At 41.5% G+C, this 144,179-nt stretch overlaps 4 protein-coding genes across 14 annotated transcripts; 2 read left to right on the top strand and 2 right to left on the bottom strand.

The window, feature by feature from the left end:
• Window positions 1-37,197: 37,197 nt before the first annotated feature.
• On the bottom strand, window positions 37,198-65,879 carry GPAT3 (glycerol-3-phosphate acyltransferase 3). Of its 3 annotated transcripts, none has more exons than XM_039542284.1 (13): window positions 65,740-65,879; window positions 64,254-64,461; window positions 55,306-55,378; window positions 51,881-52,151; window positions 50,534-50,608; window positions 47,529-47,618; window positions 46,646-46,739; window positions 43,759-43,874; window positions 41,297-41,352; window positions 40,672-40,757; window positions 39,988-40,116; window positions 39,175-39,254; window positions 38,225-38,351 (listed from the first exon to the last, which is right to left on the bottom strand). In XM_039542284.1, exons 2-13 carry the CDS (start codon window positions 64,395-64,397, stop codon window positions 38,225-38,227), a joined length of 1,341 nt encoding a protein of 446 aa, XP_039398218.1. In that variant the 5' UTR covers window positions 64,398-64,461; window positions 65,740-65,879. The 3 variants fall into 3 exon arrangements, with proteins under 3 accessions (XP_039398216.1, XP_039398218.1, XP_039398217.1); XM_039542283.1 differs by lacking the exon at window positions 65,740-65,879 and adding an exon at window positions 64,703-64,831; XM_039542282.1 differs by lacking the exon at window positions 65,740-65,879 and having other exon boundaries at window positions 37,198-38,351; window positions 64,254-64,397.
• A 10,465-nt stretch (window positions 65,880-76,344) lies between these two features.
• ABRAXAS1 (abraxas 1, BRCA1 A complex subunit) lies at window positions 76,345-103,657 on the top strand. 3 transcript variants are annotated; one of them, XM_039540769.1, is made up of 9 exons: window positions 76,345-76,481; window positions 83,757-83,847; window positions 85,804-85,840; window positions 88,302-88,368; window positions 89,987-90,180; window positions 95,401-95,520; window positions 98,198-98,282; window positions 101,390-101,501; window positions 102,165-103,657. In XM_039540769.1, the coding sequence occupies exons 1-9, from the start codon at window positions 76,419-76,421 to the stop codon at window positions 102,593-102,595; spliced, it is 1,200 nt and encodes a 399-aa protein (XP_039396703.1). In that variant the 5' UTR covers window positions 76,345-76,418; the 3' UTR covers window positions 102,596-103,657. The 3 variants fall into 3 exon arrangements, with proteins under 3 accessions (XP_039396703.1, XP_039396702.1, XP_039396700.1); XM_039540768.1 differs by lacking the exon at window positions 76,345-76,481 and adding an exon at window positions 80,735-80,952 and having other exon boundaries at window positions 101,393-101,501; XM_039540766.1 differs by lacking the exon at window positions 76,345-76,481 and adding an exon at window positions 80,737-80,952.
• Window positions 103,490-109,221, bottom strand: MRPS18C (mitochondrial ribosomal protein S18C). Of its 2 annotated transcripts, none has more exons than XM_039540771.1 (6): window positions 108,990-109,221; window positions 108,246-108,304; window positions 106,099-106,182; window positions 104,115-104,172; window positions 103,690-103,749; window positions 103,490-103,610 (listed from the first exon to the last, which is right to left on the bottom strand). In XM_039540771.1, the coding sequence occupies exons 1-6, from the start codon at window positions 109,051-109,053 to the stop codon at window positions 103,534-103,536; spliced, it is 402 nt and encodes a 133-aa protein (XP_039396705.1). In that variant the 5' UTR covers window positions 109,054-109,221; the 3' UTR covers window positions 103,490-103,533. The 2 variants fall into 2 exon arrangements, with proteins under 2 accessions (XP_039396705.1, XP_039396704.1); XM_039540770.1 differs by having other exon boundaries at window positions 108,963-109,182.
• An 82-nt stretch (window positions 109,222-109,303) lies between these two features.
• On the top strand, window positions 109,304-142,347 carry HELQ (helicase, POLQ like). Of its 6 annotated transcripts, none has more exons than XM_039540758.1 (18): window positions 109,304-109,660; window positions 113,137-113,893; window positions 115,625-115,803; window positions 116,530-116,730; window positions 118,390-118,462; window positions 121,354-121,451; window positions 122,429-122,527; window positions 123,267-123,412; window positions 124,526-124,765; window positions 127,337-127,478; window positions 127,849-127,953; window positions 128,803-129,025; window positions 130,856-131,013; window positions 134,792-134,890; window positions 135,494-135,667; window positions 136,152-136,265; window positions 139,345-139,479; window positions 142,133-142,347. In XM_039540758.1, exons 1-18 carry the CDS (start codon window positions 109,496-109,498, stop codon window positions 142,232-142,234), a joined length of 3,210 nt encoding a protein of 1,069 aa, XP_039396692.1. In that variant the 5' UTR covers window positions 109,304-109,495; the 3' UTR covers window positions 142,235-142,347. The 6 variants fall into 6 exon arrangements, with proteins under 6 accessions (XP_039396692.1, XP_039396694.1, XP_039396693.1 ...); XM_039540760.1 differs by having other exon boundaries at window positions 109,305-109,660; window positions 113,137-113,530; XM_039540759.1 differs by lacking the exon at window positions 109,304-109,660 and adding an exon at window positions 110,364-110,437.
• Window positions 142,348-144,179: the final 1,832 nt, after the last annotated feature.

Raw genomic sequence — 144,179 nt, 5'->3', positions numbered from 1 at the left:
TGAATAAAAAAAGCTCTTTTGACAATTTCAAGCTGAGGACTCCATGAATTTCATAGTAAAGACAGATGCAATTTTCCCATTCAGCACAGGAGGATTATAGCAAACAGTACAGGCAGTAATGCCATTGTAAAGAGATTACAGTGCACTGCTGATTCACTCACACAAAACTTATGTTAAAATACAGTTAAGGTTGTAAATGGATATCGATTTAATTATAACTTTCAGAACATCATCTTTATTAGAAAAAATATTCAAGTAATTCATAACTAAGATCCATAAACATCCTTGATGTTGATCACTAATCTCTGCCTATCATTCAACTATCTCACAATGCAATATCTATGTTATATAAAGGTATTACAGGTATGTATATTTTAATTCATATATGCTTTGGTTTGATGATAGGGCTCTTTGACTCATATTGTAGTGATTAGTCCAAGACACGTCAGTTTCTGAGCTACATACAGAGAGGTAAAAACAAGACATTGGTACTTCTTGTTATGATTGTAGAGAATGAAGGTTTGTGTTTTAGTTGGTTGCCCTTATGTGATGAACAGGAAAGTAGCTGTAGACCCATATCTAGAATATGATAAAATCATATAACTCCAATTAGGTGGTAACCCCAATAGCTGAGATTCGTTATATTTTTCCTATATTTGAAACTTTGTGCTTCTTCTTCGATATGTGGATGAGGTCTGTGGTTTGGCAGTTTGGTGGATGAGTTTGGCAAGATCAGAGGATAGTGTTAGGTTTGGGCTTTGACACAAGGTCATAATTAAGGCTCTTTATGGGATAAACAGTGAATTTCCTGACTTTCAAATTTTGTTTCTTTTAATTTAAAGCACAAACCCAAGCTTTCAATCATTATTTTTGTAAATACAGCTTGCACAGTAATAATGTTTGTTATTTACTTGATATTTATTTACAACCTTAACAATATCTTCATAAAGTCTGTCTAGGAATTTCTTTAAGAATATAGCTAAAAAACTCATGAAAATTTGATGTAGATTTTTATATTTCTTGGGGATTGAGAGTCTATTATGCTCTAATTTCAGATGTTTATACATGTTATTCAATTTTTAAAAGGACATAATTGTATTCAAATCAAACAGCTTATGGACAAAGTTTATAATTATTTGTACCTAAGAGGTTCTGGTGATGGCACCTAAACGCTTCTTGGTGAATCAATAAAACTTAATTCATTGAACCAGAACTGTTCAACTCAGAGAATTTACAAACTGCACAGACTGTACTGATAGATTTTGTAACCTTCTTGTACTGGAATATTTCACATGGCAGAACTTAAAAACATCATGCATGCAGTCATATACTAACAAAGCTTACAAACTCCACCAGAGTTTGTTTTGATCAAGTTTATGAGCAATATGACAAACCTTTGGCCAAGTTGACAAAGTCTGCCACAACTTCAGCTAAGCGGACACAGTCCACTAAAACCTGAGAGACCATTTTAGCACTTTGAAATTACTAAAATTAACAGTTGACCTTACCAGAAATAGTCCTATTCATTTGATTGTATGCAAGATGAATTAATAAAACAAATGTGAAGAGTACACAGCACACCATTTTTGAGATATGGCTTTACAAAAATGATTAAAAGACTCGAAAAGTGAAATACTTAATTTTTCAAAATCCTATATCTCAGAACTACCTTATTGGCTTAACATTTCTCTCCTCTCCCACAGCAAACTCTCCTCAGCCTAAAGACCACTCATGAGATATTTCAAAATACATTTCTAAGGAAGCAAAGGGAGAAGAGTGGGCAAAATTAGACACAGTGGAAAGTTAGTTTAAATCTACATATGGAGCTGCTTCTTCATTGTTATAATGTCAACAAAGTCTCTAATGTTTCTAACCCACAGGGATAAGAATTACTATGATTTTATTACAGTATAACCTAGAGGCCCACACTGGAGACTGAGTCCCCATTGTACTAGGCACTGTACATTTACATAGTATTCTGCGCTGGAGAATTCATCATCCAAATAGACAAGAGAGACAATGGATGGGAGAAAATGAATATTATTATTCCCATTTTACAGATGGGGGACTTAGAGTTTAGGAGCCTGACTTTCAGAAAAGCAGATCATCTACAGCTCCAGCTAACGTTAATGGGAGCAATGAGTGCTCAGCATCTTCAGAAAAATCAAGCCCTAATTGACTCACCCAGGGTCACACAGGAAATTTGTGGCAGAACTTGAAATTGAATATAGTTCTTTAAATCCCAGCCCAGTGTCTTAACTACAAAACAATCCTTCCTCCATTTAGATACTTGGTGATAAAACAGAAATTAAGATTTGATCTTGCCTGGTAGAGAATGCTTCCCACACACTCTGTGAATGAGAACTTATATCTAACTTTGAAGACCCAGCTTTCTCCAGTTTGCCTGTAAAGTTCCCAGATAATCACTAAATTAGAGTCAACTATCTGTAAATAAATAAATCAGCATTTCCAATGCTAATCTTGTTGATAATGCTGGACAGCTCCCTGTGCCTTCTATAGCCTCGGGAACAGCAGGATAGCAAGTAGTCTTTCAGTGCTATTATGTTCAAGAATCTTTTATGATATCCCAGAGGAAACATTCTCCCAACAAATTTGAGTTATTCTGTCTCAAATAAACATGTGTTTATTTCCATGTGGATAATATACAACATACGAGGTACCTACAATGATTCAAGTAGCAGGAAACTTGTGATTCCGCGGTTTGCTGAGTGGACTATGAATGTCACAAACATGACCAGGATTCCAAGAATAAATTACTGAAACCTCTCTCTCATTTCTACATGTTTGCAGTTCTACACTGACAAGTTTTGAAGAGAACACAGCGTGTCACAATAGAGACTGAAATCAATTGAGACTTTGGATTTACAATGAGATCAGAATATGGTCAAGCAACAGCTAGTTGACACTGGAGTTTAAACCAAACCTCACAGTTCAAATCATAATCTGGAATTTGCCAAGTTTTGAAGGTGTTAGGATCTGGCATTTTGGTTCAGATTCATGTCTAGCTCAGTCTCCACGTTTGGAATAATATTAGGTTTATGTATTATTAGGAGTGTTTAATAAATTTAATATTTTAGTCATGAAAAATCATTATGATTTGTTCATTATCTTATTTCCATGTGTTGTTTGCAACCCAAACATTGCAATGTGGTACTATTCCATAAATAAGGTATGGACAGGGATTGGTCCTCTAACATGTATCTGCCCAGACCAACTTTTTTTTTGATGGCTCCACTATGACTGCAGAGCTAAAGCACTGAATAGGGAGAGGAGTGCAGAGAGGCAGATACCACTGATGTCTCGCTGGTTCATTTTTAGAAGTGAACCTTTTTGGAATGATTGAATGGACGGGTTTTGTTGTTGTCACTGCAGGGTGATTGGTTTGTTCTGTTGTTTATGCCAGGTTCTAGCAGAAGCTAGGGTTGTTGAAATACCATGAGAAAGGTTGTTCTGGCAGCACTTCTTGCCAAGACCAGAAGCTGGGCTGGAAATCTCATGAGAAAGCCTGTCTTACTAACTCCCAGTGTTTGGATTTTTCAGAAAAACATGCCAGCTTTTGTGTGTTTTCTCAAATGGAACACAATAGCCTAACCTTCTCTTCTCCCTAATATGCAGACAGCAATAGTGCAGACCTCTAGAATAATCAAATCTATAGCTGCAAGACCCATTTGTTCACTTTGTCCACCTCCCTTCCAGAAAGGCAGCTTGTCTATTATCTTTTCCAGCCTGGCTTTAAGTGTCCCAAACAATGGGTCTTCCACTCTTTTTAGATACTATTACAAAGCCAAATGACTGTGATCATCAAGAGATTTTCCTGATATTTAGCCCAAACTATCCTTGTCATTACTCCCAGTTACGCTCTATTGTTCCTCCTAAATAATTCCTCTTTACCCTTGTTGTTTATACCCTTCAAATATTGGTAGACTGTGATATTCCCTGGGAGTTCTGCTCAAAATGGATAGGGCCAACAGTAAATAATTTGTCCCCCCCCCCCCCCTCACTGTACCTTATATTGCTGCAATTCAATATGGCATTTGATTAAAAAAATAGATGGCAAAATAATCTGTCATCATCAGGTTAATTGGGAGGATAATTACTAGTGACCATACATATAAATTCTAATGGGATTAAGGTCTGACTACCATGCATTTAAAATGCAGTGCAATATTAATAAATAATAAGAAATAAGCCTTTGTCATGAAATTTTGATCCAGATTTGCATTCAGATTTTGGGAGGTTCAAATCTTGACAAATTATTTACCATCTCAGTATTCGTTTGGCTAGTCTATTTAAATTATAAGCTAAAAATCAGGACTGTCTCTTTCCCCCCCCCCCCACCCAAATAACTTATTAGTTAAAAGGATGTGAATTAACTTAGAATGAATGTTCAATTCATATAGTTGAATCATCATCATCATTATTACAGGAAGCTCTAATCATTACACAGCCACTAATATCAAACATTCTGCTAGCTCATCTTTAATGAACATGACTCACTTTCATTTCACTTTAACGATTCCCAAACCCACATCTCCTCTGTGCCTCCTGATTCTTCTCAGGGGTCGGGGGGAGGACATCTGAGATATCTACACTAGTTTGTAAAGATGAAGGTCTACATTTTAAAAAGTGGTTTTCAGTGCCTCAATTTTTGGGTGCCCAATTTGACACATGTTAAGTTCAAAAGTGCTGAGCACTCCCTTCCACTGAAAATCAGGTGCTTTTGAGGTGTCTCAAATCAGGCACTCAAAATCACTACACACTTTTAAGAATGTAGGCTCAATTCTCTCACAAGCATGCCCTTCATATTGCCAGTCACGACTTTGGTTTGCTAAATGACCTAGAAGGTGGGGAAGACTGTCCAATACATATCTGAAAGGGCATTGCACTGTCACTGACCAAGTGTTTGAAGACAAAAGAAACTGGATAACAATTCCAAAAGGCAGCACCATTGCCAGGTACTATCCAACATCAAAGTCTAGCCCTGTTTTACAAATCACACATTCAGATATCGCAGCTTATAGTGACTAAAATAATCCATGTTTCACTAATGTCGAGGAACACAAACATTTTCATTATGTGGACTACATCTTAAGAGATCTTGGGGACCTGCCCCCCATCTCACCTATACACAACTATAGGCAGCTGCATATTTGGTTCTGTATGGGTTCTTATACTGCACTCATCACTGTAGTACCTCAGCACCTTCCAGCAGTGTGTTAAGCAATGTGACAACACATCTATCATGTGTTGTTTGTTCTCTCATCCCCTCCCCAGGGAGAGAAGCTTGTGCAGTGCAGTGTCCTGTTTTGGAAGGGGGTTTCTTTCATGGCGGGGATGGAGGTTGGTTTTTGTTTAAAATAAATATGTTGCTACGTGATCGTATTAGAGAAGGCAAGGTCGGGGAAAGGTTCTTTGCTTGTGTAGTGGAAGGTGGTGAGATTTGTCACAGTCCTCAGTCCCTGGGGGAGTTCATTGCACAGTAAGACCAGCCTGTGAGAAAGTTCTGTGTACATGGAAAATTATATGAGGAAAAATCAAAGGGGAAGTACAATGAGCATATTTCAGACCACAGATTGCAGGGAAGTTCATGGAAAGAGGGACAAAGTTGATAATGTATAGAAGACGTCAGTTAAATTGTCTAAAATGTCCAATTCTTTAAAAAAAAACAAAAAAACCCCCACCTGTCATGTAAACCAAATCCAACTCACATTATAATCCTTGGGGTTCTAGAGCCAACCCAACAGTATGCATGTGGAAAGGACAAGACCTTAAACTCAAGACTTTTGGGGAGCTTAGGAATTGGTTTGATGGTGTGGAGATGATTGATGTCACTCAATCTCCCCTCCTCAATGACAAAAGTTCTTTTTTCTAGCCCTAGCAAGCCAGGATATTTTTTAAAAAAATTAAACAGTTTAACACACACACACACACACAGAAATTAGCCCTACAACAATATAATTGTATCAGATTTTAAACCCCTCACTGGTCTAAAATGGAGTATTATACAACTCCGAGCCTCTATGGGTCCATCTACACTGCAAAAAAGATTTGCAGCAGCGAGTCTCGGAGCCAAAGTCAATTGACTCTGGCTCACACTATGGGACTAAAAATAGCAGCATAGATGTTCCTGTGCAGACTGGAGCCCAGACTCTGAAACCTAGAGAGAGAGGGGTGGGTCTTAGAAGCCAAGCTCCAGCCCAAGGAAAAACATCTGCACTGCTATTTTTAGCTCAGTAGCCTGAGCCCCACAAGCCTGAGTCAGTTGACCCAGGCTCTGAGATTCGCTGCCACAGGATTTGGGAGAAGGGGTGCATTGTAGACTCGCCCTGTTGATGGAAATTACCCCTAAAACTACTCTTGCCTCATACTGCCCTCACCCTCTCCCTCTTCTGGCACCTCATTGTTTGTCTGATACATCTAATTGTGTGACTGGCTTGTGGGAAGGTCAGGGGCAGATGAATGAATACTCATTCAAACTCCTGCTCCACAGTACTACTTCTAGCCAGGGTTTAAAAGGCAGCACTGACTAGAATGCCAGCTTTAAGGGACCCAACTGCACACAACGCAGGTATGGAATGTATTACATATTAGGAGTAGCACACAGAGCACAGGGGAACCTGGCCTTGTATTGCCTAGAGCACTGTTACGCAGCTATCAAGTAATCCCTGCCTTATAAGCAGAGAAAGGCCTAGGAGGGGAGCATATAGTTAAGCTAACTTCACTTGCCTATTAAGGGTCACCGTTCTAAGCCAATGTGTCCTTAGACACACATTCTCTGTCCACAGCCTATCCCTGTTTACCCCATGCTCTTAAGGGTGCGGGATAGGGGCCTACAACAGACCTGCCACTTCCTGTGGCAGGGCTGCCTGGGTGGGGGGGGAAGTGGGGCAATTTGCCCCAGACCCCATGCCCCGCGAGCCCTGGCCCGGCGGTGGTCTGGGTCTTTGGTGGCATTTTGGCAGCAGGGGGCCCTTCAGTGCTGCCGAAGATGTGGAGCGACTGACGGGACCCCCACTGCCGAAATGCCACCGAAGACCCAGACCGCCACCAGGTGAGTACAAGTGCCGCAGCTCCCCCGCTTTGCCCCAGACCCCCTGAATCCTCTGGGTGGCCCTGTCCTGTGGTGAAAGTGCTGCTCCAAGGCACCCCCTCCTGACTAGATGTAGCATTGCATTATCCTTTGCCTCAGTTTCCCTTACCTTCTTACACCCTGCTCCAGCCATAGAAGCACCATGGCCCTCCAGCCAGACCTCTTTGAAGTCCAGCCCTTTTCTGAGGCAACAAAGATCCAAATGTGCATCCAAGCAAATATCCAAACTAGTAGCTCTTCTGTCCCTCTCAGACTACACTGAAGTTTTCTGCTTCTTGGCCCCTACTCCCAGACCCTGCACAGCTTATCCTGTACCGCTTCTTCCCAGCAGCTTTTCCCCCACTGCCTCCTCTCCTCAGGGATTCTAGAAGCTTCCCTCAAGAATCTCCCTACTCTTTGTAGGTTCCATCTCAGTGCTGTCCCCTCAGGAGCCTAACCTGTTCACCAGGCCTTTTCTCAGAGAGAGAAAACATTCCTCTCCACCCAGGCCTTTTCCCTCCAACTGCACTCACCCAGCTGGGCTTTATTTCTAATTAGTCCTGGGCCCCTCCCTCCAGGTGCACCCCAGCTGGTTAACTGGCCTCTGGGGCCTATATTAACCCTTTCACAATGTGTGTGAGGTAAACAGCCCTTCACACTTCCAGTTAGTGTGTGGAGGATTCTGCCTAGTACTTAATTTACTTGGTCCATTGTGCCTAGTCCCTGAAACTCATCCTCAAGCTGTAGCACAGCCACTTTGTACTCCCTGCTTTGAATGTTGCAAGGATTTACAGGATACTGACTGAGATAGTCCTGCAAATGTCCAACACATTGGGGCCAAACTTCACCTTGGTGTAACTCAGTTGAGTTTTATATCAGAGACAAATTTGATCTAGCATGTTCACATAGGTTTGAAATAGGAATCAGAGGACCAGTTTGGATAAAACAAGAGGTGATGTGAAATCTGTGAAGGGGTGTTTACCCCACACTTGCCCTGAAAGGGTTAATGCAGACTGAGAAGGGCGGCTAATTAACCTGACAGGCCACAGCTGAGGAGAAGCAGATGGCTGAGTAATCCTCTGACTGAGTGAGGGAGCCCAGCTGAAGAGGAATGAGGGAGGCTGGGGCAAGAAGAGAGGACCCAGAGTCAGGAGGCCGGAAGCCTGAGCAAGGCATTGTTATGTCTGTGGGCGGAGGGGACACTTTGAGAGAGTGCCCCTGTGGGGGAGATAAGAAGCTTAGCCCCAAGGGAAAGAAAGCAGAAAAGCCCCAAAGTGTCCAACCTGTGGCGAAAACAGGAAGAAGGAATACCCCGTAATAGTGAGGTGGAGAATGTGGGCAGTAACACTTGCCCCTGATACAAGTGGAGTTTGAAAGACTGTGTAGGAGACTAGCCCTGATACGAGTGAAAGTGTGAGAGACTGAAAGACTGTTTAAGACAGCTGCCCCTAATACAAAGGGAGGATGAAAGACAGAGAGACCTAGAAGGAAACAGACCTTGACTGCTGACTAGAAGGTCCCTGAGCCAGAACCCAGAGTAGGAGGCAGACCTGGGTTCCCCTGCCAGCCACTGAGGGCGTGGCACCATGGGGCAGTGAATGGGAAGACTGCCTATGATTGTTGAGGAAAGACTTTGAAGGACTATCACAGAAGGGGGAAACACAGGTAGTGTAACCTGGCCAGAGGGGCTGGCTCACAAAGAGGCAGCATTTCATGGAGTGAAAGAGGGGCTGCAGACCCAGGGAGAGAGGCGGAGAACTGGTGTGCCACTATGAGAAGGGGGCCCTGGAGCTGAAAGGAGCTAATCCCCAGAGCAGCCAGGAAGAGGCCCCCTCACGGTGAGTGAACCCTCTGACAGGGCCCAAAACTTTAACGGATCCCAAAGCAAACATTTGTGAGGTTAAGATGATTTTTTTTAAGTTATCATTTATTTTCATGCCTACCTGGACATCTTATTTCTGATCAGGCATGGAAGCAAAAGTGCCAAAGTGCCATGAGAGAGGCTATTCCTTCTCTTTCTAGCCTGACTTGAAGCAGCAAAAAACAGAAGTCTCAAAAGAAAGCCCATTATTGTGAGATTTCCATCTCCGTTTCCCAGAGTCCAGAAACCTGGATAATCATTCAGACTTAGACACTTGGCCCAACGGAATTTCTTGACAACTGGGACCAGATTCTGATACCCTTATCTCCTGCTGAGAGTAGCACTTTACTCCACAAATAGTCCCGCTGCATTTAGTGTAAGGGTGTTAGATTCAGACTTGCTGTTCTCCAAAACTATTTTTGTGTACAAAGTACATGTTTAGATTCACATCCTTTTCTTACTAAACTAAAACTTTATCATCAGATTTTTCTTCTTCCTGTACACATCTGTTATAATTAAGACTACCCTTATTTTATTTCCAGCAGTGAGTGAGAGATTTCATTTGTGATTTTAGTTGCTGGGACAGATAGATAATGAACTGTGGAGATTTCACCACACAAAATATCACATCCCTTGAATTTAGCTACCTGACAGAAGACATTAGAGTACAGAAGCTGAGACTGTGCTTAAGCCCAGACATGTATTGTTAAATGTGACATGCTCAATTTATCATTAGTTATGAAGTGAAAACGGATGAATACACATTCAATTTAGTTCAGCTGCTTTCTTCATTTATCACACTCTTTCATCATCCATCATTTCTCCTCCACCCTTTTGATTTGAACAAACAACACACTTTCATAAATTTAATCTAATTAATCATAATTGTAAGGTAATGTTCCCTTAATGAACCATACATTGGGCTTTATAAAGTTTGTTGCAATTTTAATAAAATCTGTTCCAGATAGAATCTACAAATGTTCTCCATGGAGTCAAAACCACCTTATATTTCCCTCCCACTCATTATTAAGGTTGATGATGATGTATCAGTACCAAGAGTTGCTCAAGCATATTGTTCTTCTTTTACAAAACAACTGTTTCAATAAACTGGAAAGCGTTCATCATTTTATGAGACAAGATACACAGTTAAGAAAAAGTTAATTGAAGTAGAAACAAATTAGAATATTGATCAAAATGATTTTTCACCCATTGTTATGAAATACGCAGTACTTGCTATCTACTGAGGGCATCTTGAATGCTGAAGATGGCATAAAGGAGAAGTTGTAATTTAGTGTTGAAACCAGTGAACATTGTTAATAAGTTTTGCTGTGGGCCTTAATTTCTCAAATTCCAATTAAACTAGAAGAGACTCTCATACTTTCTGGAGATATAGTCTGAGCAATGATGGTTAATATATTTCAAGCATAAGCCCGGGAGTCAAAAGATCTTGGTTTTAGCCCTGATTCTGCCAGAGATTTCCTGTGAACATAAACAAGTTATTTGACCTCACTGCCTCAGTTTCCCCAATTTGTCTAAGGAGGTCATACTACTACTTTCCGTGCCTTGTTGTGGTTTTGTGAGGCTTAATTAATGTTCATAAAGTGTTTTGGAATGCTGAAGTGGAAAATGCTACAGAAATGTACAGCATTCACTGTTATTAATTATTTAAACTTTTTATGTTATTGGTTATAAAAATACAGGAATTGCCATGTATTAACAAATCTTATTCATAACCTGTATTTATTACTTTTGAAAGACCCATTTGTGTTCGATCAGCCTCTTATTACCGGTGTAGTTATTTTGTTCAAGTTCCAAAAATGGTAACAATACATGTGTCATTTTTTCCACTGAAAGGATTTCCCATACTATATTTCTTGATGACAATGGTGCTGGAGGATCTGTCCTTTTTCCAAAATTAAGCTATCACACATCTGGCTGCTGGTAATAAGTGTGTTACCAATGGGTCCTTCCCAAGCAAGCAAACTAATTGTTTGTAGAATTACTGGCAAGTCATACTCCATCCATCCACAATCTTGTTTTCAATTATATTAAGTGCCATTTAAATAGCTTTACTTCAGTCTGTCTGAACCAGTGGAAAGTTTCAGTCGGGGGATAATCTTTACCATAGTATTTTGCTTTCCCCTTCCTCAATACAGATTAGAGACAAGATGCAGCAATATCACAACAGAATATGCCAGACCTATGCACCTGACAGAAAGTTTCCATCCCAGAGCTCTCCCTGCTGTACTTTGTTAGGTTACTGTTCCATCAGAAAGCTTTACAAAAAAGGTGGCTCTAAACTTTGCTCCTAGATTTACATTGATTTTTTTCTTCTTCTTCTTTGTAAAATTAATGCCTGATACCTTTTGACAGAGTGCTAGACAAAATGTGGTTGTCACACTATACCATTTTGCACAGGGTTATAGCTGCACAGCTACAAGTGGCTAGACTCAGCAAGAATCAAGTTGTTTTACATATCGCACTGATATTGGTAGAACCCAACAATTCACTGCTCAAAAATTTGCTAATATGAGCTAATTACATCTTTAACTTCAAATTTCTCATAGAACTGCTGCTGTTTTTGCTACCACTTATTTGTGTTTCAAAGGGTTAATTATAGCAAAGTACACAACTGAGCAGCCAGTGAGGTTGCCCAGAATGTACATGAAGTTATGTGGGCTAATGTTGTAAGCGGGAAGTAGCACAGGGATGTTAACAATCTATTGTAGTTGGGAGTCAACCCGGGATTTGATGCAATAAATGCCTTTGTAAAAAGTAACTAGCAGAGACACAGGAGGATCAGTTTATATAAAGAGCTTGGTATAGTGTTATTATGACTTACAATATTTGGCACGGTTGTGGCATATTCCCCTGGAGAGCTGGAATCAAGGCATGTCGTGGGAAGCGGGGGAAGGAGGAAGAAAGAAAAAAAGAAAATCTGCCATTTCCACAGTGCTGTGCAAGGTTGCCTTTCTTCACAAAGTAGATGCTAGACAGTAGATTCTCCGGCACATTTCAGATGTGAGTACTCTAATTCTGCCCACCACCGCCTATTTCGGTTTTGACTCGTTCCACTTTTCTGATCACTCTTGTTTTGCCAGTGACAAGCTGTTCCTCTGTAACCTTATTGGTGACAATTGCATACTTGTCCTATGTTTCTCCTTGTGTTGCCGGGTCAGAAAAGAGTACTTTCTCTAATGCCCCTAGCTGTTAGTGCAGTTAGAGTAGCCAAAGCATTGCTATCCATTAACGTAAGTATAAAATATGAGATCAATTAATCATTCATTATTTTTACAGTGCAATAGTTGAAGCTACAGGGTAGGCAGTCCAATAATCCTTACAACCCCCAAGATGCTCATCTGCTCCAAAACTGATTACTGATTTCATTCATTAGTTGGAGGATATCTGTGTGTAGAGTCCTCATTTTTAGAGGATATCAGTCTAGTGGAAATAGCCATTCTTTGTACATTGTTCCATCTTAAACCATGGCATTTGGGATTCCCAGAAAATGTATGTTTAGGAAGATTTAAGGCCAGATCCTGCTTTCAATTAATTCAAAGGCAAAACTATCACAGACTTTATAGGGATCAGAATACAGTAGACAAAATACTAAAGAAGATTTGATATTTTTTAAAGTGCCCTGCTTGGTGCATGTCCTCTAAACTAAGGCAGAAAGGAAAAAAAATTAGAATCTATTTAAATGAGACAATAGCATTTCAGACATAGGCAGGAAGTGACAGAGATTTCTAGTGCCCAACTAAAAAGCACACTTACTAAAAATCCTAACCCTTGCTTCTTTATATTGAAATGTCCAATGAATTAGTTTAAGGTGATCTTAAAGGGAGTGAAATTCACCCCTGTCCATAGAGGCTGCCAACAAGAAGGCCAATGCACCACTTGAATCTCAGGGCTGGTGCATACTACAAAGTTAGGTCAGCTTGACTACATTGCTCAGCGCTGTGAAAAAATCTCACACTCTGAGTGATGCACTTAAGCCAACCTAAGCCTCGGTGGAGACATTGCTAGTTCAATGGAAGAATTCTTCCATCAACCTAGCTACCACCTCTCAGAGAGGTGGATTTACTACAGGGATGGAAAATCCCTTCTGTGTAGCTGCACTACTAATTGTAGTGTAGATGTAGCCTCATGCTGTGGGGCTTTCAGCATTTCTCTTGGGATTCTGTCCTAAAGCTCTGCCTCTCAAAGCAGCAGGTTTCATAGTTAACCCATTGAAATGAAAAAGGCAATTCACATATCTCAGGACCATTGTTTTAGGTTCTTTACAGATTCCGTCACTGAATCATTTCCACTTGGGTCACTTCTTCAATCCTTTTTACAATCATGAGGACTGGAACCAATGTTTTAAAATGAAAGCTGAGCTTCAAATATTATCATGGGATTCCAAGAACCAGGGTCCTAGGTGCATGCTGATATGGCCCAGGCTTCAATCCTGCCCTGACTCTGGGGTAAATTCACTCTTGTGCAGGGTTCAGCGCCATGTAAGTGCTCCAAAGTAGGGCTTAAGTGAAGTCATGTCTACCCCAGAAATGCTACAATGGCCCAGTGGCAGGGCCATAGTGCAGACAATTACTTCAAAGACCTTGGGGCCAGTCCAAAGAGTTGTTATAGTAAATGCATTTTATATCCACTTGTGTATTCTTCAATGCAATCATCGAATCAAAAGGTTTCATGCAGAGAAATCACATAAAGTCCTTCTAGTAGAGGATCATTTCACTATAAAGTGTAGTTGCTTGCATGGGGGAGGCACTTGCTCAGATATTACGTTTGTTCACTTGCTCATTTCAATTTATGTATTGATCTCTGCTTTACTGGCAACAGCAGAGAGAGTGCATACAGTCAATTCATTAGTACATAATGTAATAGTTGTAATAAGATTCACCACATTACCAAAACTAACAAATGTCATTACCATATTTTGCTGCAAGCAAAAAATAAGAAGGACATTTACTGGACGCATTCACCATTACACATCTGCTGAAGCTAACTTTGCTGCATAAGGCCATGATAACCTTGCTTTCAACTCTGCTGAAACAGCTCATAAAACGTGCCTCCATCCTATGGCTTCGTCCACTACCAAGGACAGCACTAGCATTTAATTAAATGAATCGCTTCTGAGAAAGGGACAACAACTTTCAGTGACAGCAGCACCATATCACATGGGTGCACACACACACATGATCTGTTGCAGCTTTATAAAGAGTTTCTCACAGCATTTAATCAACATATTCCAGGGGTGGGCAAACTTTTTGGCCCAAGGGCCACATCTGGGTGGGGAAATTCCATGCAGGGTCATGAATGTAGGGCTGGGGCAGGAGGTTGGGGTGCAGGAGGGAATGTAGGGTGTGGGAGGGGGTGCTGTGTGCAGGAAGGGGCTCAGAGCAAGGGGTTGGGGTGCAGGAGGGTTGCAGGGTGTATGAGGGGGCTCAGGGCTCAGGTGCAGAAGGGGTGTGGGCTGCAGCAGAAGCTCAGGGCAGGGGGTTGGGGTGCAGGAGGGGTGCGGCAGGGGGCTCAAGACAGGAGGTTAGGGGTCTCAGGGCAGGGGGTTGGGGTGCAGGTTGCAGGAAGGGTTTGGGGTGCGGGCTCCGGCCCAGCACTGCTTATCTTGAGTGGCTCCAGGGTGGCACCGGGGCTAAGGCAGGCTCCCTGCCTGCCCTGGCCTCACGCCGCTCCTGGAAGCGGCCAGCAACATGTTCCTGTGGCCCCTGGGGGAGGGGGGAGCAGAGGACTCCACGCGCTGCCCTCACCTGTGGGTATTTCCCCTGAAACTCCCATTGGCCGCAGTTCCCCGTTCCCTCCCCCAGGGGCTGCAGGGACGTGGTGCTGGCCACTTCCGGGTGCTGGCCATTTCCAGGAGCGGTGCGGGGCCAGGGCAGGCAGGGAGCCTGCCTTAGCCCCACGGCACCACGGGGGTGGCAATCCTGTGGGCCAAATCCAAAGCCCTGGCAGGCCAGATCCAGCCCACGAGCCGTAGTTTGTCCACCCTTGACGTATTCCAATTTCTAAGCCAAATAAATATATCTATTCATCTGCTCTTGCCAAAAGAGAGATGGAGTGTGGAAGGGATGTGGGTTGGGCTTAATGAAAAATTAAAGAATCACAAGAATTTTGAAATTTTTAAAGCATTTTTCATTCTGTTTTTCAAAAAATGACCCATTTTGAGGTTTCCGTTTTCTCTTGGGAGTTTTTTCTTTTAACTGAATAATTTTTCAGTTTTGAAATCAATTTATTTGCAAAATTTAACTTTGAAAAAAACTTATCAGGTGACTAAACTGACCAATCAAAATTGACTGTGAAAGAAAGAAAGAGAGCCTGTGACAAAAAAATAACAAAAGGCCATTTTTTTCCTCGAAATTTCCATCAAAACTTTTCCAAAAAAATTTCTAATGCACAATTGTTTTTAACAAAACAAATACATTAGCCCCACTTTTTAAAAAAGGTTATTTTTCCAACAACAATGTTTTTCAATCAAAAAATAAACTCACCCAGTTCTGTCTGGCATTATGGTGAACTTCCTGATGACAGTGTGAGACAAGTTTGAAAATGACATGCTACACATAGCATTGATAGAAATTATGGAGTAGCCATTCCTCTCCAAATCACATTCGGCAGTGTCCTTGCATAGAACATCAGTGCTGTCAATGGGCCAATCCTGACACCTGACCTCAATTTTTATTCATTCTTTACTCAGATATTATGGTGATGAGGGCAATATAAGAACCTGAATAGAATAGGCCAAACATCCGTTGACTCCAACTGACCTCAATGGGAGTTTGTCTGAGGTAGGATTGATGAAAACCTAAGTAAAAAACTGAAAGATTTGGTCTCCCCAGGACACGTAGGAGCTGCTTGGCACACCCACTCCCATTCACCCCAGATGCTACCAGTAAATACTATAGATATATGCATAACACATTGTATATTGTACATACAGAGAGAGAGATTATGGATGATCAAGACATTAAAACAAGCAGGTTCACTAAGCTGCTGCCTCAGGGGTTAAAGTACAAGATAACAGAGAGGGAGAGAGTGCAGTCTACCATCCTTTGGCTTGGGTAAGCAGGGTTCTTCTTGGCTGGTGCAGTGAGAGCTCCCTCTTCTGTTCCAATCTGCTTTAACCACTGGGCCTGTACCCACAGCATCCCCCTTGTTCTGTCACTTTCTGTTTAAAAGAGAAACTTCACCCTCTTCCACTATTGCCAACCTTTTGCTTTCAGAAAAGCATGAGTCTGGCTCCCCGAAATCATGAAACTGTCTTAAAAATCATGAGAGTTTAAAAATTAATAAATCCTGGGTTGTTTGTTTGCCTTCTGGTTCTTGAGCCCTTCACAGCTCACATTTGCAAGTTTTTTCCTTGCAACCATAAGGCCTAGAAACACCTTATTTTTAAATGAAGACTGGGATGCTCACATAATCACATGACTCTAGGAGCTGGGGGGGGTTCAAAAAGACCCACCAAATATTGTGAGGCTCATGAGACTATTGTGAGAGTTGGCAACCTGCCTTCCCCATCCCACAAAGCCAGTACATGTGGGCATTGAACAAGGAACTGCACAGTATTTGGCGGATGCCAGCCTTCATCTGCAGTCAACAAATGGGCAGCTCCTCTTTGGTCATTAGAACAGGTGCAGCAACTTCTTTGCATCCCCCCATAAGAGAGTTTGTGGTCAGAGTTTCAGCATGATTGTTGACTCAGTGAGCAGGATCCAGCTTGCTCCCCAGCTCTGCACACTTATGATGAGTTCCGCGCCCAGTTCCACCATGCACTGGGTATATAGCATTCCCTTACGTATCCTCTCCATAGTGACCCAGAACCATGCCAAAGAACCACCATGGTTCTGCTGCAGTGGGCGGGGGGAGGGGGAAATCTTCCATAGCCCTTAATCTGATGGGCAAATTTTACCCACAAAAAGCAAGGAATAATATAGCCTCTACATGGGAAGGGTGAGAAGGACTGCAGGATATCTGATTAAGAGTAAGTGTGTGAGGGAAATGTATCTATGGAGGATATAGAAGAGAGTGGGTCCATGTATTTACTGTAAAATAATGGTGTGTATGTTGCATCCACAGCTCTAAAAAACAGAGCCTCAGTCTAAAAAGTAAAATTCAGCTGAGCACACTGGGCCAGTAAGAAACAGGCCTGGACCCTGATGATTACTAAATAAGGACATAATTAATTATTTCTTCAACTGAATAGTCCTGAATCCTACCGCAAATCAATCAGCTCTTCTAGCCTAAGAAGCTCTGACTCTATTTTAGCTCAATGAAAACAAAATCAATGAAGACCAATTATAGCCCATCTCGTTAGAGTATGCAAATCATGCACCATACAAATGAGCAGCTATTGCCTGGGGGACTGCTGCAGCCAATATCACCAGTCAGATACAAACATGAGCTGGTGCTGGCCTCTAGCTGTGTGTGCTGTATAACATCAGCTCAGTTTGGATTTATTTAAAGTGGATAAACAAGAAGCAGGTGATAGTTTATCTTTGGAATCACATCTGTTCTCAGGAGCAGTTCTTGAATTTCATCGGGGGTGATGCAGTGGCTTGGTCCCTCAAACACATTTCAGGATACAGATTTAACATAGGTATAAAAAAATGTATATGCTAATGAACACATGAGAGAAAACAGACCAAGCCTGTTGGAACAGCCAAAACATCCCTACCATTGTGCTAGAATCTGGCAAGAGGGCACTTTAAGATGCACAGAATGACATGGCAAGCAAGGGATTTCAGCCAATTAGTGCCTAACCAATAAGTCTCAAAATGTAATTGTAAATGGGGAATCATTGAGCAGCTGTGTTTCTACTGGAGCTCCACAGGAATCTGTTTTTTGTTCCCATACTATTTAATATTTTTAGTGATGACCTGAAAGAAAACATAAAATCATCACCAATAAAGTTTGCAAATGACACAAAAATTGGGGGAGTGGTAAATAATGAAGAGGACAGGTCACTAATACAGAGTGAGCTGGATCGCTTAGTAAACTGGGTGCAAGCAAACTATTCAGTTTAATACAGCTAAATGTAAATGTATACATCTAGTAACAAAGAATGTTGGCCATACTGACATGATGGGGAACTCTATTCTTGGGAAGCAGTGACTCTGAAAAAGATTTGGGGATCTTGGTAGATAATCAGCTGAACATGAGCTCCCATTACGAAGCTGTGGTCAAATGGGCTAATGCGATCCTTGGATATGTAAACAGGGGAATCTTGAATAGGAGTAGAGAGATTATTTGGCACTGGTGCTACCACTGCTGGAATGCTGTGTTCAGCTTTGGTGTCCACGATTTGGGAAGGATGCTGAAAATTGGGAGAGAGTTTAGAGAAGAGCCACAAGATTGATTAAAGCATTAGAAAACCTTCCTTACAATGGTAGACTCCAGGAGCTCAATCTATTTATTAATCTGACAACAATCTATAAATACCTACATGAGGAACAAATATTTAATCATTGGCTCTCCAGTCTAGCAGAGAAGGATATAATATGATTCAATGGCTAGAAGTTGAAGCTAGACTAATTCAGACTGGAAATAAGGAATAAATTTGCAACAGTGAGAATAATTAACAATTGGAAGGGTCATGCCGGATTCTCCATCACTGACAATTTTTAAAGCAAGATTGGATGATTTTCTAAAAAATCTGCTCTAGGAATTATCGGGGGGTGGAGGGGAGTTCTCTGGCCTGTGTTATATAGGAGGTCAGACTAGGTGATCACAATAGTCCCATCTAGCCTTGGAATCTATGACACTATATGTGCACATTTTTCAGAGAGGAAGACTGGCCTTATCATTTAGACATTAGACTGGGACTCAAGAGATCAGGATTCTTGGCTGTACCACAGTCTTCCTGTGGCACCTTGGGTATGTTACTTAACAAATCCAGAGAAGAGCAACAAAAATGATTAAAGATCTAGAAGAAAACATGACCTATAAGGGAAGATTGAAAAAACTGAGTTTGTTCAGTCTGGAGAAGAGAAGACTGAGAGGGGACATGACAACAGTTTTCAAGTACATAAAAAGTTGTTACAAGGAGAAGAGAGAAAAATTGTTCTCCTTAACCTCTGAGGATAGGACAAGAAGCAATGGGGTTAAATTGCAGCAAAGGTGGTTTAGGATGGACATTAGGAAAAACTTCCTAACTGTCAGAGTAGTTAAGCACTAGCACAAATTGCCTGGGGAGGTTATGGAATCTCCATTACTGGAGATTTTTAAGAGCAAGTTAGACAAACACCTGTCAGGGATGGTCCAGATAATACTTACCCCTGCCATGAGTGCAGGGGACTGGACTAGATGACCTCTCAAGGTCCCTTCCAGTCCTACAATTAGAATCATAGAGGATTAGGGTTAGAAGAGACTTGAGGAGGTCATCTAGTCCAACCCCCTGCTCAAAGCAGGACCAACACCAACTAAATCATCCCAGCCAGGGCTTTGTCAAGCTGGGCCTTAAAAACCTCTAAGGAAGGAGATTCCACCACCTACTTAGGTAACCCATTCTAGTGCTTCACCACCCTTCTAGTGAAATAGTGTTTCCTAATATCCAACCTAGACCTCCCCGACTGCAACTTGAGACCATTGCTCCTTGTTCTGTCATCTGCCACCACTGAGAACAGCTGAGCTCCATCCTCTTTAGAACCTCCTTTCAGGTAGTTGAAGGCTGCTATCAAATCCCCCCTCACTCTTCTCTTCTGCAGACTAAATAAGCCCAGTTCCCTCAGCCTCTCCTCATAAGTCATGTGCCCTCACCCCTTAAATCATTTTAGTTGCCCTCTGCTGAATTCTCCCCAATTTGTCCACATCCTTTCTGTAGTGGGGGGTCCCAAAACTAGATGTAATACTCCAGGTGTGGCCTCACCAGTGCTGAATAGAGGGGAAGAATCACTTCCCTCGATCTGTTGGCAATGCTCCTACTAATGCAGCCCAGTATGCCATTAGCCTTCTTGGCAACAAGCAGGGCCGGCTCCAGGTTTTTTGCTGCCCCAAGCAAGAAAACAAAAAAAGCCGCAGTGCTGCCGCTGAAGCAAAAAAAAACAACAAAAAACCAGTGCGCCCCTTGAAAAGAACCACCCACAAAAGGCTGGAATGCTACCCCTTGAGAAGTGCTGCCCCAAGCACATGCTTGGAATACTGGTGCCTAGAGCCAGCCCTGGCAACAAGGGCACACTGTTGACTCATATCCAGCTTCTCATCCACTGTAATCCCCAGGTCCTTTTCTGCAGAACTGCCGCTTAGCCAGTCGGTCCCCAGCCTGCACTTGTCCTTGTGGAACCTCATCAGATTTCTTTTGGCCCAATCCTTCAATTTGTCTAGGTCACTCTGGACCCTATCCCTACCCTCCAGCGTATCTACCTCTCCCCTCATCTTAGTGTCATCTGCGAACTTGCTGAGGGTGCAATTCATCCCATCATCCAGATCATTAATGAAGATGTTGAACAAAACCGGCCCCAGGACTGACCCCTGGGGCACTCCGCTTGATTCTGGCTGCCAACTAGACATCGAGCCGTTGATCACTACTCATTGAGCCCGACAATCTAGCCAGCTTTCTATCCACCTTATAGTCCATTCATCAAATCCATACTTTTTTTAACTTGCTGGCAAGAATACTGTGGGAGACTGTATCAAAAGCTTTGCTATGATTCTATATCAGACCCTGATATGATTCTATATAGACTCATAAACTCATAGACTTTTAGGTCAGAAGGGACCATTATGATCATCTAGTCTGACCTCCTGCACAACGCAGGCCACAAAATCTCACCTACCCACTCCTGTAACAAACCCCTAACCTATGTCTGAGTGATTGAAGTCCTCAAATCGTGATTTCTTTCTATGATTCTACATCAGGCCCTGATCCTCAAAGGTGTTTAGGCACTCTAACTCTCACTGATGATGCTGAAATACCTGTGAGGATTTGGACCTCAGTGTCTTAGATTCCCATCTGTAAAAGGGGGATAATAGTCTTCCTGTTCTCCCACCTTTTGTCTGATTTGTCTATTTAGGCTTTGATACTGCAATTTGCTGCTTGTGAGTGCACCACTCTGTGTGCACAGAGCCCAGCTGGAGTTTGCAAATTGCACAATCAGGACCTTAGACAGCAAGCAATTGTCAGCAAAGTCTGTCTGTTACTATGTGTATGTACAGCATCTAGCATAATGGGGTACCCATGTGCCAATATAATAATAACCAAAACCCTGAATCTGAACTCCAACCCCTTCCAATGCTGGAGTGCTCAAAATCTGGAGTCACTCCCAATTTAATCCTTTATTAATTTATTTTATTGTGGTTTGTTTTTAAATCTTTTTTTAATAGGAATTATGCTGTTCTATATTCAGTAATAGAGTGAGGAGGACAAACTGTTACTGCTTGAAACAGTAAGAATACCTGAAATGTGTACAGTAGAGATGGGACTAAAGCAAAACCCTGGATCCAAATGCACCTAATCCACCAGACCCCAGATCTCACTATGAATTTGTAAATGGCCTCTAGTCCATCTTCATAAAGAACTACACAAGCCAGGAAACTTACATTGATCTATTTACGTCTCTGTTGAGCACTTTTCTCCCTGACATCATTCAAAAAGCTACGCTACAATAAAGGGCCAGAATATGATACTATTCAAGGTGAATAAGCAGTGCTTAATTTGTGCCAGGGCTGATCCCCAGCACCTATAGGTGCTTTGCAGTTCATAGCCCCAGCACCTCTGGGCTTGCTGCATCAGTTATGAATGTAAAAAAATTGCTTGAGCCCTGGCACCTCTTTCATTACAAATTAAGCACTGTGATTAAAGGCTACCTTACTCATGCATAGTCCTATTGAAGTCAATGGGTCTATTTGTGGAGGAAGGTATTGCTCATTGTGGGAGAGACCTTGTCTAGAGAAGTGCACCAGTTAAACTACATTGATATGGTTAGCCTAGTTAAACCGGTACAACCCCAAAGTGGAGGCATTTAACCCTTGCTTATATCGATTTATTTAAAATTGATAATTTACAAATGCAAGATAACCAATTTAAGCATGGGATAATCTAGTGTAAGGTCCCAATTCAGCAAACTATTTATATTCACCAAAGCTCTTATGCACCTGCCTAACTTTAAGCACATGATTAAGTCTCATGCTTACGTGCTTTGCTGAACTAGGGCCTAAGTATGTCAGTATAAGGAGTTTGCCCTGGTTTAACTACATCAAATTTTAAATAGAATTAGCTAAATGGTGCCCTTTCCAGAAGAAGAAAGGCCTAAGAGTATCATAATCTATTCCGAAAATTAAAAGTCTGTATCATGATTGACAGGAACCCATTGCACCATTGCTGCAAATCAAGGCCCTATTCCTGCAATGAGTTCCCACAGGAGAACCTCTTTGCCTCTGCAGAGCTCATTGCAAGATAAGGGCTAAATATATACAGACAGCTAACTACCAGGTATATAGTATAGACAGACAGATTTAAATAAATACATTAAAAATAGTCTAATATCTAGAGCTGGGATTTTCAAAGGCCTCTAAGGGAATTTGGCACACAAATCCTATTGAAATTTAATGGGATTTGGGCACCAAACTTCTTAATACGTTTTTGAAAACCCCAGCCTGTTTTTTGGGTTTTGGGTTTTTTTTGCTGGAATCCCATTGAATCCTTCTCATTTACTATTTATTTGTATTGTGATAGCTCTTAGAAGCCCCCTTCACACACCACAACCCTATTGTGCCAGGCACTGTACAAATACAAAACTAAAAGACAGTCCTTGCCCCAAAGACCTTGCCATCTAGGTATGTTTTCAATCTATCTTTCCCTTCATGTTGATTACCAGGATATCTTTCTGTACACAAAAGCCATCTCCTTTGTCCTGAGCTTTTTCTTCTTCCCTGATTCATACAATGATGCTGCAGTCTAGCATTTGTGAGATTGCAGTTTCTTACCATGGAAATTAATCTGATTACAACATTACAAAAGATGAATAGTGGTACCCTCCATCTCTGAATGAATTGGGTCAAGAAAAATAAGACAAATTTTATTTACATACAATAACTGAACTCTGGGAAATATTTTCAGGTTTCATTGCAAAAATAGGGGAGTTTGGGTTGTTATATGCAAAAACATTCAAGTAGCTTAAATTGTGAATTGTATATAAATCTCATGTTTTACAGGTCCCACTCTCCCCCCAGCTCAATATTGGATTTTAAAAATATCTGTGGTTTATATTATTTTAAAGCCCAATAATCTGTGGTTTAACTGCTGAGCATTTTCTTGCATAGAAAGAAGAATACTATGGCTGAAGAAACTTCTGGCTTTGGTTTAAACACTTTCACAGGAGTACCAGCATTCTTATTTACCATTACATATGCTAACCATGTTATACATACAATACAGCATATACAAAACAGTGTTATCTGTGAAAGAAAAACTGGTACTCTGGTTCTGTGAGCTAGATCTCAATTTTTGCACAGTATCTACTCAGAGTTTTCTCTCCCCACCACTCAGCATGATTTTTAACATGTTTCTTTGTACTGCTTTAATTACTGCCAGAGAAACATAAAATTCCTTTTAGGTTTCCATTGTCCTTTCTAATTCCTCCAGTTTTTGTCTGTTTCTGTTTCCTGGGTCATAGTGAGCTCCTTGAAGTGGACCCATTAATGTAATGGTAATAAAATGAGAGACGTGCCTTGAAAAGATTTGAGATGTGTAGGTTGGGGGAGGGGGCCTCACCATTGTATTTAATCGAATCCTATTTCTTTGTTTTAAATACTTTGTTACCCCCTATCTCAAAGGCCTGGAAAGCTCTCACATTAAGAGAGATTGAAAAGATTGGGATTGTTCACCTTAGAAAGAAGATGAATAAGAAGGGACATGGTAAAATAATGAGTGGCCTAGAGAAGACAAATTGGGAGTGTTTGTTTCCCTGGTCCATAACAGATGAACAAGGTGACATGCAGTGAAATTAACTGGTTGGAAGTTTAAAACTGATAAAAATACATACTTTTTCAATACAATGGTAATTAAACTATGGAACTCATTGCTACAGGAAGTTGTTGAGGCCAAAAAATTAATAAGATTCAAAAAGAGATTGGTTATTTATATGGATACCAAGAATATCCATCATTATCACAATTAATGACTTTAGATTTTGTTGAAGGAATATTAAACTTCATGTATCAAGTCTTGTACCAATCTCTAACTATTAGAGATTAGGATGAGTTCTAATGTGGGGAACTGATTATCCCACATCTGCTTACTGATGGGTTTCTACACCTTCCTCTGAAGCATCTAGTAGTGTCCACTGTCAGAGACAGCATAATGGACTAGGTGGACCTTGGATCTGATCTAGTATGGCAGTTCCCCTATTCCTATTGTTCTTTCCTGCTTTAATAGGCTTTGAGATATGGTATAGGTGGCTTGAAGAATAAATGCAACAGTGCTAAAATCGCACATGGCACTGAAGGATCATTGTGTAATGAAAGTCCCAACTTCAGGACACTCTTATTATACATTTCATTTATGATCCCTGCCTTGTGCACATGTCCTCATGAGATCCTGAACATTTATCAGTGTGGGGTTTTTTGGTTGGTTGGTTGGTTGGTTCGTTGGGGATTTTTTATTAGAAATCTGAAAGACGTGTTAACCCCAGGTATTAAAGTCTGAATTGTGTTTATTACAAAACAAAACAAAAGGTTCGTAGTTAAAAATAAATTCTGCTTTCATTCCATGTAACAATCGGAAGAACGTCACAGTGAAACATTGATGCTTAAAGCTTAAGTTCTATGACCTGTGTTATACAGGAGGTCAAACCATATGATCATAATAGTTCCTTCTGGTCTTGGAATCTATGAATCTGAGTGGTAAAGGTCTTTCTTTTCTTTTTTTTAAAGAAAAGAACCAACATGCAAAGCAGGAGGAAACTTGCGATTTCTCTTCCACTGGGGCCCCATAGTGCCAGTGTCATAATGTCATCACCTTTTAGCAAAAGCCTGTGAGAAAGAGTCATCTCTTTGGGAATAAGAAAATGAAGGCAGAACAGGAGTTAAAAGTATTACTACTACTTATCAGCTAAAAATGAGGAAAATACAGCAAGTAGGTATCAGGTAAAAAAAAATGGCCACTCTAGGCCTGCAGCTGTTCCCCTTTTCCAAATTTAAAGGGCCTGTCCTAGAAAAACATATTGGGAAAAAGTTCATTTCAACAAGCAATCCTAGTCTGAGAAGCATTAGTAAGGATCAGGCAGTTACAACAGAAAATGGTTTTGGATGGCTGACTGTGCATCATAAAGCAATATTTTCAAATAAAACACAGAGCTTTGACTTACTGTAGAATAAAATTTTTCTCCACACTGTTTCCTGTTGTGCGCTGGAGTAGAAGAAGTTCATTCAAATAATCCATCAGTTTTTCAAGAGGAGCTTTAAAGGTTAAAGACACATTTGTACAATTTCAAGAGGAGGAAAAATGAACATGATTCTCCTTTACAAATGTTAGTGATGCATTATAATCACTTCAATGAGATCCTGAGAAAACTGATCTAAAGACTTCCTGGTTTCCTTGCCAGACCAAGTGGCATCACAGTAATATTAATAACCAAAGGGCTGAAAGAAGTTTAGAACAGGATGGTCTATTAAAACCAGGAAGTCTATAGCTACTACACAACCTAAATCCTCCAGATCAGAGACCTACAAGAGACCTGGCTGATCCTCTAGCCAGCTGGCTGTTGTGGTAGCAGCTGAGTAGCCTAATGGCAACCTCATACTAAGCAGCTGTGGTATATCAAAGGAAGAATTTCTTCATCCAAACTGCCCCCAAATCCTCCTTGCAAAGCCTATTGCTATAGGGCAGAGAGCAGCATTTGACTTTTTATGCTGGTGTCAGTCTCACAAGAAAGGGCAGCTCTCTCAAAATAGTAACTTTCAGAAGCAAAAGGAGTGCAGTTCTCTTTAACCAGTACCATGTAAATACTGCTTGTGAAGATTATTGACAGCCTGCCTGTACTCCATGGGGTTAGACAGCAATATCTAGACATAAAAGGTTCTAGTTTTGTCTTTATCGATATTTCCCTGTTTGGCCTCAGTTTGTTTTGAGATATGTAGTTTACTTGCAGCATTTCTCAAAGTCTTACGCTCAAAATTAACTGAAATTGGCTGGAATATGAGCAGCGTTACCTGTACTGAAAACTGTCTGCAGAACATAGTAACTCTTACTGCACAGGTTGGGGAGAGCCATCTAGTGGGGTACTACTGGGATCTGACTCTGATCTCATCTTAATTTCATTAATGATCTAGAATGGAGCGTAAACTGCACTTTAACTAGAATAGCATTTATTAAAATTCTCTCTCTGCCTTAGGTACTTATTTGGCCCCATCTACAATAGTATCTGAGTGTCTCACAATCTTACATGTATTTATCCTCACAACATACCTCTGCTGTAGGATAGTACAATTATCTCCCCACCTCTTCACTTTTTAAATAGATGGGGGAACTGAGGCACAGAGAGACTAAGTCCCCAAGGAAGGCTGTGCTGGAGCAATGAATTTAACCTGGGTCTCAGACAAGCACCTTAATCACTGGACCACACTTCCCCTTTATTATATATAGTCCTTTCTCCCAGGATTGCCTTCTGCACCAAGAGCCAGGCGAGGCAGTAGCACAGGGGTTCTGTGCCATTCAGGGAGTTTCATTACACAACAGGAATCCTCAGCTTTCCAACTGCTGTGTGCCAGAGGAGTGGAAAGCAGCCGGAGCAGATTCAAGTATTGGGCCGAATAATTTTACACCACTGTACAGGACTTTTCTGTATGTTGGCATGTTTGTTTCTCCCATGAACAAGGGAGGATTTAAAGCAGTAAAAATTCTGCCTTGTACTTCCTGGTCTGAGAATCTGCCAATTGATTTGACTTGTTAACCAGCTTTTTTTTTTTTTTTTTTTTTTTTGTTCATATGCACTCTAGGCTGCCTGGTGATGCTTTTTCACATGACATGGTTTATAACATTGCAATAATATAAAAATCAATAAATAGCATTTGCAACTTAAAAAAAAAAGGATGTAGGGAGCTCTCAACTTGCCACGGTCCAGCTGGGAGATGCAATGTCTGATAAAGACCTTAAATGAGGGATATATGAAGTTTAAAATGATGTGGAATTAATTTAACAGAAATATTTTTTATAACCTCAGATTCAGCCTCTGGCATAAATACAGTAATTTACACTAATAAAAGGGAGTAACCTCAGGCCTTAGCTCAGCTAGTTTAGCAGGTGTTAAAAACAGTGCCCCTTGCCTACACAAGACTTCTAAAAATCATGTTAGGTAGCACGTTAGCTAACACATACTAACATCACACCTTTAATCCTAGCCTAAACAAGGCTTTAGTGTCACAATATGATAACAATATAGGTTTGAGTCTGTCTAACTTGAACTCATGATCTTCAGGTTTAGTTCAACTGATGTGTATCTTTTGCCAAGCCATTTTTTCAGTCCCACTGGTATAAACCACAAAAACGCTAGTCCCTATGATGTTCATATAGCTTCAGGACCAGGAATCAATACACCCACTGAAACCATAATAATAAATCCTAGTTCTTTATATAGCACTTTTCATCTGTAGATCTCAGGGCATTTTACAAAGGGCTCATTGCTTCACAAACTCATTCTGAATTTGGTTTTATTGGAGGATGGTCTGACAGTCAGATCTTGAGTGTGAATGAAATATTTGATCCTGCTTCTGTTGAAGCTCATAGCAAATCTTGCATTGACTTCAGTGGGACTAGGATTGGGGACTGCCTGAAAGGCATCAAGAAGAAGGAGGGTGAGCACAAAGTAAGCCTCATAACAAAGCACTAGGGCAGGGGTCGGCAACCTGCGGCACACAAGCCAAAGACGGCACATCAGCCAATTTTTACTGGCACGCTGCTGCCAGCAGGGGTTCCAGCCGCCGGCCCTGCTCAGCCCGCTGCCTGCCTGGGTGAACAGAACCCTAGGCTGGCAGCAGGCTAAGCGCGGCCCGTGGCCGGGACCCCGGCTTGCAGGAGCCGGCGGACGGAACCCCAGACCTGCAGCGGGCTGAGCCACTCAGCTCGCTGCCAGTCTGGGGTTCCGTCCGCCAGCCCTGCTTAGCCAGCTGACGGTCTAGAGTTCTGGCTGCTGGCCCCTTGCCAGCTAGGGTGCCGGCCACCGGCCCCACTCAGCCCGCTGCCGGCCTGGCTGAATGGAACCCCCAGCTGGCAGCAGGCTGAGTGGGGCCGGCAGCCGGGACTGTGGCTGGCAGCAGCCAGCGGAACCCCAGACCGGCAGCGGGTGAGCCGCTGCCGGTCTGGGGTCCTGTCTGCCACCCCGCTCACCCCACTGATGGTCTGGGGTTTCAGCCGCCCGGCCCCCTGCCAGCCAGCGTCTGGGCCTCTAGCCCTGCTCAGCCTGCTGCCATCCTGGGGTACTGGCAGCCAGCCCAGGGCTCTGCAGCCACCCCGAGCTTCTAAAAAAATCTTGCATGTCTTGCACCCCCAAAAAGGGCATCTCGCACCCCCAGAGGGTGCATGCACCCCAGGTTAAGAACCACTGCACTAAACTGATAAGATCTGCATTTTAATTTAATTTTAAATTAAGCTTCTTAAACATTTTAAAAACCTTGTTTACTTTACATACAACAATAGTTTAGTTTTATAATGTAGATTTATAGAGAGAGACCTTCTAAAAACGTTAAAATGTATTACTGGCACGCAAAACCTTAAATTAGAGTGAATAAATGAAGACTCGGCACACCACTTCTGAAAGGTTGCCAACCACTGCACTAGGGTTCTTTCTGTACTGATGCAGGTGAGGGAAAGAGAAGCAAGAAGTGACATTGCTCCATGCTCTTCTAGAAGGTGCTGAGATACCACAGGGCTGCGTGCAATATAAGAAGTTGAATTGACTAGAATACTAGGAGATCTTTCAATCAGCAATAGAATTCAGCAATGAACACTCCACCCCACAGATCATTAATTATTTTCTGACACAAGTGTGTGTTTGGGGCAGTTTTACATGTTTAGTTTTATTCTGTGTTCTCAAGAACCTTTTGAGATTGAAGAATTGTTAATGTTGAAAGCAATTTGATCTCCAGCCAGTATCTTTCCAAAGATGCCTAAAGATGAGGACAGGTGCCTTGTGGGATTTTCAAAAATATCAAAGCACCTAACTCATATGAGGCACATATCTGCATCTTAGTTATGTGCCTCGGTGCTTTTGAAAAAGCCACTAGGCACCTATCTACACATTAAAGTGTCCAAATAACTTTGAAATTCTGGCCCTAACGCCAGCCTTAACTTTGACAGTAACTCAGCCCAGACAGATAGAACAGCTTGGCCTGGACCTACTGAATTTACGCTGTCTTCTTTGCATATGGCTAACTTGAGGGCTAATTAATACCTGTTGCTAAAGCCTTTTGAATGAGATTCTCTATTTCTCTGTCTCATATGACACGGTATAGTTCTTATTGTTAAGTGTGACATGGAGGAGATTTCTGTTGCCAATAGTTCATGCTTCTGAATTCTTTTCCTCTCTCTTGAGCACAAACATAGCATTAAGAGCTGTGTGTACAAGTGCAAGTTTGATCATGGCTTGATCATTTGGAGAGGATTAAACCCTGCCCAGGCCGCTGACTTTACTGGGTGCAGAAATCAAGTGTAACCGTTGCATGCAGTGGAGCAAAAGAAAACAAATTACAGTACATTTGTACAAGAGCAGTTCTGTATTAAAGCGATCCCAATATTGGTTTATATGCCATCATGTTCACTTTATGCGGCGGTGCTGTCAACCATCTAGCCTAATGCATTATCTGGGGATGAAGTGAGGATGACACAATGTTAACCTTCCTATTGTTCTGCTGCCACACAATGAAACAAACTATAGGAGACAGTGCCTGGCTGGTCTATAGGAGAAATCCAGGCAGTATTAAATAAACCACACAATAGGCATAATTATTTATCAAGAAGGGTTGGACCTTATTTTTGAAGGATGTCAGGTTGTATACATCAATGTGTTTATTGAATTGCAAAGGCAATTAGGCATTTCTGAAAACGCTACACAAATATAAAAAGCACAATGAACCCGTATTAAATGGTCTGAGGCCCTGATTCAACCTAGCAGTTGTTTAAGTCCATTCCTCTTCAGCAAAACAGTTACTCATGCAACCAAGTCCCACTGAAGTAGAATGTTTAAGAACATGCTTTAGTGTTTTGCTGAATTGGGGCTATAATCAATAGCTGACATGGGCAGTTTGATGCAAACCCAAATGCTGTAGAGCCCCTCTTATCTGAAAACCCTACTATCATAAATTGGGTTATGTCCCCTCATGTGCATAAGATATGAATTACTCCTCTTCTTCTATGAACTCCTGTTTATCTATCAAACATTCTCTGTCCCATGTTCCATTCAGATGAAGAAGGTTTTCATGTCATGAAGGTGACTATTTAAAAACAGCCAGTGCAGCATATTTCACGTTGGATGTATTTGCAAAAAAGTTACAGATAGTGTGTTTTTTCTTTTCCTTTAATGCTATAATCAACAAAAATGTGCCACTATTTGGAAGACCAGTTAGCCTATTTTTCCAATAGGTGGTCAAAAAGTATGTGGAGTGAAATCCTGCCCTCACTGATTTCAGTGGGAGTTTTCTCATAGACTTCAATGGGTCAGAGATGTCACCCAAGATTCTGTAGAATCTTTGGAAACATCAGGTGCTTAAGACTTAAATGATAGCGCTGAGAAGTCAGGCATGTAATATTTTTCTAAAGCCATTAGTTACAAAAAAGGAACAAGGCAGTAGCCTTTGGAATGGAAATATTATGGTCACAAAGAAATTCTGTCACAACTACGTCCACTATGGCCAGTTTTGTTTTTAAAGAAAACCTTCCCACACAGAACATAAACCTCTTAAACGTGTTTAAGATATAATATTGGTACATAGCTAACAATACAGACAGGTCCTCTGCATTGAAGGTTCATCCCTGGAAATTGAATGTTACAATAAATGAGTGTTACAGTGATTCTCAATCTGTAACCAGGGTATAGGCAAGACCTCCCATCCCATTTAGCTGTATGGGAAGCGACCCCTGACACCTGTTTGCAACCCAGGTTGAGAACTCCTGATCTGTTAAAAGATCTACAAAGGTTTCATTTCATTTGAATCACTGCCTATCATTGCAAGAAATGGTATAACCCTTTAAATGTAGAACATAGGAGGGAGAGGACCACAGTTAAAGTGAAAAACAAATAAAATCCCCAGCATATGCAGTCATCCCTTGGAACAGTAATATAATGTAAATTAAACCCTATCAGTGTAATTTTAGCAATGTATTGTGCACATGTTTAAAAAAATCAATTTTTCTTAAGAGCCAAAGGGTAAGCAGAGGTCGCGTGCACAATCATAGAGCCTAAAAGCCAGATATTATTTTTGAGAGACTGTAATAGCTTGGTGATCAGTTCAAGAAAATCACCGTCATTCAAGATGATGTCTAACATGTACTGGCTTCTCTGTAAAATGAATTTACCTTTTCATTATTATTTACTGAGTGAGCATGTATTTCATTTGTATGGATTTTATCCAGCAAATAGAAAAAAGAAAAACACAGAAAATCTAATAAAAATATGGAGACAGTGAACAATCATTGGAGTCTGTATCCTGCCTCTTGAGGTCACATTTCTGCCTTTTTTTATTATGTTCATTTAGGGGGAAACAAAAAAATATTCAAGATGGCATCAGATTGAATCTGATAAAGGTGCAGACACATCGATCAGAGATGGCAGCGCCAAGCAGCACAACTGTGATAAAACAAGCATAGTAGCTTGAGTGTCTGGGGACAGTTTGCCATTTGAGTCATTCATAAGCCCAGTGGTCTGGTACAACCATTTAAACTTGGGTGTAGATGCATCACAAAGGCTCTATGTAGTGTGCTGTGCCCCATATGAAAGGTTTAACCCTTCTCTGGCAGGTCACAAGCCTGGATTCCTTCTGTTCCAGAGAGCAGCAGCATGGATCTTTAGGCCATGATCCTGCAATGGAGTGATCTGTTGGCAAGTGGACCCTTAACTGGACACCCTATAGGGTCTGTGGGGGATGGAAGAATTGGGTTGAGAGGAGCGAGAGGACCTGAGGTGAAGAACTGGGAGAGGGATGGAGAAGAGTTCAAAAATTAGCACCCAGATCTTTGAATATTTAGCCTAGTGAAGGCTCTAAACCTCCTGAAAATTGTGCACACCATTTCCCACCCTTGAACTGGGAGCTTGCTGCAGTTTTAGTGGTCGTGATTGGATTTATAGATAGTCCTGTGAAGAACTAGGCAAACAAAACAAAGCCTATCACACCATCTGCCTGCAAAGGAGGTTAACACCACATATGAGATATTTAAAGGGGGATGGACTTGGTCAGAGACCTCTGTGGATCTGTTGAGTACGGAGGGCAAGTCTAACCACATAGTGACACTTAGACCCTGTCCTAGAGGCTTCTGCAGCACTACTGGATTATTCATAACAAATTTCCAAGAAGAGACTATTGTTTCAAGGATTTCCACAGTTCTCTTTATGCTGACTGAGTAAGTCAACTAGATGGCAATAGCCCAAGTTTATCTAGCAGTTGTCTGAATTTCATATACCCGGGACAAACCACATTAAGGGTCAAACTCCTTTAAATCTAGGACAAATTAATTAAAAACCCCAAAAGACCAACATTTTCAGCAATACTTACAGTGCACTAAGGAGCTGAATGAGAAGCTTTCACGTGACATGAAAATAATTACAGAACCCAATTTGACTGTCACTAAAGCAGAAGCATAAAGGCCCTTTGTCCAAAGCAAACTCAAAGCAATCCTCAGTTAGGGGAGTGTGGGGATGGCCCTATGGTAAAACTATTGGCTGGGGATTCAGAAGATCTGGGTTAATTTCCTGGTTCTGCCACAGTCTTGTGTGACCTTGTGCAAGTCATTATTTAGTCTCTGTGACTCAGCTCCCTATCTGTAAAGTGGGGATAATAAAAGGGATGTTGCAAGGATAAAGTCACTAGCATTTGAGATGTTTAGGTACAGTGGTGAGAGGGGCTATAGAAGCAGTTAGAATGGAAAAGCTGAAACTTAAAGAGAAGAAAAACCTCAAACGTATCCGCCTTTAGACATCTAGATTCCAGCTAGGCCCAAAGCCAGAAGTGTGAAATGCTGTGCCAGTAGGGAGACTGTCCGTCTCCAGAAAACAGGCAGGATGTTGCCAGGGTCTGCCCCCATATCCTGCCATCTGCACAAAAATTAATGTTTTATCCTAGTTTCTACTGCCCCTTCTACCAACCCTGCAAAAGTTCTCAAGCCAGCTCCCCAGACTGTATTAGAAAGAAGGAAGGGGGTTGAGCTAGGGAGGGGAAAAGGAGAAGTTGAGACCTTTCTCTCTGTCCTACTTCAAAAACCCTCCTGTGCAAACCTTCCCGCTGTAAGTGATGGGTCCATCACAAGAGATGTCATATTTACGCTTTGAATTAGCCATGCTACAGGACAGGCACTTCTCACAGTATTCAGCACTGACATCCCCAACTGTTCAAAATTATGAATCAGGCCCCTAAACATCATGTAATTAGCTGAAAAAATCATGTATTTTAACAAAATAAGTTTGGGGTACTTATTTGCCTTCTGGATTTTGAGCCATTTGGGTTCACATTTTGAGCTTTTCCTCCATATCCATGGGGGCTAAAAGATTGTTTTAAAATGATCGCTGATATTCACATGATCATATGAGTCCAGGAGCTGGGCCTGAGGCTGACAGGACTGTTTCAAGCCTGATCAGATGCAGAATCACCTGAGATAGACTATTAGTTTGAGGAATGATGATATTGAATGGAAAGTTTCCTCAGAAGAATGAGTAGTTTACTAATAAGGAGTTGAGGCATTTTACATTTACTGAAATAACACCCTCCAGAGAGTGCAGAGTACTTCCTACTAAAACCCCTGCTATTTATAATAAGACCATGCACATTTATCCTGTACAGACCTTTCTAGTAGGTGGTAGACCTGGCCCTGACCATTCAACAGATCTTATCCCAATGCCACTACAGTATTAGATTTTGGACCCATAACCAGAGAATAAGGGAGTCTATGCGCACACACACACACACTCGCTTCGCTTCCCTCCTCCTCCTCCCCTCCAGTAGTTCTTATAAGAGAAAAAAAAGGAGTTGATGGGTATAGTATCAAGCATTCATTGCAACTCTTACCCTGCACAGTGAAAGAAAGAAAGAAAAAAGAAATTTAGTTTTAAAAAGGGGTTCTTGTGGGTGCTTCTAGCTCTGCATTATCTGCTTCCTAGTGGTGTCCTGCAGCCTTTGGTTCCTGGGTAGCAATAAAGAGCTGATTGCCACCTGGTGGCAAATAAGATACACTTACATATTCTCAGTCTTTGGTGTGTGGGGGGGTCTAATTTATATGTTTAATAAGTGTACTACTCTTGGCAAACTGTCTCTGATCAAGTACATTCCATGGAGGAGGAGAAAGAAAATGATTCAAACAGCAACCAGTTTACCCTAGAGGCTTTTCATGTTATAAATAACATAAACAAACAAACAAACAAAAAGACTATGAAATGTATCAGGACCCCTTCTTTTATCCCACATTCCTTCTGTGCAATAATCAGTTAAATTAGACATTAATGGACAAGGTATTTTTCCTTAGGAAAAGTGTTAAGCTCCAAAAAAAAAAAAGTCCTACAAAAAATTTTTCAGGAGCTTGTTTTCAGAGGCTCATAAATGCAATTCTGTCCCATTTAATTGGCATTTTGGCCAAGATGGAAGCCATCACAAACACTTACACATAGGAGCATTGCCATTGACTTCAGCAGGACTGCTCACTTACATAAAGCTAGGTGAATTTATGAGAGCAGGAGGTGCAGAGGTGTAACTAGCCCCATAGCCACAACACAAATCACAGCCAGTTTCTCTCCAGGATTCTTAAATTTAACCCTCCTCTACCAGGACTACATTGATGCTAAATTTGAACTCTTAGCCCAGTTTAGCTTCCCTCCACTGGTGCAGCTATAGCATTTCTTTATTAAATAGAAGTTATTATCCCACCCCTCTTCCTCCACACACACACACACACACACACACACACACACACACACAAATTCTACAAATTAAGAATGATCTTCAAGTAGATACCAAACCAGGACAATTCCAGCCCATACAGTATAAATGGCAGAAAGTTAGGAGCAAGAAGACAGGGGTTTACAAGGAAAGCTACTATACAACCTTGGAGTGGTTGCTGCTTCTGCTGTCCTTGTAATAACAAAGCTTCAGGTTTACCAAACTGAGTTTTAAGATTCAAAATTGTTTAACAGCGATTACCACAAAGGTTTTCCTTTCCATCCCTCATCGCCAAGCCAGCTCTCATTTATTGCTCCCTCTTTTTTCATATGCACCTAAGCTTTCCCGAACACACTGCCTTTTGGGCTGATTTTTAATGCTTGGTTTGTGCCCAAAGGTTCTTTTTACCTCAAGAGTTTGAATCGAATTTCTTTGCTGTTTTTGAGTTGAAATACCACATTCCTCCACTCAAAAAGACAAAAGCAACTTTTCCCATTGTGTTAATAAAGTCCATCAGCCATGTTTATTCCATATCTTAGGACCCACTCAGCCAAGACTTAGGCCTAAATTTTCACAGTTGATTAAGGAGTTTGGGTGCCAATTTAGATTTTCAGCCCTGGGATATAACACTTTCTGAAAAGTCATATCCACTTAAGGTACATTACCTTTGGCCCCTAAAAGTTACTAGTCACTTTTGAAAATTGTAGGCTATAATCCAATATGCAATTAAACTTACAGAAGACCTTTACAGATTGTCAATGTGGACCCACAAAACAGCTCATGGCAGTAGCCCTGCTAGCTTCAGTGGAAGGAATTCACCTGAGAGAGGTTCTCATGTACATATAGGTTTGGGCCCATAATTTTCAATTAAAGAATAGCAGTTTTCATAGTTAGGAGCATATGGGAAATCCCCAGTTTATAGTGATCTATTCAGCATTAAATAGGTTCTCTCATGGCAGAGGGAAGAGGTTTTATTGCTCCCCCCCACCCACACTTCTTTTAAAATAGTTCATCATTTATTACAGACTCTTGCGCTGAAGCTCATTGTTATTGGTGTTTAATTGTAAGTTAATTGGTCTAGTGTCTCTGGGGTTCCCTCCTGTTCTAGTTTCAAGTGTGCAGTGTGTTGAAGCAATTTATTTTCCCTGGATACGAGGACCATGAAGTCACTTTGTTCCTTTATTTCAAAGGCAAGGAATAGGCCTATGTTAGCAGAAGTTAGATTAAAATAGTTGGAATCCAGAATTGCAGCATGCCACTACACTCATCTGAGCCAGACCCAGTGTGCATTGAAGTCAATGTTGACTTCAGTGATTTATCTCCTACTATTTTCACTTTGTTTTCTGACAGTGCATTAAGTAGGAACATAGGTACCTAAATCCTATTGTGGGTCTGGGCCTAGCTGATGCCTACGGCCTAGCAGGAGCTTCAAATCAGGTATTACCCCACTTATTGCACTGGCAGAGCCCAATCCAGGAGGCATGCTCTGAGCATACCTAACTCCACACAAAATGGCAGGAGAGAGGGGGATGAGTACCCCAAAAAGAAGAAAAAAAAAATCAGTGGTCTATGGGATATTCAGATGTAGGAGTTTCCTGCTGAAGCTCTTCCACTGTGTATAAATAAGATGTGTTAGGCCACAGAGAGCACAAGAGTAATGCTTACTTAGCACTAACTGCTAGGACACTCACCTGAGAGGTGGTAAATTCCCTATTCCTTGTCAGGCAGGGAGGAACAGGGGAGAGTTGAACCTGGGGAGTTCCCTAACGAGGGGACTAAAGGGAGGCTTCCTCTGCCATTGCCACCCTTGCAAGAAACTGCTTAGGCTCCCAACTCCCACCTGTGGATTCTGAGCGGAGATGGCTGCATAATGCCCTAAGAAGGGCAGGGCTCAGACCACACCCTCTCTTCAGCATCTGCCATTGACTAGCTTAGGTGGCTCCCCAACTAGCAGGCTGGCTTTTGTGGATCCCTTTCTTAGGAACCTGTTTCTCCCTAGGCATTGTCTAGGAATCCTGGGTGGCTAATTCAGTGTTTATGGATCCCACCGGGTGGCGAGGTGCTGCCGTGCCCATGTGGATCTGAGCCACACTGCAAGCCATTGCCCAACAGAAGGGGAAATAGAAGCCAGAACGAACAAGTTAGAGGAAAAATACCACCACCAGAGACATTAGAAATATAGAATTTATTTCCCATTTACAATAAGGCTGCAGTACACATGCATTCCCAACAGGCCATTTCTTTTACTGCAAATGACACATGAATCCTGTTTCAGTTTGTAATAGATATTGCTAGCCCAGCCAAGTATGAGCTGTGTTGTGGTTGCTGATCCCCACAGATTTTTGTTAAGCTGTTGCATTCTACAAAAAGAATTACTGCACTTATAATAAAAATGCATCCTCTGTAATACAGAGGTATCCATTTTCAGTTATGGAGCTCCCAATCATCTCTTCCTTTTACTGTTCCCAGTCTGAAGAAGCACAGTAGTTTAGGGAATAGTTCCAGTATGCAGAGATGTTTCTAGAGGAATCTCCTAAATATCTTCTCAGATATCAGTTTCCATTAGGCAATTCTAGGGTTAGAGGCCATCCAAGGTCCTAGTTGTGTTTGAAGAGGATGTTGTTCTGATTGCCCACCTCTCTCCCCACTGTTTAGGGTCTGTCATTCTAGGTTATTCACCACCTCCCTGCTTCACATACACAGAAATACAAACGAACGCATCAGGACACCACTAAAACTGCAAGATTAATTAAGAACTGTACAACAAAAAAGCCAGCCTACAAGCATGACAAGAGAGAAAGTAGCTGTTCAGGAAACAAATTTGTTTACAACGGCCAAGTGATTTTAGCAAGAAGAGTTATTTGCGCACACACGGTAATCTGACAGCATCAGGCCAGACTCACTGTACGCACTTCCCTTTCAGGAGGTTCAAGAGAATGTCATGTACAGTTTTTAAAAACTGCACTCCCCCCACCAGTTTTGTGTCAGGTTCTATTCCACGATACCGGGAGCTGCAATTCAGTGGAATATCATGCTTTCAAGAAAAATACATAACAAAATACTGCCCCGTGTGTATGTTCTGCCCCATCCACATAAAGGCGATCACACATTAGAACAGGTTTGGTTTTTCTAAATGAAAAACCCACAGTATTCCTGTAAGAGCTAGTCCTGTGAAGCTTAGTTGGAAAAGCTGGGATTCAGTCTGATTCTGCTCCCATTGATGGATTTCCTGTTGATCCATTTCCTACTATCATCTTGCTGTAGTTTTTCTGCTGCTGCTCCTTGAAAGTGTCTTTGACTCTGGCCCTTTTCAGACCTCCATCCCTGGAGCATAGAAGACAGAAAGGATGCAGTTAGATGTTAACTTCAACATTAGGGAAAAAATGAAGTCAGAGTTGAGCCACTTTGATGATCTGGGCCAAAGGCCTTAAATATATGCACCCATGTAACTTCATCTTGACTTCAGTGACAGTAGCGCTTGCGTGAATAGTATCATTTGTCCCTTAGGATACTTAAATTCCATGTCCCATCCTTGGGTCTGTAGAGCACTGAATCCACTTGTGCATTTTGACTGCTCTCATCAGGGCCTTGGTCTGGAGTTTTTTCAGCATGATCCACTTATTTTATAGCACTACATGCTCTTGGGGTACTGTAAACCCATATTGAGGCAGGGTGTTCAATGGGTAGGAACTGGGTCCTAGTCTGCAGACCTGGGTCCTAGTTTCAGCTCTGCTCCTGATCTGGTGTCTCTTCACTACAATAATGTCACCTCTACGTGCCTTAGTTTCTATTTGTCAAACAGGGAAGACTGTATTGTGCTTTGAAACTTTTAGCTGAAACCCACTGTTCAAGAGCTCTGTATTGTCATCATATAAATTATTAAGAAAACCTTCTTTCATATGGAAGTGCCTGAATAGCCAACTCCCTCATTATCTACCATATACTGGCTAAGACCATTTAAGAACACAAAGGTTGAGGCAGTCAAAGCTGTCTAGGGGATTAACACCTCTTCAATTATATAGTGAAGAAGTGTCTAAGTCCCCTAGACAGTTTAGAGAGTCTGAAGCACATTCTATAGCCATTAAGACTCAAAAGACATTTATGCAAAAAATGTCACATTAAGCCCAAGCAGAATCACATCTTGTACCAGGAAAGCTCAGTCAGTCCTCCTTGGCGAGCAATGGCTGACTTCACTCTGTTGGCAAACTGGACGGCATCTTCTCCTTCCTACAAGGGATGGAAATTAGAGTCAATTTACCTATGAATGTTTTTTTTAAATACACACAGCTGTGCTGCAAGTCCTACCAATTATTTAGTTTGTGACCAGAAAGCTTTTGCTTTCAGGGCATTAGGCTTTGTCCTGTTTTGTTTGGGGAGGGAGGGGTTGTTGGGTTTTTTTTGGGGGGCGGGGGAAAGAAGGTGTCAGAGAGGGAAGTGGAGCGGCTTTGACACATTAAGCTCATTCTCTGAATGTCTAGTTTTTAGCCATCTTTTCCTCAAAGAATGTTAGTCCACTCCTCATCAGCAACCTGATACTAAATGGAAGATCTCTCACTTCCCAGGCAAATCAGCACACATTTTAGGTCTGTTTTTGAAGTGATGGCAAGATGGAGAAAGTTTCCCTCAGACAGATTGATGACTTAATAATAAACCAATTTTCCAAATAGCGAGTGTTATTCTTAGCAGCACAGCTCACATTAGCATGAGTAATGTGTAGTCATTGTGCCATCAGCACTTAGTCCCAGAGCATCACTACATGAAAAAGGAGGCTGTCCCTGTCCAACAGCTAATATACTGCAGGTACATTCCATACTTAAATACACTGAGAAATGCAAAATTGAGAAAAGAAGTTGAACCATGCTACCAAGAGCATTGAAGGAGGCTCAATTTAAGATTGATTTTATAGGCTGTAAAATAAGTATGGTTCAGAGAATCAACCACCAACCATATGCAAAGATACCTCTTTGACCATCGGTGGCATGTACCAGACGTTGCACACAATGGCCCAACTTGTCATTATTCGCAACAGGTAGCTCACGATGTCATATTTGCTGCTGTTCCAGAACGCATCTCCAAACTGAGGGTCATACTGCAGAGGGGCAAAATAGTAAGTTTAAGTCATTACCTCCAGCATAAATGAACATGCAAATAATATAGATCCAAAGTGTAAACACATGTTAGGACGCTTAACTCACAAGGCTGTATAGGAGGACATTAGTAACCATTACATATTGGCCTATACCCCTCCAAGGTAGAATGGTGTCAGGTCTAGCCTTGATTACAAGCTTCATGTTCTTATTCCTTCAAATATTGACTTGTTAATTCATGGGCTGGCCAGACCGCTCCCTGCCTACCGCCTCTCCAGTCTTCCACATTGTAAGGCAAACGCCAACAGAACCCGCCAACAGGTTTCCACTTATTTCAAGAGAGCAACTCTAAAGAGACTGAATTACTTTCATTCGCGGGTATTCAGTTGTTCATCACTTTCTGACAGCCAAGTACACCAGAGGGCCAGTTGTAGGGCATGTGCTTCTACCAGCAACAGTACTGAGACAAACTCGTGTCCATCTCCCACCCACCAAGTGGCCAGAACTTTCTACAGGTAAACATCAGCATCTGGAGACCTATTGCTATTGTATTTTACCTTGATTGCAACTGGATAAATGGTCCCTCCTATTTCAAAGCTTCCTTTCTTAAACATCATTACTGATGTGTTGTTTATACAAGTGCCTGGACAAAAGAGAAAAGTCAGAGTGTTAACAGTCAGGAAACCTTTGTTCTATATTCTAATGGAGTCAGACAGCAGGATTATACCAGTTTGCAGAGCAAGCAACCACTGGGGAACAGTAAAAAGCACCTCCAAGAAGCATGAGTTAGTCTTTCCAATGTCTGTGCTTCATCCAGGCCTAAAGATTGGAAGCTAGAGAATGGTGGGGCAGTGCTCCCCTCCCTGCAGTGCTAGAAGAGTAGGGTTGAGGTTTGGGGAAGAGGATGGAGGGGTAGGTAGAAGCAAGGAGGCCACGCATGATACACAACTGGCTGTCTGCGTCAGAGAAGAAGGATTAAGCCATTTAAGGAAAAACCCTTTCAGCACTTCTTCCCCTTCATCCCACCATTTCTGGGAGGAGCTGGGGCATCCTGACACTAGATGTTTCCTATTACAAGTGTGGAACAAGATCTGTTTGAGCAATCGGAGTCACAGCAGGACAATGAAGAGCGACATAAGCACAGAGAAGCACTAAGTCCAGTGGAATGAGACAGTTTCTTACCTTCTGGAAAAATTAAGATTGGCAGTTTGTTCTTATCGGCTATGTGTTCTCTCAGTCTGAGAAAGCAGAAAGAAGGATGTTTAATCAATACATTTTGAAACGGGATTAAATTTTCCCCAGTCATGTATGTGCATTCAACAGAAACCAAAGGCCAATGTTTGATGCAACGTATCACTTTGTATCTGTAATTCATAACAGGAATATCATTTGAGCCTAGATTCAGCTCTCTAGATCCTTTAATATTAATTTAGTCCTACCCAATATTTCACCAATTATTCTTACTTCAAAGGGACATTCCCAGCTCCCTCTTGCACACGGATGTATTAGAGAGAGAACACACGCACATGCGTGTGAGCACAAATGCATGTTCATATTTAGCCTCTATTAACTGATGGTTTTTTAAGTTTAATAAGAGACAGCAAGGTTTCCCCTCCCCCCATGAAAAATGGCCCTTTTGTGGCAAGCTCTAGTAATAAGTAGTTAATATACTGTGGTAAGAAGAGGAAAGGATTTAACAAGGGAGTTTGTGAAGAAGCACCTCTGTTGCAAGATTCACAAGCAATAACTGAGGGGTTAAAAACCAACAACAAATATTTGAAGGGCTGATGCACTGAGAGGAAGTAGTGTTAACGGAAGAAATGAACGGCATAAAGTTCAAGTTAAGTTTTAGGCTGCCTATCCGGAAAAACTTCTTGTCTGTAAAATACTTTAGGCTGTGGCACACTCAAGTGGAAGCCCCACTGACTGCAATACTTAAACAGGCTGAGCAAAATATGCGAGTTTGATACAGGCTACATAATCTTGGTTCTAGTTATTTAATCATAGGCCTTCTCCATTTCTGAAATATCTATTATGCCCACAATTCTCACTCCTTGATCTTGGTTGAGTAGACTTTCTGGAATGCCCCTTCAATCTACCATTTAGAAGCCAGGAAGGTGAAAGACAAATTTATCCCTTATAAGACTATCCTGAAAATTCTACACAAAATTTAAGATAGGATACAAACACACGGCATTGGAATCCAACCCCAACCGACAGGTGCTCCTTTGATTGAAAGTTTTTAGTTTGGAAGGTTATGATGATCAGGACGATTGGCTAAAGATTTCATCTCCTGTCTTCTCCTTCCCCCTCCCCCCAAACAAACAAAAAAAAACCACACACCCCCTTCAGTTATCTTCTGTAAATGAAGTCGTTAGTGAAGGTATGCAAGAAGAGAAAGAGGGATGAGAGAACATGATTCTCCCCAGTTAATGAGAGCTTCCCTTCCTTGTTCCCTCCCATCATGGGAGGTCAGCTATACCAGACTCAGATCTCTAAGTAGGAACAACTCCATTCCTGAGTCAGGAGAGTGATTCCCTTTATAACAAACCTGAAGCTAGACTACAAACTTCATAGATACTTGAAATATAGCACTACTATCTCTATTATACTGCGCTAAGAGAAAGTTCTTCTTTGCAGAAATCTTGCCCTTTCCAGGAGAAGCTCAGTACTGTAGGTAATTTCATCTAAAACAGCAAGTCTGTGGTTTTTAGAAGGCTCCAATATAGAGAACATTTCAGAAAGAGCTATGGGTAATTCTATTTCATGGTAAAATTAAATTTTTTGTGAGTAATGTTAGGTTCCTACCTCCCAACAGTAAGTCCCAGTTTGGGATTTCATATAGCTTTTTCCTTGACATTCATGTGGGAAAACAATTAAGATTATAATTGTGGAAAGAAACAGAAAGACACTTGGGTACCTGCTCACCAAGTGTCCCTGGCAGCAGAGTTATCAGATTAACCCCATGTCAGAAGTTCTGGGCAGTCGCACCTGGAACACCTTCGTCACTGGAACCTTTTGTCTAAACTATTTTACTATAGGAAGAGATTCCAAGAGTGCTAAATGACTTTTCAAAATGTTGCCCCATTTCTGCAGTATCTCAGCACTCGTCTGCAAGCACACACTTGCCTATTCTCTTCCCATCTGTGGGTAACAACCAAGTTCCATTTCTGTTGAAAATTACATGCATAGTAATATTCCCAAAGAAAAAGAGCATAGGATTGCTCCCACAACTGTAATTTTTCCATTCACTGCATGCATGTTGCAAACGACTGCAGTCCACATCACTCCAGACTATGGTAATACACAATCACAGAAGGAAGTTGAGTCCTGGTATTCCCAGTGTTTCTGCAAGGTGTTTAGCATTTAGAACTAGATGGCCAGATATATTCACTGCAGATAAAGTGCTTCTACAGTCTAGTCTTTCACCCTCCAGAAGAGGTAAGACTGTTTGGCTGTCTGTCTCTTATGCAATACTTGGGTTGTAAGCCCTATGGAGCAAGGGCCATCTTTTTGTTCTGTGTTTGTACAATGCGGTTCTGGCCCATGACTAGGGCTCCAAGATGCTAGGATTGTTATGGTTAGAATAATGCTATTGTTCACAGCTACAGCGGCACTCAGCCGAGTGATTGCCCATTCCTTACCTTTTTGTCACTAGGTGGCGGTCTTTCATTTCTGAGCGTTCAAACCAGACATGGGGACAGGCTTTGACGGTGGATCTCTGAATAAGTCCCATTAGACCCCCATGAGCCTGGCCAACCTGCAAGCCCAAATGAGACAGGCTACTACACAAAACTCATGGCAAAATGAAAGTCCATCTGCTTCATGCCTATTTAAAATACAGCTATGTATCTCCCAAACTAGAGCTTTGCAATGAAAACAAAAACAACCCCCCCCCCCCCCCCAAAAAAAAAAAACAGTAAAAGCATTCATTTCCTAGACACCTAGAAAATACAGTATTGGATAGCTGGTCTTTTAGCATTATTTAAATATTACACATCACGGTTCAAATCCTCAATATACAGACAGTAGAAAGTAAACAGGCAACTATTTTATTAGCATTTACTTTTGTGCATCTTCAGGAAGTCACAAAAAGACGCTTAAGGTTGCATTTTTCTGGCGCACCAAGTTTCCACTCACACCCAGGAACACTGTCTGCACACAGCTAGAAATCCCTTTAAGCACGTTGAAACCAATATGGTAGCTACTAAAGTCACTTCTGAAGTTCTGTGTTTACAAAATAGTTTAAAGTTTGTACCATCTTGGTCTCTTCATTATTTTGCACTAGGTTCTCTCATGCACATTAGGGTGCGCATATAGCTATGAGTATTAACACACCTAAATTTTGGAAGTTTTACATGCTTTTGCATGCACTGTGCACCAACTGCATGAACAGAAAGAGGTTACTCATAATGCAATTACCATCAATACTTAAGAGAAGTCTTCCTCTTTCCTTGTCCTCTGCCTTTACTTTTATAAAGTTTTAGGCAAAATATTTTGCCATACTCTTATCTACCAGTGACTTGCACAGATTTTAGGTACTGTCAGTCACTGAAGTGTTACAATAGGAAAATTAACATTTACTAAAGATGAAAGTTAGAGTTTCATACCACCTTTGTGCTATTACCACATCACAAGGTACACTGAGATGCCCCATCTTAACCTGTTGCTTCCTTTTTTTCTGAGCATTTCACAATCCCAATAATTCAGCTACAAAGTAGATTTCTATTTTGCATCTCATCCCCAGAGCACTACCTACAGCCGTGCTTGAATTTCAGTCTTAAGCTGCATGATGGGCAGGCCACCACAAAAGATCAGCTACTGCCATTATTTGTGGGTGCCTTTTTACAGGTTGGACACACTGGGTATATTTACACTGCAACAGAACACCTGCGGCTGACTTGGGTTCGCTGGGCTCGGGTTGTGGGTTATAAAAATTGCAGTATAGACTTGTCGGGCTTGGGCTCCAGGACCCTGAGAGGGTCTTCCCTCGGAACAAGTCTGTTGCAGCAGAATGTTACTGGGCTTGTTCTTTTGGAATGACTAGCACCCAGTTTAGTTAACTTATGACCCTCACAGTGGGCAGCTATAGTAAACACACACAGAAGAGCCAACATCCCTCTCCAACAGCCTTCTTCACAGCTTCCACTACAACAGTAATAAGAAGATCTGCTAGACAGATCAGATGGCAGCAGGAGTTTTACTTAAGCCATTCCTCCAGCACTCAGAGGGGCTGAAGGAGGCCTGCTGCTAGGCCCCTTCAGGAAAGTCAGCAGTAGTATGAATTCCTGATAGGCCTGGTCTACACTAGGGGGCGGGGTCAATGTAAGATACGCAACTTCAGCTATGTGAATAGCGTAGCTGAAGTCGAAGTATCTTATTTCAACTTCCCTCCCGTCCTCACGGCGCGGGATCAATGGCCGCAGCTCCCCCTGTTGACTCCGCTACTGCCGCTCGCTCTGGTGGAGTTCCGGAGTCGACGGGAGCGCGTTCGGGAATCGATATATTGTGTCTACATGAGACGCGATATATCGATCCCTGATAAGCCGATCGCTACCCACCAATCCGGTGGGTAGTGTAGACATACCCCTAGTGATAAAATTGAGTTAGTCACTATATGCAACTAAACAAGTTAGCCTGTCTGCTCTATTGTAATGCAAAGTGTCTGCAGTCTGCATTTGAAGAGCGAGCCATTGCTGATCAGGCCCCTGTGCTGGCCGACTTATTCTGAGGTGCACTTTATGAACAGTGCATTCACAGCAATTCTACTGGCCACCAACTTCCAGCCTTGACACCCGAGACAACCTTGCTCAATGACGAAACACCCCCTTCCTCCCTTACACTGAAAAAAGGATCGAGAGCAGAGGCTCACTTCTAGAGCATTGAGCAATAACCTCGGGTATGTCTACACCACACATTTTGGTGTAGCTGTAGGATGGATAGGCTTTAATCTAGCTAGCACGAGTAACAGATGCAAAGATGCAGTGGGCATAGGCTCTAGCATAGACTAGCAACCTGAGTGTGTAGCCCATTGGGCTTATACTGGGGCTGCCAGCTTGTAGTGCCATATCTTCACTACTACTGTTACCTACATGAGCAAGATTAAAGCTAGCATAGACATGCCTACCCATGCTACAATCACACCTTCATCTGCCATGTAGACTTACCTGCTTAACAATGCAGTGTAAAGAAATGCATTTTTAAAAAGTGATCCAACAGATTCCATTTCTGTGACTTCTGCAGTAGTTCAGATTCTCATTTACATATTGGTCTGAAGGGACCAAGTTCTAATAAACAACCTGGCAGAAGCCATTGAGTTTATCTGGGATCTCAGGATGCATGTTTCGTCTGGAAAATGCTGCGAGAAGTCAGAGATCCTTCCCATAGTCAGAAGCTAGTGACACACTGGGTTAGTACATAGTGTCTATTCTAGACATCTGAAGTCAGACCCTAGTTTAGGTCACAAACTTTAGTGGCTTCCTCCTGATTGCTACTGTGTAAATCAACATCACACATTTTCACTTATCATACCATTGCATAGCATCCGTCGTTAGTCAGGATTAAAACATCTATTGGAGATGTGTGGTTGGCAACACATATACCTCCTTTCTGTGGTCTGTTTTCCCTGCAATGACAGGAAGTATCATTCACTTAACTGTACAAAACATAACTATGTTGCCTACTTAACAATATTTTCCTAGACTACTGGACAAGCCACTGTTTGGTTCAACAGGTCAAACTGCAGCCAAAGGGTTAAACATTTTGTTGATTATATTCAGTTTCTCACTAGTTCATGGGAGCCTGCACTTCAGTGGAATAACAGCAGTTTACAATAATTTTGTAGGCACCCACAAGCTACAATATGGTTGTGATTATTTTCTAACCTACAGAAAATTGTTGGTGAACACATTGTCAATTTACAAACTAGACCTACTGTTAATGAAAATAGTGTTAAATAACATTTGAACCATGCTTTGAGAATAACTTCTGGTAAGAGATTTAGTTGTCACATTATCACCTAGTAAGTAAACACTGAGCAAACATGTTCATCATTCAGCTGCTCTACCTGTGTAGCAGAGTCATGTAAATTCCATATACACTCATTAAAATTCATTAAAAGAGGTCCTCGCTTTTATAGACAGTCATACCACCACTGACTCCCCCTGAAAGATAAATCAATTACTCCCTTATCCTATTTGCCTAGAGTTATGTATCCCCTTTACCAGGGCCATCCCTATAGGGGTGTGGGGCCTGGGACGGAAGTGATGGATTTGTCTTTTCCTGGACCATCCAATCACACCAGCTCGCGGGACCCCCCCCAAAGCATTGGACCTGGAGCGGTCGCCCCAATTTGTCCTACCCAGGGGACGGCTCTGCCCTTTACAGTAGCGGAATGCAACACAGACTTACTCACTTGTTATGGTACGTGATGGTACCAGACAGAGCTCTGACAAGGATCCGGGAGCACGTCAGGTGGACCAGTTCACTTAGCCAATCTTTAGCGCTGAAAGATACATACACTTTCAAATAGGCTGACCAAATAGCAAGTGTGAAAAATCAGGAAAGGGGGTGGGGGTAATAGGAGCCTATATAAGAAAAAGCACCAAATATCGGGACTGTCGTGATTTTATAGGGACATCTGGTCACCCTACAAACAAACACACACACACAAAACAATGTCTGGGAAGGGAGCTATAATAGAAGCGACAAAGAGTCCTGTGGCACCTTATAGACTAACAGATGTATTGGAGCATGAGCTTTTGTGGGTGAATGCCCACTTCGTTAGATGCATACGACAAAGTGGGTATTCACCCACAAAAGCTTATGCTCCAATACATCTGTTAGTCTATAAGGTGCCACAGGACTCTGTCGCTTTTTACAGATCCAGACTAACACGGCTACCCCTCTGATAATAGAAGTGGTTTTCCAGTTACAAGGACTAGGCCAAGAATTTATTGCAATAGTACTACGTTTAGGGCAGTGGATTGGGATTCTAGGAACTTTGGTCTTATTCCCAGATCTACCACCAAGCTGCTGCAGCACTTTGGGCAAGTCACTTCACCTCCCACTCTCTGTCTTGTCTATTTAGATAGGCTCGCTGGAGCAGAACTACCACCTCAGTGTGTTTATTTTATGTACACACACCCCAGCACAAAGGCAGCCCAACCAAGATTGATTCCCCAGAGGTGCTTCCATACTATAAGTGGTGATGCCATTGGTAGAGACACAACCTATATAGAGACCTCCCAGGCTCCTCTGGATAACTTGGGGAGAAGCCACAGAGGCATACCAGGGGAACCAGTGAAGGAAGGAGTGTTTAGCTGCTGTTCAGAGTGGCATTGAGGTGTCATGTTGTTTTCTTCTGTTATTTCCATAATGAGCATGCTCACTTCACAGGTAAGGAGAGGAGGTTTTGTTGTTTGCCTCCCTGCAAACTCAACCTGGACCCTGACAAATCAAGCTGGACTCTGACAACCATCAGTATTCAGAGGCCCTCCAGGACAAGATAGACTCTCAGGGTATGTCTATACTACCCGCCGGATCGGCAGGTAGTGTTCGATGTATCGGGGATCGATTTATCGAGTCTCGTCTGGACACGATAAATAGATCTGCTAATTGGCGCCCATACTCCACCTCAGCAGGAGGAGTAAAGTGCAGTCAATGGGGGAGCCACAGCAGTCGACTTGCTGCCATGAGGACGGCCAGGTAAGTCGAACTAAGATTAGCGTAGCTGAAGTTGAATTATCTTAGTTCAAACCTCCCCGCTAGTGTAGCCCAGGCCTCAGTTACACAGGTGCTATCCCCTTAAAATGGTGGGTTAGCACAAGTGTCACAACTGGAACTTAGTTAACAGTTTCGCTGGTGCTGCAAAGGAGGACTAGAATCCAGCTCATGGCCCAGAGCCATGGCCCTGCATATCCAAGGGAAATAAGACCACTTTTTAAAGACAGCCTTGATCACTAACGAGAGAACTGGGAATATGCACAAGAAATATTTCCTTTCCCAGTCACTCTTTGGACTGGAATCACACTTCAGAGTTTCTCCATTGCAGCAAGTATTGTTTCCTTGTTTGTTGCCTCCTGCCTCTCCCCTGCCCCACCTGCTTTCCCCATTTTGCCTCTTATACTGGTCTTTTGCTTTCCCCTTCGTGCTCCTCTGCTCCCAGGAACTCTGCCAGTCTTGCCTTTTATCAGCTCAGTGCCACATTTTTGCCCATTTTCACCACCATATCCTTCACTTCTAACATTCTCCTCACACACCAATGCTCCATATTTATTCTCTCCTTTCCCCTTCCCCATCATGCTGCCCTTTTGGAGTCTGCTCCAATCAACCTTACTCCAATCCCTGGCACTCTTCTCCCCAACCCTGTTTCACCACCAAAAGACACAGTAGGGTTCAAACTGCTTCCCTGGTTAGTTTCCATCACCTCCCACGCAGCCGCCAGTCTCTCAGTGATTCAGTAAATCACTGCTCTTCCCCATCCAAGGTCGAGTGGAAGTAGGAGTAGACTCTTTCCCTCCGTCATTACTTCTAGCTCCATCTTCTTCCCCCTCCTATAACTTGAAAGGAGTTTACCCTCTAGGGTTCCGCTGTCCTTAGAAGAGGCCATCCTTTACTGATCTCATGTCTGGATGCCTGTTTTGAGCTTCATGTCTTCCCAAAGGTAATTCTGATGAGCCTACATATCTGATCTCCCTTCCTCTCTACACACCTCGCAGTCTTTCAGCTTACTGGTTTTAGGACTCATGCTCAGCACATCTGAGGATTGGGGAGGCAGAAAGCCACCTTTCCCAATTCCAATTCTGGCTGGGAGCCAAACAGACTTCAGTTCAAGTTAGACAGAGCAGGCCATGATTGCTGTAAATTGACTTGCTCTAATTCAACTGGAAGTTGCTGGGCTTAATTCAGGAATCGGGTGAAATTCCACTGCCTGCATTATGGAGGAACTCAGACTAAGTAATCATAATGGCCCTTGGTGTGGGGACAACTCAAGATTCCCCTCTTCCAGGGAGCTTCAAGTCACCTTTGTACTGGTTTTTCCACAGTCTCAGCTTTGCAGTCTGTTAAACTGCCCCCACAAACTTAGGTGTAGTTTCCTCAACACCTCTTTCCCCCTTAAAACACTCCACACGCATGCTTCTAGGAATCCTTTCCTTGGTATCTCCACCTTCCCCTGCATGTTTTTATATTTTGGTATTCAAGTTCTTCAGGACTCCAAACATCCCTGTAGAGCACTACATAAATTGGCGATTTTAAAAGAGGACTAGAAAAGACCCACAGTATTAACTTTGCGTTCTTTCAGCACTGATGCCAAATCATAGACATGGCAGGTTTGCCATGGGCAGAGTCAATTCCTAGTTCTCCACAAAATTCTTCCCAAACAGGTTAATTAAGGGGGGGGGGGGAACACACACTTACCTGCTGTTTGGCAACTGCCCTACAAGTGTGGTTCCCACAATCATTGAAACAATCCCAATGGCAGCCAAGGTAACACTAAAAACAAAAAGAAAGAGCCAAGACTGTTTGTCTGCAGCAAGAAGATCCCTATTGGAGGGGAATTATGGCAATTCATGTCATGAAAACAAGTACTAGAGAACATTAGAATGCTGAAGAGTATCTAATGACTATCTGAGCCCCTACAATAGTTTCAATTTTAAGATAGGGGAGGGAGTAAAAGAAGCAGTGAGACACACCGCAGTGATGGGAGCAGTGTGAGAACTTAAAAAGCCCAGCTTGTATGTTCGTCATCATTTCTTGCAGGACTCGGTTACCTCAGAAACTGCAGAGTGATCATTTCACATTAGTGCGTATGTGACAGAGGCCCATTGATGGTTTACTGCTGTGTGTCAGTAACTACTAAAACATGTTTAAACCAGGCACTTTAAGGGAAGTTGATAAACAGGGTTTTCCAGACAAAGGAAAGAGGCCAACACTTCAAGCCAGGCATGGGCAAGGACAGTGGGCTATTCATTTGTATCTGAGATTGCAGGAAAATGATTTGCATTGTAAAAGTCACCAGCAGGGAAGAAGCCAGTATGGCATCTACATGGATGTAACACCCAACAGGGTAAAGGAACTCTATCTGGGGATACCCTTCAGAAGAACACATTTCCAAGGTTTACTGGACTATAAAGAGCAGGGGAGAGAACCCAAAAGTTATGCATTATTATCCAAGATGGCTAAAAGTCTCTGAAAATTGACTATAGGTGAGAAACCTGCTTAGACAAGAATGGTTTCAGAAGGTTACAAGTTATAATTTTAGAAGCGTATTTTTACTTGTGTGTTTGTAACCATTTCTAGCTTTATTTCTTACACTTGGTATGACTTACCTCCATGCCCTTTTGTTAAGAAACTTGTCTGCCTTGTACCATAAACCAACTCAGTGCTTTGACTGAAATGGAAGGATTGTCAGCCCCAGCTAAGTTAATAAGCTGCTCTCTCTATTATTTCTTTAAAGGAGCAGCAAACTTGATGAGGTTTTGTGGATGTTACAATAAGAGGGGCTGCAGAAAGATGTTCTGGGGCAAAAATTTGGGGCTGGAAAGGTTGGTGAGTTCCCCCTACAAAAAGTAAGTGGGTGGTGGGAGCCTGGGTGAGACCTCCATGCTTGTAGGCTGACAGTTGGTGTCAGGGCTGTGAGCTACAGCAGAGCATTCTAGGTGCCCAGAGTTGCAAGTGTTGGCTGAACCCCTTACTGGCCTGGGTGAACCCCAGTGCATCACCACATACATACACATGAGAACCATTCTCCCAGTACTTGCTCACCGAAGAGGCAGAAGGAGACAGTAGCGGATGAGGACCCCAAGGACCCACACTACAGTCAGACGCAGGCTGATGTACTGGAAGTTGACATTAGTCCTTGTAAGGAGGTTCCAGGAGACTAGTTCCTCTGAAGAAAACCTTTGGGTGACTTCATCTTCCACAATAGCCTCAATCCCCTTCTTGGAGAAATAGAACACATCGGAGAGTTCAAAATCTACACGGTGCAGGCCCGCAATCTCCTTCTCCATAGTGGTTTCATCTCGCTGTATGATGCCTTAACAGAAACGTGAGGAAATTGAACAGAGAATGGATTTAAACAGTTTTGTCACAAAGGATTACTTGCTGCTCTGTATCAGAGGGGTAGCCGTGTTAGTCTGGTTCTGTAGAAGCAGCAAAGAATCCTGTGGCACCTTATAGACTAACAGACGTTTTGCAGCATGAGCTTTCGTGGGTGAATACCCACTTCTTTGGATGCAAGTGGGTATTCACTTCACTTGCATCCGAAGAAGTGGGTATTCACCCACGAAAGCTCATGCTGCAAAACGTCTGTTAGTCTATAAGGTGCCACAGGATTCTTTGCTGCTTGCTGCTCTGTGCCGCTCAGCTAGCAGCCTAACAATATCAGAGCCATGCATGTTTGACTGCCAGAGCTGTGTGTCATGGATTATTTGCAAATACTATGCAGCAGGCCAGTTCTTCATCACCCCCACCCCCAAAATGCAGACAGACACTTATGTAATCTGTGGCAAATTGGAAGTTATGCAACAAGGCAGACTCTTTCCTTCCTGTCCACTCTCTCCCTGCGGGTTTCCTAAACCATGTATAGGATGAACATTAGAAAGTAATCCATGTGTCCTCGCCACAGCTCCACAGACACCCCACAGACAAGATACAGGTGGGTGCTCTCATCCTTTCTTCAATTATTCTGGAAGATACATATGTTTTGTCCCTTAGACAATAGCAGCTTAGGACTAGACGCAAGAAGTGCTCCACTTGGAAAAGTACAGAACAGAGACACAATCTCATTTACATTAAAGTCCCTTTACACCACTCTGGCAATGCAATAGAGCCTTCCAGTGTAAATTACACTCACTCCAAGACCACTTTGCTCTGCCAGAGAAGTGCAAGTGTGACTTGGGCACAGATTCTCCTCCCCCAGTGCTGCAAACCCACATTTAGTGTGTTCATTCTCCACTCCCCAGCATCTTTCCTACCCCGGCACCTGTTTGTGTTGGACATCTTTGTTCACCACCACCCAAGACGCCAGGGCTTGGAGCACAGACTGTAGCTAAAACCTGAAGAGCTGCTGAAAATAGCTTATCTTTGGCCGGACTTGCAGCTAGCCTGCATTTGGCACCACTGGTCAGCAGTGGCTTTGTAATCAAGTGCAGACTCACCTAGCAGTGCCTCCTGCTGGTTGTCCATGGGAATTAGCTCTCCAGCCTCTGGAGCGCCCTCTGCAGGCCAGGTGTCCTACCTGGCTTTGGCCCCCCATGTGCCTCCCAGGACCCCAGTGCCCCTTTAACTGGGTGCCACCCCCTGGCAGCACCCCCCAGTCTGGGTCTCCCCCTCCCAGGAGAACCCCCACCCACTATCCTGACTTTACCTCAGTCTTGGCTACTGCCCAGTCTCCATCCGTTCACTGGGGCAGACTGCAGTGTAAGCCACTCATGACAGGCAAAGGGGTTTGGACCTGCTGCCTCTGGGTACCCGTGGGCTGCCCCTGCAACCCAGTACCTAATAGGCCTTACCAGGCCTGAGGCCTGGGGCTTTCCTAGGCTAGAGCTCCCAGGCTCCCTTGGCCTTTCCCGAGCCCTGTTCCACTCCAGATACCTGGTTAACCTCCCTGCAGCCAGGCCCTTTTCTCTCTGAACACAGAGAGAGACTGTTGAGCTCCTGGCTCCCAGCCTTTTTATACAGGCCATCTGTGGCCTGATTGGGGCATGGCCCAGCTGTCGCTGCTTCCCCAATCAGCCTAGTAGCTGCTTTTAGAGCTGCAGCCCTCTTCCAGGGCTGTTTTAAGCCCTTCAGGGCAGGAGCAGGGTAAGCAACCTGCTACAGGCTCATTAGCCACAATTGTATTTGCTTAACTGAGAAAAATCCTGCAGGAAATTGTGCCAACAGTTCCTGTAAGAAAGCAGAGCCCTACCCCCTACTATTTTATTTCACAAGATGATAAAAATTGAACTGCAACATTTGAACTTTGTCCATGCAATGCAAAGGGAGACAAGAGAAATAGAAGGATTTGCTGCATTAGAAGTGGCAATATTCATTGCCCAATGTTTTTATTATGGTATAATAATAATCAAACAGATCTGTGCCATCGCTGGGTACCTCTTGGTGATCAGGGACAAAGTGTAAGTGCTGACTAGAGCTGAAGTCCTGCTTACTTAAGATGTTTTGAGGAAATCAGTAGTAGGTCTAGCCACACACGAGCTGTCTACTGATGTGATCTAGTATTTACCTTGGAGGCAGAATGACGCTGTGGTTGGGACACTGAACTGGGATTAATATCAGAGTTCAGTTCCCAGTTTGGCCACAAACTACATGGCCTGGGACAAGTCACCTGACATCTGTCTACACTACCATTTTTGTCAGTCAGGGGTGTGAAAAAAAACCCCACCTCCCTGACCGATAGGGTGACCAGACAACAAATGTGAAAAATTGGGATGGTGGGGGGAGGAAGAATAATAGGAGCCCATACAAGAAAAACCCCAAAATCGGGACTGTCCCTATAAAATCAGGACATCTGGTCACCCTACTGACCAACATAAGCTTCACCAACAAAAGTGCTAGTGTGGACAGTGCTATATCGGCAGGAGAGAATCTCCTACCTGTATTGCTAACACCACTTGTTGGGGGTGGTTTAATTATCCTGGCAGGTTTCTGCCATCAAAGAGCAGCTACATGGGAGCCCTTACAACAGCACAGTTTTAGTGGTGCAGCTGTGCTCCTATAAAGGTCTGTAGTGTAGATATAGCCTCAGATCCCATCTGTGAAGTGCACCCTTAGCCTCCATCTATTAGCTAGGTTTTGCCACCCTTTGCACTGAGCAATACCTTACATAAGTGAGCCTACTGAAATAAATGGAGCTATTCTTGGAGTACAGTACTATTCCATGTAAGTAATGTTATATTTAGACCCAGCTCTGCAACCGAGTGCAGGGTGACTAAACCATTTAAAAGATGTCACAAGTAAGAGTGGCAGAATCGAACCCTTAGATAGCAAGATCCTTGGGGGCAGAGCTTGTATCTTACTAGGTGCCTGACAGTGCTGGCCACAGTGGGTCCCTGATCTTAGGCCTCTGGCCACTACAATAGTAATTTAAGAACAAGATTCGTAGCTCCTTATTCCCCATTTTAAAATAATCTGTTCCCCATTTTCCTCAGGTTGAATGTCTCAGTAATATTTTCACTCAGAATTCTTACCACTGGAAGCAGAGTTCTTAAGTGCCATTGCCTGCTCCTGTTTGACTCCTTTCTGGATTCGTATTGTGGCCCACTGTTCAAGAGAAAAAAGTGTGCATTTAAGAGACAATGTTTGAGGTTTAACATTTGCTCACCTTTAAAAGAGCTTCCTAGAGAGTAAGTGGTACTTCCCTTGAAAGCCATCTGCATTAAGTTCTCTTCACTAGACAAACCATCACACACACCACCTCTGATTTTGTTCCTGTTTTTAAGTATCTTGGTACAGATAAAATCCTGCCAGCAAGAGTCAGTGGAAACAACCAGTAGTTCTAGACTTACTCTGCCAACTTTAATAGAATAGAATGACAATTCATAAAGTGAAGAGTACACGTCACAGGATTTATTTATTTAAAAAAAAAAAAAAAAGATTTCATTAGCAGCCCTCAGCATCCAAGCAGAGCAGAGACCAAGCAGCTATAAGTCATGCCCCAGCTGCCAGTCATATTATTTCAGTAGAACCTCAGCTTAGAGTGGGGGAAGGGGGAGGAGGGGGTTGTGTAGAGGGAATACTCTATCCCTTATGGCTACAGAGATAAGCTCAAAAATGTGACCCGAGTGCACACTAAATGCTCAGATATCAGAGAGCAAGTAAGAGAACCCACGATTATTTTTCTCAAAAAAAAAATAAAAAAATTAAAGGACTCATGATTTTTTATGCCAGTCATGACTTTTGAGCATGGTGTCGGAGAGACTGTCTACAGCAGGGATGTGCCATAGGTTGCCTAGGTGCCGAAGGCGGCACGCAAGCTGATTTTCAGTGGCACTCACACTGCCCAGGTCCTGACCACCAGGTCCAGGGGGCTCTGCATTTTAATTTAATTTTAAATGAAGCTTCTTAAACATTTTAAAAAACCTTACTTACTTTACATACAACAATAGTTTAGTTATATATTATAGACTTCTAGAAAGAGACCTTTTAAAAAGGTTAAAATATATTACTGGCACGCGGAACCTTAAATTAGAGTGAATAAATGAAAACTCAGTACACCACTTCCGAAAGGTTGCTGACCCCTGCTGTAATGAGTGTTTTAACCATGGTTCTGGTGCCATGTTTGTGACTAGGTTGTGTTACATGGTAGCACTCCCCCCGCCCCCCATAGTAAATACTCCTCCTACCAAGGCATGAATTCAAGAAAGTGATGAAATCCCTTCCTTTTTTGTGCCTTACCAAGCACATTTCAATCTGATTTAATCCAGACTCTATTGTGGTGTAGCAGATCTTGTGTAGGAAAAGTGACTATGGAACTCTCAGATCAGGCTATTTTAGAGCAATTTTTGAGGAATGAAATGTACCCTTTGAGAAGGACAGACAAGCACATCTTAGCTGTAGATGTTACCTTGTTTACTTTACAGTACACTTCAGTTTTTATCTGCCTTGAAGATCACTGCCTCTCTTGGAAAGCATTGCTGTACATTGTGATGTTGCAACTTTGCAACCACTACAGATGCATGTCTCAATATCCTGTGTTTTCAGGATTGTTACAGATTTCTGCTGTGTTCAGACCTATTTAGCTGTGTCTAAAGTAGTGCAGCAATAACATTAAACTTATCAGGAATGATTCCAAATGAGAAGCTGTCTGCTCCTTCTAAACTCTAAATTGGTGACTTTATAGATTCCTATCTTTTCTCATGCAAAATGGGTAGGGATCAAAACTTGTCTCTGATCACTAGTCTTAGACTAGGGGTCAGCAACCTTTCAGAAGTGGTGTGCCAAGTCTTCATTTATTCATTCTAATTTAAGGTTCCGCGTGCCAGTAATACATTTCAACCTTTTTAAAAGGTCTCTTTCTATAAAAGTCTATAATATATAACTAAACTATTGTATGTAAAGTAAATAAGGTTTTTAAAAAGTTTAAGAAGCTTCATTTAAAATTAAATGATGATGCAGAGCCCCTTGGACCAGTGGCCAGGACCCGAGCAGTGTGAGTGCCACTGAAAATCAGCTCGCGTGCCGCCTTTGGCGCACGTGCCATAGGTTGCCTACCCCTGCATTACAGTCTTTCAGTGTAAACTAGACCAAGCCACTTACAGCACATGAACAACTGAGCACAAGTTCTTTACAACAACAAAAAGCTACCATGTTGTAGCTTGACCTGAGGCACAGGGGAAATATTCCACCTGGTCACTAGTTTCCAAGAAATGTTTTGTCCAATAGTATTTCTTGAAACACGAGTAATATTGCAAGATTTTGGCAAGTTTGATATGGTTTTCTGGTGTTCTCCCCTCCCCCTTTCTTGTGCTTGTTTCCTCTGAACCGGGAATGTGTAGCCTCAGGTAGCTAATATTTTGGAAGTCATCAGCTGTGAAACCTAAGGAAGGAAGTGTGACAGATATGGCAATTTCCTGCTTTATCCTGGATATACCTTACTGAATCCAGTTAAACCAATTTAGGACTTCATTGTATTAAAAATTAAAGTGTTTACATACAATCCCACAATGATACATGATGTCTCTAGGCAGGAGACCTGAAAATGTAATCCCTGGCAAGTGCTACACTTCAAAGAACTATTTGAAATAATGTGAACTTTTAAACATAAATACAGCCATATGAGGTCAGACCAATGGTCCACATAGCCCAGTATCGTGTCTTAAATAGGTGCTGAAGCTAGGGATGCTGCTGCTCAAAGAAACTCAAATACATTGTTTCCGCCTTCAGCTCCCCCACTATAAAAATTGCTCCAGCACCACTGCTGTCCTCCAACAGTGGCCAGTGCCTAATACTTCAGAGGGAGTGATCAGGGCAATTTATCAAATTATCCACCCCCTATCATCCAGTCCCAGCTTTTGGCAGTCAGAGGCTTGGGGACACCAGGGGCAGCTCCAGGCACCAGCGCAGCAAGTGCGTGCCTGGGACGGCAAGCTGCCGGGGACGGCCTGCCAGTTGCTGTGAAGGCGGCAGTCAGACAGCCTTCGGCGGCATGCCTGCGGGAGGCTCCGCTGGTCCCACGGCGGGTATGCCGAAGGCACGGGACTGACAGATCACCCACAGAAACGCCGCTGAATCCGCATGACCAGCGGACCGCCCACAGGCGTGCTGCCAAAGGCCACCTGACTGCCGTGCTTGGGGTGGCAAAAAACAGAGCCGCTCCGGGAGACACCCAGGACATGGGGTTGCATCCCTGACCATCTTGACTAATAGCCATTGGTGGAGCTATCCTCCATGAACTTCTCTATCACTGGGTTCAAAAAAGAATTACTTTTGGCCTTCATAACATCTCATGGCAATGAGGTCCACGGGTTGACTGTGCATAATGTTTGTTTTAAATCTAGCTATTAATTTCATTGGGTGACCAGGAAGGGATAAATAACTCTTCCTTATTCACTTTCTCCATACCATTCATGATTTTATAGATTGCTATCATATCCCATCCCCTTAGTCATCTCTTTTCCAAGCTAACAGTCCCAGCCTTTTTAACCTCTCCTCATATGGAACTTTTTCCATATCCCTGATCATTTATGCCCTTTTCTGTACTTTTTCCAATTCTAATATAGCTTTTTTTAGATGGGGCGACCAGAACTGCATGCAGTATTCAAGGTGTGGGTGTACCACAGATTTATAGTGGCATAATGATATTGTCGGTCTTATTATTGATCCCTTCCCTAATGGTTCCTAACATTGTTAGCTTTGATTGCTGCTGCACATTGAGAGTATGTTTTCAGGGAGCTATCGGAAGAGACATCAAGATTTCTTTCTTGGTGGTAACAGCTAATTTAGACCCAACCCATTTTGTATATATAGTTGGGATTTTCCCCCCCCAGTGTGCATTATTTGGCATTTATCAAGATTGAAATTCATATGCCATTTTGTTGCCCAGTCGTGTAGTTTTGTGAGATCCCTTTGCAACTCTCCAGTTGTCTTTGGACTTAACTATCCCGAATAATTTTGTATCAGCTGCAAACTTTGCCACCTCAATGTTGAGCAACACTGGTCCCAGTACAGATCCTTTGAGACCCTGCTATTTACCTCTCATCTGTGAGAAATTCCATCTATTCCTACCCTTCTATAGCTAGGCTGCTATATACTTTTAGAGCTGTGCCTAAAGCATTAGCCAAACCAGAGCATTCTATTTCAGAAAGGTATTCTTCCTTCAGTTCATACCCAACTATCCTTCATGCTGATGAAAGTCACATATGCACATTCCTGAGAGAATATATTGGACAGTCACAAGATAAAATAAATCTTAGTTGAGAAAGACTTGATAATGCCCTTTGTACACAAAGTTTACTTCCTGACCTTGGTTACAAATGCCTTAGATCACTGACACTTAATAATAATTTTAAAAACCCACCTCATTACTTTTTACAATTCTTAGTGTGAACCGGTCAATTTCATTTTTGCATCCTTATGGATTAGCACAACACTGTACACATGTGAGTTTCCATAATCCCTGGGAAGCACACACTAAAAACCTGACATTAGAACTCAAAGTGGAAATCACTCTTTGTCCTAGGTTTTGCAAACCCCCTATTCCCACCTCAAAAAATAAAATAAATCTAGTTTTTAAGCTCAGTTTGACTTTGGCTTTCCTTAAGCACTGAAAGATGCTACAAAGCTAGATGACAAATTATTAGAAAGAGTTTAGAGGCTTTCCACACAGTACTATTTGAAAGTCTAGTAGAGCAAGCATAGGAAAAGTGGGTCTTGTTGTTTGGTTAAAACTGAGCAAAGAGGCATCTGCAGTTAAAGGACAAGAGCAGTGATTAGAAGCAAAGACCAGTCAAGTTCTCAGAAGTACAGCATTAGAAACATCAGTCCTTGTTTCAGCTATCTGTTCCATGGTGCCATCCTAGAGGGATGCAGGCAGGTTGTATTTGGACCAGATGTTTCTATGCTACTTCTGTAAGCATGGGGTGGAGGGACGGGGGAGTTGGGGCGGGAAGGGTAGAGGAAGACCTCAAGATCAATAGATATGGAGAGTTTCCCCTGCACTGCAAACAATGCAGTGTTGTTCAATGCAACAGAATTGGAAAGTGAAGTCAATTAAGGTTTTTTGCTTTGGTCGGGGGAGGGCAGAAAACCACCATTAGCTAATGTCCCTTTAGTTATACAGTAAGAACAGGCACATTAAAAAAAAAAATTTAAAGTCCTAAAGACGGCAGCTCTATTAGAAGCCCTCGCAAGTGGGAGTTGTAGGGGAGCTTAAGGGTATTTTCTACATTTAAGAAGTTAAAGGTTTTGAAATTTCAAACAAAGAAAATCCAAATAGAAGACACTCAGAACAATTTGTTAAACAGAGTAATCCTACATAGCTCTGAATTCCTACCTCTCTCTGCTAGAGAGCCGAGCAATGATAAAAATCAAGTAGTTAAAGGCATTTGCTGCTGCTGCTGTCCAGCAGAGCTGTATGAATAACGGAGTTTTGGTTTGCTGGCAATTCTCACATACACACACTTCTGGTCAAATGATACATTTTTGTTTTGATTTTGACTGTTTAAATATTTTCAACACTAAAAATGAAATTTTAAAACAATAAGTTGTTTTAAACCGAGCATTCAAAATGCTGGGTTTTGAACATACCAAAATATTCCATTTTGTTTTCTTCTGAGGGGCAGCGATTGTTTCCACTGAAACCATTTGGCAAAACTGACAGGAGTTCACAAAACATTTTAGTGCTGAGGAAACAGCAGTTTTGTTTTGTTTTTTAAAACAGACGTTTCGGACGGACGGATGCACACACACGCACACACGATATTCACTAAAACCATGACTAGGGAAGCAAGATGTATTCATTCAGCAGTTTTGCTAGCCACATAAAGATTCATATGTTTAGACCAGTTAGTTTATACAGCCTCCACTCCCTCTTACTCCAGTACAGAACGCGTGTTTGTTGTTTGTACCTTGTTGGGTTTCTGAGAGAGGAACAGGTGCAATTCACCTAGAATTTAAGGCCAGAAGGGACCATTGTGATCTAGTCCTGCATGGCACAGGCCTTAGAATTTCATGAAGTGCTTCCTGCATCAAATCCATAGCTTCTGGTTGAGACTGGGGGAAGGGGGAGAGACTCACCTAATCTTTAAAATATTACATGACAAAAACAAAAGTGGCCACTGTGACGTTGTGCAGTCTATATGGTTTTATAAAAATTTAATAAGTGAATATAATATAACTGGAATATGCTTCATGCAAAAGGTCTCTTGTAAGGTATCATTACAAAGCTTATAATCTACTGAGTGTGGTCATCCTATTTGTATAAATGTATCATTCTTGTATCTGAAACTAGACATATGAAATATAACTCTGAGGGCCTATTGTAATTATGCAAAGTGTGGGCCATTAATGGTGGTTTGGAATCTTGATGACTCCCATTAACTAGGACCATTGTCTGCAAATGGTTGTGTTTTACCTGCAAGTCTTCCTGTATACGTGTGCTGGCAAGTGGATAATGAAGTCTTGCAGTGACATGTGATCATGTCACCTGAACTGGAATCCATCTTTAACCTGGTGTCTTTCCATTGAGAAGAGGCGGTGGGAACTCAGAGGGACAAAAGGATTCTCGCCTTATGCAAAAGATGTATAAAGGGGTGGAAGAGAACAAGGGAGAGAGGAGAGCCATCATGAAGAATCCCCTAGCTACCAGCTAAGCTGGAACAAGAGCTGTACCAGGGGGGTTTCTGTGATCCAACCCTTCACAACCACATCGCTAGGCAAGTTGTTCTAATGATTATTACACTCACTGTTAAAGGTTTAAGAGTTATTTCTAGTCGGAGTTCCTTTAACTTCAGCTTCTAGCCACTGGATAACGTCATGCCTTTGTCTGCTAAGAGCAGACTAACTGTTAGAAGCCTTCCATGATCAAGTCACCTCCAAACAATCTATTTATTTATCCATCCAAGAGCTGCTTAGTCTCTCACTCCAAGTCAGCTTTTCCAAATGTAAGATCATTTTTATAGCTCTTTTCTGAGCCTCATCTAATTTGTCAACATCCTTTTTAGGAGGACACCAGAACTGGTGTATTCCAGTAATAATTTCACTAGTGCCATATACAGCGGTAATGTCTCCCTAGTTTTATTCAATATTCCCCTGTTTATACATACAAGGACAGCCTTTGCTCATCCCTGGCACAGCATCGCCAGCCCACGTTGAGCTGGTTATCCTTCACGCCCTCCCCTTAGTACCCTTTTTTTTTTTAAGTGACTTTTTGGTCACTTATTTCCAAGCAACCATCCCTCATTCTATCAGCACAATGAACATTCTTAGCTTCTAAAAAGGCATCACCTTGCGGCTTTAAATAGATGAAATTTTTATTACTCAAGTAAGGCCAGTTTACCAAGATATCCAGATTGCCCTGTACGACTGGTGGAGCATTAAATGGCAGATCAGCCTGTGTCATCTCAACAAAAACAATGAATGGCGTTGGTCCAAGAACAGATCCCTGGGGGATCTTCCCCCCTCCCCCCCCACACTAGAAATAACTCTTTTGGATCACTCATTTATTTAAAGTTACTCTAAGATCTATCAGCCAGTTTTTAAAAAGCCATTTTACTTTCTGGCATAGCACTTTAAAAAAAAAATTCAGGATGTTGTGAGATACCAAGTCCTGCTTCCATAAGGCATCTGAATATATTATCTCAAACTTGTAACCTCATAGACCACTACCAAGTTTAACAAGATCCATTTTCTATAAAACTCATGTTGACTGGGATGAACAGAGGCAGCATGATTTACTGGTTGCTTCCCAGTATGTCATTCCACAATTTCTCCCAGGACCAGTGTCGAGCTAAACAGCTTACAGTTACCCAGGTCATCCTGGTTAATGTTTTTTTTAAAAGAGACGGGTACAACATTAGTTCCTCCTTTCCCTTTGCTCCTCTGGAACTTCACACACATTCCATCTTCAACCTACCCCTAACTAGCACTCTCCTGGAGAAGCAAATTTCCCTAGAGGAGGGAAAAGGCAGGGGAAAAGAAGGAGATCAGCTCACAAGCCTTTCCCACTGAGAAGATGATGGGATGTAGCACACACGTGCCCAACCTTCCTGCTTGGCCTGTGCTATCATTGTTTATACTCCATTGTATGTGATATTCCCACAAAATAAGTTAACTTCAATGCTATTCAACAGGAGAAGGTTATTTAGAAAATACAGACATTCAACAGGCATAAAGGTCAGCAGGACTGAGCTAGATACAAGATTCATAGCTGGTCCCCTAAACTATAGTGCATAAGCAGCTTGGCACAGATGATTATTGTCAGAGTCGTTAAAAAGGAGAGGAAGGCAGAACACTACTGCACTGCACAATGCAGGGTACACTGTGTTCTTGCCCTTCTCCATCCAGAGATTGAATTTCAGCCTAGAATGTTATCGCATCACAGGGGTACCAAGGTGTTAATACGTGGGATTTTAGAATAATCACTGCCTGTTTGGGGTTTTACATTCACAGTTTAGTATTATGCAATCACGAGTGTGGATGAGCACACAGCAGAACATTTTAGCAAGGAAACTGATTTTTGGTTCAGACTGGCATGAAATTATTCTCAATTTATGGAGTTTCATGATCATTTCTTTTAAAGCAGATGTTTATCCCTCCACTGTCTGTCTATACTTCATGTGGATGATTTCCTGTATGCACACCTTGACTATCAGGTCATTTATTGGACCAATAGAAAGGGAGACAGATTTAATGTCACCCCGGAGCAAAGTTAGTCCTGATTTAGGATCCTAAAGCATTTCCAGGAACTCAGTGTTTGACTAGCCAGCCTTTGGCAGATTGCTAGACTGCTCATCCAGAGAACACACCCTCTGGAGTTGGGAGAAACTGAATCATGCAAGGAGAGTAAGTGTTTATGCAACAGAATTACTGCTGCAGACTAGAAACTTTTACTAGAAACACCGTTACCACCACCAAAAAACAAAAGCATGTCCCCATCGCCCCCCTCCCTTGTATTAAGTTGTAAAGGCCATCAACTTACCTCCAGGGTTTTTACTAAAATTCTCATGTAGAGTTCAGAAATCCCCAGCGACGCTCCGAACACCGATGGCAACACTATCAGTGTAAACACCACAGTGAGCCAGACGGACATGACCTTGGCTGCAGCAAAGATGAGGTCCTCCATGATCGCTGGAACCCCTGCTCTAGGGGAGAGCCTCTCCCGCTGCTTCCTGGATCGCTGCTGGCGACTGAGATCCAGGCGAAAAAAACAATGGTCAGAAACCAAGGCCGGTCCTTGCCTTCCTCCGCCCTCCCCTGCTCCGCCCCGTTAACTAATTCTGCTCAAGATCCAGTCCGCAGCTGCAAACCCTCTCTGTAGGGAAAGAACAAATGCGAGGGAGAGAGGGCAGATCTGGGACCGTTTGGTGTAAGAAGGCAGAGATGAATAGCATGAAACTATAGCATGTGAGGGGCAATCCAGATGCATACCAAGATGAGAGAAGGTGGGGTCGGAGTAGGCGTTCCCCTTGAGTCCCATAAACTTGGAGGGGTTAAGATGAGTAACTGAAAAGGGAACCCAGTTTGCCTGTCACTCGCTTCCTCTCCCAGGTGTAACTGACTAGGATTATGCAGAGACAAGGTGGATGAGATAATAGCAGTTTAAATTGCGCACAATGCTTGGGGCACACGTATGCGCCTCTGGGACTGGGGACACATCAAAAAGGAAAGCCCAGAAAAGAGACACTTTCCCCGTAAGGTTTCATTTCCTTTTTCCAGGCTCAGGTATTTTGCTTTCAACAGCAGCAGTGAAAAGGGGCAGAGTAAGAGGTCACTTTAAAAATAATTAAAAAAAAAAAACCCACACACACATCTTAAAAATCTAGCCAGTTTCAAAGAAATCCCCAGCACTTTAAAAGTAGTCTCAGGTACTAGACCTACCCGTGTCTACCCGTTTTAATTATAGTCTCTTCTTTGCATGTTTTTTTCCTCCTTCCCCTCAGCCCATAAAAACCAACAAAGGAAGCCATTAAACGATATACAATTTTATCAACCGCAAGCGTTTTTTTAAAAGGGGCTTTCCCTTATCTCCTATTTTATCACTGCGGACAGCATAGGGTTACTTCTCAGTTAAAATGGTTCCTCTGGGATCCCTTCTCTCAGCAGGCAAGAAAAGTTTAAACAGCCACAACAGAGCTACAGTTTGCTAAGACCAGCAAAATAAGACCAGGTTTCTAATTTAGAACATGAGTTGTACATTCCCTGCTAGAAGTGGCTTCTCCCGCTTGAAAAATAACTGCCAACAATTCAACCTTTAGCTTGAACAGTAACTATGTTTATTTTTTGCTTTTAAGAACAAGCCTTTAGGCTACTTTGCCATTGTTAAAGATAGAAGCAAAGGTATTTCCTTAATACATTTTACTTTAGCTAGGCAATTCACCCAACTTTTAAGTAAACACAGTTTAAACCCTGCTAATAATTTTTAATTGTCATTACCCAGAGTAGTACAATAGCCACACAATTCTTACCCGATGCGGGGTTTCTTAAGCAAAGAGCACAAAGGAAAAACATGCCAGTAGAGGGCTGGCACATATATATTTCCTGCTGCAATCAAGAGGCAGGAAAAGCTACCAACGTTTGTATACCATAATTCACTTAGCAGAGAGACAGTTTTACCATAAACTTTGTATTACTCCAACCCCCACCCGGCCTGACTTTTCTTTGCAATAGCGTTCTCCCTTGAAGAAAAGAGAAATGCAGCAGGAGAGAGAACAGAGGAAAGGAATATATTAAAGATAACTGCAGCTATTGGAATAATAATAAAAATAATGATTAGCCATAATGAATGAGAGTACTTGTGGCACCTTAGAGACTAACAAATTTATTTCAGCATAAGCTTTCCTGAGCTACAGCTCACTTCTTCAATGCATAGAATGGAACACACATACAGGAGATATTTATACATACAGAGAACATGAAAAGGTGGAAGTATGCATACCAACAGGAAGAGTCTAATCAATTGAGATGAGCTATCATCAGCAAGAGAAAAAAAACTTTTGAAGTGATAATTGAGATGACCCATAGAAGATGTGAGGAGAACTTAACATAGGGAAATAGATTCAATTAGTGTAATGACCCAACCATTCCTAGTCTCTGTTTAAACCTAAGTTAATTGTATCTAATTTGCATATTAATTTGAGTTCAGCAGTCTCTCTTTGGAGTCTGTTTTTGAAGTTTTTTTGTTGCAAAATTGCCACCTTCAAGTCTGCCACTGAGTGGTTAGAGAGGTTGAAGTGTTCTCCCACTGGTTTTTGAATGTTATGATTCCTGATGTTAGATTTGTGTTGATTTATTCTTTTGCATAGAAACTGTCTGGTTTGGCCAATGTACATGGCAGAGGGGCATTGCTGGCACATGATGGCATATATCACGTTGGTAGATGTGCAGGTGAACGAGCCCCTGAGGGCTTGGCTGATGTGATTAGGTCCTATGATGGTGTCACTTGAATTAATCATAAACACCTAGTGTCTATACAGAGAGCTTTTCATTTGTACATATCAAAGCACATTATGAAGGTAAGTAAGGTAGCATTATTTCCAATTTACAGCTGAGGAAACTGAGACCCAGAGACATTATTAAGTGACATGCTCAAGGACACACAGTGAATCTATGTCTGAGCCGAAGTCTAGGGGCTGAAGTCTACTAATATCTTTGAGATAGAAGAAAAAATCTGATGATCTATAGATTTTTTTTAAAATTCAGCAGAAAACAACAATTAGTTGTGATAATGCATCAAACAGAAATAATATGTTCCTTTTCTATTGTAATGACCTGGCTAATATGTGTACCACTGCCCTTGACATGATGGAATCAGAACTGCTCAAGTGCAAGTCATAGCCCCTATACTGCCAGCAGCTAACAGAGATTCTCCTTTAGCTCAAGTGCCATACACCTTTGTTTTTTCAGAATACAAGAAGTACTGGTTCTGTCCGCACTGTCAATGTAGTCCCAGTCAATGAAACCATGATGACAGCCATGACATTTTTAGGTGGCCATAGACTTTTTTTTTTTCACCTGGACATCACATCCTCAAGCATGACCAGCCACTCTGTATACATTTAACAGGATAGGTACACTATAAGTAAGGTGGTGAAAATGCAAACACAAGCTGCTATTTTAGTACCTGGAGGTGTCTCCCTGCCCCTCACCCCCACACACTCCTTGATATTTCTTTTAAATGAGCAGATCAGCAGTATTGAAGCAGAGAGAAATCAATTCTGCTTTTGAATTTCTCTTGGAATCTTCTTTTTCTTCAGGTACAGCAGGGAAAAATATACCTAGTCATTGAAGAGTGTCCTAATAATTACAGAGCTGCTGGCAAAGCCCTACAATAAATTAGGCTAAAGTTCACTCTTAGTGAATACCTTGCATTCTGATCAAAGAATAACTGGCTGTTAACTACCAAAAAAATGCTGACTTATAAAGAAACTGCTTTCCTTGCACTATGGCCTTTGTCTTAAAAAAACCCCAGCTGTTATAAACCTGAACATGTGGTGATAAGTCATTTTCAAACTAGTCCCACCATTATGCTTTATTTGTCCCCACTGTAATCTGTGAGGGAATAAGGCACATTTATGTCACACTGTTGTGGGTTAATTGTCATTTAGGCTAAGCATAGCTCGAATCAGCAAACCTATTTTGCAAACAAGCAGGACTTTCTATTCTGAAACCTAATGGCTAGATCCTCGGCTTGAGTAAATCTACATAGCTCCATTGAAGTTAATCAGGCTATGCTAATTTTCACACGCTGAAGTTCTGGCTCCTAAATTAAACAGAGCTGGAATTCTCCATAAAACTTGTGACACTAGCAGCCCAGGTGCCACCTCATGCCAAGGACCCCATGTATCAACTGAACACTGGCAAATACATAGCTGGAATCAGTCTGGATCCCCTGTGTGTCAGTATTGTTACAATAGCTGTTAGGATTAGAAGAATATGTAATGTTAGACTTTACAGAATGCTTGTGAGTTGCTGTATGCATTAATCTGTATCCGATATTGTAAGATAATATTTGAGTGATTGTATTGTGAGCCTCTTGTGACTGTGTAAATCACCAGATAGGAGAAAGACATTAACTAGTGTGAAGTGCTGATCTCCAACAGAAGGTGTCATACCTGGCCAACAAGGAAGGCCCATCGACACCAGACAGACCATATTGTGGGACATTAAAGAGGACAAAATGTATTGATTGTTCTACCTTCCCCTTGAAGATGAGTCATGCAAGTACATTCCTCTTGTTGGCTGAATTTGCTGCTCAAAGCACAAAGGAAGAGGACAATAAAAACCCCTTAACAAGAAGGAAATGTATCTCTATGCTGCTGGGACTTGGGGAGGGCAAGATTTACCAGGCATAAGCAAGAGATCCCTAGTGCATATGTTCCCTTCCCAGCTGCCAAACTATCTCACATGCTCTGTGCCCTTGGGCAACAAGATCCCTGACACTGTCCCCTTCTGCTGCCCACAGAGCTGCTTCTGCTGTAGTTCAGTAGTTAAAGCAAAACAACTGGGGAGAGGACTCCTGCCTACTATTCCTAGCTCTGTCATTGATTTGTTGTATGATCTTGAGTAAAACCCAAGAATGTTTCTCTGCCTCAATTTCTCCACATGTGAACTGGGGATAACAACACTTACCCATCTTAGATGGATTTTGTAAGGCTTAAATTTATGAATGTATGCTGACTCAGTCACAAAAGTAGACTAGTTAGCATCTATTTTGTTTATAAATTCACAATAGAGAGTTCAAAACACGTTTAAGAGACTGTTTTGTGTGTAAAAATGCTCTTTAATTCATTATCTCAATACCAAGTAACATAAGACATGCAATGTATTGTTGTGACAGTGCTATCGGGCCAAATACTAAGATACTGAGTACGTAAAACTCCCATTGACTTCACCTCTCATATTTTGGTTTTAATAAATCTATATAAATTATTTTGGCTGTAGCTTTTTAAAGTATCAGAATAATTCTAGAGATGCTGCATGGGGGAACAGGGAGAAATTGCAATCTTTATTGCCAGAGTTAAGGAAATCTTCTTGAACTGACTCAGAAAAAAGATTTCATGCAACAGCCCCACTCTTTTATTTTATGATAAGTTTTTTATATGTTATTGGTTTCTAGTAGGTCAGATCTAATAAAAAGTAGCATTTCATTTGTCTCCAGTCAGTTGGGCCACACAGGTCCAGAATATCAAGCAGTTTAATTTCATGTCAATATCACCTTTTTATTGCAAATAAATATGGTCTGATATATTATACTTATCACAGTACTTTTTTTTTATCTGCTGCCATTCAAGAATGGCAAGTGGCCAGTAAACCACTCAGTGGAATTCTCCATTCATTCATCTTTTGATTACATGTAGGCCATACTTTTCCTCTGCTATTGCATTGACTATAATTCATTGTAAAAACTGATACGCTTTATAGAGAGAGTCATCTGTTTTCAGCTTCACTTTGTATCTTTGAGCTGTACCTGGAATTTTACATTCTACTGCTCTGCCATCTTTAACCTCTAAACAATATTAAAATTCATGAGGATTAATGTTAGCCTTAGTTTTAAAATTCCTTTTTATCTACTATTATTTATTCTTTGTATTACAATACTGTCGTCAGGGCCCAACCAAGATCAGGGCCCTATTGTACTAGGCACTGTACAAACACATAGTGAGTCATTCCCTACCTCCAAAAATTTACTGTCTCAACAGTAGGGTGACCAGACCGCAAGTGTGAAAAATCGGGATGGGGTGGGGGGTAATAGGAGCCTATATAAGAAAAAGACCCAAATATCAGGACTGTCCCTATAAAATCGGGACATCTGGTCACCCTACTCAACAGATAAAGGGTGTGAGGGGCAGAGAGATAAAATGGCTTGCCCAAGATCACATAATGGCAGAGACAGGAATAGGACCCAGGTGTCTTGGTTCCCAGTCCAGTGTCCTATACAGAGAACCATGTTGCTTCTCTGATCTATCCGTAAGGTATGTATGTGGCCCTTATCACCACAAATATCTGAGTATCTCACAAACATTAATGGACAAAAATATTTCAAAATGAAAAATTTAACGAGAAAAAAAACAAAATGTTTCAATATTTGCACATTTTTTTGTTTGTTTCAGAATTGTAGGAAAACACCCACCTGATCTAATTATTTACTTGTCCCCCTGAAAAATATGGGGTAACATTTTTTTAAAATGTATTAAAAGAGTAAAAGAAACATTTTATTTTTTAAAAGTGTTATTTGACACTTTCTGTAGTAACACTTTCACTTTACAGTAATCTTCCGCCCTCCCTCTCTATCTCTTTCTCTCTCTCTCTCACACACACACACCACTTGTCTATGCTTCACACACGACTTGTCTATGCTTCAAAACTAATCAGGAATAAGGGAGGGTGCAAATTTAAAGTGGATTAACTATTCCTGATTAACTTCATGAAAAAGACACCCCCCTGTCCACACCGCACTATGTCAACGGGAGATGATCTCCCGCTGACATAGCTTCCACCTCTTGTGGAGGTGGAGTAATTAAGTCAATGGAGAGCACTCTTCCGTTGGCACAGCTGTGCCGATGTGGCGCAGTAGTGTAGACTTGCCCTCGGTTCCTATCCCGGGTTGGATGAATCACACTGCGTGTAAGGATTGGACCCACCCTCTGACCCACACTGTGGCTTGCATCTGGATAGTTTGCATCATAGAATCATAGAATCTCAGGGTTGAAAGGGACCTCAGGAGGTCATCTAGTCCAACCCCCTGCTCAAAGCAGGACCAAACCCAACTAAATCATCCCAGCCAGGGCTTTGTCAAGCCTGACCTTAAAAACCTCTAAGGAAGGAGATTCCACCACCTCCCTAGGTAACCCATTCCAGTTCTTCACCACCCTACTAGTGAAAAAGTTTTTCCTAATATCCAACCTAAACCTCCCCCTCAACTGTAATTAACTGTAAGAGTTAATTTTCAAGCACTGCTGCCAGTTCCCCATGATAAAAGGTACTGTGTGTTGCGTATCAGAGGACAGAATCGAGACCTTACTGTTAGCTAAATGATGAAGATCCTTCACTTAGTGGCAATAGAAAAGTAAATGAAACCCAAAGGGCAGGTTTTCAAGAGAGTTCAGACAGCAGCAGTTCCTATTTAAGTACCTAACCTTAGGCTTTTTTGAAAATCTGTCCTGATATCTGTAGCATTATTTTGTTATTTGGTTGGCAGCAAGGGGAGCCATTCATCAGTCAAAATAAAACATTTTAAGATCTTTCTTGCCAAGAACTATATCTAAGCATTTCTCAATAGAACAGTGCTAATATGGCATCCCTGGATGGGGCACATAGGCCTTAGGGCTTGATCCTACAAGATGCTAAGTACTCTGGTCCTGATCCAACAGAGCCCTTAAGCACATATTTAACTTAAGCACTTGAATCGTGCCACTGGAGTCAATCTATCTAAGGTCCATATTCTCTGCCCTGTGTAGTTTTTTGTGTATGGAGGGGAGGAAACTCCATGAGTCTTGACTCTCCAATATTTCTCCAGTGGGGGATTGATTAGACCCAGAGAAGACCTGTGCCTGAGCACCACCCTGCTGTGCTCCCTTCCTTTAGCAGCATGACTCCTGAAGCAGATGGCTAACACCAGCTGATTCTCTGCACAGCTGCACCGTTCTGTAAGCATCTAAGCTGCATGAGTGGATTTTGATAGAGAACACATTGAATATGGATGCCAGGTTCCATGTCTTCAAATGCTGCAAAGGGATGACCTGGCCTGCAGAGCTCTCATAGAAAAACTGCTGCAGGGGCTGGGAGAGGGTGCATGCAGCAGAGATAGTGCCTTTCTTTATATACCCAACCCACCCACTTGGGATCTGACCATTTTGGCTCTCTACTGCACACAGAACTGTAGAAGAAAATATGCTCCTATGATTTCTTGATCCCAGTAATTAATACAGCCTTTTATGTGACATAATTCATTACTTAACAATGCACATTTCTGTTTCCACTACATATCCTACAGGAAAAGGAAAACATACTGCTGTTCAATAAATGGAGTCACTTTCTCATGGCTTTTACTTAGAAAAATTAAAAGCTTCTCATATGGATATTAATAAGGTTACAAGTGTCTCTCTTATTAATTGTGTAAGTCAGGCCTGCACAACATGCGGCCCGCGGAGCCTCACTGTGCGGCCCGTGGGGGGATTCTAAATCCCCCGCACACGGCGCTCTGCGGGCAGCCCAGAGCCCTTTGAATCCCTGCCACGGCAGGGAATCAAAGGGCTCTGGGCTGCCTGCAGGGGCAGGGAGCCCAGAGCCCTTTAAATCTCAGCCGGGGCCGGGATTCAAAGGGCTCTGCGCTGCCGGCAGCCGCGGGGAGCCCAGAGCCCTTTAAATCCCAGCCGCGGCCGGGAATCAGAGGGCTCTGGGCTGCCCGCAGCCGCGGGGAGCCCAGAGCCCTTTAAATCCCAGCCGCGGCCGGGAATCAGAGGGCTCTGGGCTGCTCGCAGCCCCTACCCCAACTCCAACCCCCTTACCGTGCCATTCAGACCAGCGTGTCTGGCTCCGTGCAGCTCCAGACAGTTGCTGTTATGCTCCCCTGTGGAGCCCACAGCCCCCTCCCCTCCCACCAGCACCTGCCTTCCAGATTTGAACACCTCAAAATTCAGGAGTGCTCAAGCTCGGTTTGGGCAGCTTTTACTTCATTTCTCCCAAATCAAATATACTGATCCACTGTATAACTTGCTGTAGAAAAAGTAGGATAAAATTGAGCAAGAAATGCTTATTAGGACTGGAATTGCTATTTTCAACAGCCATTGCCTTTTTGTTTGTTTGAAAGGAAGACAGTGATTTTGCATTAGCAAATTTCCCATAGAAAGAAGAGTGGAACAAAAGAATAATAAAGGCACCTCAACTTTTCCTCCTTTATGGAGGACAGTCTTATAATTGCATCCAGATATCCTCCAATCATGCAAGCTGAAAATTGTTCCACCTTACTGCAGCTCTGTAACCATATGGGAACCAATCCCGTCTGTGTTTTGTGCACATCCAAAATTCCTGCTGAATGACCCGCCCTGGGAGCGAGTTACCAGTGACCCAGGGCTGGGGTGGCAGGAGGTGGGGGGGCACTGGTGGGGGAGAGCCCAGGGCTGGGGCAGCAGCAGGGTGGAGGGAGGGCACTGGTGGGGAGGAAAGGGGGAAGCCCAGTGCTGGGGCGGCAGGGTGTGTGGGTGGGGGAAGAGCCCAGGACTGGGGCAGCAGGAGGGTACAGGGGGGAGCCCAGGGCTGGGAAGGGGGGGCAGCCAAATTTTTTTTTGCTTAGGGCAGTAAAAAACCTAGAGCCGGCCCTGCTGGGTTCCCCCAGCCGCCGGAGCCCTGGGCCCTTTAATTTGACCCTGAGGGCTCCCAGCCACCTCTTTAGCTGGGAGCCCCTGGTTGATTTAAAATAAAGTATCACCTCCCCACCCCCAACCTTCCTTTTTGGCCCACAGCTGTTTTGGTGGGGCGGCGCTGAGGAAGGAGGGTTTGTTTCCACACGGCTGGGCAGCCCTGGGGCGGGTGTTTCCGCGGGGCCGGGAGGTTTCAGCCCTCAGCTGTTTTCTTTGGAGGAATGTGGCCCTCGCCGCTTTATGAGTTGTGCAGGCCTGGTGTAAGTAGAACAGGAACACAGTGCTGCCACCTTTTGGTTATATAATAATTTAAAACAACAGATACTAGTTTAATATCTATAGTACAGTACAATAAAAATTAAAATATGCCAAATGCACTCTCATCTGTATCACTGATAAATGTGGGGTGACTGGTAAGCATAGCCTTAAGCTGCTGTTTGCTGGTATGGCTGTAAAACCAACAAATTACAAAGGAAGAGGCTAAGACACATCCAAAAAAAAGGGAAGAAAGATCTGTGTGTGTATAAATATAGATACACTTAGGCACACACACACACACACATATATAGCCATATGATCTAAATATTTCTTTACTAAATATTGTACATATGCATATATGTACCGATGTATAATATTATTTAGTAAAGAGATATTTAGATCATATGGCTAATTTGTATATATTATGTACAATAAATATAGTATATTATAAGCAGTTATTATGTGTTAAGTATCTCTTTATTAAATAATAGAAATAATATATAATATATGGAGTAATTAATAGTAATTATTATTATTAGTTATTTGTATTGTGGCCACGGATAGGAGACCCAGCCATATCCTAGGACCCCACTATGTCAAGTGCTCTACAAACAGAACAAAAATATCTGGCATCTTGTGCCAGAAACAGCTGATAACACTTGCCTGCTGTATAAAATCCCACTACTTAATGGAGTCTACAGCAATTACATTTACTAAAAGAGCTTACAGTTTAAGTAAATAATAATAAATAAAGTTTTACAGATATAACTCAATATACTATGCTTTTTATAATACCAGCTAATAGAGCTAATGTTTCAACTCGTATCTTCCTTAGACCCAAACAAATACATAACGGGGATTACCCACTGATGTCAATAATCCATTATCACACACAATAATGACTACCCATTAGTGAAGCAATTATCATATTAAAAGAGTTGTACAGGATCCAACATAATGTAAGATTAGAAACCAGGCAATACCATGACCTTTATATCGAGCACCATTGATTGGCTGTAAATGCTGTTATTGACAACAATTGATCACAATGAGCCTCACTCACAAAGGAGTGTACACTAATTGAAGAGCCATCATTAAATAGAATAATAAATCAGGGGGACCACCTATGCCACATTGGTATTTTTAGTGCACTAGCTGGAACAGAACTAGCTCCTGTCTGTCTAACTCTGGTGGGAGGCACCCTCCCAGCTGTTGTGTAGACATAATCTAAACCTCAAGTAAGTGCATGTCAGGGATTGGTCTGAAGCTGCTACCTTCTTCCTCACTTTCCCTGCATTAGAGACAATTCAGGAGCTACACAGCATTATGCTTGTGATTTGGGATGGCGAGGAGGCAATCCTACCTCTCCACACACAGTGAAACTTCTTTAAAGTCTAAGGTTTTCAAACGTGGGTGCCTAAAGTTAGGCATCTAAACCTATATTCAGATACTTAAATAAACATGGCCTGATTTTCACTTCACTTGACTTCAGTGGGAGCTGTTGGTGTTCAGGACCTCAGAAAATAAAGTCATTTATTTTTAATCAAATAAACACAGAATTAGGAGCCTAATTTTAGGTGTTCTGGTTTAAGAATATTGACCAAACTTCCATATGCTCAGCTCATGAATGCAGAAAATGTTGGCCAGATTTTAAAAAAATAATAGTTGCATCAGACATTGTTTAACTGTATTTTGAAATTTAGAGTAAGAAGATGGATGGTCAGTACTATCTGACACATAAGCTGTTTTGAAAATTCCAATCAGAAATCCATCTAATTACAGGGGTTCTCAAACTGGGGGTTGGGACCCCTCAGGGGATTGCAAGGTTATTACATGGGGGGTCATGAGCTGTCAGCCTCCACCCCAAACCCCGCTGTGCATCCAACATTTGTAATGGTGTTAAATATATAAAAAAGTTTTTAATTTATATGGGGGGTCGCACTCAGAGACTTGCTATGTGAAAGGGGTCACCAGTAAAAAAAAGTTTGAGAGCCACTGATCTAATATATATTGAAATGAAACAACCTAAAAATGTTCCTGTTAAATATATATATGGGGGATAATCAGCCAAACAAAGGGCAGCTCTGTCTGCATTACATCTTGTGCCAGAAACAGCTGATAACACTTGCCTGCTGTATAAAATCCCACTACTTAATGGAGTCTACAGCAATTACATTCACAAGCACTGTAAAGGGACTGAATTGAGAATACGTAAAAAAGCTTAATTCTGGAATATCCTAACTTCAGAGTGCTGGATTTTGTAAATATAATGTTCTTTTAACATAATTTTTGAAAGTAACTTATTCTTTATATTACAGTTCCTCATAGGCCCCAATCAGGAATCAGGCCTGCATTGTGCTAGATACCATTTAAACATACAGTAGAAAGACAATCCCTGAGTTTACAGTCTAGGTTAGTGACAAGATATAAAAGGTGGATAAAATAAACAAACAGACAGGTATGGGGGAGAGAGAAGGTGAGTGAACTGTCATGGATAATCTGCATGCAAGACTGCTCATATAAGTATCATGGAGCTGGCCACCTCCCTATGCGTTATCAGCTGGCAATGTTCTGTAGGCATCAGAGCAGAGGTGAGTTTAAAGGTAGAATTTGAAGAGGGCTAGATTGGAAGAGGACTCAGCATAAGCTTTATCTTTTTTTCTTCTTCAAGGAATCTCTGCCATGCATGAAGAGCAGGACAGGAAAAAGTACAGAGGTGTTTGTAGGAGGCATTGACTAATAGGCAGTAAAGTTTGGGAACTCTGGCATAGGGAAGCTTGCAGTGAACAATGCAGTGAGCTAATAGATATAACAAATACTGTGGAGTGAAGTGCCTTTAAAGTGAGGACAAGAAACTTATATCTGGTGTGAGGTGGAAGGGGAGTCAATGGAGGGACTGAAAGAAAAGGGGGGCATCTTGAAATCAAAGAACAAGGAAGAATATTTTGGCAGTAGCATTTTGAATGGACTCAAGCTGGGCAAGTTTACAGTAGTCAAGACCTAAGGGGAGCAGGCGGAGCAGAGGTGAGCTGTGGCAGTGTGGGGCGCTGGGAGGGATGCAGGAAGTAACCCTGGGGGGGGAGGCAGAGGAATCGATTTCCCCCCCAGCTCACCTCCGCCTACTCCCCCGAGCATGCCACTGCTCCGCTTCTCCCCCCTCCCTCCCAGGCTTGCCTGGGAAGGAGGGAGAGATAGGAGGGGAAATGCAGTGCGCCGGGGGAGGCGGTGGGGCCGGTGATTTGGGGAAGGGGTTGGAATGGGGCAGGGAAGGGGCAGAATTGGGGCGGGGCTGGGGGGGGGGCACGGGAAATTTTTTTTGCTTGGGGCGGCAAAAAACTTGGAGCCGGTCCTGGTGCCACCCATAGTCTTCAGTAGGATTACCTAGGTGTAAATAAGGGCCAAATTAAATCTTATATTTGGGGCCTGATTCTTATTTACACTAAGGTCCACTTACACTGCTGAAGCAATGTAAAAGGGCCTTAAAGTGAGGTGTATATCTTTTTCTCCCTTTCCCCAGAAATGTTGCATGCATGACTCTTCCTAGTAAATGTAGACTCTGGCCATACATTGAAAGACACATGTCCAATGCAAACTCAGAGAAGAATAACTGAAATTAATGTAACAGTAAAGATAGAAGTAGAAAAACATTTTCTACTCTAGTGTTCAAAATATTTGTGATTGTGAGAAGGGTTTTTCATCAAATTATCAGTAATAATAAAAGCTTTCATCCAAAAGAAACAAGGAAACTTTAGGCATAAACCTGTGAGAAAAGAAAGAAGTGGCAAAAAGAGCACACTAGCAATCTATCACAGAATAAGGAACGGATACCAATGACAAATGGACAGGGGGTACACCCTGCCTGCTCCACCCCCCCCCCAAAGCCTGGTGATCTCTTATCCTGGGAAGATTGTATTTACCTCTGACCAATACCAGAGCCATCCGTCCCTCCTTCACACTTGACAACACTCCCATACCTTATGACAATGCATTATTGAAGCAAATTTTATTTCTCCCTTGTCTCCACTAGATGGTGTGTTTTTTCTCCTGCAAATGAGTGTGTTTGTGCACAGCAGAAGACTGTATGTTTCCTCTTGGGGGCAGAGAAGAGGGAGTTCCCAAGAAAGAGGTGTAACCACCTTTCATGACCAGCAGGGGGCATGTGTGTGTGTGTCCCCCTTTCCCAAGCAGAAGAATATATGTACCCCCTCATTTTTTCCCTCAACTGTAGGAGGTATGGGTGTGTGTTTCCACGTCCTCTTCCCCCACTAGAGAGGGGAATGTTTCATGTATACATTATACATGGTAGGTTTCAGGTCAGGCTTCAGAACCATACATGGACCTGCTAGAGTTTCCTTCCCAGAGAGATACACCAGAGATGTGTTAACTATAAGATCCTTTTAATGTATTGCCAGGTATGGCTGAGGTTAGCTTAAAATTAAATAAGGGTATGTCTACACTACCCGCCAGGCGGCGGTCAGCGATCGATCCAGCAGGGATTGATTTATCGTGTCTAGTCTAGACACGCTAAATTGACCCCCGAGCACTCTCCCGTGACTCCTGTACTCTGGCTGCGAGAGGCGCAGGCAGAGTAGACGGGGGAGCGGCAGCAGTCGACTCACCACAGTGAAAACACCACGGTAAGTCGATCTAAGTACGTCAACTTCAGCTACGTGAATAACGTAGCTGAAGTTGCGTAACTTAGATCGATCTCCCCTCCTCCCCCAGTGTAGACCAGGGCTCAGGTATGTTACACTGTGCTAACTAGAAGCTGAATGGTATAATACAGTTTAGCATTCCCTACAGTACTTACGGTATATGTGTGAGGTGTGTGTGTGTCCCCACCCCACTTCCCCAGTAGTATGTGTGTGCATGCATGCGCAAGCACCCCCCACACACACACACAGGGGGGTTGTGTGTGTGTGTGTGCCCCCAGAGGGCAGTATGTGGGAGTGCCCCCAGCAGAGAACTGGGGGCATGGTGTTTGGATATGTGGGGGTGTGCCCCCGGTAGAGGTTTCTGTGTGTGTTTGGGGGGGGTGCCCCCAGCAGAGGGCTTGTGTGTTTGGGTGTGGAGGGGTGCCCCCAGCAGGGGACTGCGTGCAGAAGTGCTAGAACTAGGAGTGCTGTGGGTGCTTGAAGTGGTTTCCATTATATACAGCGAGTGATTACAGTTTGATTCAATGGTTCTCAGCATCCACACTATACACATTGTTCCAACTCCACTGGCTGTGTGTGTGGGGATGCCCAAGAGCTGTGCCTGTGTGTGTACGTGTGCCCCCGGCAGAGCGCTCTGTGTGTGTACGTGTGCCCCCAGCAGAGCACTCTGTGTGTGTACGTGTGCCCCCAGCAGAACACGGTGTGGGTATGGGTGTGTATGTGTGCCCCCGGCAGAGCACTCTGTATCTGTGTGTGTGTACGTGTGCCCCCGGCAGAGCACTCTGTGTGTGTACGTGTGCCCCCAGCAGAGCGCGCTGTGTGTGTGTGTGTGTCTACATGTGCCCCCAGCAGAACACGGTGTGGGTGTTTATGTGTGCCCCGGGCAGAATGCTCTGTGTGTGTGTGTACATGTGCCCCAGCAGAGCGCTGTGTGTGTGTACGTGTGCCCGCAGCAGAGCGCTGTGTGTGTGTGTGCCCCCAGCAGAGCACTCTCTCCATGTGTGTGCATACGTGTGCCCCCAGCGGAGCGCTCTGTGTGTGTGTATTTGTGCCCCCAGCAGAGCACTCTGTGTGTACGTGTGCCCCTAGCAGAGCGTTCTGTCTGTGTGTGTGTGTGTGTGTGTGCGTGCCCCCGGCAGAGCGCTCTGTGTGTGTGTGTGCGTGTGCCCCCAGCAGAGCGGTGTATGTGTGTACGTGTGCCCACAGCAGAACTCGGTGTGGGTGTGTACATGTGCCCCCAGCAGAACACGGTGTGGGTGTGTGCCCCCAGCAGAGCGCTCTCTCCATGTGTGTGTATACGTGTGCCCCCAGCAGAGCACTCTCTCCGTGTGTGTGTACGTGTGCCCCCAGCAGAGTGCTGTGTGTGTGTGTGTGTGTCTCTGTGTGTGTGTGTGTGTGTAAGTGTGCCGCCAGCAGATTTCTTTGTGTGTGTACGTGTGCCCCCAGAAGAGCTATCTGTGTGTGTGTTCGTGTGCCCCAAGCAGAGCGCTTTCTCCATGTGTGTGTGTACGTGTGCCCCCCGCAGAGCGCTCTCTCTGTGTGTGTGTGTACGTGTGCCCCCCGCAGAGCGCTCTCTCCGTGTGTGTGTACGTGTGCCCCCAGCAGAGTGCTGTGTGTGTGTACGTGTGCCCCCAGCAGAGCGCTCTGTGTGTGTGTACGTGTGCCCCAAGCAGAGCGCTTTCTCCATGTGTGTGTGTGTACGTGTGCCCCCAGCAGAGCGCTGTGTGTGTGTGTGTACGTGTGCCCCCAGCAGAGCGGTGTGTGTGTGTGTGTACGTGTGCCCCCAGCAGAGCGGTGTGTGTGTGTACGTGTGCCCCCCGCAGAGCGCTCTCTCCGTGTGTGTACGTGTTCCCCCAGCAGAGCGGTGTGTGTGTGTGTACGTGTGCCCCCCGCAGAGCGCTCTCTCCGTGTGTGTGTACGTGTGCCCCCCGCAGAGCGCTCTCTCCGTGTGTGTGTGTACGTGTGCCCCCAGCAGAGCGGTGTGTGTGTGTGTACGTGTGCCCCCCGCAGAGCGCTCTCTCCGTGTGTGTGTACGTGTGCCCCCCGCAGAGCGCTCTCTCCGTGTGTGTGTGTACGTGTGCCCCCCGCAGAGCGCTCTGTGTGTACGTGTGCCCCCCGCAGAGCGCTCTGTGTGTACGTGTGCCCCCCCGCAGAGCGCTCTCTCCGTGTGTGTACTCCCGGCCTCCCCCCGCGCCGCCAGCCCGCGGGTGCCATTTCCCCTCTGGGCACTAGGGGTCTCTCACGCGGCGGCCCAGCGCTGCCATTGTTGCTCCAGCCCGCGGCCACTCAGGCCCAGGCGGCAGTCGCCGCCGTGGGGAGCATGGAGGGGGAGAGCACCTCGGCCCTGCTCTCCGGCTTCGTCTTTGGCGCCCTCGCCTTCCAGCACCTCAACACCGACTCGGACACTGTGAGCCGCCAGCGCCGCCCCGGCCCGGCCGCGGCCCCGGCGGGACAATGGCACATGGGGCTGGCGGGGTGGCCCCGGGGGGCTAAAGGTTTCGCCCTGTGGGGAGCGCCTGGGGCCCGGAGGAGAGGGGAGGCGGGGTCTGGGGGGCAGGGGTGGGGTGGGGTGGGGTGGGGGGTCTGCCTCGGGGGGGTGGGGAGGAGATTGTTTGAGATTAAGAAACGGGTTTTCACACACACCCCCACGCTGCCCCCGAGTTTCCTCTGGGCGGGGGAGCCGCCGCTGGGTGTCAGTGACTTCCCCTGGTTTCACTTTCACTACATGCTCCCTGGCTTACTCCAGCCCCTCTCTTGCTGGCTAGTTTCACAGCCACAGCCCCCTCCCTATGCATGTAAATAACTGTGTAAAGTGTGTCCAGACCTACTGCCTCCCCCTGCTGGCCCTCCAGGGGCAGGAGGGTGCGAGGGGGGCAGAAATCCTTGGGGGATTGATTTCAAGGCACAGTTTAAAATACAGTAAATCACTTCGCTTTGTGAAGGGGAAGGGTTTTGCTCCCCGTGTTTCAATGAGGTATTTACAACATCCCTCCTTTTTTAAAATCTCCCTCACTTCAGATGTCACCACAATTTGAAAGCAGCCCCTGGTTACGTAGGTAGTAGTAGCAGTGATGTGGTTATAATGATAAAAGAGAGGTAGGCTCCCATCCTGTAAATTGATCAGTATAGGCAGACTCTTGTGCCCATGCAGAAGGCTGACGATCTAAGTACATGGATGTGATTGCAGGATCAGAGTTTAAGTTATTTCCAGAAGTGCAACATTTCCCCCGAAAACGTACACATTTGTGCTGAAATGTATTTTATTTCTGGGGGAAATGACTAAATGCTTTTCTGCCCAGGTCGTAGGAAATTTTCTGGGCTCTTATTTTAGTGTTTGGATAAACTTGATTTTTTTTTTTTTAATATCAGAGTTTGGATTATCTTGGTCCTAAGTGAAGATAAGTGTATTTTGCCTTGTTTAACAAAAAGTTTGGTCCTTGATCCTGCAAGCTCCTTCATGCTGGCAGACCCCTCTCCCCATATGGAGCTCCATTGATCTCAGTGAGGCTCTGCTCAAATGCAAGGATCTGGCCATGCAGATCTAGTTTCAGATCAGGGCATTAGTTTGGAAATGAAGTTGGAAAATTGCTTACAGACCTGATGCAATTTATGATTTTCACTACATTTTAAACTAGAGTCATAGATATCAAGATCCACACACCCTTTTATCTTGGCAATATATGTTTGATCTAGTTTTTAACTTTTTTTTAGAAACAAAGAATCTTTTGTATTAAAACCTCCTTTATTGCAACATTAGTGTTTAGAATTTAAGTACACTAATGTCAGGAAGTTTGTCTTTCAGAACTGTAACTCAGCTACACTGTGTTGAATGGTGTAGAAGTAGCATTTTCTACTCTGCATAGTATGTTATGGAATAGTTAAGAGCTGGCCAAACGTTTTAGGTCCAAGTCTAACAGGTGGTCATTAAAACTAAGTCCGCATCCCATTCCAGCTATTTAAAAAGGAAGATGCTGCCCACTTCTTGTTTACAATGTTACCTGAAAGTGAGAAAAGGCGTCCTCATGGCACTGTTGTAGCAGATGTCGCAAGATATTTATGTGCCAGATGCGCTAAAGATTCATATGTCCCTTAATGCTTCAAACACCATTCCAGAGGACATGCGTCCATGCTGATGACGGGTTCTGCTCATTAACAATCCACAGCAATGCGGACCGATGCAAGTTCATTTTCATTATCTGAGTCAGATGCCACCAGCAGAAGGTTGATTTTCTTTTTTGGTGGTTTGGGTTCTGTAATTTCCGCAGCAGAGTGTTGCTCTTTTAAGACTTCTGAAACCATGTTCCACACCTCATCCCTCTCAGATTTTGGAAGGCACTTCAGATTCTTAAACCTTGGATCCAGTGCTGTGGCTATCTTTAGAAATCTCACATTGGTACCTTCTTTGCGTTTTGTGAATCTGCAGTGAAAATGTTCTTAAAATGAACAATGTGTGCTGGGTCATTATCCAAGACTGCTATAACATAAAATAGATGACAGAATGTGGGTAAAACAGAGCAGGGGATGTACAATTCTCCCCCAAGGAGTTCAGTCACAAATTTAATTAACGCATTGCTTTTTTAACGAGCGTTATCAGAATGGAAGCATATCCTCTGGAATGGTGGCTGAATTACAATGCCAGCTACAAAAGTGCCATGCAAATTCCTGTTCTCGCTTTCTGGTGACATTGTAAATAAGAAGATGGCAGCATTACCTCCTGTAAATGTAAACAAACTTGTTTGTCTTAGCAATTGGCTGAACAAGAAGTAGGACTGAGTGGACTTATAGGCTTTGAAGTTTTACATTGTTTTGTTTTTGTGCAGTTATGTAACAAAAAAAAAATCTACATTTGTAAGTTGCACTTTCACGACAAAGAAATTGCACTACAGTACTTGTATGAGGTGAATTGAAAAATACTAATTCTTTTGTTTATCATTTTTACAGTGCAAGTATTTGTAATAAAAATAATATACACTGATTTCAATTACAGCACAGAATACAATATATATGAACATGTAGAAAAACATCCAAAATATTTAATAAATTTCAATTGGTATTCTGTTGTTTAACAGTGCAATTAAACTGCGATTAATCACTATTAATTTTTTTAATCGTGATGAATTTTTTTTAGTTAATTGTGTTTGTTAACTGCGATTAATCAATAGCTGTAATTATTTCTAATATGTTTTTCCTCTGTTTGCTCCCCCTACAAAGGAAGGCTTCCTCCTTGGAGAAGTGAAAGGTGAAGCCAAGAACAGCATTACTGACTCTCAGATGGACGATGTTGAAGTTGTTTATACAATCGGTGAGTCTAGGCTTGATTTCATTGGGACAGTGCATATGCTTAAGTACCTTACTGAATCTGAGCCCCAGACTGGCAACAAAGACCACTGAATCTTGTCACAATGCTGTATTTAAATGTGGTATTTATCATTTTATAAGATAATCTTTCATATTTCATCTTTTTTAACTTTTTGAAATTTTGACGAAAATATTAATGTAACAAAATATTTTATCTAATAGTTGTAGATAAATGGAAACAAAAGTATGAGTTTATATTTTCTTGAATATATCTTCTATCCCAAGAAGTCACGTTAAAAACAGATTCTGCCTCTGACTCCTTCTGTTGCCTTGAGTAAGTCACCTAACCTCTTTTGGACCAAATTCAGTCCTGGTGAAATCTGGCATGACTTTGAATTCTGTGAAGTTCAGCTCATTTAGACCAGGTTGACTTTGGGTCCTTTTTTCCAATCTGTAATAGGCATGCTATTTGCTTTTCTCAGAGGGTGCTATGAGAATTAATTCATTAATATTTAAGTGCCTTGAAGATGAAAAGTGCTTACGTGTCAAAGACTGTTTTATTATCAGAGAGACCAGGTGGGTGAGGTAATATCTTTTATTGGAGCAACTTCTTTTGGTGAGAGAGACAAGCTTTCGAGCTTACACAGAGCTCTTCTTCAGGTTTTATTACCAAGCGGGCTTTCAGATATTTCCAACTTGAAGTTTATTTAAAAACAAATTTCTGTAGAGGTATTACGTGCTGGGAAGTCTTATATTTTATATGAATCTTTGAGAAGAAAAATTGAACATAATAGAAGCTGACTGTGAAAAACATCACTTGAACATAATGTTATAAAAGTGAGTGCTATTGTAAGACTTAATACTCCCCTCTGCAATGAGTATTACTGTGGGAGAATTTGGGCAAAGAAGAGGGTTTTGCATTTAGCTCTGAATGTTAAGAGGTTAGTTGTCCTTATTTCTTCTAGTAGTGAGTTCCATATTCTTGAGCCAGCTCCTGGGCAAAGTTCTGCATCCTATAGTAATGAACCTACCCCAGTGGCCAACAGCTCTAGTGCTTCACTGGAACACAGCTCTTGTGTGAGGCTGTAGTCAGAGAGAGACTCTCTCTTACATAACCAGGATCAATTCCATGCAGGATGTTGAAAATCAGGAGAGACACTGTATTGAATTATATATTTGGAAAACATCTAGATTATTGTGAGCACTACAGTAATACAAACAATAACTTTTCATTTATGAAACAACTATATTCTTGCATAAAAATAGAAGAGGCACCTTAACTAACTATTTTTATTTGTTGCATGAGCTTTAAGCTCTTCTTCTCGGAATGCATAGAAGAGCTTTAGCTCAAGCACTAAAGCTCATACAACAATTTTGTTGTTAGTCTCTTAGGTGCACAGTTTTTTCCTTTTTTTACATACTACAGACTAACACGGCTGCTACTCTGAAACTTGCATAAAAGTTTAACTGTAAGAATAATTCTGATGCTGAGTGCAAAACAAGAAAGACCATTACAATTAATTGGTATTCGGTACATATTCTTATGCCCTGATAGATCTGGGCCTTAACTGAAAAATACAAGGCAGTTTGATTAAGTGTATTTTTTATCTTTACTCTTGTTCTCAAAAAATGAAGCGAACAAAATGGGGAAAAAAATGGCCACGATTCTTGCTGGGCAGAGTACAAGGGGGGAAAAAATAGTTTATTGAAAAATACACCTAAACATGTAGATGGTTTCCCTTTAGTCTTGAAAAACCATAGGATTATTTTTAAAAAGACTTATTATTGTATTTCCTGACCCAGTGTCAGTAGATATTAGAGTTTAGTGTTTGTTTTTAAGTTTTAAAGGTCCCTTGATAAAATTTTTACTTCTCAGGAGGGTATGGCTATGAATATAGTCGGCAGAAGAATGAGAGTGCTGAGTACGTGGAGCCAGAGTAATATGTTGTTTTTCTTTCAGATATACAAAAACATATTCCATGCTATCAACTTTTCAGGTTAGTATCATTAACTAAACATGTACAAAATTAAATGACTGGTTTGTACATTATTTCTTGGGTCAAGGAATAACGTAGCTAGTGGTGAATGACATATCAGCTTCTCCGAATGACACAGATATGAAATCCCTGTGTATCCATTTGATATAATATTGTATTAGTTTTAAGTACTTTTTATTAGCTGTATACTGTGTGCATATATCTGTGTGCATGTATAAATACATATAATGTATACCACCCATGTTATGAACTGTAGAACCATGGTCTGCACTGTGTGCACTTCGTAATCTTCCTGAGACTCATTCTACCATTAAAAATAGCTTCATTTAAAAAACAAACTTCTTCCCATAGGTGTAGAATTTCCCCCCAGAATTACACTGGCTCGAGGTAGTAACAGTTTTAAGGTTGGATATCTTATGACCCATCAGGGATAGAAGTGAAAGCATTAAAGCTTTATACCATAGGAAAGGGGAGAATGTCAACTTATCAATGAGCTACACTTCACTTGCTTCTAGTTGTAGAAGATTCTTAGATAACTGGCATTAAATGTGATGTATATAAAAACGTATTTTAGGTCATTTTTAGAGGTTTTAAAAATAGTCATTTTTCTTGTTTCTCCACGGCATGTACAGTTGAACTTGCAGTAGCAAGGTTCACAGGCAAAGGGATATGAAATTGTCCCAATAAACAATTTTTATAATTCTCAAAACCTTAAAATGTTTTATAATAAAAATGATGTGGCCAATACAGAATACATCGCAATGTAGTATAAAGGTTTTATTGGCATTCATTTGGGATTCGTATACCACGATGGATGCTGTAGAAAAATGTAGACGAGCCCACATCACTCAATACAGCCGGTCCAAACTCATGTTGCTAAAACCTTCAAGCCATGCCACACCACACCATTACCGACTTTATGTGGCCCTGGTTCAGGAAAGCCCTTAAGCATGTAATAAATCCATCCTTATTCCATTAAAATATTTAAACCTGTGTGTCACATTCCAGGTGCAGTCCAGACCAGTGAGAGGTTGTGTCACCACCTACCCTGTAACCCTGGGTGCCTCACAATGCTTTGCTGTTGTAGCTCCCAACCTGGGATGCTTACAAACAGCCTAATGGCATGCAGGTCATACCCTGAGTGTCTGTGTATAGCTATAGCTCTGACTCCAGCAGCCTGCCAGCAACACTCAAGTGACACTCTGGCTTCCACCAACTGTGCTTACTACTTTTATGGTGACCTGTGACCTCAACACACTCCCAGTCCCAAATTTCCCCCAAAACATGTGTTCTGCACTATCCAGCCCTCTCCTGGGCAGTTAAGATATTAGAGGTCCATTGCCACTGCAAGGAGTCAATATGCAACAGTTTTATTTTAACTGGAGTTACCAGAACAGTTCAGTTTAAACACAACACTGGGTTAGTATTGATTTAAAAATAAAACAAGTTTATTTAACTACTAAGAGAGAGATCTTAAGTGAGTACAATTATAAGTAAAGTCAGAAATGGTCACAAGAGAAATAAAGATAAAACACTTTATAGTAGCTAAAACTTAACCAGCTAGCCTTGGTTCAAGGTAAAATCCTCACCATGTGTTCCCAGCAACATTGCTGACCAAATTCTCAGGTCAGGAACTCCCCCAGAGTCAAAGGACTGGTTCCTTTGTCTTCTTAGGTGAAAGAGGGAAAGAGAGAGAACCCTTGCTGTGTTTTTGCCTCTCACTTTTATAGTCCACTTACCCTTTGAAATGCATTTCCCTGAGGGTTACCCCTAGATAAAGTTAATTCCAGCTGTAAGGATGGAGCTATGGGGTCTCATTGTGAAAGAGATTCCATGCTGCTGTTTGCTAACACGCAGATCCATCTGTTCCTGCCTCCATTCTTTGCCACTTGACAGGTGATTGCCAATTAACTTTGATGACACCTGGCTAGAGGCATCAGCTTGTCCTTTGTCTTTGAGAAACTAGTTTACCCAATTCCTAGATTTGTCTGGTAAACACATTATAGTCATAATTTCAGCTTATGTTCATAATTGTTAATACACATTTCATATAAACATTACACAAGAATATTGATTATCAGTGTGGTGTTCGTTTTTAAATAATAGCTCAGTAAGGCATATTTTTGCACAAAAATTATTACACTGGTGTGGGGGGTGAATATGGGGTGCTTTTGGTCACACTGTTCTTAAATGCTTTGCTAAATCGGGGCCTGTATCTGTATTGGAATGTGAATAACGGATCCCATTATTTCAATATCACTTTAAGAGAGGCCTAATTTTTTGGATTATTGTTAAGTGTAAACAAGAAAATCAGGATGTACTGGGAAGGTGTTTCCCACAAGACTTTGTTTTAATAACATTTGATCAGGTTTAAATGAGGTGGCTGCTAGATTATTTTAAGAAGTATTTACTTTGGAACTGTAACCTTTTATTCTCTGATCCTTCTAATGATCTCTTTTAGCTTTTATAACTCTGCGGGTGAACTGAATGAGCCTGAACTGAAGAAAATATTATCAGGTTGCAAAAAGGTATTTTATTTTTAAAAATAATCCATACTCTGGGGTTTTATGCAGGGCATTGTGCTGACTCTCTGTAATTGCTATATTGATTCACAGTTTAGTTATCTGTTTCATTCCATAATCTCACTTTAGGTGTTTATTCCCTTTTGTTGCCTTTTCAGCCTGTGACAGAAGTCCAAACTGTACTGAAATTTGGTCCTTACAAAGCAATCCTTTTTTTTGTTTGTTTGTTTGTTTTTGTTTTTTAAATTTAGGGTTGGGGAATACTTATTCCCTCTTCTGTGCTGCTGTTGGATTTTTTTCCTCATCTCCCAAGTGAACCATTTAAACATTGTAGTGAGATCATATGGCCTCTTCTGTATTTGGATCAGAGAAATGTTTTTCATTTCCAACAGTTCACTTGAAACACATATAGTTGGATTTCAGTTTATTGGAATTTTAGTATATGCATTGGAAGAGAGTTTGCCCTTTCATTTACTGAATCAGATTGGCATCCTCTTGTCTGACTTAAAATACAAATACTATATACTCGTTCATAAGCCAAATTTTTTTAGTAAAAAAGGGAAGCATCAGAGAAGGGGGTCGGCTTATGAATGGGTACAGAGAGGGAGAGGTGGGCAAGGTGAGGCAGCAGAGCCACTTCTGGCCACGCTGCTCTCCCCCCAGGTCCGAAGCAGCTACAGCTCCGGGGCTGGCAGGCTGCCGCCGCGCTGCCTGGCCATGTCCTCCGGAGCACCCTGCAGCCGCGCTGCCCACCCTGCTGGAGCAGCTCCGGCCAGACCAGAGACATCCTCCCCCGGCCCGCCCAAGCTAAGGTGGGAAGGGATGGGATGGGGAAAGTGTGGGGGTCCCGGGCTAGGGGTGGGGTCATGTGGGGGATGGTCACAGGGGTTACTCCCCTGACCCCCAGCTTCTCTCTCCCCCCCCCCCTCCACCCCCCATTTCCCCACCAGTTGTTGTCCTGGCCCATCAGGGTAAGCAGCTGGTGCGCTGGGACACTTTGTTTACCTCCGTGCCTGCGGACACTCAGGTAAACAAACCGTCTCAGCCCGCCAGCAGCTTATCCTGATGGCTTGGGAGCCAAAGTTTGCCGACCCCTGAATTATAGGGTCAGTTTATGATAAACGAACTGGCTTATGATCGAGTATATACAGCAGTTTATTTTTCATCAAACATCCTTGCTTCAGAACAGAATATTTAAATGGGATAACACTGCAGTCTGATGAGGAGGTGTACTGGTACATGGCCAAGTTTGGAGCAAGCTTAATGGTTTGGGCATAAGCTTTGAAAGCGAACCAGTTTTGATAGATTTATATTCTCAGCATGTGAGGGGTATGAAATGTTTTCAGTCAGGCCTCAATTCAGTAGAACGTATAAGCAGGGGTAGTTCTAATGAAACTACTTATGTTTAAGTGATTTGCTGAATAGGGATGGTACTACTTGTGTGTTTAAAGTCAAGCCTATACTTTTATGTTTGCTGAATCAGGGTCTACGATCTTAACCAATTCCAGTTCAGTTCAGGGCTGACTTCTCTTCTGACTTTTTCACATGTGTGTTTTGTTATGTGGTTGTGTAATGCTAGGGAATGGTAACACTGATTAGATAAATCTTTTTTTTTCCTATCCAGAATGTGATAGGCTGGTACAAATTCAGACGTAATACAGACCAGACAATGACATTCCGAGAAAGACTTCTTCACAGGAACTTACAGTCATACTTATCAAACCAGGGTCTTGTCTTTCTGTTACTAACTTCCAGTGTAACTACAGAAAGCTGTTCCACTTACAGATTGGAACATGCTTTGCATAGACCACAAGAGGGGTAAGTACCTCTCAGTTGTTGTTCTCTCTAATTCTAGTAGGACACGGGAATGTATGATATGCTGTGATATGATATGTTGTTCATTTTTCTAGTACTTCTGACCAAAATTACTTGACTGATTCACTTAGGAAACCTGTTGGTTTTCATGAAGAAAATCATCTTCAAGTAAACTAGACAAAGTTAGCAAAACAGATGTAGAAATGATTCTTTATACTGGTAGATCCTCCCCTCTCCTTTGTAATTTGGATGGACATCTTTCTGTACATTTTTCTCTCATTTAAACACTCTGCCCTCAACCCTTTGTTTTCTCAGCTCCAAGTTTTCCAAGCAGTATTTGCAGCCCAAGATATAATTAAGTGATCTTGCAAGTCTTTATGTTCTGTCATCATGTGGGGTTTTGTTTTTTTTTGAGGAACCTTATAGCAGATGTAGAGAAATCTTTAGCAATGACTGTTCTTAGTCTCTGACAAAGTTCCCCTGGCATAGGCAAAGAACAACATATACCAGTTCCTGCATTGATTTCATCACTCTTAATTTGTATCAAATTAACCACCAAGCTATTTAAATTATTGGCAATTCTTTTTAGACAATCTGGGAACTCAAGTCCTTGCCAGCAGCGAACCATCTACGTTAGAGTGGGTCATAAGTTTTCTGACAGAACATTTTTCCATTGGAAAATGCCAATTAGTTGTTCTGTGGGAATATGTATATTTTGAGAAAATTCTGATGGAAACCAGGCAGGTTTCCGATGGGACAGAACCCTGCCTGGTTTCCTGCCATTTTGTCCGCCTGACTCCTTGGCAGCCCCAGTTCTCAGGCTCCTGGCTCCTCAGAAGCATCATCTCCTTTGCAGCTTGCCTGGGAGCCCTGGTTCCCAAGCTCCTCTGCATCCCTAGTTTCCAGGCTCCCAGGGTTCTCCTGCTCCACATCAACTCTCCAGGTAGCTGCCTCACCTGGAGAACTTGACAGCCAGGAACCCCAGACCAGGCTGCCTGGATCCTTGGGGTGCCTTCCTGTCATCAGCCTGGGGGTTTTCCTCCCACCAGCAGCAAGGCTGGTGGACAGGAAAGACAGGCAGCAGTGGCACTGGTATGTTGCCATATTGGGATATTCCCTTCCAACATTTTATTCTGATTCGGACCAAAATCTCAAACTTGGTTTCCTGCCAGACGGATACTCTGTTTTCCACCCAGCTCTAATCTGGCTGTTTTGTATCTAGCTTGTTAAATCTATTATGTCAATGCCTACCAAATTTTTCCTAGTACATATTATGTTGAATTTTCCTGTTATCTTTCATTACATTTTGACATCTTACTTCTTGGCACTTTTTATAAATGTTGCAATTTGATACAACAGCAATACAACAATCTCTCTAAATTGGTCTTATGGCTTCATTCATCAACAACATAAACCGCAGTTTAAGTAAATTCAGAAATCTGGCTTAATACAGTAGTTCACAAAACTATTTCATTAGTAAATTAACTCAACTTTTTCAAGAAAGTTTTTGTTGGTTTTGTTTATCTATTTGAATTACAAATTGGCCTGTCTCCCCTTTTTAAAGGTAATTTGCACAGGGCAGAAATTCTTTTGGGACTTTTTTGATGTTTTATAATCTATAAAGAGTCTGATTTTTCTTTTTTATCTTTAAAAATATCAGGAACATCAGGTCTTGTCTTCCATATTTTGAGATTTCATTGGAGGCCCTCGAGGAATGAATTTGGAGACTTCTTGGTCATTAATTAAGAGGATGGATGTTCAGTCTTTGATAAAAATCTTTTTCCAAATATTAATTTTGGCATTTGTTTTAAAACACAAATTCAGAATGCTTAAAACTGAATTAAAGAAGAATCACTTCCCCTTTCAATCAGGTTTCCTTTCTTGATACCTGTGATGTCAGAATCCTACTCATGGCCTTTCAGGAAAAAGCAGAGTAAAAATTATTAAAAATAACAAAAAACTTTCAGGTCACCTTTCTGCATGATAAGAAGAGAAAAGAGGATAATGCAATTTTTTCCACTTTTATGGGCAATCTTTAACGGACAACGCTTTGCTACTGTCAATTGTGTTGACCAAACCTTCATTGCAATAAGAGGATGATGTTAGAGGTTAAGGTAAAAGGAATATGAGCCAGCCAGTTGACAGTAGATCAACCATTTGAACATCACTAATGAAGTATATAGATCCTAAGGAGAATGGAAGTTGCTTATCCCAGAATAAACAAGAAATAAACCATGCTCACACCGAAAACCATTTACATTTGATTCCTTTGCATCCTTTCTCTGCTAGAGCTTAGAAACAGATTGTCATAACCAATCATCATTCAGTGTTTAAGACTCTCTTGCTTGTGTTTAAAGAGTTCCCTTGATTAGTTTGCAAACCAATTGATGGCATGCTGTTCTAACCAAAAAGAGACACTGCCAGGGAGCTTTGTCCTGAAACTTAAGTTTTACAAAACCTAAAATTAAAGGGAGCGCCTCAGTTCAGAATGACAGCTTTTTTTACTTGTATTGCAAATGACACCTTAAAATATTATACCTGAAAGAAACAAATATTTTGGTTTTTGCTGTTTATGTAGTATGAGTTTACATTTCAGCTTGGACAATGAAAGTATATTAATCAGTTTCTAGTCTGTTTTACTTGCAAGGTACAGTATCAAGTTTGAATTGCAAATGTTGTAGGGGAATGGTCATGTGTTTAAAAACATTGTCTCCATGTAAATAAATTAAATAAAAACATCAGCCTTCCAATTACCTAGATTTTGTCTGTGTTCCTGCCTGAGACTAAATGTGGAAGCCTGGTTTTACACAACCTAGCTTTTGAACCAAATCTAATCCTACACTATATCTCTAATACAAATGTCTTCATGGCTTTAACATTTCAGATGAATAGTGTGGCTTTTATATAATTGAAAGGGAATGTTTAGATGTAAACAAATACTACAGTGTTAACAAATCAGAACCTAAAAGTAAAACTGCCTCAGAACTAACTGAAATGTTTTGATTCATTGTCAAAAAAATAAGTGTAACCTTAAATAGTACAAATAAGTAAACTAATCTTTAAAAATACCTTTTTCAATAACTAGATTCAAAAAGAAAATAGTAATTTAGCGAAGGAAACATGAATTCTCCTTTTGGTATTTTACATATTCAAAAACATTTTAAAATAGTAACGTGAACTTAAACATGGGAAAACTTGAGAAAATGTGACCTTAACTGGACTTTTGACCCATGTGTTAAATTTCAGATGTAATGACAAAGACCCTGATCCTGTAAGCTATGTATGCCGTCAACCATGTAAAGCTCAACTTCAGTAGGGCTTTACGCAGAGTTTCCCTTTGCAGAACAACTTCAGGATCAGAGCCAAAATACAGAAACCAATGTCATTTCCAGCGTTTCAGATATTGAGTAATAGTTCATAATAAACTTACTGTGATGTGGATAGGGCCGTGCTCACCAGTTATAGGGTACAGTCTTTTCATTGACTTCAGTGAGCTTTAGAGAAGGCTGAAAGTGAACACCTTCATGAAGCAGATTTTTACTCGTAGTTGCTGGTGTCTCCCCCAAGGGGGAAAAAAAATCTATATGAGAGTCTCAGATCTTATGGGCTTGCTTCATTTATGGCTGAACAAAGCTAGGTTCACTATATGATATACTGAGTTCCATAAGAATGGCCATACTGGGTCAGACCAATGGTCCATCTAACCCAGTATCCTGTCTTCCAGCACTGGCTGGTGCCAGATGCTTCAGAAGGAATGAACAGAACAGGGCAATTTACTGAGCTGTTGTCCAGTCCCAGCTTCTACTAGTCAAAGCTTTAGGGGTACCCAGAGCATGGACTTTGTGACCCTGAACATGTTGGCTAATAGCCATTGATGGACCTGACCTCCATAAACTTTATCTAATTCTTTTTTTAACCCAGTTATACGTTTGGCCTGTACAGCATCCACTGGCAACAAGTTCCACACATTGACTGTGTTTTGTGTGAAGAAGTACTTCCTTATGTTAGTTCTAAACCTATTATTTCATTGGGTGACCTCTGGTTCACATGTTATGTGAAGGAGTAAATAACTTCATTATTCACTTTCTCCATACAATTTGTGATTTTCTAGGCTTCTATCATATTGCCTCTCAGTCATTTATTTTCTAAACTGAACTGTCTTGGTCTTTTTAATTTCTCCTCATATGGAAACTGTTCCATATCCCTAATCATTTTTGCTACCCTTCTCTGTACTTTTTTAAATATCATTTTTGAGATGGGGGGACCAGAACTGCATGCAATATTCAAAGTGTAGGCATATCATGGATTTGTGCGTGACATATTTTCTGTCTTCTTATCTAACCCTGTCCTAGTGGTTCCTAACATTGTTTGCTTTTTTGACTCACACTGCACATTCAGCAGATGTTTTCAGAGAACTACCCACAGTGATTTCAAGTGATTTCTTGAGTGACAACAGCTAATTTAGACCCTAGCATTTTGTATATATCGTTGGGGTTATATTTTCCAAAGTGTGTTACTTTGCATTTATCTACATTTGAATTTGGTCTGCCATGTTGTTGACCAGTCATACAGTTTTGTGAGATCCTTTTGTAGTTCTTCGCAGTCTGGGACTTAACTATCCTGAGTAATTTTCTGTCTGTAAACTTTGCCACCTCACTGTTTATCTTTTTTTCCAGATAACTTATGAATGTGCTGAACAGAGCTAGTCCCTATACAAATCCTTGGGAGACCCTACTATTTATGTACCCTGTGAAACTGACCATTTATTCCCACCCTTTGTTTCCTCTTAAAACCAGTTACTGATCCATGAGAGGACCATCCCTCTTATCCCATGACTGCTTATTTTGCTTAAGAGCCTTTGATGAGGGATCTTGTAAAAAGCTTTCTGAAAGTCTAAGTACACTATATCCACTGGATCACCCTTGTCCATGTTTGTTGACCATCTCAAAGAATTCTAATATATGGGTGAGGCATGATCTCCCTTTACAAGAGTGATGTTGACTCTTCCCCAACATATTGTGTTCATGTGTGTCTGATAATTTTGTTCTTTACTATAGTTTCAACCAATTCATCTCCTACTGAAGTTTATTCCTCTGTGAGAATTAATAAAATGGAATTCTGTATCGTACATTTTTATGATAAAGAATATCTTTCACAGAGACACCACTACATTTAAAACTTACAATGATCCATTTTTATGTTCTTGCTTTTTTTTTTAAAAAGTCTTTTCCAGAAAGTTCCTCTGGTAGTTGCCAACTTGGGTATGGCAGAACAGCAAGGTTACAGAACTGTGTCTGGCTCCTGTATTTCTGATGGCTTTGGCAGAGCAGTAATAAAACACAGGTAGGAATGATGCATTTTTTTTTCATATTCAGCTTCTAATGATATTTTGTAGATTTCAAAAACTGACATACTGGGAAGGAACCAGCCGTTTGACACTTTCCGAACCCTAAAGAGTGGGAAAAAATATTTGTATTAAATTTTACCTACAGTGTCTGATCTGATACACCCCACAGGTAACCTTCATAACTGAAAGGTTTTGTATTAAATAATATGTGCCAAAGAAGATTTGTAGGGTAATTGAACTCTTTTTCTCTAAATGCAAATCAATGACCAGTTCACAATTTTGGGTCTGTGCTTCTTTGTATCCAGATATAGAATGCTTCATAGGTAAAATTCTAACCCATTAAACCTCTTCAGCAAGTGATGCGACCCTAATTTGCTAGTCAGGTATAACAATCACCTCAACTTTTGTTTTGTAATTCATTGCTTTTCGCTAGCGTTTGGCCAAGCTCGTTGTCATATCAAATTGAATTAACACTGTCAGCTTCAAAATAATGTTGTATACAAAATGTCAATACCTTGAATTATTTAAATTAAATCCAATTTACTTTTCTGTAATGCTCTTTGTTCTCTGCATTTCTATAGATTGGTCAATGAAGTTGAGGTCATTTTTGTTTAGTTGAATTTTCATATTCTTGGTGCTGCTGGATTTTTGTTTCAAGAACAGTTTATTTAAAAATAAATCTATAAGCAATGAATTGAAACTTTTCTAATGGAATTTAAAAAAGTCCATGGAAATAATTCTGTTAGGTTTGTAACATCTTGCTTTTACAAAATCTAAATGTGGGGCCAGATAAGAGTTTTTCCTTAACTATAATATTACTTTGCCCTCTCTCACCTTCTGAGGATCTGACAATGATTATATTTACTAACAAATTAAGCATCTTGACACCTCTGGAAAGATAGCTAGAGACTATCCCCATATCACAGTTGGGAAAACAAAGACACAGAAGTTAAATGAGTTGCCCAAAGTCACTCAAGAGTCTGTAGAAGAGCTGGGAATACAACCCATATGTCATGAGCCTGTAATATGGAGACTACATCCTGCACTTAGAGAGAGACTCTCAAATCTTTCTCTCTAATGTTTGAGTCTGCAACTGGCTGGTGAGATGTTTCATACAACTTGGCATTGTTCTCCTGTACACCCTAATAGGTCCATCAATGGCAGTTAGCCAGGATGGACAGGGATGGTGTCCTTAGCTTCCATTTGCCAGAAGCTGGGAATGGGCGACATGGGATGGATCACTTGGTGATTACCGGTTATGTTCATTCCCTCTGGGGCACTTGGCATTGGCCACTGTCAGGAGACAGGATTCTGAGCTAGATGGACCTTTGGTTTGACCCAGAACATAAAAATGGCCATATTACCATGCCCCTATACAAGCGACTCTCAGCAGCTTTCCTCTGGGCCCTGCCCTGCTCTATCCTCACATCTGCCACTCTGCCCAGGTCCTTCCTGTGGGCTTTGATACCTGCTTGGCCTATTCTTCCAATAGGTTCAATTCTGCACTGCTCTCTCCTTCCCCAGGATGCTGTCCCTGACTTCTCCTAGCTCCCTCTCCAGAAGACTGTTTTTGTCTGGCTGCCTGAGGCCTGACCCTACATAAGCAATGCAGTTGGCTGGAGAAGAGGGGCACACATTCTCCTGGCTTGCAGCCTCTTGCACCTACGCGTAGCTCGCTATTGCGTGAGAATGAAAGGAACAGATCCCTGTTGCTACCAAGCTGCCTCCAGTCCAGTCCAGTCCTATGCTACACCTGCCCACATAGAGTGCAGCATTCCTGCTCGGCATATGAAGGGAGCAGCCTCTCTGCAGGAGTCAGTAGGCCCTGCAGCTGCTTCTGTTGTGGACACCCAGAACGGCAGTGCAATCCTAACAGCTAAGGCTACCATCAGTGGCAGCAGCAGCTATAGCTCAGCTAGAAGCCCTGCGCTACCAGGAAAAAAAATGTGTAGAACCACGAGTATGTTCCCTGCTACATGCCCGTGTTTCCCTTAATCTGAGAACCTCTGCTATAGCCCACTGTACAGAGATGTATTTAGGTTATTGACTTGTATATGTGTTATCTAACCCCTTTACCACAGATTCTGGATCTGAGGAGAGGATAAAATCACAAAACATCTTATTTAATAAAAGTTTTAAGAAACAAGTATCCCACAGTGAAAGGTGTACTGTTAATCAGCAGTTAATACGGGGGTGGTACATACTAAGTAAAAACATACACTTGTATATCTGTAAAGTATGCAACCTCCCTCTCACCCTCCTCCCTCATTGTATATTTACATGGGACTTTAGATAGAACCTTTGCCTAAAGAGCTTACAGTATAAGACTAGACTAAAACACTAGGAGGGGTTTTTAAACGGGAGTGAAGACTAATTATTATCTCCCTTTGCAGGCTGAACAACTGCATTATCCTTATTTTTCACCCAACCCCTGCTGGTATTTTTGCTGTCTGATAACCATTTTAGTCTTGGAGTCCAGAGACCTACAGTTTATATTCTAACACAAAAGTAAAAGTCAAAAGTCCACTATTGCTCCTCTTTGAAAACCTGTTATGCTTAGGGAATTACTGCTGAGGTAGACATGTAAGTTAGACTTCAGTGAACGAAAGCATCACTCAGTACACATGCATAGCTAAGTTTAATTCTACATTGGGCTTCTTTTTGTGTCTAAAGGTCAGAATTTTTTTATGAAGATGGATCACTAAAAGAGGTTCATAAGATTAATGAAATGTATGCCACCTTGCAGGAGGAATTGAAGGTAGGTCATTAACTTTCAGAAACGTACATGTTGTTTAAATCTTAGATCAGGGGTAGGCAACCCATGGCACGTGTGCCGAAGGCGGCACTCGAGCTGATTTTCAGTGGCACTCACACTCCCGGGTCCTGGCCACTGGTCCTGGGGGCTCTGCATTTTAATTTAATTTTAAATGAAGCTTCTTAAACATTTTTAAAACGTTATTTACTTTACATATAACAATAGTTTAGATTTATATATTATAGACTTATAGACAGAAACCTTCTAAAAATGTTAATGTATTACTGGCACGCGAAACCTTACATTAGAGTGAATAAATGAAGACTCGGCACACCACTTCTGAAAGGTTGCCGACCCCTGTCTTAGATGTTTAAGGTAGCACTGCAAATAAGTCAAATAATCACACAGTAGGTCCTGACTCTCATTTACACGAAGGCAACCTAACATAGCACAAAGAAGCTTTAAAGTGACTGTAAATATAGTTTGCTCCCACTTCAAGGTCCTTTTGTACTATCAACATGATGTAAAATGGCATTACTGTACATGAGAATTAGATCCAAGGTGTCTTGTGCAGAACTATGCAAATATAAAGGAGGTGGAAGAAAGACTTAGTACAGGACAACAAATCATACAAATCTAGCATTTCCGTTAACTCCTTGGATGATTACAAATAATGACCCAAAACATGGAGAACTTGAGTTATTTGCTGAGATCTCAATGCAGGGCTTGAAAAATGTACCTGTTACAAAAGATGAAGAGCTGTTGCAGAAGGGACAACTCACTAAATACCAAGATAGTACCAAAGAAGGCACATTCCTTCCCTCCATCTGCTGAAAAGGGGCAAGGTGCTGTTATTCCCAGTAGGATGCTCTGCCTGAGTCTGCTATATCAGTCTGTCATGCCTGAGGATAGCGGTCTCCCTCCCCAGGCAGCTAGAAATTTAGATCTCTTCTACAAAACCCTCCTTTTTTGTGGGGGGAGAGGTTCACTGGCTGCTGTAAGGGATTGGAATGAGAAGGGTGCCCTCTGCTACTCTACTCCCAATCTTGTCTTTTAGTTTCTCCTCCCCATAAATATCTATGCCTTCCACACCTTTCTTTCCAAAGGGAATTCTGGATTAAGCAGTAAAATGGGTGAAAACATTAATCTGCCAGATTACATAAATGTTAACATCTCAGAGGAAACTGAGCAATGAATGAAATGCTTGGAGTGAGATTGAAGGTGACACACCCTTGAAAAGTTCACAAACTAGCATATGGGTCTGCTCTTAAATGCTGAATATTCTATGTAGGAAACTTTCTGGCTGGCAGGGCATAAACTATGAATTTCAGTACAACATAGCTTTCTTTTTTTAAAAAAAAAGTTTCTAATCCCTGGTGTTGTGAAGATGACATCCAGTTCATATTTGAAAAGTTAACTGATAACTTATTGAGTGGTAGCTGTAGTGTCTTTGCTGCAGTTCATATCTTTTCCAATAAGCAAAAGAGTGATTGACAGACTACTTATGATTTCATGTTACTGTCCACTGGAAGCTTACAGCAAGGTTTTCAGACTTTTCCCTAATTCAGGGATAAATTTAGATCTTGGTTGCTCAAAAAAGATCCTTCAGGCACTTAGTCCTAAGGGAAACCAGAGATATCTTAACAGTGCTTTGAAGTCCCATAAGGAAGCACAGCAGTTTTCCATTCCCCACAAGAAAAGGGTGTATTCCCAAACACTGATCACTGGACTGCAATGTAGACTATTAGTCCTTGCACACAGTTTTATTAGTCACTCCTACTAGACCATATGGAAGACTTGGATTTTGGCTACTGTGTTAGAGAAATTAAGTTTTTTGTAGCACAACTAGCTTTAGTTAAACTTAGTGTGTTCAGTCTTCTAAGAGGAGTTCCTCAATATGATTATGGTACAAGAAACTACTGTCAAATTTTGTATCAAGCAAAGAGTCACATGAAAGCTTCCATCTGGCCGATACCAAACACAGAATCATGGAAGTCTTGGATTTGTCCAATAAGACTTTTGCAAACATCAGGAAAGAAAGTTGGCTCCTGATCTGGTAATGAACCTGCAATCACAGTTTTTTTTTAATTAATGAGCTATTGCATTACTTTTTGAAAATTCGTCTTGAGAAAAATAAGTAGGTAGTATGGCTATTTAGAAATAAGAAGGATTATAAATACTGTTTTTAAAAACAGGAGAAATTAAATGTGAACAATCCAGAGTTGCTAAGTAGTATGCAACTCAGAGTCAGATGGGAACAAGGTATTTTACTAAGCTGCTGGAAATTTGTAAGTAGTATCATGATTTTAAACATCAGAATGGAAGGAGCTGGGGGAAGAATTTTCTTTTAAATACTGAGTAAAGACAACTTTACCATTACTAAGGTCGCATCCAGAAGATAGGTTCTGAGCACAAAAAGAAAACTGAATCATAAGAGAGAAACTTGGCTGTCCTTTTAAATTAAGATGAAAAATAGTGAAAGAAGGAACACCATTCATGTAACTTGTATAGACTTCAGTAAAGCACATGATACAGTACCTCACTTTCTTGAAATAGTCATTCAAAGTTATTTGGATATGAGTAATTATCTGTCAGCCTGAGGAGTGCCACAAATCAGTTAGGTTCATTTTTTTAAAAACCAAGTGAATTCAGTTGTTAAAAATTGTGGAAGAGTAGTAACATGAAATTAAACAAAGGAAAACATGGGAAATTTCAGGTGGAATTTAGAATAATCCTGATGGGAGAATGTAAACTGGCCTCCACAAGGAAAGATATAAAAGTCTCATTTCTTGAGTTTAAAAGGAGACTGCATAAAATGCTAAAATATACAGTAGCAAACCTTCTGGGATTATAGGTAGAATGGATTAGAAGATTTTCTAAATGTTTTCCAGTTAGCTGCTGATTCAGTAATTTTGCTGTTCACTATACCCTCAATGTTGCTTTGTATGCTTTGTTTAGTCATATTGGACCTTGTTTTTAAAAGACATTGTACAATGTTTTTTTTTAAGGATGCCTTGAAATTTATCTGGAACACTTAAATAAATAAATCCAATATAAGACTGATTTAATGACTACAATTGAATGTTCAGTAGAATTGACTTCTCTTGCAGAAGATATGTTCTAAAGTAGAGGGCAGCGAACGATCAGTAGAGAAACTTCTAGCAGAAGTGGACCAACTAAAACAAGAAATAAAAAGAAAAAAGGAGCAGACACAAACTTCAGGTAATGTAGAAAGATCATCAAGCCTCTCCATGGAAACATGAGTTATGTGGCAAAACTGGACCTGTAAACAATACTTATTATAATTATTCAAGAATGACATTTCCTTGGAGGAATCCATAAGACATTAAGGTAAACATGATATTTCAGCTATACTTATCCCACTAAATTCAGTCTGGTCTAAAAACCCCACAGTCTGGAATTAATTCTAGAGTCTACATTAGTGAGTAATTTCTACAGTTGCAATTTCAGAAGTTTGCCACTAGATATATTAAACTACATATGAAACGCCACTCATTACTAGTACTCATCTTTATTCTCAGTGTATCAAAAAATAATTTGCTAACCATTGAATTTTTTACAAATGGAGTCTGAAAACAGTTTGGATATTTGGGTTTAGCCAGCATCACTTTCTAACTACCAATCAAAAGGGAAACTTAATACCTTTTCTTGAAAGAATAATAGTCATAGTACTAATCATAGTAAGGTAATTGATGTATATGAACATAATTCAGTAGAGAGGTCTATGCTGGTAATGTATAGAAATGAAAAGGACTGTTCTGCACATTAAGCAACTCCAAAACTTTAAAACAAAGGCTACTGAACACTAATGATGCGAATACTAGAAAAGGCTATTTTGAAATTCTTATTTTTTCTATTATTCAGGAGAGAAGAAGTGTGTTTCAGATGAACCAAAGGAGAATGTTTTCCTTTGTCAAGCTTTACAAACATTTTTCCCAAATTCTGGACTTCAGACCTGCCTTGTTTCCTTAAAAGGCAGGCAGATTTCTAAACACTGCTGTAACACTGATCACAAAATAAATGTAATGGACAAACTGACTCTAATGCAAGAAGACAGTGACTTTCCTGAAGATGGAACAAGGCAGATAACCAAGCGTAAAGCTAGTGTGACCACAGCTGGACGAAAACCATTCAAGAAATCACGCTCATTGCAACTTCACTGTAAGTTACTTAAAGGGGACCAAGACAACAGAGACCAAGAAGGAAAGCTTGCAATGAGTGGTACTGAAACAGATGAGGAAACTTTGGAGAAACTAATGGACACTAATGAATATCCACAATCACCAATTTTTTAATCCTTTTGGGCCAGGTGTAGGATTTTCCTCAGGGTGACTACTGCTGCACCAAAAAACTGCTGCCAACACATTTACTATGTTCCATCAATTAACAGTAGGGCTAAACTAATGTATTTAAGTATCATTTTGTAAAAAATTTTAAATGTAAAAGTTTTTTTTAAATGCAGGTATCTTATTTGGAAAATATAGAGTAGAGTCTAGATTACATTCCCTCACTCTGCATTCCCTTTCTCTCAGGGCGCACAGTAGGAAGAATAGTAGTAGAGTATAGACATTGAAAACTGAAGAGCTGCTGCAACTGTCAGAGTTGGGATGTGCTTTACCTCGCCTTTTTAAGTGATGCTGTGTACTTATTGCTAAAGGAGGCTACCACCACATTTAGGCTTTGCTCAGCAGCAGCTGACGTATACAGTGCCAAAGCAGCTTGGTATCTGGGTCTGCTACAATGTTATGTTAACTGCAGAAGTTGCTCTGTCTTACTCTAATCACTTGCTCTCTTGCATTCTGACCATTTACATCTTGGGTTTTATTTGCAAATGGCTCCTATGATGAGCCAGTTCAACTCCATGTTTTCCCTTACTTCAAACTCAGAAAGGTATGGAGTAGGGTCCTGCTGCATTTTAAGATCAGGTTATAATGCAAGGAAAACAGCACACAAACGTTTTGAGAAGTTTCCTTCAGATTTTAAGTTTTCTCTATTGCAAACATGGAGAACTTTCTCTCCTTATGAGTGCTCAATTCTGTTAGTTCTTATAGTGCGTAATATGTCACAACTTCTTTCTAGCAGTTACGTAAAGGAATGCCAAGCATTTTGAGTATAACTGACCTGAGCATCCATTCTAAAATTGTTAGTATTTTGTTACAGAAGTAAAGGTTCTGGTAGTAATGAGCACAAACATTATAAATAACTTTATTGTTTTATGCACAATTTACATAATTTACTCCGGATGCCTGATATCACAAATTTTTGGGTCATTAAGAAATGTTGGATCCTTGTACACAACTGGCATAAATCCTGCAAGAAATTAATACTGGTAAGTGTTTAAATTAAAAAAAAAAAAAGTCTACAAAAACTAGTTTATAGCTGTGCTTACCAATTACATGAGCTCTTTTAATGGCTTTTGAAATCTCTTTCTGTTTCTTCCCACACAAACCTGTAAAGACAGTTTTTTAGCATCTTATTTCAGGTATCCAAACAATAGACTCAGTGATGAGGTCAGTTATTAGGGATTCCCTCGGGCCTTTTTAAAAGGCCTTTTTTCTTACTAGAAAATAGATAAATCAGATTACAGAAACTATTAGTATGTAGAAAGTGTACAATTCAAATGTTTGAATTCCTAATCATGAAAATACCCAATTATGTCACGTTACTTGGTGGTTTCACAATGGATAGTAATTTGTTGCCACTAAGACGGTTAAATACAAAATGCTAAATTTTAATATTAGCCTTAAGTAAACACTTGTAATAAGATAAACAAAGATTACTTATGAAATTAACGTTAGATTACAGTTTACATACCTGTTACATGTCTGCCATAAATGCGACCAGTATATGGAGAAACAAACTGGGACAGCAGCTATTGAAGAACCAAAAATCTTAATAAATATTCTTGCAAACAAGTAACTTTAAACACTAATTTTTTGAAAAAAGTTGTATTCTGACACTATTCTATGCTCCCTATGTTGTGGCATATGACATTATTTGCCTTAAAGAACTTATCACAACAATAACCTGCTGGCTTTTAAACCAAAATTTAAAAACCATGTTTATTAATATTCTAAATAGGATCCCCTTTTCTGTGGCGCTCATCTTAGTTTTTTACAAATATTAAGAAATTAATTAGCCCCATACCTCCTATGGTTATTATCAGCTGCATTTTACACATCAGGAACTGAGGCACACATTAAGGCCAGAAGTATCTGTTAGCTTTGGAGGTCCAGTCTGAGAATCCTATGGCGTGATTTTTCAGAGAACTCACATTAATCTTCATTGCAGTTGTGATTGTTCAGCACTTCTGAAAGTCAGAGCCCTAAGCATCTCAAGGAGACAGCTGACAAATTGTTGTGCCCTTTTTGCAAAACTGAACTTATTTTCTTGAGGAAAATTTTTGTATACATTATCAGCCAAATAAATGAATACTAACTTCCCCTAAAAGTTAGTACATTAAGCCAGTGGTGAGCTGCAGCCGGTTCGCACCAGTTCGATAGAACCGGTTGCTAAAATTAGACACCGGTGGAGAACCATCTGTTAAAGAGCCAGGCAGGTAGGAGAACAACTCTGGTCCACGGGCCGGATGTAGCCCGCAGGACCATCGTGTCCCCCACCTGAGCTCCCAGGATTCCCTGCTTTCCCCCCCCCCCGCAGAGCCACAGCATGGCCAGCCGCTGCCAGTTGGGCAGCTCAGCTGAGCTCCAGCTTCATCCTGCTGCTTTGAGTGGCCACCAAGGTAAGGGGGGGCTGTGAGCTCCGGGGCCACCTGGAATGGGGGGGAGAGCAAGTGGGGCAATTTGCCCCGGGGTCGGGCCCTGCAGGGGCCCCCAGCCCCATGAGGATGTCTCCCCTGGGCTCTCCCCCACCCCGCAGAGCCGCAGCATGTCCAGCAGCTGGGCAGCTCAGCTGAGCTCTGGGCTGCCAACAAGGTGGGGGAGGGGGGGCAAGTGGGGCAATTTGCCCCAGGCCCCTGGCTCCATGAGGATGTCACCCCCACCCCCCAGCAGTGCTGCAGCTGGGCAGCTCAGCTGAGCTCCTGAGTCATCCTGCTGTTTTGAGTTGCCAGCAAGGTAAGGGGGGGGGGGGCTGCGAGCACCAGGGCTGCGGGGAGGGCAATGGGGCAATTTACCCCAGGCCCTGCAGGGGTCCCCCGCCCCACCAGTATGTCTCCCCTCGCCCCAGCCCCTCCTCTGCTTCCCCCCCACTTAAATCAGAACTTTTTATAGGGAACCGGTTGTTAAGATTTTGGCAGCTCATCACTGCATTAAGCTCTTCACTCTTCTGAATGTAATGCCTCACCCACACAACCGTGTTGGGAGTGTCTCCTCCAGTAAGGCTAGAAGGCCCAAACTAATAAGATTTCAATCTTCTAGTCACTCAAAGCAAATGATAGTTCAACTGATCACTGTCCTAACCGCCTGCCCCTTGTGGAGAGCCCTAAAGCATCAGTCTAGGTTTGCATGCCATGCTCATCACCATAAAAATCATACCTGTGCCCCAAATACATCCCCCAGCAGTGCCATCAAAAGCAACAAAGTGAAATTGACTGTCGATTTACCTCTGCTTCTGCAGTTGCAGCATTTCCTCCAGCTAGTACAAAGAGAACAAGCTAGTGGGGAGTATTGCTCACACTCTCCCCCAACTTCATACTCTTCATTTCTAGAATTGAATTCCTCTAGACCCATTTTTCCCTGGTTCCTCCTGCCTAAATAGCAACTACCCCACAAAGGCAGTTGTTTGGTCAATTTTGTAAGACAATCACTGCACAAATTCATATTGTAAAGAATCTCACCTGTACATTCTTGTAATCTACATTTATTCCACACAAGACACATCTTTTAGGCGGCTCCTTATAGGGGTTTTCCATTTCAACTGGCTGAAATAAGAAATAGTTTAAATTTTTTTTATTCCCCCACAATGGGACAAAGAATAAAGTGGTTATACACAAAAGAGATGATATTCTACTTCTTGATTTCCTTGGAACACAAATAAAAACATGTAAAATTGAAGGCTGATTTTAAGACTTAGCAGTAGCATGTCATTAGAGGTGGTTTCATATGGCAAACCCAGACCTTTGCTTCCCAGGCTGCCATAGGTTAAAAGTAGGGCTGTTGATTAATCAAAGTTAACTCGTGCTATTAACTCAAAAAAATTAATTGCAGTTAAAAAAAATTGTGGTTAATCGCAGTTTTATTTGCATTGTTAAACAGACTACCAATTTAAATTTATTAAATATTGGATGTTTTTCTACACTTGCAAATATATTGATTTCAATTACAACACAGAATACAAAGTGTACAGTGCTCACTTCATATTTTTATTACAAATATTTGCACTGTAAAAATGATAAAAAAATTCAACTCACCTCATACAAGTACTGTGAAAGGGCAACTTACAAATGGAGATTTTTTTTGTTACATAACTGCACTCAAAATAAAACAATGTAAGACTTTAGAGCCTACAAGCCCACTCAGTCCTACTTCTCGTTCAGCCAATCGCTAAGATGCATCAGCAAGGACGCATGTCCCCTGGAATGGTGGCTGAAGCATGAAGGGACATGAATCTTTAGCACATCTGGCATGTAAATATCTTACAACGCCAGCTACAACAGTGCCATGAGAATGCCTGTTCTTATTTACATTGTCACCTGCAAGTGAGAAGTGGGCAGCATTATCTCCCATAAATGTAAACAAACTTGTTTGTCTTAGCAATTGGCTGAACAAGAAGTAGGACTGAGTGGACTTTGTAGGCTCTAAAGTTTTACATTGTTTTCTTTTTGAATGCAGTAATTTTTTGTACATAATTGTACATTTGTAAGCTCAACTTTCATGATAAAGAGACTGCACTACAGTACTTGTATTAGGTTAATTGAAAAATACAATTTCTTATTTACAATGCAAATATTTGTAATAAAAAATATGAAGTGAACACTGTTCACTTTGTATTCTGTGTTATAATTGAAATCAATATATTTGAAAATGTAGAAAACATCCAAATATTTAAATAAATGGTATTCTATTATTAACAGCACAATTAATTGTGATTAATTTTTTGAATCGCTTAACAGCCCTAGTTAAATGTAGAGATACTGATCTTGTCTGTAAGGCACTTTTCTACTTCTGTGTATAGATGCCATCATCTTAGTATTGAGCATCTCCCAGATATTTAAAAGATAGAAAATAGTAACTCTTCCCTCCTCCCCACTTTATAAAATAAATGGCTTTTAGTTTGTTCTATGTAGCACCACCATGACAACTGCTGGAACTCAATAGGTGGAAGCAGTAGGTTTCCTGGTTCCCTTCTTTGCTCGAAGGATGCTCCTCTAGGATTTACATAATGGGCTGAATGTGACTATATTAAGACAAAGGTAGGGGGAGGGTGGCTGAATGGGGGATGCAGGGACACATGGGGACACGGGCTGATGTGGGGTCCGCATGGGGGAGAGTCCCTAACAATCGTCCCACCCCAAAAAAAGACTGTTCCATACTTCTCACACCCACACCCAACAGCCCTCCAGGTTCACCTCCAGACTTCTTCCCAGCAATTACTTCCTTCTCCCTCAGCTCCTCCATTACCCCTGACTCCCCCAAGCCTTTGCACTCCTTCTGAGGGGTGCAGGAAATAAGTTTCTGTATTGTAGTTTAAATGAATTATTACTCAAATTTATATATTAATATGCCTACTAAGGAATGTATTTGTCAAAAAACATTTCCTGAATCTCTGTTTTTGTCTGTATTGTTACAGACATACTCGTTGACAGGTGTTTTGAAATCAATTACTACAATTGAAACTGGCATGATTATGTTATGTTGAAAAATAAAATATACAGTATTTTTGGCACAGAATTGCCCCAGGAGTAAACTCATACTTTTAAGAGCTGTTTTTCGCAGCACTGTAAGCTTAGTTAACTACGAAATGTGTCAAATTAATGCCTCTTACCAGATCCACTTTGTGGGACACCTGTTCCTGCTGTGAACTATATCCCCTTCTCCACAACACTGTTGCCAGAACAAAATAAAATAAAAGCGACTGTTAAATCACTTAAAAAATACTGCCTCTAAACAACAACAAAACAAAAAAAGGCCACAATTTTCTGCCTAAACTGAAAGTTGTGCATCTTCCAAGAAGAGAAGTGGGTTGATTGTATAAGAAGTTTTTCCATTAAGGGATTACGCACAGAGTCGGGAAGACCCTTCTCTGAACGCTCAACATCTTCACCTGCTGTTTGTTTCCCTATATTAAAATACTCTTACAGGTGCATTAACGTAACATTTTTGAAGTAGGCAGGAGACCTACTGGCAGCAGGGATCCTGCAAACACCAACCTCTGGCTCCAGCCGTGGGCAGGCGAACCCTGCCGCCCTATATTGACCAGGGCAGGGGTGGCGACAGCCCGGCGTGGCTCTCCGGGCTCTGGCAGGCTGGGTCACACCGCGGGGCCATCCTCGCCTGCCTCCTGCGGGGGACAATCCCCGAGGCTTCAGAGGGGAGACACCCCTGAGACCCCCGTCCGTGGCGGTACCATCCCAGAGGGGTCGGTGCTCTGCGGCCCCATCAGCTGAGGGCGGGCGGAGCCGCGGCTCCCAAGCCGCAGAGAGAGCGCGGCCCCGGGCCAGGTGCTGCACGTACAGTCCCTCCCGCCCCCGAGGCCTCTCACCCGCGCAGGAGGCGCTGGCGCCTTTACCAGCTGCCAAGATCTGCTGGAGCCTCCCCCAGCCTCGGGATGAAACCACTAGGGTGGCCGCCATCTTCCTCCCGCTTGGCCCTTCACGGCACCCGTCCGACTGTCGCTACACTGTGCCGCGACCAATGGGGGCTTGACGTCCTTGCCCAACGAGTAAAAATGCTACCCAATCAGAGCGCCGCTAGCCACGAGGCAGCCAATGGGAACACGAACACCGCGTGACGACTTCGCTCTTCTGTCTTTTCTTTTTAATGGTTGGTTGAAGGACGGAAATGACGTTTCGGACGAGGCGGGGCGTCATGCTGGTTGACAGTTGGAAAGCGCGAGGTTGATGCCTAGAGGAGGCCCCGCGCGCGCGGGGGCAGAGGGGAGCCACTCCCCCCCACCCCGCTTAGCGATGGCCGCGCCGTTGCGCCCCGCGCCGCTGGAGGCGTTTCCACGCTCCAGAGGCCTGGCGTCCCCGCCCCGGCCCTGAGCGCCCCGGCCCGGCGCCCGAGGGGCGGGGGATGGAGGGGAGCGGCCCCGCGGTGCGCAGGAGGAGCCGGTCCGCTTCTGCCCGCAAGAGGAGCCGGGACCGAGCCCAGTCCCGCGGCGCCTGCTCCCCTCCAGCCCGGAAGAGACCGAGCTCTGGGGCCGGGGAGGAGCCGCAGCCCGCCCCCTCCAGCCACGAGGTACGGGGAGCAGGCAGGACGCCTGGGTTCCCTCCACGGCCATAACTCTCTCATTAGAGTGAATGAGGCTGAGCGGTTGGGGACGGGTAAACCGGGCGGCCTGCTCAGGGGAGGGGCACGGCTGCTGTCTCAAGCCAGTCCTCCCCCCCACCCTAGGCAGCGCTGTGGGGTGGGGAGCCGGGTCCCAGGCCACAGTGTGGGGCAGCTGGGGGGGGTCAGAGCAATGGTCCCTCTAGCCCAGTGTCCTGCCCGTGGCCAACGCTAGATATTTCAGAGGGAGTGAGCAAAGGTCTGCTCTCATCCAGCCCCTTCTCTCGACAGTCAGAGGTTTAGGGACACCCAGAGCATCGGGCTGTGTCCCTGACCATGTTGGCTAATAGCCAGCAATAGAGCTATCCTCCGTGATACTTCTGGCCTTCACAACAACCCCCGGCAACAAGTTCCTCAGGGTGACTGAGCGTTGTGTGAAGATGTACTTTCTTATGTTTGTTTTAATCGTTATTAATTTCATTGGGTGATCCTGGTTCTTGTGTTAAGTGAAGGGATTAATAACACTTCACTATTCATTTCATTCACACTATTAATGATTTTATAGACCTCTGTCATATCCCCTCTTAACTGCTTATTTTCTAAGCTGACAAGCCCCAGTCTTTTTAATTTCTCCTATGGAAGCTGTTCCATATGATTAATTGTTTTAGTCGCCTGTCTCTGCTCCTTTTCAAATTCTAATATATCTTTTCTGAGATGGGGCTACCAGAACTGCAAACAGAAGTCAAGGTGCAGGCATACCATAGATATATATACTGGTATTATGGTATTTTTTGTTTTATTATCAATCTCATTTGTTTTCAGAGAACAATAAGGCCAATATCCCTTCTTAAAGTGGTAATACTACTTTAGACCCCATCATTTTGTACATGTGATTTTTTTTTCAGTGCATGTTACTTTCCACCTATCAGCATTTAATTTCATCTACCATTTTGTCATCTAGTCACCCAATTTAGTGAGATCACTTTGCAGTCAGCTTTGGACTTAACTATCTTGAGTAATATTATATCATCTTCAGATTTCGCTACCTTCTTGTTCATCTCCTTATCTAGATCATTTATGAATATGTTGAACAGCCTTGTTCCCAGTACAGATTATTGGGGGACCCCACTATTTACCTCTCTCCATTGTGAAAGCTGACCATTTATTCCTACCCTTTGTTTCCTGTCTTTTAACCACTCTACGAGAGGACTGCCCCTCTTATCCCATGTCTGCTTACTTTGCTTAAGAGCCTTTGGTGAGGGACTTTGTCAAAGGCTTTCTGAAAGTCCAAGTACACCATATCCTCTGGATCACCCTTGTCCACATATTTGTTGACACCCTCAACGAAGTCTAATAGATTGGTGAGGCATGATTTCACTTTACAAAAGCTGTGTTGACTCTTCTCCAACATAATGTGTTTATCTCTGTATCTGATAATTCTGTTCTTTGCTCTGGCTTCAACCAATTTTCCTGATACTGAAGTGAGACTTACTGGCCTGTAATTGCTAGGATTGCTTTTGCAGTCTTTTTAAAAATTGGCACTACATTAGCTACCTTCCGGTCATCTGGTACAGAGGCTGATTTACATGCCATGGTTAGTAGATTGGCAATTTCATGTTTGTGTTCCGTCAGAACTTTTGAGTGAATACCATCTAGTCCTGGTGACTTAATTTATCAGTTTGTTCCAAAGCCTCTTGTATTGACATCTCAGTCTGGGATAGTTCTTTAGATCTAAAAAGAATGGCTCAGGTGTGAAAATCTCCCTCACATCCTCTGCAGTGAAGACTCATGCAAAGAATTCATTTAGCTTCTCCACAATGCCTTATCTTCCTTGAATGCTCCTTTAGCACCTTGATCATCCAGTGGACCCACTGACTGTTTAGCAGTCTTCCTGCTTCTGATGTACTGAACAAAAAAATGCTGTTAGTTTGTGTCCTTAGCTACTCGTTCTTCAAATTCTTTCTCGGTTTGCATTATTATACATTTACACTTGACTTACCAGAGCTTTTGACTTGCCTCTAACCACCTCTTCCACTCTGTTGTTTAGCTATGGTGGCTTTTTTTTTTTTGTACTCTTACTGTTTTGTTTTGTTTTTTATTTAGGGGCCTACATTTCATTTGAGCCTTATTATGGTGCAGCATTTTTCCAAACCCCTTACATTTGTAGTCCAGGTTTATGTGCACTTGCCCCATCCCCAAACATATGATGACTCCCTAGTAGAGGGCATTAGTGATTCTGTGTTAACTCAAGTTAATTGGCTGATTTAATCGAGGTAACATGCATTTTTGTACGTGCTAATCTAGACTCTTTGCCAGGATATGCAGGTTTATGCTTCACCCTGGTCTGACCCTTACTCACTTCCCCTCCCAGCTTTGTTACTTACCCTTCACTCTGTACCTCATTGCACCTATCTGTAAAGCATCTGTCTTTGTAAAACACTTAAAGATCTTTTCATTTTATGTTCCTTTGGAAAAAAAATGCCACCAAATGTGACTGAGGGCTTGTCTAAACACAAGAGTTGGCCTACTTCAACTATATTAGTATAGATAAAGCACCCCTGGAGTATGAACAGTTGCACTGGTGAACAGGTGGCTGATATCAGTATAGTTTATTTCTGAATGGGAAGTGGGGGGGAAATAAGCTATGCCAATATAAGGCCTCTTTATGCAGCTTGTTGATGCTGTGTTGTACCAGTATAACTAGCACTGAAATAGTTGTACCAGTATGAAATCAGAGTGTAGACCAAGCCTCAGTGATTTAGGACCACAAGTCACTTCAGTGCTTTTGAAAATCCCACCCATTATCTTTCACAAATAGAATGAAATGCACACTTAAATTACTCATGAAATTGAAATCTGATTTAATTTTGGTTTTGAGTCAGATGTTTCAGATATAAACCTGTTAGCAGGGCTGCCCAGAGGATTCCGGGAGCCTGGGGTCTTCGGCGGCGGGGGGCCCTTCCGTTCCGGGATCCGCCACCGAAGTGCAGCCGGGTCTTCGGCGGTAATTCGGCGGAGGGGGGCCCCCGCCGCGGGTCTTCGGGGCACTTCGGCGGCGGGTCCCGGAAGGGAAGGGCCCCCCGCCGCCGAATTACCGCCGAGGACCGAGCTGAACTTCGGCGGCGGGTCCCGCTCCGTCTTCGGCAGTAATTCGCCAGCGGGGGGTCCTTCCGTCCTGGAGCGGAAGGTCCCCCCGCCGGCGAAGACCGGGAGCAGAAGAAGCTCCTGCGCCCGGCCCCGCAAGAGTTTTCCGGGCCCCCCGGAGCGAGTGAAGAACCCCGCTCCAGGGGCCCCGAAAAACTCTGGTGGGGGCCCCTGTGGGGCTCGGGGCCTGGGGCAAATTGCCCCTCTTGCCCCCCCCCCGGGCGGCCCTGTCTGTTAGCATGTGAGTCAGCCTCCCATTTGCTGTTGAATGTTCATAAATATACTTTTTTCTTTTTTTTCAGTATAATAATGACAGTGAAGAGGACATGTTTGGTGACTATGACAGCTTTTCTGGAAATGATTCTTTATTAGCTCAAGTTGATAATATGGAGCAGGAATGTATTCAATCTATTGACTTGACTTCATGTACTAAAAACATGGAAGACAAAGCTACTGTAGAGCCTTCATTTGGGTATCTTCAATTGCAAAATGCCAAAAGCAAGGAACCAATTTTTTCTGCTGCAGGAAACATTACTGGTTTCAGAACTGAAGAAGAGAATCATTTGAGGATCACAAGTGAACAAGAGAACAGGACTCTAGAACCTGGAGACTGTTTTTTAGATGACTTGCCATCATCACAGCTTCTATATTTTGAGGAAATGAATAAGACCTCAGTTGATTCTAGAAAATCATCAGGTACAAAAGAGAATGCTAATGACATGAATTCTTGCCTTGATAAAATGTTGAATCAGTCGTCTTGTCACCATAATGCAGAGCACACCAAAATAAATAATGAATTGTCCCTAAGCACCATGTCCAACTTGAATAAAACAAAGAGTCTCAAAGATCACCTAAAAAATACTATGACTGGAAATGCCAAGGCTCAGACTCCACAGGTTTCTAGAACTAAACAGCTCAAAGAAGCTGTTCTGTCTGAAGAAATTTGTGCTGCCAAGAAAACCATTGAAACTTCTTCTGTTGACATTGGCCCTTTTTATGGGTTACCCAGTAAAGTTAAAGATCTCTTTGTACAGTTCCGAGGGATTGAAAAACTTTATGGTAATAGCCATTACATTTTTGTTTAAAAAAATCAGTTGTTTGCTCTTGTGTTACAGTGAGTATAATAGTTCCAGCAGATCCATGAATGTCCATGAATATATGATGAAAAGGTTGTAAGTTTGTTGAGGTGGAATTAGCTAAAATTAAGTACCCATAAATTCTAAGGAAAAACCTTTCAAAGAATGCTGTCGCTCAAAAAGTGGAAAGCAAGGAAGCTTAAGGTTACTCTTAATTTTTTTTTTAAACATTAAAATATGGAAACTGTAACTCTGTCCCCCATCCACCCTAAGTGTTCTTTGTGTAATCTAACTCTCTTAAGATGACCTTATCATGCTTTTAAGTTCTCAAAAAACTGTAGCTGAGGCAGGGTGCAGGGAAGAGCTGATTGCTATTTACCACATTTGCTAAGAAATTCTGAAAGTTTACTTTTTTTCATTGTATTTCATTTCATTTGTATTTTTCATTGGTTTGTAAATTGGAGTTACATTGTTGTAGCTACTTAAAGTTGTATGTTCCAGTGTTTACGTTTTATGGTAAGATTGAATTACCTGATCAACAGAAAGTATAGTGGCTAAGAAGTTCTTATCCAAAGGCATTTCCCCTTTAAGTAGCTGACCTCAGGCTTAAGTACACTGCCTTATTAGTTAAATCAGCTTGCTGAGACCTCGAAGCTACTGCCTAGAAGCCCCCTCCATTGTGTGTCCCCCCTGCTCTATGAAAGATGGGGTAAGTGGGGTTCAGGGGGGAAGGGGAGACACCCTGACATTAGCCCTCCTCTTACCCCCTCCCCCTGTACAGCAAGAGTCTCTGGGAGCAGCTCCAAGGGAGAGGACAGGAGCAGCACATGGCAGTTGGGGGTGGGGACAGCTGCTGCACAGGGAACTGTGGGGAGTTGATAGGGGGGCTGCTGGTCCATCCTGGTTCCAACCACCCACCAGCTAGCTCCAAGGGGCTGCTCTTCCTGCAAGCAGTGGACAAAACAGGTGGCTGCCAAATGATGTTAGAAGGGAGCATTTCACAACTTTAAACGAGCATGTTCCCTAATTGATCAGCAATTTAACACTGAAACAACTTTAACTGGGAAGACTTTAAGTGAGGAGTTCCTATATACATAATTCAGGTGCAAGGTTACCTGCTGGGTTTTAATAGTGTGCAGATGATGATGATACGTGGGTGGAATTAAGATTCTTGGGGTGACTTAATCTGGTAATTTTTTGGTAATGTCAAAATGAAATAGTTCTTTTAGATATCACCAAAACATTACTTTTCACTGAACCAAATAATTGTAAATAAACAAAGTAAACCAAATAATTCTCAAATAGTTTCAGGTCAACCAAAACTGTATATTTTGGCAAATAAAACTATTCACTGAAAATATTTTGCCCAGCTATATCTGGTGTTCAATCCGTGAAGCTGTTTTTAATTTCTCCCTTCTGAAATCTGTTTAATCCTGGGCAATCTGAATGGCAGGCAGTGGCTATTGATGCTTTAAACCTATATGCAAGATGGAGCCATCTGTATGTGGTATATTAAAATATTTTATTCTGTGAACACTTACAAGGAGGAGAGTTGGAAGGCTGGATCATCAGAAATGTTCAGTACTTTATCAGTGAAAGCCATCTGAGACAATACCCATACCCTTTAGTTTTACAGAAAACTTGCATTTTGATCCTGAATCAGCATGCATGTGAGAGGAGAGGTGGCAAAATAATTTTTCTTTTAATTTTACAGAGTGGCAGCACACTTGCTTAACATTAGAATCTCTGCAACAAAGAAAGAACTTAATATACTCATTGCCAACCAGTGGTGGAAAAACACTTGTAGCTGAAATTTTAATTCTTCAAGAATTACTCTGCAGGCAGAAAGATGTTTTAATGGTTCTGCCATATGTGGCTATTGTCCAAGAAAAGGTGTGAAAACAGTGTTTTGGTTTTTTGTTTTATTTTGAAATGAATATTACATGCACTTTTTTTACCAGTGTTTGGACATTAACTGTAAATATTTTAAGTCCTCTGTTAATCCATAGGAGATTTCTAGTGAATATATTCTTGTGTATCGTGAATAAATATCAGCCTGGAAATGAAAAGTATGTTTCTATTTTCTAGTTCAGTTAAGAGGCTCTCAAAGGACTCTTTGTGATGAAATGTACATTGTCTATAGTTAAGGATATCCACTTTAATTGAGTTGTGAAAAATTGGATTTGCACTGAGCTTTTGGAATGTTATTGTCTTGCTTTCAGTCCCTTCTAATCCAAGTCTACCCTAAAATCCATGTTGACATTTAAATAATCTTGCAAAAAAAAATAGCTGTCCAGTGTAACTAATAAGTGATTTATGGAGGACAGATAAAGTATTTTTCACTGGTTTGAAAAATCTCAACACTTGAGAGGCTTACATACTAAAATATTTTTGTTGTTAATAAGCTTTCATTTCACTTTTCACAGTAGTCATTTGTTCAAGTAATAATTTTTGTCAGCTTTATTGTTTGCATAATGTATATATGAAATAATGTCTTAATTTCAGGATTAAGGCCAGAAAATACATCAGCATGTAGCTAATTGCAGGATCGGAGTCATTAAGTGTGATAATTAATTTACTTTTCATCTAATTTGTTTTTTGTATTTTATTATATCGTAGGTTTGGGCCTTGTCAAGTTTTGGAATAGAGCTAGGCTTCTTGGTTGAAGAATATGCAGGAAGTAAAGGAAGATTTCCTCCAATCAAAAGGAGAATGAAGAAATCCCTATACATTGCTACTATAGAGAAAGGACACAGCCTAGTGAACTCCTTGATTGAAACAGGAAGAGTTGGTGACCTGGGTCTAGTCGTAGTAGATGAGGTTTGTTATAAAACTTGCAACAGGTTACTAGTACATATGTTACTATTTTATTTACAAAACAGTTACAAGAAAAATACACCATTTAAACCTGTGTATATATACTGTCTAAATGGACATATTGTACAGATATTATATTAGCCATTGCTTAGCAAGTTGGAGAGTATCCAAGATTTGTCTTGAGTAGTATTGCCCATTTTGGGATAGGCTTTTTTTTGGTATCTTAATAGAGCAGTGGGCTCTATATTTGTTTGAGAAGTCTTCTTAAAGATAGTTAGCCAATGTTAACTACCTAAAATGCAGCCATTTGCAGAATAGGATACAGGGGGCATTCATCCCCAACTAGTGTAAAACAAACTTTAAATTAATCTTTAACTGGTTACATTGAATGTGTTCTACTGATCCCTTAATTATACACAAAACCATGTTCAGTCTAGTATAAACCGTTTTTGATCACATGACTTTCTGAGAGGCCATTTGTGGCATGAACTAATCTAAGATGATAATTCAGATTTGACAGAGGATATGTCTATTACACTACAGCGGTGCAGCTAAGGCGCTGCAGCTTCCTATGTCGACAGAAGGGGTTTTTCTTGTAACGATGTAGTTAATCCACCTCTCCAAGAGGCGGTAGCTAGGTTGACGGAACTATTCTTCCATCGATCTAGCTGCGACTGCTGCGTCTATCCTGGGGGTTAGGATGACCTAATTACAGTGCTCAGGGCATGACATTTTTCATAACCCTGAGTGATATAGCTAGGATAGTCTCATTTTTAAGTGTAACTACCAACAAGATGACTCAAGTTGAAGGTGTTCCTTTAATAAAATGTTCTGTGGAGAAAACATTGAGAATTAAGTGCTGCTTTGCCAGTGATTGCTGTACTGTCATTAACTGTTAGGAAAAGGCCATCACTGTTTTCTAAAGCAGGGGTTCCTAACGTTTTTCTTTCTGAGGCCCCACCACATATGGCCCAGCTGTGCCACAGCAGTTGTTTTGTTGCATATAAAGGCCAGGGCCGTCGTTAGTGGGGAGCAAGGAGGGCAATTGCCTGGGACCCCATGCTGCAGAGGGCATCGTGAAGGTAAGTTGCTCAGACTTCATCTTCAGCCCTGGGTGGTGGTACTCAAGGGCCATGGATAGAGTCCCACACAGCAGGGCTTCAGCTTTCTGTCCTGGGCCCTAGTGAGTCTAACGCCAGCCATGCTTGTTGGGCCCCCTGAAACTTGCTTGTGGTCCCCCAGGCAGCCCCAGACCTCTCGTTGCACACTTTGATCAAGATAAGAGATGTTCAGAATAAATCCTAATTGGGTGGTAATAAAGATCACTGCACTGAGTATTTTCTGCCAGGAAGAGCCATCCCTGTGACCATTGTTATTTAATTTAATGGAAAGCAAACCTTGTTGTTAAACACATACGTATGGTATTAGATCTACTTTTTTCACCATTCTCCTTAAAAAATATATATATTTTATAGTGAGATGACATTATCGGAGGGGGCTTTAGAGTCAAATACACCAAACTTAATCAGAGAGAAATCTGACAAAAGATTTACCATATTAAAAATATTTAGGATTTGATTGGTATGCTGATTTGCATTTAGAAATATTGCTAAGTCAGTAACTAATTTAACATGCCTCACTTCTCTTTATTTTTCCCTGAAGTTGCACATGCTTGGGGAGGGGAGTCGTGGAGCTATACTGGAAATGATTCTTGCAAAAATTCTCTACACCAGCAGTAAGTAACTCCTACATCATGACTGGTTACCTTTAAAAATATCATGTTAAGTAACAACTTGTATAACTTGAGAGAGATTAATCCAATTTTCAATTTATTTTTTTATTGTTTCACGGTTTCTAAAATTTCACAAATTCCACAGTGTAATAGTGTATTTCACCATGGATCACTGTGGTTATTTTTTACCCATTTGCTGGAGGTCATGATGTGGCCATGTAGTAGTCCTCTTCCTTCATCATGACCCTTTCTGTTAAATGTGTATATAAAGGCCTTTGGGGGGGGACACTGAAACATTATCCATTGCACAGGATGCGTCTTCATGGCACAGTTGGCTTGAGTTATAACTAGTGTTACTCTTAACTTGACTTCCAGCCACACACACAAATCTGTAGCTTGAGTTAAGTGGTACTGTAAGCTCAAGCTAGCTAGCCTTTCAGAGCATGTCTACAGTGTACCTGGGAATGTGCTTCCCAACATGGGTAGACACACACGCTCTGAGTCTGCTGGATCTAGTATGCTAAATATAGTAGTGTGGCCACAGTGGCATGGGTGGCAGCGCAGGCTAGCCACCCAAGTACACACCTGGGCAATCAGGTGGACTTGAACTCAGGTGGCTTGCACAAGCCACTGCCTATGCTGCTGCAGCCACACTGCTATTTTTAGCGTGCTGGCTGGATCAGAACTAGCACATGTCTATCAGTGCTGAGAAGCACTGTCCCAGCTACAGCATAGACATACTCAGGGGAGAAGAGGGTCAAAGCCTGAGTGCTGCTGAAGTTTGAGCTAGTACTTCAGTGGGGACGCATCAGCTTGTGTTGCAACAACTCATCAGCAGCTAATCCAGTCACTTTGCAGCTCATTCTGTAACTCAAGTGTTGTTTTGAACTGTAGTTGCTCAAGTGCAGTTAACTGGTGTTATAACTCAAGCTGACCATGCTGTGAAGACACTCCCATAGTCACCAGTGTGGGGACAACACTAAATTCTTTATTCCTTTTCTGATGTGTTTGTGATTTCTCAGCTCCTGAGAAATGTTTTGACTTAAATGGAAGTGAAGTGTCTGCAACTGATCTGGGTAGGATGGATGCTGCTGTGTCAGGGGATTAATCTAGAACAGTGTTTCATAACTGGTAGGTCACAACTCCCAAGAGATTCACAAAAGGCAGTCGGGAATTTGTAAGGTGTTGATTTATGTTGAAATAAAACTGCCAAATAAAATCTCTTCCCCCACTCCTTTCACGCCGTTACCCTTCAGTGTCAGCCTCTTGAAACACATACAAATAAATTACATAGACTTTATGGTCAGAAGGTACCATCATGATCATCTAGTCTGACCTCCTGCGCATTGCAGGCCAAAGAACCTCACCCACCCACTATGTAATAGACCCCTAACCCTGGCTGAATTACTGAAATCCTCAAATCATGGTTTAAAGACTTCAAGTTACAGAGAATTCACCATTTACACTAGTTTAAACCTGTAAGTGACTCAGACCCCAGGCTGCAAAGCAAGGCGAAAACCCCCAAGGTGTTAGCCAATCTGATCTGGGGGAAAAGTCCTTGCCAACCCCAAATATTGCAGTTAGACCCTGAGCATGTGGGCAAGATCCTGCAGCCAGACGCCTGGGAAAGAATTCTCGGTAGTAACTCTGAGCCCTCCCCATATAGTGTCCCATCACTGGCCATTGGAGATGTAGCAGTTGCAGATCAGCTACGTGTCATTGAAGGCAGTCTGATTATACCATCCCCTCCATAAACTTATTCAGCTCAATCTTAAAGCCAATGGGCTTATCATTGGTACATGTTTTACTCTTTTTATATAAATGGAAGGGAGTCACTGATCCAGAATAATGGAGGTGGGGAGCCACTGCCCTTTCACTGTGTGGTTTGTGGCCATGGGTTGTGTAAGATCTTTTTTTTTTTTTTTTCTAAGTACACAGAAAAAGGCTCTGTGAGATACTTCTGTTATGTCTGTGACTAGCCCAGAGATTTTCTTTTTGGATGCAGACCTTGCTACAGTATTACCATGTGTTTTGTCACCTAATGCAATTGTACCCTGGTGGACCTCTGCAATCTTCAGCTGATGCAGAATACAGTGACCTGCCTTGTCAGTGGGAAGGGTGGATGAGACCACTCAGCATGTGCTCTTCAAGTGTGGCACTAACGGCTACTTAGGTGTTCTGAGTAAAACTCAAGAAATCTAAATATGCATTGTCTGGGACCCAGTTATTTAGAAGACACCACCATCTCTGCAGTCTAATGGGGCCTTCTATATCATGACCATCAAGAGCTTCAGCCCCAGGCAGGGGGCCTGTAATCTGAGCTCTGCGGCCTAGGGCTAAAGCCCTCAGGCTTCGACTTTAGCCCTGGGCTGTGGGGCTCTGGCTTCGGCTCTGGCCCCAGGCTCCAGCAAGTCTAAACCAGCCCTGGCGACCTTATTAAAATGGAGTTGCGACCCACTTTGGTTCCCAACCCACAGTTTGAGAACCGCTGGTCTAACCCAATGACCACTGTGAGAGCTTTAATTCCTCCACAGGTAGTAAAGCTTCTTGTTCCCTTAATTTTTCTTTATTAACAGAGTTAGGTTGGGTTTACAACAGTTGGCTCTGGTATGGCAACTACTGTGTTAAAATATGTTCCTTGTTAACTAGAACTTTGTTTGTGCTGTGATAACTTTCACTGAAATAGGTACAAAAGTCTGTGGCCCCCTTTGCTTGGTCGTTGTTTTTTTTTAATGACATGATGAAACAGCTGCCTAGATGCTGAATTCAGTTCTTTTTATATGTGCTATATAAGACTATAAATACATCTTGTGACATTTTTAACATTCTAATCGTAATAAATATTTAGTTTCAAACTTGAAAATGTACTCAACATTTAATTTTCTATTTTATAGAAACTACTCAAATCATTGGAATGAGTGCAACTTTAAACAATGTTGGGGACCTGCAGCAATTCCTGCAAGCGGAGTATTACACTAACAATTTTAGACCAGTACGTGTTCAAGACTAGGGAAAACTATTGCTTAACATTTTTAAAGTTAAAAGTGACTGCTAGTTTCATACTTTGAGCTTTCAACACACAGTTTTTGTACCAGTTACACTGATTTAGAAACCAACACAGTTTAAAGCAGTATAACCCCCAAGTGCAAACATAGTTATACTGGTATAAAGGTGCTTGTATCTGTTCAGCTTATTTCCATAAATGTCTGCACTTGGGGGTTGTACTGCTTTAACTGTGTTGGTTTCTAAATCAATTCAGTTAAGGTGGTACAAAATTTATAAGTAGGCCAGCCCTTCTTTGTGATTGAGAAGGCACTTGTATTCTGAGCTTCTTCAATCAGATGCTTGTTTGCTTTTTAAAAAAAGCAAACAAAAAACCTTTGGGCTGAAATTTCTCGTTTGTTTTCTCTATCTGGGCAGGGAAAAGAGGGTATACAGTTTGATGTTTAAAAAAGTGATCCTTTGCTTTGAGAATTAAAAACGTATGTCCTTCATTGTTTGGATTGCCTAGATTTCCAGGGACAAATCACATTTATTTTCTAAAAGATAGGTGGCAGCATCGGAAGTGGCACACAATATAAACTATATTTAACTTCAACTGTTGCAATTCAGAAAGATACTTAGCTTTACTGATTTCCTTCAAGGTAACTAACATTAGATGAAATAGCATGCAAAACTGAAAGTAAATTACTTGTGCACTAGCCCTGAAGCTCACAGCATCAGCCAAGCTGTACTTTACCACTTGGTAGAAGAGATGTGTATTTTCTTGAGGTAATGAATTCTTGGAGGTAAGGGACAGGCAAGTCAATGCCTTATGCCAGCTCTTGGATGTGGAGATAAGAATGGTTCTCTATTTTTTTGGAGTTTGGAAATGTATTTCCAAGAGATCTCATAGTTCAAAAGTTGTCAGTCAAATTACTGTCTGCATCACTACATTAATATATCTTTTTTTTTTTTAAACCAACCTAGGTAGAATTAAAGGAGTATGTTAAAATACAAGATAGTATCTATGAAGTTGACAACAAAGCAGAGAATGGCCTTACCTTTTCACGTCTTCTTAATTTCAAGGTAATGCAGATAAATGTATTAAATTTTTCATTTCTTTAGGTATACAGTATTCAAAAATTAAGGTAAATTAAGGTATTTTTAGGACACATTGGTTCATAAATATAAAGTATGATTAAGGGAAAGAATATCAGTGGACAAGTGGTCTCTAGAAGGCCAAATACTAACATGAGGGGTGTTTTTTAGATTTTAATTTTATTCCCAGCTGTACAGGAGAGAAGGGAGAGAACTTCTTTTCCCTTACCAGGGGAGTGAGGTGCTTGAACATTTCAGATTCCTAGCCAGAAGCTGATACAAAAAGGTAGAGCCTATGAGCAAGGTCCAGGAAAACCACCTTGGTAGGTATCCCAGCATCCTCTCTTCTCAACAACTGGGAATGAGTGACCATAATGTAAAAATCAGAACTCCTTGTTGTCTGTACCTACTTTTTGCTTTGCCTCCACCCCCAAAAAACCTTCTGATCTCTAGACCAGTACTTCTCTCCTTTGATAGTGACTACCAGTAGTATCGAACATGTAGCACCAGTGTTACCAATGAGCTCCAATGGTAGTAAAGAGGTAAAACGTTCCATTCACACCTTTCTGTTCGCTCCAGTCAAATTCTGAGCATCCCTTAATGTTCTGCATTTTTAAAGCGAAAGGAGATTCAGAATTGATTTGCAGGGTGCGGACCTTAGGTTTAATTCATGTAGTAACCACAAGTAGAGTGTGTGGTAACTTTCCCCCCCACACTTTTGTTTCAGTATTCTAGTAATCTGCAGAAGATGGACCCTGACCACCTTATTGCCTTGGTGACAGAAGTCATTCCAAATTACTCCTGCCTAGTCTTCTGTCCCACTAAAAAGAACTGTGAAAATGTAGCTGAAATGATATGCAAGTATCTGAACAAGTATGTTTCTTTTAGTACTATTTTAGAGTATACCTGAAATGCCAAATCAGCCTTGACTGTTTACCTCTTTTAGCACAAAAATTAATCACCTGCCTTTTCCCATGGTGATGGTGGTAATGATGATGAAAAAAATATCCTTGCCTGATCGGAAAAAAAAAAAATTAACTTGCCCTGGGTGAAAGGAGTTATAGGGTAGTTTGAAGGGAACACTCCTGTTTCAGAGTCCATTTTTGGTTTAGAACAAAAACAGGCACTAAAATACAATTTTTCAAGAATCAGTTTAAAAAATATAAACACTGGGGAGAAAAAAGAGCAAAGATGACAAAGTTCCTTTACAGACCATCTATGGAATTCACATCTTGTTCATACTGTTCTGTGTAAATTACAGCACTTACTGTGTCCCTTTCATGCTCTCAGTGGTTCTCTTCTTGGTCATGCCCAACAGTAGCCTGTTAAGCAGCTCTTTGTGTTTGGTTACATATGCTGTGAATGTAAGATGCAAACAAAAAGTTGGGTTTTATTTTAAAGTTGACTATCTTAACTTTTTATTTCACTGTTAATGAAACAACCAATATCTCAACCAATATGCTCTGATTCGTGCAATAATAATTCAAAAAAATCTATAGAAATGATCTTTCTAGGAAGTTACATGGCACTTACACTCATTTTCAGTGTGTATATCTGGTTACTTTAACAAAATAGATACTGAAAATTGAAATCTCTAACTACTTGATATTCCCATCATCGTGATTGCTGCCTATGAGGAAAAGAATCTGTGCTATTACTAGACTTGTAGGCAGTTTATCATTCTCGTCACTCATAGTGCATTTGAAATAGGATCGTTATGGTAAATGTTCTTTCTGTTTTCTTGACTGAGAATATAGGTTGATTTTTTTTTTGCTGCTGACTAACGTTGATTCTCATTTTGGTAAAAATAATATTAGAAACACTAGAAAATGTTTTCTGGACTTTGTTGAGGTGAACATATTCTTGCTGTAGGAATGGAGAATGGGCAGGAGCAAATTAGAAGTATCCTTTTCTTTTAACGTAGTTACTGAATTGTTAAAATGTAAATGTTAAGAGTGTTTGTTTATTTACCCCCAACCACTCAAGGGAATATAAAAATCACAGAGAAAACGAGAAACAAGATCTTATTAAGGACTTGAAGAATATTGGTAAGGGAAGTCTCTGTCCTGTTCTAAAGCGAACCATTCCATTTGGTATTGCCTACCATCACAGCGGCCTTACCAGTGACGAAAGGAAACGTATAGAGGAGGCTTATTCTACAGGTGTCCTGTGCCTTCTTACTTGCACATCTACTCTAGCTGCTGGAGTCAACCTGCCAGCTCGAAGGTTAGTCATGCAAAAAGTATTTGTGAGGATTCATTTAAACCCTATATTGTCAAAACTCCTGCATTGTCTAAAGTTGGAGATGTCAGCATTATATTAATGAGGTTCCACTCTGAGTAGCGATTAGACATGGCACAATCTACTCAATAGTTCTCCTTGTGTGTTGTTAGTCATATCTGCTGACTTCAAAGATGAGTTTTTCTGCTTTTTGCTCCTGGGAACCTTGCTGGGCCAGTATCCTTCTGAACAATGAAACTGCATTCTATTTTGACTCAAGTATAATTAAGAGAATTGTAACTAAATTCCAATTACAGGACCAAATCAGATGATTGCACAGGCATAACTGAGGGCAGAATTTGGGTTGCAGAATCTGGTACTTACGATGGTGCATGAGACAGTAAGAACACATCTTGGCTTTCAGGTAGAATCTATAGAGCTGGCAGTTAAGAAAACCATCACTTTACTTATAAACTGAGAAAATTTTATATTAAATCACTGAGATAGTAAATAAGGAAACAGATAATGCTGTTTTTAGAGAGTTTTCGAAGTGGAATTACACTGAAAATAGTCTTTTTATTGAAAAGTATAGACAACCCAAAAATGTATTAGCATAGAGCACATCTGTTCAGTCTGTATGTTTGAGGTCATGCTGGTGATTACAGCAGTGTGTCCAAACGACCTGTTGCTGTGTAAATGCTGATGCATTTACTGAAAACAAATATTGAATTAATGCATTCTGGAACTTCAAATGCTATGATTTATTATTCGTCATGGTCTTGTCTTACCATTCGAAAATGGTATACTTAAACACTCTGGCAGGATATTGACATATTGTTTCTCAATGTAATCAGTTACCTTATGTATTCTGATTGGCTTGGACAATGGCTTCTTGCCTGCTTCAGAAAAAAGGGCTTATCCAAAAGTAGCTTTTAAAATAAATTACACTTTAATGGATAAATTGGTTATTGATAGCCCGCAGTCTTAACTCATCAATGTACAATAGTAAATTACTATAACTGAAAGAGATTAGAGAATAAAAATGTAATTCCAATTTGTTGTCTTTGTGCATTTGTCAGCATTGAGTAGGAAATCTCTTTTCCCTACATGTTTGTTTTTTTCATGCAGCAACCAGGGAAAAGAAAAACAATTTTTTAAAAAGGAAAATGTGATATAAAACCACAAAAATTGGCAGGGGGCTCACAGCATCTGATACCTGAAACTAATTTTAACTTACTTTTGTAAGTTATTACATTCAAGTTGACTCAACTTTTAAATTGCATGATTTAAACCGTGATGTTTGTGTTTTAGTAAATCTTAGCGGCACAATTTTTTGTAGGCTTGCTACTGAATAATCTGGCAGTATAAAACAGATTTATCTCCTTTTAATATTTTATATTAGAATTCTGTGATCTAGAGACAGAGTTTTGTGTTTAATCTTGTTTGTTAAATTTAGATGTTTTTATTCAATATAACTAGAATGTGACAAAATGCAATTTTGGCTTTATTTCTTTGTAGAATTCTTTAGAAATAGCCTTTCTAAATAGTTACTACTCAGGGAGATTTGAGGGCTTGGAAATAAACTCATTTTTGTTCTTTATTTGACAATTCATGGAATATGCATGTCTGTGTTTTAAATAATTCTCCTATTGCTCTACATTCTCAATTTAAATAAAACTTAAACCCTGTAGAGTGTAGACAGAAGTCCAAATTGTTTGTTTAGGTGAATCTCATTTTGCATCAAATCAATATTTTAAAAATATAGACGGTGGTAGGAGATGCTACGGTATAAAGATGCAGGTAAGGCAACTCGTGGGTTGTCTGTAAAAGTCCTTGATGACATTGTGGTGATGTTTATAATTTGTATTACTGTAGCACCTGGTCATGCACCAGAACCCCATTGTGTTAGATGCTGTACAAATACATAACAAAAAGACTTCCCCTGCCCTAAGGCGCTTACAGTCCAAGTATAGGATGAGACAACAGATGGATACAGACAGACAAATGGGGGGATACAAGGAAACCATGAGACAGTATGAGTCAGTGTGCAAGGCAGTGGTCTCAGCACACTAGCAGCCCTACCCATCGTCAAGCTTTTTTTGTTGACATCTTGGAGAAAGTGTGTTTTGAATGAGTGAGTTTAGCGGATGTTTATGGGGAGCTCCTCCAAAGTGTGAAGGGCAGCCTGGGAGAAAGCATAAAGGTGTTTGTTTGAAAATGTAATGACTGAGCAATGCAGGCTGGCATAGTTGCTTTTTTGTTTTTTGTTAGTGTTTTTTAAAAAAAAAACCAATAAGGTGTTTAGGTTCAGTTCTTAAGCTGATACAAAATTCAGTTTGGCACTTGTTCATATTTTATCAAAGATTCTTTCCACGTGCTCAGTATTGCTCTTGATTTTCAAATAGACCTGTTGGGGTATGTTTTGTATTTGACAGGCATGCATAATTCTTATTAACAATGAGTCTTGCATCATGAGGCAAATAGACACTTTTCTTTTAGGGAGAGCTTTGTGTTTAATATAACTTTACTGATGGTTTACAGAACGTAGCTTTTTCAAAGTCTCTTCTTTTTTCGTAGGGTTATTTTAAGAGCTCCCTATGTTGCTACTGAGTTCCTGAAGAAGAACCAGTATAAGCAGATGATTGGCAGAGCTGGTCGAGCTGGCATTGACAGTGCTGGTGAAAGTATTCTTATAGTGCAAGAAAAAGACAAACATCTGGTAACTTACTCAAAAAATGTGGTAGCTTGAGTCATCAGAAGAAGTTGATAAGGGGGAGGAGGGGATTTGAATTGTTTGCCCCCAGCTCTTCATTTGAAAGCAGCAGTAACTGTGTAACTATTTGACTCTCCTTGTAATAATTATTTTTGTGGGACCCTTTTCTGCAGTCATGAGGGCAGCCAGAGCTGCAGCCTATGTAGTCTCTCACACAAGAACTTATCCTAAAACTTGGACATCTCCAGCAATTTTCTTATTTACTAGCTTGATTTTTTTTTAAAAACCTTCAAGATATTTTTTGAAAGTGGAATATTTTTCACCTGTGGAGACTTTATGAATGAATTGTGTAAATAACAATTGTTTTGTTTTTTAGGTTCGGGATTTAGTAAACAGTCCTTTGGAGAACTGTTACAGCAACCTCTTTCTTGAATTCACTAAGGGAATCCAAAGCCTGTTCCTGTCTTTGGTTGGATTAAAGGTAACAATTTAACTCTTTTGTGAGCAACTAAAGAGATGCATTTTGATATTAAGAGTGTGGATGCAGAATAACTGTACGTTTCACTAAGATGGAGATCAGTTACATTAACAAAGAATCCTGTGGCACCTTATAGACTAACAGACGTTCTGCAGCATGAGCTTTCGTGGGTGAATACCCACTTCTTCAGATGCAAGGGATGGGTATTCCCCCATGAAAGCTCATGCTGCAGAACGTCTGTTAGTCTATAAGGTGCCACAGGATTCTTTGTTGCTTTTACAGATCCAGACTAACACGGCTACCCCTCTGATACTTGACATCAGTTACATTAGTATTCACTAAGGCCTTGAGTTTAACCATGACTAGCTTGCACAGTGCTGAGCACAACTTGCCCTTGTCTACACTAATGATGATGATGAGGTCGTCATTGTGTTAGCTAACTCAGTTAAATCATGTTGAAACCTGATGATAAAATTTCCTAATGTAGACAAGTCCCAAGTGGTTTCTGCTGTTTCCTCATTGATTTTAAACATGTTTTGTATTACTCGCTCCTTAAAGAGCCCTCCCCCCACACCCACCCACCCCCAAAAAAGTAATACACTAAAAGCTGGAATGTTAGAGCAGAATGCCATGTAGTGTTTGATCTCTCACAGCCAGAATGTCTGTAGTATAACTTAGGTATCACACAGTTCTGTAGCAACATAAAATGAACAGTGTTGCCCTATGTTTTCAAAAAGCATAATGTTTTCAGCTAGACGAAGATTGTAGGTTGACACTTACCTATCATGCTACGCATAACCATATTCAGATTGTTTAAACATAATGTTGCAATCACATACTAAAATGTTGTAGATTGCAAGAAACCCTGAAGAGATCTACCACTTTATGTGTGGCACACTGTTTGGTGTTCAGCAACAGTTTTTGTCTAAAGAAAAGAGCCTCTCAGCTATAACTAGAGAAGCACTGGGATGTCTGATAGAAAAAGGACTACTAAAAGGAAAAATAACCTCTGAAAAGGAACAAAAATCCCAAAGTAATCTAGAGATCACACAGTTGGGTCAAGCTACCTACAAAGGTGAGAAAGTTTTCTTCATTTTCATCGTACTTTTTTCACAATAACATTTAAAATCTGGAGTTTTTTTCTTCACTCACTTAAAACTTTCATCCAACCTCTTATCTCCTTTCTGAAATGATAATTTAAAATCAAAATAACAAAACACCTGGAAGATCATGATATACTAAGGTGTAACCAGCACCATTGTAAAGGAAAATCATGTCTCACTAATGTCTCAGAATTCTTTGAACCTGTTAGTAAAGTAGTAGACAGAGGAAAAATGGTGAGCATAAACTATTTAGACTTCAGAAAGGCCCTGCACAAAAGGCTGCTAAAGAAGCTATGTTGTCGTGGGATGAGAGGCAAAGTATTATCATGGATCAAAAAGTGGGTAGGACAGGAAAGCGAAGGGTAGGATTAAATGGTCAATTTTCATCTTGGCAAAAGGTTAACAGCAAGGTATCTAGGGTTCTGTAGTAGGTCCCATGTTTGTTTAATGTATTAATTAAGCATATGGAAAGAGGGGTGAGTAGTGAAGTAGCAAGTTTTACAAATGACATACAGTGATTTAGGTTAGTCAGGACCAGAGAGGTTTTGAGAAACTTTAAAGAACCCTAAATAAGCTAGATGAATGGGAAATAGTATGACAAACATAAGGTGTATAAATGCAAAGTAGTGCCCATTGGCAGGGGAAATGTAAATTACTTGTGCACCTCTTCAGATTTCTAAATTAACTGTCAGCTCAGGAAAGGGACTTGGCATCATTGTAGACAGCTCAGTGAAGATTAAGATTTCTGCTTGGTGTGTAGCTACTGATCAAAAAAGCGAACGATGTTAGGATTAATGAGGAATGTGGTGGAGAATATTATAATGCCTTTATATAAATTAGTGTGTGGCTTCATGAGGAATACTGTGTGCAATGCATGTTTCCCCATCTCAAGAAGTATAGTGCTAAACGAGAGAGAGTTCAGAGTGGTAACAAGAATAATCATGGGAAACGAAAAAGTCCTATTAAGAGAAAGTGAAAAGATTGGGATTGTTTACCTTAGAAAAGAAATGAAAAAGAGGGGACGTAATGTAAGTATATGCAATTTTTGAGAAGTTAGATCAGGGACTTCTCTCAGAACTCAAGAGCAGAGAGGCATTAAATTAAATTAAAAATGGGAAGCTGAAAACTGATATATTTTTCACACAACATGCAATTAGACTGTAGAACTTGTTGCTACAGGAAATTGTTCAGGCCAAGAACTTAGCAAGATTCAAAAAGGGATTGGACATTTATATGGATATCAAGAATTTCCAGACTTGCTATAATCAGTAACAAAAATTGTGGAAGGTAAAGACTGTCTTAAGTCCCAAAGCATGACATTTAATCTAACTGTTGATGTCATCTAATGAGGGAGACCGATTAGCTCTACCTTCTTGCACCTTTTTCTGAAGCATCTGGTACTGAACTAGAAGGACCACTGATCTGATCCAGTATAGCTGTTCCTGTCTTGACTACTGAGTTCTAATATTCAAATATTCCCCCATTAAAAATAGAGACCAAGCATCTTCCATTCTTCCCTTCATTTTAACTGCTTTTCCTTTTATACAAACAAGTTCCAAGTATATTTGGCCTCTGTTGCAGTAACACTCCCCAGGGTGTCATCCACATGAAGTATTGCTATTTTGAGGCTAGTAAAATGCATTTCTTCTTGACTTAACAAATTAGATTTGGGAGTGCTGGTTACTGAAATACGGGCTTTATTAAAGGTCCCTTTAGGAAAGAACAGAGAGAGAATTACATATGATACAGTATATTAACTTTCAGTTATATAAACTGGTATCTTTTATACTTATTCATTTTAGGCTCTATAGACTTGGCCTATTGTGATGCTCTCTACAGAGACTTGAAGAAAGGTCTTGAGGGGCTGGTTCTTGAGAGCTGCCTTCACCTTCTCTATCTGACAACTCCATATGACATGACGTATCACTGTAGACCAGACTGGATGATCTATTTTAGACAGGTAAGACATGGCGTCAACCATATACCAAGTGCTGTCCTGCACAGCAAAATATAGGTTGAATTATATAACTGTTTCCTCCGTTATCTGTTCACTTGTGTTTGTAACCTTTATTCCTGGGGGAATTCTGCGCCAAAAAAATTAATTCTGTGCACAATATTTTAAAATTTTGCAAATTGTATTTGTCAAAATAACACTATAATCACACCAGTTTCAATTATTTTGGTAATATATTTCAAAATACGTGTCAGCAGGCATGTCTGTAACAATAGAGACGCACACAGATTCCCCCAGGAGTAGAGTTAAAGAAACTCCTACGACAACCCAGTTTCTGCTTCTCTGCCCACCCTGTCCCCCCTAGAGCCCAGCAAGGGGGCCAGAAATGCACCCTTCCAGAGCCCAGCTACGGCCCCTCCAGAGCCCAGCTACGGCCCCCCCCCGGCCCAGACACTCACCTTCCCCATCCCTCCAGAGCTCAGCTGCAGAGCGCCCCCCAGCCCAAACACCCCCCCCAAGTTCAGCTGCAGCACCCCCAGCCCAGACATCCACAACCCCTCCCCTCTAGAGCCCAGCCGTGGGGCCATCCTGGCCCAGACTCTCTCACTTTCTACCCCCCAAAGCCCAGCGGCACCCCCCCACCACCTGTCCCAGCCCAGACACTCACACCCTCTACTCCCCTCCCCCCAGCCCAGACGCTCACCTTCTCCCACCCAGGGGCCAGCTGCGGGTCCCCTCTGGCCCAGACACACTCTCACACTAGCCCCGAGACAGGGCTGGCTTTAGGACGTGCGGGGCCCGATTCGAAAGAGCCACCGCCGAAATGCCACCAAAGACAGAAGATAGTGGCGGCAATTCGGCGGCAGCTCAATCGGTTGCCACTGTTTCCGGCGGCACTTCGGCGGCCAACATTTCTGCAGCCCATTTCTGTAGGGGGAAAAAAGGAAAGATTTAAAAATTTTATTAAAGTTAATGTGTATATTTAAATATACACAAGAGAGAAGGTACTGTACATCTGGGGTCAGGCTTGAGTTATGAGGAATTACAGGTATCGGTTACAAGGATCATGAGATACATACATATCACATAACCAGCATAGACCCAGATTGGGGTGCGGGAGTTTTTAGAGCATCAGTGGATAAGTGGGCTTGGGTATGCCACCCATGGAATGTATTAAGAGTCCAAGTCAGTATTGGTGTAGCAAATAAGTTCATGAGTGGGGTGTGTCCCTTGGTTCGTCAGGGAAGGAAGTGGGTTATTTCCCTACATGCCCAACATTGATTTTTGCAAACTTCTGCATTGTGCATAGTTCAGTGGTTTGAGCATTGGCCTGCTAAACCCAGGTTGTGAGTTCAATCCTTGAGGGGGCCACTTAGGGATCTGGGGCAAAAATTGGTCCTGCTAGTGAAGGCAGGGGGCTGGACTCAATAACCTTTCGAGGTCCCTTCCAGTTCTAGGAGATTGGTATATCTCCAGTTATTACCTTATTACCTCCAGGAGTAAACCTTTTGAACTCCAGTAACTCCTCACTTAAAGTCATCCCGGTTTCATTGTTTCATTGTTACGTTGCTGATCAGTTAGGGAACATGCTCGTTTAAAGTTGTGCAGTGCTCCCTTCTAACATCATTTGGCAGCTGCCTGCTTTGTCTACTGCTTGCAGGAAGAACAGCCCGTTGCAGCCAGGGCTGGCTCCAGGTACCAGTGCAGGGAGCAGGTGCTTCGGGTGGCCAATGTGAAGGGGCGGCGTGTCCGGGACTTCGGTGGCAATTCGGCGGCAGGTCCTTCAGTGCCTCTCGGAGGGAAGGACCAGCCGCCGAAGAATGAAGCGGTGCGGTAGAGCAGCTGCCAAAGTGCCGCCGATCGCGGCTTTTTTTTTTTTTTTTTCTCGCCCCCACTTCCCGCTTGGGGCGATAACCAAGCTTCACAATACTCATAGCTGTGAACAATATTAAATTGTTTGTGTGTATATCTATATAATGTATAGTTTTTTGTCTGGTTAAAAAAAATTCCCTGGAACCTAAGCCCCCCTATTTACATTAATTCTTATGGGGAAATTGGATTCGCTTAACATCGTTTCACTTAAAGTCGCATTTTTCAGGAACATAACTGCAACGTTAAGCGAGGAGTTACTGTACTAGCCACCTAGCAGCTAAAATTAATAGGTTAAAGAAAAGGGACAAGCTAATATACCCATGAACATTTATTATAGAGAAACTAAGGGGAAACCATCATATTGATTCAAAATGTAACTGTAACCAGTACGGTAGCATTAAGAATCAAATGTAATGATATGCTAAATCAGTTTATTATTTTACTCATTAGAACCGTGTGATCCAATGAGCTCTTCACCAGGAGAATTGAGATATATAACAGAGCTGCTTCTTAACACAGTACAAAGCAGTAGTTTTGTTTTAAGTAGTCTTAAGATGTAGTTTTCAATCTTATGATTTTTAGTTGTACTTGGGTCTGGCTAGATCTCTGAACTGTAAAGCCTCTCTCAGGGTATGTCTGCACTGCAGCTGGGAGTGTGCTTCCGAGCATGACTAGACCAATGAGTTGCATCCACTCAAGCTAGCACACTAAAAATAGCAGTGTGGCCAATGTAGCACAGTCAGTGGCTCAGGCTAGCCATCCGAGTATGTAGGCGGGGGGTGAACGTAATTGTACACAGGCAACTTAGCCTGAGATCCTGCCTGTGGTGCCCGAGCTATGCTGCTAGTTTTAGCACTCTAGCTCAAGCAGATCTAGTATGTTGTGAGTCTGTTGGCCTGTTCTGGGATGTATACTCCCAGCTGCAGTGTAGACATACCCTAGACAGTGATCATAAAGTGTAATATGTCAATGATAACGTTAAAATCCCTAAAGCTTATGGTTTACTTTATATAAATACCATTCTGATGTGAAAGTCAAGATACAACTGGAAAGTCTGAAGTCAGAGGCAGTTCAAAGTGTAGCCAAGGAAACTGCTGAGTTCTGGGTAAAACCAAATAAATTGGTTGATGCTGAAGGGGTTAATAGAAGACTAAGAGATCACTTTTGTACTCTGTTTACGTTATAAAAATACGTTTTATTTTTAGAGCATCCTTCATAAAAAGTACTTAACGTACTTGAGGGCAGGGGGAAGTAAAATAAAACATTCCAAAGACCTTTGCGTGGCTACCCTTATGCTAGCAGAAAGGGAGAATAGTCGCCAACTTCCGGTAACAAAATATTTCCCATAGCTTGCTTCTGTGAATGATTAGAGCCAGCCATCTGATAAGCACTTGATTTAAAATGGCTTTTTTGCTGTACTTTTTAGCATTGCTTATATATTTTATCAAAACTCTATGCAAAGATACTAAAATTGAAGGAAAACTTATTTTGTCTGCTTTAAAAAGTTTTAGAATTTGATAGTGGTCAGCTTGAAAAGGAGTTCTCTCAAATTTTCATTGCCTTCTTGCATATCTCCAGTGATAAATAAAAGTACAAATATTGCAGCTCAAAAACTATTGTGTAATGATGCTTGTGCCCACTTAAATAGCTATGCTACAGATGAGGGGGAAGTGATTCCATGTGTGTTTGTACACATGCAGGTGTGTTGCAGGAGGGGAGATAGGGTTCAGCTGTTTTAATGTATTTATGAAATTTTTAAAGGGATAAAATTTTATAGATTTGAAGTTGTCTTTTAACCGTTATATCTTTATTGGTGTTACACGATATAATATTTTAAAGGTATTGTTTTGCATTTGATTAATATAGAAAATGTGTGTAGCTGCAGTTTTGGTTTTTTGATTTTACTTTTTAGTTCAGCCAGCTAAACTTAGTAGAACAGAAAGTAGCAGCTATTGTGGGAGTCCCTGAAAGTTTTATTACGAAAAAGGCTTCTGGACAAGCCATCAAAAAGGTAGGCTGAAAATTATTTTTATTTAAAGAAAAAATAGTAGAATTGTAATCTTGTCAATTGAATTGTTTTTCATAGTGCAGCTAATAATTGGGGTTCTCTAATCTCACAGTTATGGTAATTTTAGGGGTGACTTGTAACTAGGAAATGCACAGTTTTTAGACAGAGATACGATTTTTCAAGTTCATGATGTCCTGTTACTTATTTTTTCTCATATGAAGTTATTAAAGTGCATTATATTGTATAGCCATGGAAACAGTAGGATCCAGGACTCTCATGCTGGCCAGGGCAAACATACAGCTTAATTATTGTAGTTTTCAGAAACGCAAATCAGATTCAGGCATACAGAGTCAGAGTAGACTGAACTAAACTTTGTTTCACCAAAATGCTTCCCATTATTTCCTCCCTTACCTCACAAATTCTTGAATGCAACACTACTACATCTGACTGTTTCATAGGATTAGAGGTGTTTAGAGATGGAAAGGCGCTATTCTGATGATAGTCTGTCCCCCTAGTAATGCAGAGTTCTTCTCTGATATTCTTTCAGTTTTATCTATTGGATCCTAGCTCACGCTTCTAACTGAACATGTGCATCTGTGTTCCTAGGATGTGGACAACTGTGTCATAAACAGGCTGTATCTGTCCTTTGTTCTTTATGCCCTACTGAAAGAGACCAACATATGGAATGTTTCAGAAAAATTTAACGTGTCTCGAGGATATGTGCAAAATCTCCTGAACTCTGCTGCCTCGTTCTCCTCCTGTGTGCTGCACTTCTGTGAGGTAATATATGTTAAATGGATATTTTTGCTTTTACATGATGTAAAGTATAAAAATGGCTTTATCGGGGTCGGAGGAAAAGGTTGATTTTCTGCTGTAGAATTTTAGAACTTACTACTGTACATTAAAATGGTGTCACCTTTTAGAGGTCATCTAATTGCATGGCATCATCTTGGAAACATGGCTGCATTGGCAGCTCCAACTGCTATTTCAAATTTCCAAATTCAGAAAGTCCAAAATGACTTCCAAAGAACTTCTTATCCTAAAGTATCGCCTCATCCTTCAAAAGGGCCCAGCTTTGGGATGACTAGCTGAGGAATGCTGGACTCAACTCTTGGAACTGGCCAGAAGGATTACTACAAATGGCATAAGCCCTCTTCCAAAGGCTACACATATGCTGCCTTGGCAATGCTCCAACCAGAATACCAGGAATTTAACTAGAATTTTAAAGTTACTTTACAGACTTTAATATCCGTTGTTTCTGCAGGAGTTGGAGGAATTTTGGGTTTATAAAGCCCTGCTGACGGAACTTACCAAGCGACTGACCTATTGTGTTAAGGCAGAACTCGTCCCTCTTATGGAAGTGGCAGGGGTTTTAGAGGTTAGTGTACGTACTTTGGGAGTCCAGATAACCCTAAATCCAAGCTTTTATACTAACCTCAACCATGATGTCCCCAAGTGCCTATGGAAAAAAACAAAAAACATTTTTATTAAGAATCTAGCATTTTGCTAAAATCTTGTTAAATCTTTCTGGGGTGCAAGTTCTACGATGAAAAGAATATTATTCTGCTAAATGTGGAGGACCATGTTTGTGTTTCAATGGTTTTCATAATTCATCTGTTTAGTTTATAAGTAAAAAGTGTTGACCAATATATGCTGGCTACATATATACCCCATATTAATAAAATATATGATCTGTGCCAGATATATATATTTCTGTGCATTAAGCACAAACATTATAGCAGTTATATAGCCTAAAATGGACTATACCTTTACTATAATTCTTTTCACTATGCTAAGATCCCATAACATTATGCATTTGCTGAAGTAAGCTTTAGCTTAAGTAGATAAAGAAACTGTCAGGATCGAGGCATATGAATGTGGTATCTAGTACAAACTTAGAAGGTGCCTTCGTGCCCTGGGTACGTACCTGGAATCCATGTGTTCAGAATAAAGAGGTAAGGGGTATGCCATGGTACCAGAAAAACAAAGTAGAAAGCTGATTGGTTAAATCTAGTTTCAGATGATATACACAGTACCTTTTATAATGCTGCACAAGATGGCTTCCCATAGACTGGTATTGTATTGAACCTTTTTCCTGTACTAATTATTATTTGCTTATAGCAATAAACCTGACTGATACTGGTTATTTGGGCTCTTGAATATGTTTCATAACAAACCAAAGTGTTGTCAAGCAGTTGACTGTACGAATTATCAACAAACTGTTTCCCTATAAGCAATATACGCTCAAACTCAAATTTTGCATTCAGGTTGCTTTTTCCTTCTGGCTGCTACAACAGCAACAATACAGATGTCACAATAGTATACTGGTTACTAACTCTGCTGATGCTCAAGCTAAAATAGACTCCCAGGTGCTCTTTTGTTGTTCTGGTGACTCTCTGGGGTTAATAGGAGTAAAAAATGGTATAGTAATTTAATTTATCCCTATAGTCAAGAGATAAGTGCACAAAGTAGACTATCTTGAGTTGAAAGCTACCACTTTTTTACAGTGACTTTTCTGATCAAGCCCACACTTTAAGGAGGAAATCATGTTGGTCTCTAATCTGAAGGAGGTGTTCAAATATCAAATGAATCTGTTTGGTAAATATGGCCCCCAGTGCTATTTCATGTGCATTCTCTGGCCTCATTTCAAAGTTAAATGACTCCACAATTAGACCGTATTGTGGACAAATGCTACTACTGTTATCAGGTTCAGCAGTAGTAGTGCTTTACGCCAGGAAGGGAAACTAGCTAGTAGCCTAATCAGTTTCCCTCTGCTGGCCAACCCTTTCTCGGTAAGGTTTCTGAAGTTGATGCAAAGGGGAAACTGGGTCTGTTTACCTCTACAGTTGCTCTTTAAATGGAGTCATCTGCAGAGGGAAGTAGAGTAGAATTGTACAGTTTTTTCAAAGTTTTGTTTTACAGCTGTCAGCATAAAATATGACTGCTACCTTCTAGTAGCTCCTTACTGGTATCAAAAGGTGTTGAATGTAGTGTGTGGCCAACAATGCATTTGATGCTGGGTTCCTGTGGAATTTTGTGAATGAAACACTACTAAAACCAATGTTACACACAAGTGCTTGATGGACAAACATTGTGGTCTGTATCGATTCTCTAAAATAATATTTTCAAATTAATGAAATAAAACCGCTCCTGTAGGACTGAACTCACTATCCTGGGGGTACTCTGGACCCAATAAACTGTAATTATCAAGCACATAAAACAACTGGACAATACTGTCTTTCCTACATGGAAGGTAGTTACGGGTAGCTACCAAGCTACTCTTCTACGAAGTCAGCATGCCACTGCCCTGTAATCCTATGGCTAAATGTTTTTAGTCCATGGCTACTCTAGAGGACGTTGTAAAGTCTCTAGACCTTTTAAGGCTGGTTTCTTTTATCAAGAGGGAAATTTTAAGCAGATAGAACCAAATAAATAGAAGAAAATTCATGGAACTAAGCAAGAGAAGAAAAAAAAAAAGCTGGAAGGTAGTTCAGTGAAGCCTGGGGATCGCATTTGTGCATTAAAGTTCAGCTGTTTATATATCTCAAGTTACAGAACAATCTTTGTTAACCTTGTTTTGTTTGAAAAACGTGACATCCATGGTCAGACTGGAGATGGTCTTCATTTAAACTGTGTAAGACCTAGCACAAGTAATTTTGCAACAAAGATCTTTCTTGTAAGTGTCTCTTTTTGGCCGCTTTTGTTTCTTTTCATCATAACAGTGTGAGCCCTAATAAAATGCCTAAGAAAAGGAAAACAAATAATAAAAATAAGAATCCTATTCCTTAAGTACTATACCTCTCCTGTCATTATATGAGAGTCCACAGTCACAGCTTTGCACCCAATACTAAAGTAAACAAGGGTGGTATTACTGTTAGAAGAAAAATAAAACATTTTGTGAGCTATAAAATTAAAATAGCTTTTTAATTCTGAGCTTATTGTCTGAGGCTGTGTGGCTATTAAGCATCTGATTTCATGGTAGTGACAGTCATCAGAGGTTCAAAAATTAAGAGCCAGATTTTCAAAAGAACTCAGCTCAGCACTCAGCTGCTTCCCTTTAGGCACCTAAATTAAGTGGCCAGATTTTTCAGATGTGCTCAGCTCCCCTAGAGGACAATGAGTGCTGAGAGAGAGATGACAATAAGAGGAAAGTCAGGTCTATACAGATCCATTTTTTGAGAGGAAATAATGTGGAAGAGGCAGAAAGGTTACTAAGAGCTGAACAAGGATGTAGAGAGGAAATAATGGCTTTTCAGGAACAGATGTAATTATTAGGTGAACTTTTGTAACAGTGACTGGACTTCATATACCTACAGTATCAGTCTGCCGTTCGAAATAATCCGAGATTAGCTGAACAACTTGTGAGGTCAGAGTAGAGTTTTGGACTTACTGACAAGTTCCTTGCACTTCTTATTTACTAATCTAATTTCTAATATTGCTTTATTTTTGGCTTAAAGTCTCGAGCAAAACAGCTGTATGATTCAGGATACAAAACTCTAGCACATCTAGCTAATGCAGATCCAGAAACACTGGTGAAGATGATCGAGCATTTGTCACAACGTCAAGCCAGACAAATAGTTTCATCCGCAAAGGTGAGCAAAACTTGACTATTTGAGCTGTCAAAGGGATATTGGCAAAGATGGAACTCTGAGTGAAAACTTTGAGGAAACTAAATATTTTTCTATTTAGTAATCTTTCCCCAAGAGATTGATGAGGTAATTTGTGACTAGCTAGGACAGGGATAGGCAACCTATGGTACGCGTGCCGAAAGCGGCACGCAAGCTGATTTTCAGTGGCTCTCACACTGCCCGGGTCCTGGCCACAGGTCTGGGGGGCTCTGCATTTTAATTTAATTTTAAATGAAGCTTCTTAAACATTTTAAAAACCTTATTTACTTTACATACAACAATATTTTAGTTACATATTATAGACTTATAGAAAGAGACCTTCTAAAAAGGTTAAAATGTATTACTGGCACGCAAAACCTTAAATTAGAGTGAATAAATGAAGAGTCGGCACACCACTTCTGAAAGGTTGACAACCCCTGAGCTACGATCAACATGCAAAATTTACTAGTGGGAGTTTCTCACTTAAATCTCCCATGTATTAATCAGAGAGAGAGAGAGTGTGTCCCTCCCTCATTCCTTTTATAGCAATATGAAGGAAATACCACTGAAGGTTTATGAATATAGATAGAATAAGAAATATGAAGGATATCCTATTTGCCTGTAAATTTCATTAAAGATTAAGCTTTTCTATAAGGTTTCTAATTATACTCTTAACTCCTTCCCCCTCCCCAGTCATATTTCCTTCATATTGCTGTAAAAGGAATGAAGGAGACCTATGCTGACTATCATGCCTCAGCAACGGTTAAGAGCTATGCAAGTGCAAATATTACTTCCATCCAGTGATCTAAAAGGGTTTTACAAGATGGAGTATTATTCCCATTTTACAAGTGGAAAAACTGAGGCAAATAAGTTGCAGACTTGCCTGAGGTCATGCAGTGAATCAGTGACCTGACTCCTAGTCCCAATGCAATAATCACAATTGCACATGCACCACTCTGGTGAGGCAGTTTCGTGCCTCAGAATTTAACATCTAGAAATTGTAACAGTGATCATGGCTGGGGAGAATAGATTTCTTAGGTCTATATATTACAGCCTGCCCATTCACCCCAACCCCCTAAAAAATTGCCAATGTAAATTACTATAGAAGATGTGCATGAAAAATCTATTCACAAATTGTGGAACTAACAAGATGTGTGCTTACCTTCACATTGGCAGGGCCGCCCAGAGGATTCAGGGGGCCTGGGGCAAAGCAATTTCCATAAAAAAAAGTTGCAAGACTATAGAATATTATATTCTCGTGGGGGCCCCTGTGGGGCCTGGGGCAAATTGCCCCATTTGTGTTCTTCCCCCCCCCACCCCCCCGGGCGGCCCTGCACGGTGGTGGTCATATTGCTTTCAGTGGTACTGCCTCCCTATTCCTCTCTTTACTTTGTATGTCATCCGTTTAGAAGACATGCTCCTTAGGGCAAAAACCTTGGCTTTGTATGGGTCTGTAAAGCATGGTGGATGCTATACAGATAAATAATCCAAGAACAGAGATTATAATAAATGTGACTAATCTCAGAACAAAAATTACAAGCAGTGTTTGCTTTTTCTTCCCACCCAACAGCATTTTCCTCTCCCACTATTAGTTTGTGTCCTTGTTTGTGTTGAAGCATCAACAATGTCAGAATGACTAGAAGTAGCTCTACTTTTACAGCCAGGTCAGCAGAGGGAGCTCATTTATTGAGCCTGTTGAGACAGCAGCACTTTATATATGGGAGAAGACCTTAGAATCAGTATAAATTAGGGCTGGTTTACACAGTTTTAGCACCACTTTAACAAAGTTCTACTGTGGACACTGTTATGCTGGTTTAAAACTGCTTATATCAGTTTAGCTTGCATCGGGCATTTTTCTCTAAGCTATGTCTGTGCCAGGGACTCGAAGTACAGCCCCAAGAAATAAAACAATATACACCACACTGGATATTGTTATATTGTTACCACTTGATGCTGAAACACTTCTGAAATCTGAAGAACAAAATAACTGCGATGCCACAAAACATTCATGAGTTGCTGTCATTCTCCATAATATGTTTAAGGTTTTAATATTAGGCATACAACTGTTGCTTAATACAAGGAATCCGTCATCTGCTGTTTTTACCTTTATGGTCAACATGTTAATGTTAACTTTCTTTCAGAGTGTTTGTTTTTACAATTTAAAGTGTGGCTATTGTTGGAAGTGCTCTTCTTAACAAAAACGCTTTAAAGCCTTGCGCAACTATAATGTTTAAATGGCCTAAATTTGGCTGTTTATATAGCTGTATTAATAGAACAAGAAGAAATTCTGCTCATTTCTTAGAACTTCAGAATAAAAATTGTAATCTGTACATGCTGTGACATTTTGTCTAGTCTTCTAGATTTGACATATCAAGCTTAAACTGAAGTAGGATGGATAGGCTTCTATACAGAAGATTTCTCTGAGCAGTAAAGCCATATTGATATATTAAATGTGAAAATCCTCCTAGTAACCTGCAATTCTTGAGCCAAGAATATAGTAATTTGTTCCTAATAACCTAATTTCTTCTTCTTAATTTGTGTTTGAATGACTAGGTATGTTTCATCTTACCACTAATTGCAGAAATACACTGGCATCTGTTTGTGATCTAGCTCCTAATAATTTAATTTGTGGATGCAGATGCTGTTGAGGGAAAAAGCTGAGGCTCTACAAGAAGAGGTTGAAGAACTGTTGAAGGTGCCTACAGATACATCTGATGGCCTCCTAACAACTTTGCCATAAAAAAAAATGATGCAGTGGAATGAATTCTCAGCTCTTAAAATTATTTTAATTCTTTTTTAATGTACATATGTGTAACTTAAGCTTCTGTTCTCATAATAAATATTCAAAACACCTTTTTATATACCTCAGTTTTTGTAAATTTTGAAATCAGAATGTTCTTGTAACTCTGGATGTCGTTTGAATGTCTGATTGTTGGATCTCTTGGATGACTGAGGAGGAAGAATCAAAAAGTGCCACTAGATACACAGTTCTATAAATGCAAGTAGCCTTGTTCCAATTTTGTGGAACTGTGGGTAGAATGTTAGTTGACTGTTCAATGCATAGCCTTCCATCTCTAGAGACCTAGGGTAAAAGTTGAATTTGGACACAAGTGAAAATTAATTTATTCCCGTTATTGGTCCCCTTGGAGATATTTATCTGTATGACTAAACTACCTCACAATTTTGGTATGTATTCAGTCTGTTTTCAAGTAGGAGCTACTATAACATGATACAGAAGCTGTGTGGGAAATCCTGCACAGTACCTGTACAAACACTGCCTAATTTAAGCACTACTTCTATCTAACTGTCATGAGCTCAGCATCAAATTCACACTGTCTGTGCTGACATATACTTTGCCTGGGAAGGTTTTGAGACCTTTCTGGTTGTTTCTGTAATTTCTCCCTAATAGTCAGTTGTTGCTAAATGCAGATCCCATTCGCTGCAGATATAGTGTTCATGCATAGACTAACACAAAGATTCTCCAGAACTTACCTGTCTATCTTTAAGGTGATTTTGAAATTGGAAGGTGAAAGGTTTTAGGCAAGCATCCAACTTTCCACTAACTGCATCAACATCCCACAACTCCATAGGCAAACGCCACTCATTAGGATGCTAATAAAGGTATCTGTACCAAGACTGCTCTAGCAAAGAGGTAGCTGTAAGTTAAGATGGCTGTTTCTGTTCAGCTGTTATAGGTTAGACTTGTCTGTATTGGAAAGGTAGATAATAGCTTGTTATTGGACAACACAAATTATACACAAGGCTCAGAACAATTCAAAAGTCATGCACCAAATCGCTAAGCATTGTGGGAGGTATTCGGCACAGGGTGAAACTTAAGCATAACTTTAAAAATGAAAAAGTTTCTCTGCAAAATCCGCTGGCACGTCCTGTTCCATACAGACATCCCAAGATGCTTTCTTCTGTGGCATTAATACTACTGTTAACCCATTCCACCCTCAGCATTAATCATGTCATGGTCTTGGATGGACATATTCTCCTTTAGTCCATAGGGGACAATTTTATGTTGCATCAGGGTGGTGTTTAATGCATACTGTAATAGAATTTGTAATGTCTTGATACGTTTGAATGTGTTCTCAACCCAGAAGGTGGGGAGAAGCTGATCAGTTCAGGTCAAAGCTGTTAATGGTTTAGTGATTGAGTTTTATTTACTGTTGGACTGCTGAATGGAGAAAATCCAAGTCAGCCATGGAATAAAGTGCCTGTGACAGGGCTTCATTTAAATCAACCAAGGTGCTAGTGCTACAGCTCTGGTAAGTATTTTTGCGGCTATTGTATAAGGTTCTTAAGTAAGTGCTGCTTCAGTTTTATACGCTCACTGTTAAAGTCTGATCATGCACTTCAGAGCTTCATACTTCAGAAATACTATAGAAAGCTCAACTCCTGGAATCTCCATTTACACAAAGGAAGCATTGCTAGACATTTCACTGTCTAGCAAACTGCCCATTTTTGGATGCATCAGGACACATTGCCAAGTTAAATTTAAAAATAATAAATATATATAGTCCTCCTAGCCATTGCCAAAGTGCTGAAGTAATATTTACAATACCTTAAGTATTCAGAGCTGTCTCTTGTGCCCAGTGTAGAAATTCCTACTGCTTCTATTGGTAAAGAGACTGCTGAAAATGGTTCTTGCTCACTGAGGTCTCTCCAAAGTAGGGCTAATA

The sequence above is a fragment of the Mauremys reevesii genome, linkage group 5, assembly GCF_016161935.1.
Source record: "Mauremys reevesii isolate NIE-2019 linkage group 5, ASM1616193v1, whole genome shotgun sequence".
Taxonomy (NCBI): Eukaryota; Metazoa; Chordata; order Testudines; family Geoemydidae; genus Mauremys; species Mauremys reevesii.
This window is presented reverse-complemented; position numbering and strand designations above follow the sequence as displayed.

Coding starts and splice junctions, on each gene's coding strand:
- ABRAXAS1 (XM_039540766.1), top strand. CDS start 80,866: ATGGAGGGGGAGAGCACCTCGGCCCTGCTCTCCGGCTTCGTCTTTGGC. Junction 90,181..95,400: donor TTGCATAGACCACAAGAGGG/GTAAGTACCTCT, acceptor TTTTTTAAAAAG/TCTTTTCCAGAAAGTTCCTC. Junction 95,521..98,197: donor AGAGCAGTAATAAAACACAG/GTAGGAATGATG, acceptor TTGTGTCTAAAG/GTCAGAATTTTTTTATGAAG.
- GPAT3 (XM_039542284.1), bottom strand. CDS start 64,397: ATGGAGGACCTCATCTTTGCTGCAGCCAAGGTCATGTCCGTCTGGCTC. Junction 50,609..51,880: donor TGTCTCCTTCTGCCTCTTCG/GTGAGCAAGTAC, acceptor TTTTGTTTTTAG/TGTTACCTTGGCTGCCATTG. Junction 41,353..43,758: donor CGCCACCTAGTGACAAAAAG/GTAAGGAATGGG, acceptor CTGCTTTCTCAG/ACTGAGAGAACACATAGCCG.
- HELQ (XM_039540758.1), top strand. CDS start 109,496: ATGGAGGGGAGCGGCCCCGCGGTGCGCAGGAGGAGCCGGTCCGCTTCT. Junction 116,731..118,389: donor GTCTAGTCGTAGTAGATGAG/GTTTGTTATAAA, acceptor TTTTCCCTGAAG/TTGCACATGCTTGGGGAGGG. Junction 129,026..130,855: donor GGGTCAAGCTACCTACAAAG/GTGAGAAAGTTT, acceptor TATTCATTTTAG/GCTCTATAGACTTGGCCTAT.
- MRPS18C (XM_039540770.1), bottom strand. CDS start 109,053: ATGGCGGCCACCCTAGTGGTTTCATCCCGAGGCTGGGGGAGGCTCCAG. Junction 106,183..108,245: donor TGTCCCACAAAGTGGATCTG/GTAAGAGGCATT, acceptor TTCTTATTTCAG/CCAGTTGAAATGGAAAACCC. Junction 104,173..106,098: donor TAGATTACAAGAATGTACAG/GTGAGATTCTTT, acceptor GTTCTTCAATAG/CTGCTGTCCCAGTTTGTTTC.